We start from the raw sequence: 144,179 nt of genomic DNA on the forward strand, positions 1-144,179 counted from the left end.
AATCACTTCTTAATGTATATAAATCAACTCATTATGTTGTATGCCTTAAAACTTATACCATGTTGCATATCAATCACCTGCATGCTTCAGTTGTGTCTGACTCTGTGACTCCACAGACTGTAGCCCGCCAGGCTCCTCTGTCCACGGGATTCTCTAGGCAAGAATACTGGAGGGGGTTGCCATTTCCTTCTCCGGGGCATCTTCCAGACCCAGAGATTGAACCTACATCTCTTCCGTCTCCTGCATTGGCAGGCAGGTTCTTTATCACTAGCACCACCTGGGAAGCCCATAATACATAATCAGAATCTTTATTTTTACATGAAAGTTGCTCAGTTGTGTCCGACTCTTTGCGACCCCGTGGACTATACAGTCCATGGAATTCTCCGGGCCAAAATACTAGAGTGGGTTGCCGTTCTCTTCTCCAGGGGATCTTCCCAACCCAAGGATCAAACCCAGGTTTCCCACATTGCAGGTGGATTCTTTACCAGCAGAGCCACCCAGGAAGCCCTTATCAATTATATCTCAATAAAATTGGAAGAAATAATAAAGTACACAAGAGGACGTGTGTAGGCTCATGCAGATACTCCACCATTTTGTTGTACAAGGGTCTTGAGCACCGGCAGGTTTTGGTGTTCACAGGGGGCTGACGCCAATGGATGACTGTACTGCAAATTGTAAGATAAATATGACAACACGTGCTAATTTGCTACAGTTCTGTCCAGCTTTGCAACCCCATGGACTGCGGGCCGCCAGGCTCCTCTGTCCATGGGATTCTCCAGGCAAGAATACTGGATTGGGTTGCCGTGCCCTCCTCCAGGGGATCTTCCCAACCCAGGGACTGAACCCAGGTCTCTTACATTTCCTGCATTCACAGGCAGGTTCTTTACCACTGCCTGGGAAGCTCACTTAAAGGCACTGACAAAATTTTGGCACATCAACACAAGGATGTTTTTATTTAGAAATGCAACTCAATATTATATTCAGTTTATTTTGGAATAGCTATCGCTACCTGACAGTCGATGCTCGAATAGCACCAAATTATTTTTTTAATTAAAAAATTTTAAACGAATTTGCATATATGAAAAAAGTAACATACTGAGAAAGTTATAAAATATAGTCTCAGGCTTATGTAAAGTCATGACTGCTTTCAACAATTACTGAACTCTTTTTAAAAAAAACTTCATAATTATGTATGTTTGTGATAGATGAATGCCACAAGTATGACATTCTCAACACATGTAACTACTAAATGTAATGTTGCATATTAACTTATTTCCTTTAAAATTTCACTAAGCATTTCTGAGTACAAGGAAATATTAAAATATCCCAGTGTTTCTCCTAAGAATTAGGTGGTCTTCTTTGATTTTTTCTTCTCTGCTTCTTCTTTTTCCTTCTCTATTTCATTTACTTGTAATTCAATTTCTTTGGCACTAAACATCTGAAAAGAGAAAAAAATTTAAAAAGCAAATTTCAATTATAGCAACAATTTCTAACTATAATGTTGATGAACCCAATTATATTTTATAATTTTATTTTTATAACTTTATATGACTTTAAGTACATGATGAAATATTTCAGAAGTAGCTTAATTATAACAATTATGGACAAAATCAGAACTCTACAACATTTCCACTATCATTGTGCTAAAATAAAAAGCCAGGAAATGCAATATTGGGTTCCATATCTTATATATGGATATAATTCTGAACACATTTGAATGCAAAGCTTATTCTATTCATGAATAACTGATTACTGAACTCCCACCCCATCCCACTGTGATTCTCACTGGGGTTTGTTTATTTTATCAGCTCCTGAACTAGCCAAAGAGTTGGGAAAATGATGATTTTCATGGTGCTTTGTTTACAACTCCCAAACTAAGTAGAGAACATAAGAACATACATACAGATGTATGTCGTGGGGCTGGAGAGCTGACTCGACTCAGTGGTTCTGTGTCCCGGTGGTGTTGGCACAGCTGTCCCTGAGTCCTGGAAGCAGAGGTAACAACCTGCCCCATACCATCTCCATACTCTGCTTGGCACCCTGGTTGTTTATGCAGAGCCCCATAGAGGCAGCCCCAGCCCTCGTGTCCCCACTTCTCTTATTCACTGAAACTTGCTCCTGCCCTGTCCTTGCATCCCTACCCACTGGTGTCAAAACAACAACAAAACTCCGAAAACCAAAACCACTGCTCCACATAGCACTGATTTTAACACTATTTCCCCCTGAAGTAGTTTCCTTAACACAAAAGAAAGGGTATACATAAAATACTGCTTTAGGGCTCATTTTTCATATAGTTTTCCATGCAAGTGCTTTTGTACACTCTCAGCTAAAGACCTAGCTGGCACACAGTGTGAAGCTCTACCTAATGAACAGTCGGTCACATTTCAAATCCTCTTTACCAATGAGTTCTCTATCACAGTGTTTGGAGCAATTTATTGTTGTGTTCTGGACAATTTACTTTGTGGTCCAGCAGTTTTAACACACAGTGGCTGACTAAAGGTGTACAACTAATAATGCTAGACTTGATATAAAGAAATACGGAAAGATGATCACAATTAGATATTAAAATGCAAGTCTTACAGAAGCTTAAGGCACCCATAAGTGAAAAGTAGAGAAATCAGATAAAAACCAGTAGGCAATCAAAAAGGGTGGTTTTTTAACATAATGAAGGATAACATTATGTTAGAAGCTTAGAGGGCCAACAGTTATATAAATGGCAGCTGAATGACACTGGAAGCTAATCTTGATTTCAGATCTAAAAAGACAGCAAGAGGGACTGTTGCTGTATGGTGCCAGGAATGAATCTCCACAGGGAATACAGTACGTTGACCCTACATGGGACGGACTCAGTAGGGATTCCTACTTATAAGAACATGTACTAAGTGGGGTAGGCCTATACACAGATCTCAGCACCCCTAGGACTTCACAGAGGGCTAGGGAGAGATAACTGCTTGTGTAGTAAGCATGTACAGATTAGTGACAGTTAGCCCACAGAAACAAAACAGAATTCATCATAGTGTCAATGGATGCTAAGGGAGGTTTCAGGCTTGTAATAAAGATTCACAGGTGTCAGCAACATACTACATTTTTTTGTTAAAATGCCTTATACTACAGGTCTTTTTCCTCTTTGGTTAATGACTTACCTTCAAAGGTTGATTTCTTCTTATTATAGCAAGTTCAATGTTTTTTCCACCAGACTGGACAACCTAATGTAAAACAAGTGCAATTTTAGAATTACTTCAGGAAAGTCTGTGTTTTAATAAGCAACTGAATGAGGGGGAAAAAAACCATGATTTTCTGTATATGCTTTATCACTTACTTCCAGCAAAGCTCTTATTGCTAATTTGATAGCTTCATTGTCATGTGCTATGGCATCTTCTGTGTAATTCTTTTCCAGAAATTCTCGGACAGTTTTGGCACTTCGACCTATTGCATTTGCCTTGAAAGATAGAAAAAAGATTATTAATACCATTGCAATATGAATGAACTTATGGTTACTAAGTGAAGTTTTGGAGTTTAGAGTTTATTCCACTATTACTTAGCATAATTACTAAAGGAAAATTGTAGTTCAAAGATTTAGCAAACATTTCAGCAGCTCATTTGATTTACTATATGAATAATCTGAGATGATGGCATGACTTATTTTCAAATACACCAATGCCATGTCCTGGCCAGTGCTTTCTATTTTGTTAATGGTTCCCAAGTCCTTCGTAGTTAAAAAAGATTGAAAGAGTTGAAACTTGAAAAGATGTAAAGAGGAAAGGAGATATAACTGCAACATGATGCAAAAAGAAAAAAGGACATCAGTGTGAAGAAGAAAGGTGTTTCTTTGAACAGGACTATGCATCATTTTATCTCCTCTGACTATAAGCAAGAAGGGCTTTTTCTGTTCCACTCCCCATTTTTCTTTGTTCTTCAGAAATTTTCAGCAGATGAAAGGAAGAGGCAAAAGCATCTCCCTGGTTGCATGGCTACCAGTAATATATAGCTTGTTCTTTCCAGTGTAAATATCCAGATGAGTACTAGTGATGATAATGATAACAGTAATTTTTATTAACAGAACACTCAGTGGGCCAGGCACTATGTTAAGCATTTTAAACAGATTATCTCATCTTAACCATCACAAAAACAATTAAAAAGGTACTATTACTAATTCTAATTCATGGAGGAAGAAATGAAGGATTGAAAAGGTTAAAAGAGCCGACAGTTTGGACTGGATAACTTTGCTGTGGTGGGGGCTGTTCTGTGCATTGCAGGATGTTTCACAGTCTCTATCCACTAGTTCAGTTCAGTCACTCAGTCATGTCCAACTCTTTGCAACTCCATGGACTGCAGCACGCTGGGCTTCCCTGTCCATCACCAACACCTGGAGCTTGCTCAAACTCATGTCCGTTGAGTTGGTGATGCTATCCAACCATCTCATCCTCTGTCCACCTTCTCCTCTTTCCTTCAATCTTTCCCAGCATCAGGGTCTTTTCCAGTGAGTCAGTTCTTCCCATCAGGTGGCCAAAGTATTAGAGCTTCAGCTCCAGCATCAGTCCTTCCAGTGAATATTCAGGACTGATTTCCATGAGGATTGCCTGGTTTCATCTCCTGGCAGTCCAAGGGACTCTCAAGAGTCGTCTTCAACACCACAGTTCAGAAGAGTCGTTTCTTCGGTGCTCAGCTTTCTATTCACTAGATGCCAGTTGTATCCCCTACCTCAACGATGACAACCAAATGTGCCTTGAGATATTGCCAAATGTCCCTATGCTGGGACAAAATCACCCCTGTTTGTGAACCGCTGACTTAGGTAATCTTGCCCAAGATCATATAGTGGGTAAGCGGAAGATATGAGCTTTGAAACCAAGTAGACCAAATCATCAATCCGAGCCTTGAGTTCTATACACTGTGCTGCCACATGCCCTTCTGCTGTGATGGCTCCAGAGAGTGAAAAGAACCAGCAGAAAGGCCCATCCTTTCACTGAAGGATTCTGGCTGCAAATGGAAAGGTCCCAGTTCTAACTGGTATGTACTATGGTTACTGGAAAGAGATGGCAAAGGAGATTTTTAGGACGTGAGTATGAAAACATACCTTTTGTACTACATGAACATATAGTTCTGCAGGAAATCAGTCCTGAATATTCATTCAAAGGACTGATGCTGAAGCTGAAACTCCCAATACTTTGGCCACAAAATGCGAAGAACTGACTCTGATTCTGGGAAAGACTGAAAGCAGGAGGAGTAGGGGACAAAAGAGGATGAGATGGTTGGATGGCATCACCGACTCAATGGACATGAGTTTGAGTAAATTCAGGGAGTTGGTGATGGACAGGAAGGCCTGGTGTGCTGCAGTCCATGCGGTCACAAAGAGTCGGACACAACTGAGCAACTGAACTGAACTTCGCAGAACTTTTACCATACCTTTATATTTCAGAAGATTAAAATAAATAGCTATGAAATTTTAAATCAGAGTTTGTAGCCTTGAAATTTCATTAAGATCAAAGGTAAACCCTTCTGCCTGGTGTGACTTCAGAGTTTATTAGCTTCAAGTTTGTTTTGGTAAACTAACTGGCTGCTGCCTGGAGAGGAAGTACATAAGGTAGTGGTTTATCCAAAAATCTCACTGAGCCTTTAAAAGTCACCTTGTAAATCCCTGGTGACTTTCCTGTCCACTGCTTCCAATTGCTGATGTCAAAATTCTTTACCCCCTAACCTATTTGACTGGTTTCCTAAAATCTAGCTGCTTCTTACCACACTTATAACCCCACCCTCCCTCCAACCCCATTACCCACTTGAGTTCATTTCAACAGACTCTTGATGGTTTTGCAATGTTTTTCCTGCCTGCCTGTCCAGATTAATGATGATTTTCTGTGGCAAAGAATATTAGCTGCCAACTCCAGTATTCATTCTTCCTCTGTGACAGAACTCCAGGCAATGTGCCTGCTGAAAAATGTCATGTTCTACCCTCTGTTACCAAAAGGAATATACAAGTGGAAGTAACTGGATGAACCTTCTAGGAATCTCTGCTGCCTATAATGCAGACATGTTGGCTGGAGGTCTAGTAACCACCTTGGGAGCATGAAAAAAGACTAAGATAATAAAAGAGACAAACATCAGTAACTGCCTACTTCAACCTTCTCCTTATGCAGGAAAGGTAAATCCTTACCTGTTAAGGATCATTACATCCCAGGAGCTGAGAACAATAACTCACAAATAGAGCTCTGAGTGGATCCTGGGATGTGCTGCCCCACTCCTCTTCAGAAATGAAAGCCTTATTCCTCCAGCTGCTGGCAGTGCCAAGGGCACATGGCCCTCACCTCTTAACCTTCTTTGAGAGGTGCCTTTGTTAACAAGAGCTATCTCACTTAAGGTCTTGTACTGTCCAGAGTTGGCCCAAATCCAACGACTGGCTGATGAAGAGCTATTAATGCCCAGTTCCCCCATCCCAATTTAAACAACTCTGAAGAGCTACCCCTGACCCAGGGCTTCCCACAGGGTGATGAGGCCTTTACGGAGATTCCACTGCAGCCCCACTTTTCCCTCAGCCTCATCTTGTTCCCTTCCCTTCAACAGATGCTGGTCCCCAAAGCACTTACTAAAAATGATGGTTAAATGGCCTTTAATAATGGTTAAATGTTATTTTCCAAAGAATACCAGTGTGGAGAAAGGATCAATGATAAAAGGGTTCCAAATTAAAGTAATCTTGGGGACTACTTAAACTATTTCTAGAATATTTACAATGCCTTTTAGAACATGCAGAACTTAAGAGAATTTATTAAATTTCTTTAGCAAAACATCTCCCCACATTAATTAGCCTTAAACAGCTTAACTGACATATATTAACATCCAAAGGAAACACTTTGAGAAACACTGTTCTGAAGTATACAACATACTAACTTTGTTCCTGTTTCAAGTATTACCAACACAGCAAAAAACTTGGCCTTATAAGCTTATCACCATCACTCTATCCAGGCTGTTCTTGCCAAGGTCACCAATGACTTGCATGTTGCCAAATTCAATCACAGCACAGCCGTTTTCTTACTTGATTTATCAGTGGTGCTTACCTGGCTGATCAACGCTTCTTGGAATCCTGTTTTCACTCGGGATCCAGGATCTTACTCTCAGGTTCTCCTCCTTTACAGAATAGGCTGGATCTATCCCTACCTTTCACTGGCCAACGCCCCTGATCTAAATCTGATGTCACTTATTATTAAGAGTCCCCTAAATCGTGGCTCAGTAGGTAAAGAGTCCACCTCTAATGTAGGAGACGCAGGTAGACGCGAGTTTGATTCCTGTGTAGGAAAGATTCCCCTGGATGAGGGCATGGCAACAACCCACTCCAGTATTCTTGCCTGGAGAATCCCATGGACAGAGGAGCCTGGTGGGCTACAGTCCATGGGGTAGCAAAGAGCTGGACAGGACTGAAGTGACTGAGCATGCATGCAACTTGTTTGCCTGCTTCTGCCCTACAATCTATTCTCAATGAGAGATACTTTTAAAATATAAATCAGCTCATGTTACTCTAATGTGCAAAAATCTCTACTATCTATTTCACATGTCCTCTAACTGCACCTTGTAAGACTACCACCTAGCACTGCCAAGTGTTGTCATTACGCAGTGATGACACAGCCTTGTTCTCAGCAGTCCACAGTACCGTCTTACCAGGATGCGTGGCATACTAGGTCAGAGTAAAAAACACCAAAACACAGAAACAAACGAAAAAGAAACAAGACAGAGAAACGTGATCTTATGTTTAACAAAGTGCCAGAGGGCACACCCCTAAATAAAAATAAAACCACAAGACTTTACTCCACATTGAAAGGCTGGATATCAGAATTTATATACTATAGAGAGAGAATCATTTGGCTTGAGGGAAGTAGCATGAAGCAGAGGACAGAACCCTGCACTAAGAAGCAGGAGACCCTGAGTTCTAATTCCAGTCTTGCTATTAACTAGTGGTGAAAACTTAAAAAAAAAAAAAAAGCCACTTAACTCCTGAGTAATACTTCAAAAGTGTAGAATAAAAAAGTTTCCAAGAATTTTTGTTACAGATGACTTTTTTTAAGTTGCATAATGCTTCCTTCAACCAAAATCTTATAAGAAAGTGCAATACATAAAATCAGTAAAATGATGATGACACGGTGTACATGTGTGCGCGCACATGCTCGTGCTGTTTACGCCCTCCCACCTCCACCACCTGGCCTTACAACACCACAGCAAAGCAGTTTCAGACCCAGACGATAAATAAACTTGCCAACAATTAAGCAATCTCTATTATTTTCCTAACTGACTTTGAAATAAAAATGCTTCTCGGCAGTTGTTCAGTCGCTAAGTTGTGTCCAACTCTTTGTGACCTGGACTGCAGCATGCCAGGCCTCCCTGTCCTTCACTGTCTCCCAGAGTTGGCTCAAACTCATGTCCATTGAGCCAGTGATGCTATCCAACAAGTATAATCCTCAAATTCTAAAAGACATGAACAAATTCCTGACTCACCTTCCAAGCATGGTAAGTACCAGAGGGATCAGTCTGATATAATCTTGGGATACCATCATCATCAAAACCTACAATCAAGGCAGATATACCAAAAGGCCTTCGTCCATTGCTCTGAGTATATTTCTGAAAAATAAAATGTTTTGACTACTCTCTGTATGAGGCCAAAGAAAGGACAACACTATTACTTATCAAATAACAATTTATAATATAAAGTATTCCTGATAAAATGATCTTTATTAATTTCTATTTTCTTCAAGATCCTCTTGCTCAATTTTTCTGTAGTAACCTCAATCCATGATGAAAAATTTAAAAAGTAAATACTGACAGTCTTGTAAAATGAAATCATAAGTTTCTTATGTATGGTCTGAAATTTGTTTTCCTGTTGCCTTATATAAGTTTGGTAGCATAACTAGACTATAACCATTTTCCTATTGCAGAGAACTATGCTTGTCATATCATTTTGGTTCTCAACAAAGTTGATTTCAGTGAGCTGTGCGGAGCACGGCCTTGGTTTTATTGTGAGGGACACTGTTGTTATTATCAAGTATTCTTACTTGATACTATTATTATCAAGTATATTCTGTTCAGTATGCTCTTATCTCTACATAAAAATCCAACTAAGACATTTCTTTCAGTCTCAAAACAAGAAACTTTTGTTTCTCTTGAAGAAAAAGCATGTTTTTTCCTCACTGACAATGGGGCACTGGAAACCAGTTTTATCTTTCTACTTTGGTGCTAGGAACTTTCTGAATGTGTGTCCTAGGGAGTGGAATTCACATGAATTCTGAGACTGGCATCCACAGAAGTTGTGCAGAGAGGCAGCCATGGGAGAAAACTCAGGACCACATTTGTAGGCAACTGTAGGAAGTCTGGCCTGTATTTAGACTAGCTTTCTTCTTGGACTTGTCTACATAGTTTTTTAAAAAATTTTAATGTTATTATATATATATTTACAAGCCACTTTAAATTGGGGTTTTTGTGTTTGATTTTTCTTCAGCCATGCCACACAACTTGTGGGATCTTAGCTCAAAATGCCCGCACCCCCAGCAATGGAAGCCCGAGTTGTAATCACTGGATTGCCAGGGAATTTCCAAAGCCACTTTAGATTTTGAATGTAAATAGTGAGTTACAACATAAACTCTGAAAGAACAGGGTTTGTCTTTTTTCTCTGTTATTCCCTAATGTTCCTAGTTCACACGTAGGTATGAAGTAGACGTTTTGTAAAGATCCCTTAAAGGAAAGAAACTTTTACTTTGTTTGCTTAAGCGACCACTTTTTTGTTTTGTTTTGGCCATGCCAGAGGCATGTGAGATCTTAGTTCCCCCACCAGGGATGGAAGCTGCATCCCCAGCATGAAGAAGAAACATGTGCACAAGGTTAAAATCATTTACAAGAACCAAAGCTGTACATGAGGATAACTTTTGTTCCAGAGCCTCAGGCTTCTCCTCGGTAGCAACGCCACTGTTAAAGATTGACAATGCATGTTTCTATAAATGTTCCATGCATAATAGTTTTTATATTTCCAAAAGAAAACCTAAAAACCTTAACTGGGAACCTTGTGTACACAATCTTCTGTTACCTTGGCTTTTGGTGAGTACCTTTTAACTTGGGAAAATCAAAGCAATGAAGAAAGAAAAAAAGAACAATATAAAAATGTTGAACTTTGTTGAAATGAATTAAATTCTAAAAAAACAAAATAGGGCCATTTCTTGTAAGTATGAAATTTAAAAATATAATATCTAGAATATATAGAACCTATTAAAAAAATCTCTATGTAAAAACAAATAGTAAAATTCATCCCAGGAAGTATTCTAAATTCTTTAAGTGTACTATATATTGCAACTCAACAAACATTATTGTAATGTTAATTTTATAAATAAGGAAATTGAGGTAAAACAGGCTAAATGATTCGCCCAGGGCATTAACTAGGAAGTAGCAAAGCCAGGACTTAAACCCCAAATTTCTCACTCCTGGGAGCAAATTCTTAACTGCCAGAGTGCCTGTCAAAAGAAAAGACAGTTTACACTAGGAGAAATGAAAATAGCAAACAAACATGTGGGGAAAAAAATTGACCTCACTACTAATTATAAAATACAAATTAAAACAACTATTACAATGCTATGCTATACTTATTTGCAAAATAAAAGAAAAATGAAAAACCCAGTGCTGATGATTCTTTAGGGATATATTTATGTACTGCTAGTTGTACAATAAAAATTTGTTCAATCTTTTTAGAAAGCAATTTAGCTACATATAACAAGAGTCTTAAAACCAATTACAACCTTTAATCTAGGAATCCCAGACTGAAAATTAATTTAACAATATAACTCAAAAAAGAAAAAACTGTGACCAAGATAGAATAATGTTATTAAAGTAGCAGATTGAAAGAGAGAGGCAGAAAGAGGGAGTGGGGGAGGGAAGGAGAAAAGGAAAGAAGAGCCTGGAGCAACCTAAATCATTAGGAGATAGCAATTAGAAACAGTACTATATAGTTAGGATGGTGAGTGTAAGAACTACGTTGCTTTGGATAAATAACCAAGAAAATGATAATAAATGAAGCAGTATTTGTATGCATCACGATTACACGAAAGGCAAAATCATGTATCTACACATGGATTCAGAAGACATAGTGTCTAAACCTGATCAGTTGTGTTTAGCTTTGTAGATGAAAGAATTGGGTATTTCTGTGGAAAACTTTAAAAATGGTGTCTTACTGCTACATCTCTGAACTACAGAAATCTCCTTAAAAGGTCACTCATTTTTTTTTAATTTTTAATTCTCAGAATTGATACTGATTGAGATTTCTAGTGACCAAATCAATCCACTCCACTGGAATAAAAATCTGAATGTGAAATGAGAAATAATAAGGAATTTAGTACATTTTAACAGACTGAATGGTTGGAGTGACTAGTATTCCCATGATAGGACCCATCATGGTGGAAAAAAGAACACTTGAAGAAATCTGTTGGAATACTGGCTTACCTGCTTTAAGGTTGCTATGAAGCGAGTTATATATTCTACGGTGACTGGGTCCTCAACTGTAAGCTTATGACTTTGGCATTCCACACGAGCTTTGTTTATTACTACTCTTGCATCAGCAGTCAGTCCTACAAAAACAGTCAAAGAATAATGAAGTCTTCCTCGTTAAAAGTGTTTTGGCCACCATGATACTTTTCCTGTAACATTCTTTGTTTTTTCCAATATATGTTCATAATAAAGAATTTATGGAGTAGAGTATCACTCATCCTAAGTTGCTTTGTTTCCTTCATTTGATCCATTGTTATTTTCTTTTTAAAGAAAATTGTTTTAAATAATATTTAAACAGGAATGTGAAGTAACCTATTTCCCAAAGATCAAGATAAGATGGTTTAATTTACAGTAGCTGGTTTGATTATTAGGTTTTATTAAATTAAAAAAAAAACTCTGTAGTCAAATTTTAAAAGCTTTTTTGGGACAGTATCAGTGGCAGATTTGTTCAAAAGCTGACCATCTATCCTGATTCCAGAACCAAGCTACTTATTACCTAAACCATAAAGTAAGCTGGATTTCTTCTTATGAAAACAACGAAACTTCATTATCAAACACGAACTCAATCTGCTTTCAGCATAACCATGACATGCTGCTTGTCAGCTCTTTGTCTAAGATTAGGGGTTTGAAAATCAAGAACATTAAAACAGAAAAAGAAGGGCATTTACTGGCAGTCGAATGGTGAGGACTCTGGCATGTCCATTGCTGAGGGCCTGGGTTCGATTCCTGGTCAGGGAACTAGGATGCCACAAGGTGTACAGCCAAAAAAACAAGAAAGAAGGAAAGAAAAAACTTCATCTTGCTTTTATCATACCAAAACATCATGTGATGAATTCTTAACACTTGTAAGAGGAGATAGATGTTTCTATCAAAATGATCAAAAACTTAAAGGGATTCAAATGATTACAAACATTTCTATTGAAGACTTTTTGGCATTTGACCTTTTCATCACCATTTACTTTCTTTCTCCACTCTCTTAATATCATATTGCTCAAAAAACTCATTCACAAAATCTCTGAAACAGCCGTTTCTCACATAACCAATCAGTCTTCTGCAGTCACAAACTCTTGTTTCCCTTCCACGCCATTTCAAAATGTGTTTCTACAAACCTGGAAGAATGGTTAGTTCCTGAAGGTAGTTAACAGTAACCAACAAAGAAGAAACTGTCAGAACATGCCACTGTTGAGAACCACTCTAACACTCAGGAGTAGGGTATGAATTACAATCAGACATTCAGTTAAAAAGAAGAAACTGATTCTTTTCTCTTTGCAAAGGTTATCTGAGAGAAAGAAATGGTGATAGATTGACTTAGCCTACCCTATAGGCTAAAAGCTTCACTCCATTTAAAAATATGATAAGAAAGGAGATATTGAAGTACAGTATTTCTTTATATTATAAATACTGATATGATCCAAAACTATAGAAAAATAAAAGTATCATATGTAGAAAACTCATTATCAGGAATCTTGGTTTATAGAGTTGTGATTTCCCCAAAATATAAGACATACTATTTATGTTTAATGAGAATGGAATATAGTATATTTATCATGTATGTATATTATATAACAGCTACAGTGGGGCCAGCTGTGTTACATCAACATACTCTGCATCATTACTGTAGGCCCACAAGTACCTGCAAAAGCCATGCAGACATGGTCATCAAGGGCACAGATCTTCCTCACAGTTCTTTCATCTTGAAGCTTGGCAACGGATTTTTTTTCGACCCCGAGCACAACTATATTAGTACCTCGAATTCCAACCTGTTGAGTCATTATAAAAAAGAATGAGCTGGCCATTTTAATGCCTAAAATCAAATTATTCTAACAAATGACTTACAGGAAAAGGCTTTTCCTTAAACCTTCAGTATAAAAGAGAAAAACAGACGTCTAAGAAAAATAAAGACACACAAGTATAGGCTTACAGGAAGTCCATTTCCCAAACGCAAAGCAAAGACAGATTGGTATAAACTAGAAGAATACACCACCAGTGCTGAAACTACACGACTGTCCTAATCTCAGACACCTAAGGGAGTACTATCTAAAAATAGGACAATGTTCACCCAGATGAAAGAAGATGCTGGGAATACATGTGCATTTCTTATAGAATGGGCAGTACCAGTATTGGTGGTAGTAGAAGCACTATAGAATGTCAAGTAGATAAAATCCTGAAAGCTCTTCCTTATATCTCACAGTTAGGAGGGATAAGGATTAGGGCCCAGAGCAGACAATTTGGCAGCTTTTTATAAAACAGGCAATTAACATACAACCTAGTAATTGTACACTTGGGAGATTTTATCAGGGAAATAAAAGCATGTTCACACAAAAGCCAACTATGAATGTACCTTTATGCATAAAAACTCCAAACTGGAAACAAACGTTCTCCAATACATGAACAGTTAATTAAACACTACGGTACATCCATACCATGGAACACTACTTGCAATGAAACACTGATACATGCAACAACTTGGATGAAACTCAAGGGAAGAAAGCAAATCCCCGAAAGTTTCTTACTGTATGATGTCATTTAAATAACATTTTGAAGTTACAAAATTTTACACATGAAGGATAGATAAATGCTGCCAGGGATTAGGGTTATAGATAGGTCAGTTTGGTAGGGAAGGTAAATAAAGAGTTCAGTTCAGTTCAGTTGCTCAGTCGTGTCTGACTCTTTGCGACCCCATGAACCGCAACACACCAGGCCTCCCTGTCCATCACCAACTCCCGGAGTTCACTCAGACTCATGTCCATCGAGTCAGTGATGCCATCCAGCCATCTCATCTTCTGTCGTCCCCTTCTCCTCCTGTCCCCAATCCCTCCCAACATCAGAGTCTTTTCCAATGAGTCAACTCTTCACATGAGGTGGCCAAAGTACTGGAGTTTCAGCTTTAGCATCATTCCTTCCAAAGAAATCCCAAGGCTGATCTCCTTCAGAATGGACTGGATGGATCTCCTTGCAGTCCAAGGGACCCTCAAGAGTCTTCTCCAATACCACAGTTCAAAAGCATCAATTCTTCAGCGCTCAGCCTTCTTCACAGTCCAACTCTCACATCCATACATGACCACAGGAAAAACAATAGCCTTGACTAGACGGACCTTAGTCGGCAAAGTAATGTCTCTGCTTTTGAATATACTATCTAGGTTGGTCATAACTTTTCTTCAAAGGAGTAAGCGTCTTTTAATTTCATGGCTGCAACCACCATCTGCAGTGATTTTGGAGCCCCCAAAAATAAAGTCTGACACTGTTTCCACTGTTTCCCCATCTATTTCCCATGAAGTGATGGGACCAGCCAAATGCCATGATCTTCGTTTTCTGAATGTTGAGCTTTAAGTCAACTTTTTCACTCTCCTCTTTCACTTTCATCAAGAGGCTTTTTAGTTCCTCTTCACTTTCTGCCATAAGGGTAGTGTCATCTGCATATCTGAGGTGATTGATATTTCTCCCGGCAATCTTGATTCCAGCTTGTGTGTCTTCCAGTCCAGCGTTTCTCATGATGTACTCTGCATAGAAGTTAAATAAGCAGGGTGACAATATACAGCCTTGGGTGTGGTTAAATAAGAGCAACATATGGAATTGTGGAGCTGGAACTGGTTAGTATCTTGACTGTGGATACAGGAATGTACACAGGCAAATGAGTCCAAGTCAAATTGGAGAATTCTGAATAAAATATCAACATCGATATCCTGGTTGTGACGCTATACCAGTTTACAAAATGTTAGTATTGGCAGAAAATGCAGAAAGTATACTAGGAACCCCTATGTTTTATTTCTTCCAACTGCATGTGAATCTACAATGATCTCAATAGAAATTTCATTTAAAATTACTCCACTGGAGACAGGAAAAAGTAAGTAAAGATTAAACAGACTGGTAAAATGTTGATAATAACTGGTGCTGTGTAATGGGTACATAGAAGTTCATTATACCATTCCCCTGTATCTCTGTAAATGTAAAATATTCCATAATAAAAAGTTTAAAATAAATAAAGCTAAAAACAAATAAACCTCAGCTTTCTCTCCAGGGTTTTTCTCACCAACATCTTGAAGTGAGTGAAGTCGCTCAGTTGTGTCTCTGCAATCCCATGGACTGGGGCCTTCCGGGCTCCTCTGTCCATGGGATTTTCAGGATAGAATACTGGAGTGGGTTTCCATTTCCTTCTCCAGGAGATCTTCCCAACTCAGGGATCGAACCCAGGTCTCCCGCACTGTAGGCAGACACTTTACCGTCTCAGCCACCAGGGAAGTCTGTTGTGGCTTTCCTTGTGGGCTTGTGGGCTTCCCTAGTGGCTCAGCTGGTAAAGAATCCGCCTGCAATGAGGGAGACCTGGGTTCGACTCCTGGTTTGGGAAGATCCCCTGGAGAAGGGAAATGCTACCCACTCCAGTTTTCTGGCCTGGAGAATTCCATGGATTGTATAGTTCGTGGGGTTGCAAAGAGTCGGACAAGACTGAGCAACTTTCACCAACATTTGAACACGTGGCTAAGTCTCTCTTATTTTAAAGAAAATATTAAAGACCACTTTATTTCAATTCTGCCTCTCTCTCTTAACCCTTTCAAGGCCAAATACTGTCATCAACTCTTAGTTTGTACAGCAACCTGCTTTCTACCCCACTCCTCCCAGTGTTTAGCCAAGGAGGTCATTAAGGTCCCTTATGGCTTTAGTCTACCCTCTACACGGTCTGTAGTCTATATTTTGTTTTCTTGAGTGAAGAAGGGTACTTAAGGAAACTCATTTGCTTGACCTTCAACATAGGTTTTAAGCTGGGGAGAGAAAGGATACACTTTAAAATTAGTATTTCCGAGCCTAGATCAGTCTCTTGATTTCCAAACATGTATATTCAGCTGTAGGTCAGAAACCTGGACAGGTTAGCTAAGTTCAGTCTCTCACAAGGCTGCAACCAAGCTGTCACCCAAGGCTGCATTCATCTCCTGGTTCACGGGGGAGAATCTTTACAAGCTCACCCACAAGTTTGTTAACAAGATTCAGTTCCTTGTGGATTGCTGGACTAAGGACCTCAGTTCCACATTGGGTTTTGCTCCATACCGGGTTTTTAACAGAAACGTTTCCCTCAGTTCCTTGCTATACAGAACCCTCCATATGACAAATCACAACACGCCAACTGGGCTTCACCAGGGTTAGCAAGCAAGAGGCTGAAGTAAGTCACTGTCTGAAACCCAACATGTGAAGTGACATTCCATCACTTTCCCCAGTCCATTCCTTAGAAGCCATTCACTAGGTTCAGCTCACGTACAGGGAAAGGGTTACTGGAGGGAATGAACATCAGAAGGTGGGGATCATTAAAGGCCATTTTGGAGGCTGCTTACTACAGATCCTACAAGCATGTCAATTACTGCTTCAGATTGCCTTAAAAAAAAAAAAAAGGCAGTGCCTTATACCAAGAGACTAAATCCAGAAACAGACACCTTCTCTGACTCCTCCCTCTTCAATACCTTTTCTCCTTCCTCAACCCCCAAAACCATCCAAATAATCATCCAATGTATCAACAATACCAGAATTTTCTCCAGAATCTGCTGTATGTCCATTTTTGCCCCAACCCTAGTAACACCTCCTATCGTCTTTCATCTGGGCTACTTCCATAGACTCCTATGTAGTTTCCCCACTTCTTTGATTTCATCTAATCCACTGACCATGATGCAGTCTGAGAAATCTTTGAAAAATAAAAATAAGAAGAAAAAAGAAAAGAAAATCGGAATGTTGCACTCCCCCACTTAAAACTTGTATTAGTAGGGAACATTTCTCGCTAGGCAAACCAAGATAACACAGAAGTAGACTTGGGACAAAAGGATCTAGGGACTGTAATATTTACTTCTGTATTATCAGCTTTCTGCTCTCTTAATGCAGACATGCTTTATCTGTATAGGAAAAAAAAATGGGAACCCTGGACTCATATCCCAGTAGTTCTCCCAGAGGAAAAAAGCTACCAGTACCCCTAGCTAGAAAAGTCCTGCTCTGTGGACTTATACTGGCTAGATTTCTGTCCCTTGCTTATTGCAGGAGGACAGAAACTGTGAATGACATTTCTTGGGTCATGTGACTACCTCTTTGGTGGGACAAATGGAGTCTGTTATTAGAAAGGCAAAACAATAATAGCCACATCAAAACCCTTCAGGCCTTCTTATTCCCTTAAAAGCATTCCAGTCTGGCTCCTGTTTCTGCCTTCACCTGGAAGCCATTTTTCCATTGCTTCAGCAATCCTGAATGCCTTTCAGTTTAAGAACCACAGTTGTATTTTCCTACTTGGTCTTATCACGTTAGTTCTTTTTGTTTGTAATATGCCTCTCTTTCCCCTTCCACTTTTTCACCTGGCCAACTTCATCTTTCAGGTGTCTACATAAATATTACATACTTCCTCATGGGGACCATGGACCTAGGACCTAATACCTAGAGTTCCCACGATGCCTCATAATCTCTCATTATAATACATAGACAGGCCTTGTTAGGACTATAGACTCACAGTCATCCAACATCCCTGCTAGACAGCAAGCTCTCAGGCCAAAGACTGAGTCTCTTTTGTCCACTGTGAAACCAGTGGCCCTCGCACCACATTTGGCAGGTGTGTTAAACAAAAATGTCTTTAAATAGTAAATGGAAGTGCTGGAAGAACTACAGACAAAACTGAAGGAAAATGAGAAAACAAAGGGATAGTAAAGAACAATAGCTACCATTTACTAAGTACTTGCTGTGAACCAGACACTGCAAGATGGTGAACACATATTATTGCCTCAATTCAATTCTCAAATCAACTATAAAGCAGGCACTATTTTGATGCCTATTTTACTATTTAAAAAACTGAAGCTTAGAGAAGTTAATTGCTTTATATGATACATATCTAGCTTCCACATTTAAGATGTTGACAGTTAATTAATATACAAACATTTATGGAATAAATTACATGGTGCAACACAAAGTGCAAAGGCTCTGGAACCAGAAAAACTGAAGTGAGAATATGGACTCTTTGACTTTCTGGCTGGGTACCCTTACCAAGTTATGAAAGCTTCTGAATCATAGCTTTCACGTACATTAAAAAGGGGATTAAACACTGTTCTTAATGGTGGCTCAGTGGTAAAGAATCCACCTGCCAACACAGAACATGCAGGAAACCTAGGTTCTATCCCTGGGTTGGGAAGACCCCCTAGAGTAGGAAATGGCAACCCATTCCAATATTCTTGCTTGAAAAAGTCCATGGACAGAGGATGCTAGCAGGTTACAGTCCATAAGGTAGCAAAGAGTTGGACATGACTGATCAATTGAGCATGCAATGTAAGACAATGTACATGAAATATGTGGGGGAAAATGAGTATTACTTAAAATGGTAATTTACTTCTTTCTCAGTTCCTCCACTGTATATCCTGCAGTAGAAATACAAAAAGCATTACACCATTTAGATTCTCCAAAGTGAAAGTTGCTCAGTTGCTCATTCCAATCCATGGAATTCTCCAGGCCAGAATCCTGGAGTGGGTAGCCTTTCCCTTCTTCAGGGGATCTTCCCAACCCAGGGATCGAATCCAGATCTCCCACATTGCAGGAGGATTCTTCACCAGCTGAGCCACAAGGGAAGCCCAAGCATCCTGGAATGGGTAGCCTATCTTTTCTCCAGCAGATCTTCCCGACCCAGGAATCAAACCGGGGTCTCCTGCATTGCAGGTGGATTCTTTACCAAAGTCTTACTATCCAGCTGAAGTGAGAAGACTATTAAGAATATCTGACATTAAAGGGAATATGAGGCCAAATGTGCTGTACTTAGCCGTTCAGTTGTGTCCAACTCTTTATGACCCCAATGGACTGTAGCCCACTAGGCTCACCTGTTCATGGGGATTCTCCAGGCAAGAAAACTGGAGTGGGTTGCCATGCCCTCCTCCAGGGAATCTTCCCATCTCAGGAGTTGAAACCAGGTCTTCCACCCTGCAGGAAAATTCTTCACCAACTGAGCCACCAGGGAAGCCCATGAGGCCAAATAATAAATACTATACACTGTTCTGTGGTACAGATGATAAATTCAGAGAACCAAGAGATACATGATGACTGGAGTGGATCAGAGATGGCTCCACACAGGAGAGAAATGTGCAGAGATTCTTAGAGAATAAGTAAGATGGAGAGTGACAGAGGTGTTTTCTGCTCTCCCCACCTACAAGGGCAGAAGCATATATTGGTAAAACCACAAAGCTGCACCCTTAATTAAAGTGGATCATGGAAGACTTTGATGGCCAGACTGTGGATCTGGGGTTTGACAAAGTAGGAAATATGGAGCTAATAACAGTTTGGGGTCAGGGAAAGGACAGAATGAAGAATGACAGTAAATCTTATCATTTCCATGGGAATACTGTGAGGGGTTCATTTTTTTTCTTTCCTAAAAAGAAAGGTATTACCTCTCTAAAATGTTATTCAAACATATTTTTCATTTATATAAAAAGGGAACTAAGGAAAAGAAAACAGGCCTCTTGCCTCACTTCATTCTGTAAGATAATCATCAAGAAGAAGGCAGAACCCAGGGTCTCTAGTTGCAGCCCATATAACTTTTGTATTACTAAATAATATTACATCTTCATGTTGGTCAAAACTGGCCAACCTTGGCTTATTTAAAACTCATCATATCAACTTTAATTTACAGACAAAATCTTCTGTGACATATCTTAATAAAAAGTGCCATTATAAACTTTACCCCCACGTGACAGGTCATAGCACCCTAAAGGGAACACAGTGAATAACTCCATACAAAGATGCAAATTATAATCCAGAATCCTGAGACAAAACTGTCTCCTCCTTGCAATGTATCTTTAAAAATGCCCACTATAGGTATTTTTATATCCTTACCCTTTTACAGCTCATTACAAAGGAACTATCAATCAGTTCTATAGCATTCTTAAAACATTTTAAATAGCCAATGCGGTTTCTTATTACACCTCAGTCTTCTCCCATTACTCCCTTTATTTTAGGCTCTAAAACTGGCGCATTATTTTCTAACCATATGCTTCACGCCATGCTGGGGATTATATAACTTCTTGTTTTTATCAAAATGGTACCCCTTTGGTTTAAGCTACATCAGGCTTTTCTTAAATTTACAATTCTAAAAGAATTACTTACAAAACAGAAGTAAAACTAGAGGGCCCAATTAAATAGAAAAATACGTTAAAAATGATGATAAGATTCCTTCTAGTGTTATTTTTTTTTCCACTTCACATTTGATAGATTTATAATAAAAGTGAATTATTTCCTTTCATAACTAGGTTGGTATGGAAAGCGAGAGAAAATATAGACATTGCTAGACTTAGAAATGGACTGTGTATTCTCATAGCTGGTGTCTCCTTTTCCAAGATACACAACAAACATGCTCATGAAATTCTAAAGATTTTAAAACATCAAATCCTCCTGAACCCAACGGCTAGGATTTGGAAGATTTGGGGTAACTGATTTTTGGTCACCAGGCCATTTTTGTCCTTTTTAATTTTGATAAATCACTAAGATTATTAAATGTAATTAAACCTTGGCAGGAGTACTACTGCTACTCTGAGTATTTGAAAGTTTTTCAGGAACGTGGATACATCATTTTAAAGGAGGGTATACTCTCCTTTATAACAACCAAACCAAAAGTGGGAAATGGCCAAAGACTGGAGATTCTTGGGGGCTTAAAAATCTCTAGAAGGCCGCTAAATATTCAGGAGTAAATTTTTGGACAAACATTTTTAACAGGTGAAAATGTTTTGAGTAGGTTAGTCACTTCAACTGTTTTTCTCCACAAAGATTTAATTTCACATCGATTTAGGCCACATTTCATTGACAGACATCTTCAATTGTTGATTTTTACTGTAATTGTTACTTTTCCACGTGTCTGCCAAATCCTGAGGAAGTGGGTAGTGTGCGTTCAGGTAAGATGCTACAGGTTGAAAGAAGTCTTTTCTTTCCTAACTGTCAGACACAGCATTAATCCCTCTTCCACCAGACAGACAGGCACAGAAGGAGAAATATGGTATGACATCCCTTATATGTGGCATCTAAAAAGAAATGATACACATGAACTTACAGAACAGAAAGATACTGACTTGGAGAACGAATTTATGTTTGGCGGGCGCGGGAAGGGATAGTCAGGGAGTCTGGGAAGGTCACTGTACACACTGCTATTTGCAAAACGGATAACCAACGAGGACCTATTATACACCACATGGAACTCGACTCACTGCTATGTGCCAGCTTCCATGGATGGTAGGCGGAGCGGTTTAGGGAAGAACGGATACATGTATACACATGGCTGAGTCCCTCTGCTGTCCACCTGAAGACACCACATTGTTTATCCGCTATACCTCAATACAAAATAAAAAGCTTGAAGTCTGGGGGAAAAAAGTCTCTTCTACAGTCAAGGCTACAAAACACCCCTCACCCCACCCCCCTTCGCCCCAGGTACATGTCTACGGCGACTGTTAATGGCAGTTGCAACAACGGGAACCTACGAAATCTACCAACTTTTAACTCCACCGTTTCTAACCCGAATTTCAGAAACAACACCTCCCTTGGTAAAGAAAGGAGCCAATTTTGACACGTAGGGTACTCTTTTCTGGTCTCCCCATATCCAGCGATGGGCTGGGACGGTGGAGTAATAAAGGCCTGACACAAGGCAGGGACTGACGGCTAAGAAAAGTTGCTCACTCACCGCGGTGGAGCCTTTCTTTACTGCTTCCTGGGCATATTCCACTTGAAATAGGTGTCCGTCTGGGGAGAACACAGTGATCGCCCGGTCATACCGAGACGCCATCGCGCACCACTACCCCTATTCCAGCTGAGCCCCCAACACTAACCGCAGCCAAGGAGTGAAGAGAACCGGGGCATGCAGCCCACGTGCTATCCGGAAGTGCTTGCGTGTCCCTCAAGACGCCACCGGAAGTGTTTGCAACCGCGGGTGAGAGGTGGTAAGTGCGGATCGGCTGTGATCCTGTTCCAAGGCGACCCTTAGATCCTGGTTCCTGAGTCCCGGTTTGCCCATCCTGGTATTACTCCAGGATGGGGTTGTGAAAACTATCCCAAGTTCAGTTCAATTCAGCCGCTCAGTCGTGTCCGACTCTTTGTGATCCCATGAATCGCAGCACGCCAGGCTTCGCTGTTCATCACCAACTCCCGGAGTTCACTCAGACTCACATCCATCGAGTCAGTGATGCCATCCAGCCATCTCATCCTCTGTCGTCCCCTTCTCCTCCTGCCCTCAATCCCTCCCAGCATCAGAGGCTTTTCCGATGAGTCAACTCTCTGCATGAGGTGGCCAAAGTACTGGAGTTTCAGCTTTAGCATCATTCCTTCCAAAGAAATCCCAGGGTTGATCTCCTTCAGAATGGACTGGTTGGATCTCCTTGCAGTCCAAGGGACTCTCAAGTCTTCTCCAACACCACAGTTCAAAAGCATCAGTTCTTCAGTGCTCAGCTTTCTTCACAGTCCAACTCTCACATCCATACATGACCACAGGAAAAACCATAGCCTTGACTAGACGGACCTTAGTCAGCAAAGTAGTATCTCTGCTTTTGAATATACTATCTAGGTTGGTCATAACTTTTCTTCCAAGGAGTGTCTTTTAATTTCATGGCTGCAAACACCATCTGCAGTCATTTTGGAGCCCCCCAAAATAAAGTCTGACACTATTTCCACTGTTTCCCCATCTATTTCCCATGAAGTAATGGGAACAGATGCCATGATCTTCGTTTTCTGAATGTTGAGCTTTAAGCCAACTTTTTTGCTCTCCTCTTTCACTTTCATCAAGAGGCTTTTTAGCTCCTCTTCACTTTCTGCCATAAGGGTGGTGTCATCTGCATATCTGAGGTGATTGATATTTCTCCCGGCAAGCTTGATTCCAGCTAGTGTTTCTTCCAGTCCAGCCTTTCTCATGATGTACTCTGCATAGAAGTTAAATAAGCAGGGTGACAATATACAGCCTTGACGTACTCCTTTTCCTATTTGGAACCAGTCTGTTGTTCCATGTCCAGTTCTAACTGCTGCTTCCTGACCTGCATACAGATTTCTCAAGAGGCAGGTCAGGTGGTCTGGTCTTCCCATCTCTTTCAGAATTTTCCACAGTTTATTGTGATCCACACAGTCAAAGGCGTTGGCATAGTCAATAAAGCAGAAATAGATGTTTTTCTGGAACTCTCTTGCTTTTTCCATGATCCAGTGGATGTTGGCAATTTGATCTCTGGTTCCTCTGCCTTTTCTAAAACCAGCTTGAACATCAGGAACTTCACGGTTCACATATTGCTGAAGCCTGGCTTGGAGGATTTTGAGCATTACTTTACTAGCATGTCAGATGAGTGCAATTGTGTGGTAGTATGAGCATTCTTTGGCACTGCCTTTCTTTGGAATTGGAATGAAAACTGACCTTTTCCAGTCTGTGGCCACTGCTCAGTTTTCCAGATTTGCTGGCATATTGAGTGCAGCACTTTCACAGCATCATCTTTCAGGATTTGAAACAGTTCAACTGGAATTCCATCACTTCCACTAGCTTTGTTCGTAGTGATGCTTTCCAAGGCTCACTTGACTTCACATTCCAAGATGTCTGGCTCTAGATTAGTGATCACACCATCATGGTTATGTAGGTCATGAAGATCTTTTTTGTATAGTACTTCTGTGTATTCTTGCCACCTCTTCTTCATATCTTCTGCTTCTGTTAGGTCCATATGATTTCTGTCCTTTATCGAGCCCATCTTGGCAGGAAATGTTCCCTTGGTATCTCTAATTTTCTTGAAGAGATCTCTAGTCTTTCCCATTCTGTTCTTTTCCTCTATTTCTTTGCATTGATCGCTGAAGAAGGCTTTCTTATCTCTTCTTGCTATTCTCTGGAACTCTGCATTCAGATGTTTATATCTTTCCTTTTCTCCTTTGCTTTTCGCCTCTCTTCTTTTCACAGCTATTTGTAAGGCCTCCCCAGACAGCCATTTTGCTTTTTTGCATTTCTTTTCTATGGGGATGGTCTTGATCCCTGTCTCCTGTACAATGTCACGCACCTCATTCCATAGTTCATCAGGCACTCTATCTATCAGATCTAGGCCCTTACATCTATTTCTCACTTCCACTGTATAATCATAAGGTATTTGATTTAGGTCATACGTGAATGGTCTAGCAGTTTTCCCTACTTTCTTCAATTTGAGTCTGAATTTGGTAATAAGGAGTTCATGATCTGAGCCACAGTCAGCTCCTGGTCTTCTTTTTGTTGACTGTATGGAGCTTCTCCATCTTTGGCTGCAAAGAATATAATCAATCTGATTTCGGTGTTGACCATCTGGTGATGTCCATGTGTAGAGTCTTCTCTTGTGTTGTTGGAAGAGGGTGTTTGCTAGGACCAGTGCATTTTCTTGGCATTCCAGTCCCCTATAATGAAAAGGACATCTTTTTAGGTGTTAGTTCTAAAAGGTCTTGTAGGTCTTCATAAAAGCGTTCAACTTCAGCTTCTTCAGCATTACCGGTTGGGGCACAGACTTAGATAACTGTGATATTGAATGGTTTGCCTTGGAGACGAACAGAGATCATTCTGTCGTTTTTGAGATTGCATCCAAGTACTGCATTTCAGACTCTTTTGTTGACCACGATGGCTACTCCATTTCTTCTGAGGGGTTCCTGCCCACAGTAGTAGATACAATGGTCATCTGAGTTAAATTCACCCATTCCAGTCCATTTTAGTTCGCTGATTGCTAGAATGTCGACGTTCACTCTTGCCATCTCTTGTTTGACCACTCCAATTTGCCTCGATTCATGGACCTGACATTCCAGGTTCCTATGCAATACTGCTCTTTATATCATCATACCTTGCTTCTATCACCAGTCACATCCACAGCTGGGCATTGTTTTTGCTTTGGCTCCATCCCTTCATTCTTTCTGGAGTTATTTCTCCACTGATCTCCAGCAGCATATTGGGCACCTACTGACCTGGGGAGTTCCTCTTTTGGTATCCTATCATTCTGCCTTTTCATACTGTTCATGGGGTTCTCAAGGCAAGAATACTGAAGTGGTTTGCCATTCCCTTCTCCAGTGGACTACCTTCTGTCAGACCTCTCCACCATGACCTGCCCATCTTGGGTTGCCACGCAGGCATGGCTTGGTTTCATTGAATTAGACAAGGCTGTGGTCCTAGTGTGATTAGATTGACTAGTTTTCTGTGAGTATGGTTTCAGTGTGTCTGCCCTCTGATGCCCTCTTGCAACACCTACCATCTTACTTGGGTTTCTCTTACCTTGGGCATGGGGTAGCTCTTCGCGGCTGCTCCAGCAAAGCACAGCCGCTGCTCCTTACCTTGGACGAGGGGTATCTCCTTACTGCCGACCTTCCTGACCTTCAACGTGGGTTAGCTCCTCTAGGCCCTCCCTCCTATGCCCGTGCGGCCACGGCTCCTCGGGTTGCTCATCCTGGCTGCCGCCCCTGGCCTCCAGCGCAGGGTGGCTCCTCCCAGCTGCCCCTGACCTTGGACGGGGGGTAGCTCCTCTTGGCCGCCGCCCCTGGCCTCCAGCGCAGGGTGGCTCCTCCCAGCTGCCCCTGACCTCGGAGCAGGGTAGCTCCTCTCGTCCGCTGCCCCTGATCTCGGACGCGGGGTGTCTCCTCCTGGCCGCCGCCCCTGGCCTCAGACTTGGGTAGCTCCTCTTGGCCACGCTTAGTGCGCCGGATCGCAGGCGCCCGCACTGGGGCTTAATAGTGAGAATAGGTCTTTCTCAAGTAGTGCACTGGTAAAGAATCCTCCTGCCAAAGCAGAAGACACAGGTTACACGGGTTTAGTCCTGGGATGGGAAGATTTCCCTGGAGAAGGAAATAGCAACCCACTCCAGTTTTCTTGCCTGGGAAATCCCATGGACAGAGGGGCATGGTGGACTACAGTCCATTGGGGTTGCAAAGACTCAGACATGACTGAGTACTTGCACACACACACACACACACGCGTACACACGCGTGCGCATGCACACACACAGACACACACACAGACACACACCCAGAATTTAGAAGATTGGGTATTTTTATTTTTCACAAACCTGTTAGAAAACCAGTGGTAAAGAGCAGCGGCTGTGCCTTGCTGGAGCAGCCGAGGAAGAGCTACCCCACACCCAAGGTAAGAGAAACCCAAGTAAGATGGTAGGTGTTGCAAGAGGGCATCAGAGGGCAGACACACTGAAACCATACTCACAGAAAACTAGTCAATCTAATCACGCTAGGACCACAGCCTTGTCTAATTCAATGAAACCAAGCCATGCCTGCGGGGCAACCCAAGATGGGCAGGTCATGGTGGAGAGGTCTGACAGAAGGTAGTCCACTGGAGAAGGGAATCGCAAACCACTTCAGTATTCTTGCCTTGAGAACCCCATGAACAGTATGAAAAGGCAGAATGATAGGATACCAAAAGAGGAACTCCCCAGGTCATTAGGTGCCCGATATGCTACTGGAGATCAGTGGAGAAATAACTCCAGAAAGAATGAAGGGATGGAGCCAAAGCAAAAACAATGCCCAGCTGTGGATGTGACTGGTGATAGAAGCAAGGTCCAATGCTATAAAGGGCAATATTGCATAGGAACCTGGAATGTCAGGTCCATGAATCGAGGCAAATTGGAGTGGTCAAACAAGAGATGGCAAGAGTGAACGTCGACATTCTAGCAATCAGCGAACTAAAATGGACTGGAATGGGTGAATTTAACTCAGATGACCATTATGTCTACTACTGCAGGCAGGAATCCCTCAGAAGAAATGGAGTAGCCATCATGGTCAACAAAAGAGTCTGAAATGCAGTACTTGGATGCAATCTCAAAAACGACAGAATGATCTCTGTTCGTCTCCAAGGCAAACCATTCAATATCACAGTTATCTAAGCCTATGCCCCAACCAGTAATGCTGAAGAAGCTGAAGTTGAACGCTTTTATGAAGAACTACAAGACCTTTTAGAACTAACACCCAAAAAAGATGTCCTTTTCATTATAGGGGACTGGAATGCAAAGGTAGGAATTCAAGAAACACCTGGAGTAACAGACAAATTTGGCCTTGAAATGAAGAATGAAGCAGGGCAAAGACTAATAGAGTTTTGTCAAGAAAATGCACTGGTGATAGCAAACACCGGATGATGTGATCACTAATCTAGAGCCAGACATCTTGGAATGTGAAGTCAAGTGGGCCTTAGAAAGCATCACTACGAACAAAGCTAGTGGAAGTGATGGAATTCCAGTTGAGCTGTTTCAAATCCTGAAAGATGATGCTGTGAAAGTGCTGCACTCAATATGCCAGCAAATCTGGAAAACTGAGCAGTGGCCATAGGACTGGAAAAGGTCAGTTTTCATTCCAATTCCAAAGAAAGGCAATGCCAAAGAATGCTCAAACTACTGCACAATTGCACTCATCTCACACGCTAATAAAGTAATGCTCAAAATTCTCCAAGCCAGGCTTCAGCAATACGTGAACCATGAACTTCCTGATGTTCAAGCTGGTTTTAGAAAAGGCAGAGGAACCAGAGATCAAATTGCCAACATCCGCTGGATCATGGAAAAAGCAAGAGAGTTCCAGAAAAAACATCTATTTCTGCTTTATTGACTATGCCAAAGCCTTTGACTGTGTGGATCACAATAAACTGTGGAAAATTCTTCAAGAGATGGGAATACCAGACCACTGACCTGCCTCTTGAGAAATCTGTATGCAGGTCAGGAAGCAGCAGTTAGAACTGGACATGGAACAACAGACTGGTTCCAAATAGGAAAAGGAGTACGTCAAGGCTGTATATTGTCACCCTGCTTATTTAACTTCTATGCAGAGTACATCATGAGAAAGGCTGGACTGGAAGAAACACTAGCTGGAATCAAGCTTGCCGGGAGAAATATCAATCACCTCAGATATGCAGATGACACCACCCTTATGGCAGAAAGTGAAGAGGAGCTAAAAAGCCTCTTGATGAAAGTGAAAGAGGAGAGTGAAAAAGTTGGCTTAAACCTCAACATTCAGAAAACAAAGATCATGGCATCTGTTCCCACCACTTCATGGCAAATAGATGGGGAAACAGTGGAAACACTGTCAGACTTTATTCTTTTGGGCTTCAAAATCACTGCAGATGGTGATTGCAGCCATGAAATTAAAAGACGCTTACTTCTTGGAAGAAAAGTTATGACCAACCTAGATAGTATATTCAAAAGCAGAGACATTACTTTGCCGACTAAGGTCCATCTAGTCAAGGCTATGGTTTTTCCTGTAGTCATGTATGGATGTGAGAGTTGGACTGTGAAGAAGGCTGAGCGCTGAAGAATTGATGCTTTTGAACTGTGGTGTTGGAGAAGACTCTTGAGAGTCCCTTGGACTGCAAGGAGATCCAACCAGTCCATTCTGAAGGAGATCAACCCTGGGATTTCTTTGGAAGGAATGATGCTAAAGCTGAAACTCCAGTACTTTGGCCACCTCATGCGAAGAGCTGACTCATTGGAAAAGACTCTTATGTTGGGAGAGATTGGGGGCAGGAGGAGAAGGGGACGACTGTGGATGAGATGGCTGGATGGCATCTCTGACTCGATGGATGTGAGTCTGAGTGAACTCCAGGATTTGGTGATGGACAAGGAGGCCTGGTGTGCTGCAATTCATGGGATTGCAAAGAGTCGGACACGACTGAGCAACTGAACTGAACAGAACTGATGTAAGTTTTTTAAAATTTTCTTTTAAGAGTGTTATAGATTCACAGTAAGTTACAATGATAAAAGAGAGTGGCTATTGTACTCTTCATCTGCTTTGCCCAATATGTTACATTATACTAACGATAGCACAATATCAGAACAAGGAAATTGACATTGGTATAAAATAATTACATAGCTCTGACTGAAAGACATTTTGAAAGTGTTACAGTGTGTTATAGCATATATTTAATAAATATAGCATTAAAATGTTGACAAGGATTAATTGACACATTCAGGGATTCACATTGACATTGCAACCAACAGGGTGGCTTTGGGCAAGTATATTTCTCATCATTAAAATAGTCTTTTAGTGATGGTGAAAAATGGTTTTCTGATCTGTAAAACTCGGATAACAATAATTATTTCGTAAGGTTGTTGTGAAGAGAAAATGAAATAATGTGTTACTGCCTGTAGGGCAGTGCCTAACACAGATAGTTCAGTTCAGTTCAGTTGCTGAGCTGTGTCCAACTCTTTGCAGCTCCAAGGAATGCAGCACACTGCGCTTTCCTGTCCATCACCAACTCCCAGAGCTTGCTCAAAATCACGTCCATCAAGTCGGTGATGCCATCCAACCATCTCATCCTCTGTCCTCACCTTCTCCTCCCACTTTCAATCTTTTCCAGCATCAGGGTGTTTACCAGTCAGTGAGTTCGCATCACGTGGTCAGAGTATTGGAGTTTCAGCTTCAACATCAGTCCTTCCAGTGAATATTCAGGACTGATTTCCTTTAGGATGGGCTGGTTGGATCTCCTTGTAGTCCAAGCGACTTTCAAGAGTCTTCTCAAACACCACAGTTCAAAAGCAGCAGTTCTTCGGCGCTCAGCTTTCTTTATAGTCCAACTCTCACATCCATACATGACTACTGGAAAAACCATAGCTTTGAATAGACGGAATTTGTTGGCAAAGTAATGTATCAGCTTTTTAATATGCTGTCTAGGTTGGTCATAGCTTTTCTTCCAAGGAGTAAGCGTCTTTTAATTTCATGGCTGCAATCACCATCTGCAGTGATTTTGGAGCCCAAGAAAATAAAAGTCTGTCACTGTTTCCATTGTTCCCCCATCTATTTGTCATGAGGTGATAGCACCGGATGCTGTGATCTTCATTTTCTGAATGTTGAGTTTTAAGCCAATGTTTTCCCTCTCCTCTTCCACTTCCATCAAGAAGCTTTTTAGTTCTTCTTCACTTTCTGCCATAAGGGTGGTGTCATCTGCATATCTGAGGTGATTGATATTTCTCCCTGCAATCTTGATTCTCACTTGTGCTTCATCCAGCCTGGCATTTTGTATGATGTACTTTTCATATAAGTTAAATAAGCAAGGTGACAGTATACAGCCTTGACGTACTCCTTTCCTGATTTGGAACCAGTCTGTTGCTCCATATCCAGTTCTAACTGTTGCTTCTTGACCTGCATAAAGATTTCTCAGGATACAGGTAAGGTGGTCTGGTACTCCCATCTCTTTAAGAATTTTCCACAGTTAGCAAAAACAAGTCATCAAAAACAAGACCAGGAGCTGACTGTGGCTCAGATCATGAACACCTTATTGCCGAATTCAGACTTAAATTGAAGAAAGTAGGGAAAACCACTAGACCATTCAGGTATGATATAAATCAAATCCCTTACAGTGGAAGTGACAAATAGATTCAAGGGTTTAGATCTGATAGAGTCCCTGAAGAACTATGGATGGAGGTCTGTGACACTTTACAGGAGGCAGTGATCAAGACCATCCCCAAGAAAAAGAAATGCAAAAAGGCAAAATTGTTGTCTGAGGAGGCTTTACAAATGGCTGAGAAAAGAAGAGAAACTAAAGGCAAAGGAGAAAAGGAAAGATATACCCATTTGAATGCAGAGTTCCAAAGAAGAGCAAGGAGAGATAAGAAATCCTTCCTTGGTGATCAATGCAAAGCAATAGAGGAAAACAAAAGAATGGGAAAGACTAGAGATCTCTTCAAGAAAATTAGAGATACCAAGGGAACATTTTATGCAAAGATGGGCTTGCTAAAGGACAGAAATGGTATGGACCTAACAGAAGAAGAAGATATTAAGAAGAGGTGGCAAGAATACACAGAAGAACTATACAAAAAAGATCTTCATGACCCAGATAACCATGATGGTGTGATCACTCACCTAGAGCCAGACATCCTGGAATGTGAAGTCAAGTAGGCCTTAGGAAGCATCACTATGAACAAAGCCAGTGAGGTGATGGAATTCTAGTTGAGCTATTTCAGATCCTAAAAGATGATGCTGTGAAAGTGCTGCACTCAATATGCCAGCAAATTTGGAAAACTCAGCAGTGGCCACAGGACTGGAAAAGGTCAGTTTTCATTCCAATCCCAAAGAAGGGTGATGCAAAGAATGTTCAAACTACCTCACAATTGCACTCATCTCACATGCTAGCAAAGTAATGCTCAAAATCTTCCAGGCTAGGCTTCCACAGTATGTGAACCATGAACTTCAAGCTGGTTTTAGAAAAGGCAGAGGAGCCAGAGATCAAATTGCCAACATCCGTTGGATCATCCAAAAAGCAAGAGAGTTCCAGGAAAAAAAAATGTACTTCTGCTTTATTGACTATGCCAACGCCTTTGACTGTGTGGATCACAACAAACTGTGGAAAATTCTTAAAGAGATTGGAATACCAGATCACCTTACCTAACACAGATAAGCACTTGAAAAATGATAACCATTGTTATTAATCATTGAGTTAAGTAAAAATTTAAGATTATTCTGTCAGAATAAACCGAAGTAAGAGTCAAACAAAAATCGACCTGTTCTCACAGGAACTAATACCAAGCTTTGAATCATCTTGGTCCTACTGGAATAAAGCAATGTTTCTCAAACTGGAGTTCAGAGATCTTGAAGGTACCCAAAAGCCTTTCAAGGGATTCACAATGTCAAGTCTATAGTGATGACACTGAAACAGTGTTTGTCCCACAACACTGTAAATCAATTATACTCCAATAAAAATTTTTTTTAATGTATTTGCCCTTTCACTGTATGGATATTTACATTGACAGTGCAAAGAAATGGATAAAACTGCTAGAGTTTTAGAATAAATCAAGGCAGTAGTACAAAATTGTACTTGTAAACATTATATCCTTTAGCACTAAGTACCTGTGGGAAGAAATGCCAAATTCATTTTAGAATGTTATTGAATAAGCACTTAATTATGAATTTTATTAAATCTCTCTTGAGTACCTGTCATTTTAATATTCAGAATGACATCAGGGGCAGTACACATAAAACACCTCTTCTGCCTTCAAATTAAGATGTTAGCTTGAGAAAAAGCATTTTTTAAAATATTTGAGCTGTTTGCTGAACCATCCCCTTTCTTATGGAACATCATTTGTTCTTGAAAGAATGACTGACATACTGTGGTTTTTCAGAGTTAGATATTTGGGCAAAGATTTCTTGAATGACATTAACCTGTCATTTCAAAAGAAGAACATACAGGGAATCACCTGGTGGTCCTGTGGTTAGAAGGCTTCCCAGGTGGCTCAGTGATAAAGAATCCACCTGGCAGTGCAGGAGATGCAGGAGACTCAGGTTCATCCCTGAGTCGGGAAGGAAATGGCAACCCGCTCCAGTATTCTTGCTTGGAAAATCCCATGGACAGTGGAGCCTGTGGGCTACAGTCCCTGGGGTAGCAAAGAATCAAACACGGCTGAGCAACTGAGCAGGTGCGCGTGTCAGTGGTTAGGTCTCTGTGCTTTCACTGCTTAGGGCAGGTTCAGTCCCTGGTTGGGGAACTAAGATCCTACAACCCCCACTGCAAGGCCAAAACAACCCCCCCAAAACCACATAGTGTGTGTTTCAAAAGATAAAATGCAAGCGTTTAAGCAAAAATTAGAATTTTTGGAAGGCTTGCATACATCACCATGAACTGGACAACTTCCCCATAAATTAAAACTTTGCTCTGTATTCTATAATAACCCATTTAGGAAAAAAATTGAAGAAGAATAGAAAAATGTATATGGAAGATATTTTTAAATTAAAATCTTAAATGGCAAAAAGTATAAACTTTTACTGATGAGACTAGTGGCAATGAAAAAAGTATAATTTTTTATGTAGTACTGCATTTGGAATTTATACATAATTCAGTGAACCAGTATTTTCCAATGGCCAAAGCAAGATACACAATTATGTATAAATAAAAGACTACATAGACCAGTGGATTTTAATGTAATAGAGTTGGAGTAATAACAAACTTGCCTTCAAAATCACTGCAGACGGTGACTGCAGCCATGAAATAAAAAACGCTTGCTTGGAAGAAACGCATGACCGACTTAGTGTATTAAAAAGCAGAGACATTACTTTGCTGACAAAGGCCTGTACAGTCAAAGCTACAGTTTTTCCAGTAGTCATGTATGGATGTGAGAGTTGGACAGTAAAGAAGGCTGATTGCAGAACTGATGCTTTCTAACGGTGGTGCTGGAGAACCCTTGAGAGTCCTGTGGTCTGCAAGGAGATCAAACCAATCAATCCTAAAGGAAATTAACCCTGATATTCATTGGAGGGACTGATGCTGAAGCTGCAATACTTTGGCCACCTGATGTAAAGAACTGACTCACTGGAAAAGACCCTGATGCTGAGAAAGATTGAAGGCAGGAGGAGACGGGGACAATAGAGGGCGAGATGGTTGGATGGAGAGCATCACAGACTCAATGGACATAAGTTTGAGCAAGCTCTGGGAGAAGGTGGAAGACAGGGAAGCCTGGTGTGCTGCAGTCTGTGGGGTCAATAATAAGCATCAGGCACAACTGAGTGACTGAACAACAACAACAAGAGTAATAAAAATTCATTGGTAAGAATCTGTAAGTTTCAACAAACTTTAAGAAACTATCACAGTAAATCTGCATTATGTATTGGCTGCTCCTACATCATTGCTGTGTCTTTAAATCTTTTGTCCATTTTTGTTAAGAGTTGTTTGTGTTTTTACTGAGCTGTAAGGGTTCTTTATATATTCTAGATAAAAGTTCTCTGTATTCATATATTTTCACCAGGAGTATAGCTTGCATTTTTACTTTCTTTTAATCCTTTGAAGAGGATTGAAGAGACTTTTAAATTTAATTGAAATCCATTTTAGCAATCGTTCTTGTGTGCTTCTTGATATTTGTTATATCTAAGAAATATTTCGGAGGAGGCAATGGCAACGCACTCCAGTACTCTTGCCTGGAGAATCCCATGGATGGAGGAGCCTGGTAGGCTGCGGTCCATGAGGTCGCTAAGAGTCGGACACGACTGAGTGACTTCACTTTCACTTTTCACTTTCATGCATTGGAGAAGGAAATGGCAACCCACTACAGTATTCTTGGCTGGAGAATCCCAGGGACAGAGGAGCCTGTTGGGCTGCCATCTATGGGGTCGCACAGAGTCGGACACGACTGATGCAACTTAGCAGCAGCAGCAGCAAGAAATATTTAACTCAAGTTCATGAAGATTTTCTCTAATTTTTTGTTTCAGAATTTTATAGGTTTACTTTCTACATTAGGTCTACAGTATATTTCAAGTTGATTTTTGTGCCTATATGAGGAAAGGGTCAAAATTCATTTTTTAAAACATGAATTGTTGCAAAACAGTCTTTCCTCCCCTGAATTATCTTGGCATCTGTATTAGCTTCCCTGTGGATGTTATAATAAATTACCACAAATCTGGTGGCTTAAAACAACAGAAATTTATTCTCTCACAATTTTGGAGGCCAGAAGGCTGAAACTACAGTGTCTATCAGTTCAGTTCAGTTCAGTCACTCAGTCGTGTCCGACTCTTTGCGACCCCATGAATCGCAGCACCCCAGGCCTCCCTGTCCATCACCATCTCCCGGAGTTCACTCAGACTCACATCCATCGAGTCAGTGATGCCATTGAGCCATCTCATCCTCTGTCGTCCCCTTCTCCTCCTGCCCCCAATCCCTCCCAGCATCAGAGTCTTTTCCAATGAGTCAGCTCTTTGCATGAGGTGGCCAAAGTACTGAAGTTTCAGCTTTAGCATCATTCCCTCCAAAGAAATCCCAGGGTTGATCTCCTTCAGAATGGACTGGTTGGATCTCCTTGTAGTCCAAGGGACTCTCAAGAGTCTTCTTCAACACCACAGTTCAAAAAGCATCAATTCTTCGGCGCTCAGCCTTCTTCACAGTCCAACTCTCACATCCATACGTGACTACTGGAAAAACCATAGCCTTGACTAGACGGACTTTAGTCAGCAAAGTAATGTCTCTGCTTTTGAATAAACTATCTAGGTTGGTCATAACTTTTCTTCCAAGGAGTAAGTGTCTTTTAATTTCATGGCTGCAACCACCATCTGCAGTGACTTTGGAGCCCCCCCTAAAAAAAGTCTGACACTGTTTCCACTGTTTCCCCATCTATTTCCCATGAAGTGATGGGACCAGATGCCATGATCTTCGTTTTCTGAATGTTGAGCTTTAAGCCAACTTTTTCACTCTCCTCTTTCACTTTCATCAAGAGGCTTTTTAGTTCCTCTTCACTTTCTGCCATAAGGGTGGTGTCATCTGCATATCTGAGGTGATTGATATTTCTCCCGGCAAGCTTGATTCCAGCTAGTGTTTCTTCCAGTCCAGCCTTTCTCATGATGTACTCTGCATAGAAGTTAAATAAGCAGGGTGACAATATACAGCCTTGACGTACTCCTTTTCCTATTTGGAACCAGTCTGTTGTTCCATGTCCAGTTCTAACTGCTGCTTCCTGACCTGCATACAGATTTCTCAAGAGGCAGGTCAGGTGGTCTGGTATTCCCATCTCTTGAAGAATTTTCCAGTTTATTGTGATCCACACAGTCAAAGGCTTTGGCATAGTCAATAAAGCAGAAATAGATGTTTTTCTGGAACTCTCTTGCTTTTTCCATGATCCAGCGGATGTTGGCAATTTGATCTCTGGTTCCTCTGCCTTTTCTAAAACTAGCTTGAACATCAGGAAGTTCACAGTTCACGTATTGCTGAAGCCTGGTGGCTTGGAGAATTTTGAGCATTACTTTATTAGCGTGTGAGATGAGTGCAATTGTGCGGTAGTAAGACAGTAGTTTGTAACATATTGAGTAACATCCATATTTTAGTGCACATTGCATAATTCAACTATAAATGTTAGATAGGGAAATTTCCTATAGGTGCATGAACAAATTATGCCCGACAATAGCTTAAAACAACACTCATTTATTACTTTACAGTTTTAGAGGTCAGATACACAAAATGGGCATCAGTGGGCTATAATTGTTAGTATGGTTTTATTTCTTCTGGAAGCTCTTGGTGAGAATCTCCTTCCTTGCCTTTTCAGCATCTGGAGGCCACCCACATTCCTTGGCTCATAAGCCACTTCTCTCTTCAAAGCCAGCAATGAAAAGTCTTCCTCAAGTTGCCATCTCTCTGATTATGACTTTTCAACCTCACTGTTCTCCATTTGAGGATATTTGTGATTACAGTGGGCTCACTCAAATAAGGGCGTCCCTGGTGGCTCAGCTGGTAAAGAATCTGCTTGCAGTGCAGGTCTGGGTTCGATTCCTGGGTTGAGATCCCCTGGGGAAGGGAAAGGCTACCTACTCCAGTATTCTGGCCTGGAGAATTCCATTTACTGTATAGTCCATGAGGTTGCAAAGAGTTGGACAGACGGAGCGACTTTAACTTTCACCCAAATAATCCAGGTTCATCTTTGTATTTTAAGCTCAACTAATTAACTAACTACCTCAATTCCAACTGGAACCTTAATACCATGTTTTCATGTAAGTTATCATACTCACAGATTGGGAAGTAGTCATCTTTGTGAGGATGAAATTACAGTGCCTATCGCATCCATTCATAGGGAACTTAGTTAACAATTCATGGGGAAATTAGGATGTCATCATCCTCTCTATAAATTGTGAAGTAGTTCAAGGGCAGTTATTATATTCTTTTACTAAAGGTAAAGTAACTGCACATCATTTTCAAGGTCAGGAAACATGTTCAACGGGAAAAAAATATGATCTCTAAGTTATAAAATATTTTAAGAGTAGGCTGCACTGTCAAGTATTTTGGACCATTTCTAGTCTTGAAGTATGTATTTCTCTCCTTATTAGATTATTAAGTAGAAATCTTATCCTTGTTTAGTAATTACAATATCACATTTTTTTGTATATTTTACCAGTTAAGATTGATGACATCTTAAAGAATCACTCAGCACAGTGGCTGTGCATAATAAATACTAACTAAATAATTAAACATCTTATTATTCCTCATAGTCTTTTAGATAGGGTGGCAAAAAGTGAATGAGATAAAGAGTGTCCTTTCCAGTATCATGGCATAGGTGGAAGAACTGGGACCTCGAAACTTGTGCATTCATCGCAGTGAGTTAGTTATAGTTCCACAGAGAAACTAGTTTTTTGAAGCAATGCTTTCTAATAACATTAAACCCCCAAATATAATTGATTCGGCTCCTCCTTAATTCATTCAATATTTGATAGTATTAGAAGAAATGGAAATGTGCCAGAGAGGTTAAGTTATAGTCTACTTTGAATTAAGTCTTCTGGAGTATTGAAAATAAAGTCTTTTATGAAGGATTGGGAAAGCTGATTTGTTCTTGCCTAGAATAATGATTTTATATATAGATGTCTGCTGTTCTCCTTATAGTCTTGAAATCTGTGGAAGCCACAACTCAAAATGACTCATCAAATGCCATGGTGACAGTGAACAGAAATATTTTGAAAGATATTACCTGAGGGGTTTTGCTCTGAGCCCAATTATAAGCAGACAGGCTTGGTCTGTGTGTTCCCAATGTATTATATGAATTGATGGCAGCACAGGGGCGTAAAATACCAGCTAATTTGGTAGTACAGAGAGTCTACTAATTATAAAACAGTAAGTACTAAAGAAATACTTGTATGAAAGTAATCTCAATTATCTGAAAATTCATGATGTATTTTGTGTGGATTAAGATAATTTTAATGCCATGATTTTATAGTTTTATTAAATATTGAACATATTCCTATAGCACTTGATTCAGTCAGTTAAATACATTTAAGGAATACAAATTCATGTTAAACAAATAGAGAATTTAAGCATATTTGAAAATAATGCATTTCCTCATTACTATTTTTGAAAAGTGTATCTACATTCATTAGTGTGAATAATCAGGACCAATTGTTCATGTGGATAATTTTACTTATTCCAAGCTATTGTATATTCGCAAAAACCTTTCACCTCTTTGTTATGGGACTGAATTCCTTTTTCAGGTGTCTCAATCCAAGAGCAGTTTAAATAATGGGACGGAGTTTTCTAGTTGGGGAGACGGCTGCCTGCGTAGCTCATTTTTAAGTTCCAAGTCATTTCTCAAACTTGGGCCAACTACCCATATTTATTCTGTTTTCTCCTTATCTAAATTCTGGGGACTCTATTCTTTTTCCTTCCAGTCCTGCTATCACTCTGTAGTTACCTTGGGATTCCTCTCTCTTAACTAATGGTGAAATGAGACTAGATGCTTCTATCTTTTCCCTAACTCAGGGATCTTATAGGTACAAAGATCCCAAAATTTCCAGAGTTCCTCCAGGCTACAGTCTTCCTTACCACTTGCTGAATTTTCTACTTGTCCAGGTCAAGCTGATTGATTGGATTTATAATGAAAGCTTAAAGGTAAGATTGTTGTTAGTATCTGTTTGCTAAGTTGTGTCCCACTCTTGCGACCCTGTGGACTGTAGCCTTGCTCCTCTGTCCATGGGATTTCCCAGGCAAGAATACTGGAGTGGGTTGTCATTTCCTTCTCCAGGGGATCTTCCCAACCCAGGGATAGAACCGGCGTTTCTTACGACTAACTTGCATCCCCTGGCAGATTCTTTACCACTAGTACCACCTGGGAAGCCCGGGTGTAAGATAGGGCCCCTTTAAAAAAGTGAATTCTTCAGGGAGATCATTTGTATCTTTGGATGAACCATTACACCAGTGCTTGCCCTTTGATTTCATGGGATGGACACACAGAAAATACTGGTATCTTTTTGGCATATATGCATGTATTCTCAGTGGTGTCCAAGTTTGCAACCCCTGGGACAACAGGCCACCAGGCTCCTCTGTCCATGGAATTTTGCAGGTAAGAGTACTGGAGTGGAATTTTGCAGGTAAGAATACTGGAGTGGGTAGCCATTTCCTACTCCAGGAGATCTTCTTAACCCAGGGATTGAACCCATGCCTCTGGTGTCTCTTGCATTGGCAGGCAGATTCTTTTCCACTGCACCACCTGGGAAGCCCTTGGTATCAGAGAAAACTGTGCTTATCCATGTCTAGAGGTAGTGAGTGCCCTAGGCCCTGCCCTGCTACTTTGAAGGAATAAACAACTTGAGCAGAGCTGTTACTCTTCCCTCACCTACTGTTGGGAAGCTGTAATTTAGACAAAAGAACTACCTGTCTCTGGTTACTACCTTGGCACTCTCCCCCCCCACCCCCCCACCCCCCCACCCCCCCTCCCCCGCCCGGCTATAGGAATTCAGTGTTGCTACTGGTTCACGTCATGTCATTCTTTTACAGTTTCCATGCTATCTCCCTAGCAGATGGAAGTGGAGCAGTAAGAGTTTCATTTCTCCTACTGAGATATTCTCAACTACTAAAGCACATTTGTGTAAACATCAACACACCACCATGGAAGCCAGGCTTTTGGACAAGACTTAGTTTCTGTTCTGAAATCAATAGGTTTTCCAAATTGATTTGTTTGCATTATGTCCAAGTTTACTTGTCAACGCTGAGGGTAGTGAAAGACAATTCCTGTAAGAAACTACTATTTGCAGAAGTACAAATCATCTTACTTTTATTCTGAGGATGTCTTGAGTCTCTTTATCCTGTAGGTCTCAGGTTAAATATAACCAAGGGGACTTCCCATCACAACCACCTGAGTGCCTCTGTCAGTCTCTCTCAGTCCCCAGTTTGCTTGCCTTCCTATTTACTTGTTTCTGGTCTCTGAACCCTATCAGAGTTTAAGTTCCTTGAGAACAGGTACTGGGTCCATTTTGTTCACAGCTGTATCCCAGGTGCCTACAATAAAGGCTAGCACATAAAAAGAACCCAAATTTGCTGAATGAATGAAACTCATGACCTTTTTGTGAAGAGCATTTATTTGAAACATATTTTCAAATAAGGAAATTTTCTTTTTTTTTTCTGGTTTATTTTATATATAAACCAAGGGATTGATTTTTGAGCCTCATTAATGTTGGGTGACATTTTTATATAAACTTTTCCTTCTTGTTACATGAAAGTTTAACTTTACTGTGTATTAACAAACCTTGCACCAACATATTACGGACCTTTGCCCATGTCCCTTCCACAATTTGGAAACTTTTGGCTTTTCCCCTCACACTGATTAGCTTGGGCCTCATGTACAAGCAAGCCACTAAATACATAATTGCAAAAGAAAAGCGCGAGGGTGCCCTATTTCAAAACCTAATTCCAAAGATGCAAGTCAGATGAAACTGACCCACATTTCCGTCAAGGGTTTATCCTAAGAGGCGAACTCTGGCCGCTGCAGCCAAGTTGGCCGACTGCCCCTGAAGTACAGGACATAGCCTTCGTTTCCCGATTTTGGGTCGCGCTTACTTTCTAATTGTTCGGGAGGGCTGTGTGCGCGCACGAGACCGTGGACTCGGAGGTGCGCACTTCGGGGCGTAGCCGAGCCATTCAAACCAGCGAATCGGCGCTTCCCTAGTCCGGCCACCCTGCCCGGTCTCAGCAGATGCTCCACGGGTGCGCACGAAACTCCCCGGTCCTGACCTTCCTCCTCCCCTCTCCGGATACCCGCACAGCTCGGGGCGGCCACTTCTACCCAGGAGGGGCTGAGGATGAAGTTGGCAAAACTGCTCGAGCTCTAGAGCGGAGAGCCGAAACGCCGCCGAGGGACACCCGGGCGCGCGGAGAGGGAGGCAAGTGGCCCCGCGCGAAGGGGGCGGGCCGGCTCGAGCGCTCGCATTTCCTGTGACAGGGGCTGCCCTAGCCGCTCCCTCTCCCGCGGGCGGCGGGACCATTTCCTGAATCGCTGAAGCGGAGGGAGGGCTGGGGCGCGGCCCTACCACGAGCGCAGAGGGCCGGGGGTGGCGGGGAAGGACAGGCGGAGGAACCGGAGGGCGACCGAGAACAGGGACGTTCTGCCGGGGCCGCGGCTCCCAGGTATTGCGCAGAAACCGGACTAATTCGGGCCAGAGCTCCTCCCGCAGGCGGGGCCGGCCGGCCGCCCGTCGGGCGCCGGAGCATCCCCCCTCCCCGCGAGCCCGACGTGGTTCGGCCCGAGAGGCCGGCGTCTCTCCCCCAGTTTGCCGTTCACCCGGAGCGCTCGGGACTTACCCGTAGTGGTGACGGCGGCAACATGTCCGTGGCGTTCGCGGCCCCGAGGCAGCGCGGCAAGGGGGAGATCACTCCCGCCGCGATTCAGAAGGTGAAGCCGCGCGGCGTCGGGGATGCCAGGCCCGGACCGCGTTGAGGAGGAACCCGGGGGTTGGGCTCGGGCCGGGCTTGTCGGCCGCGCCGGGGGCGGAGGCGGGCCTGCTGGGCTGGCGGGCGGGTGTGGGAACCTGAGCCGCGGGGTTGCGCCCGAGTGGGTGGCGGAAGGGGCGAACTGCTCCCCTCGCGGAGTCCTGCGCGCCCCCTCGGGCTCCTTCCTACGGGCACAAAAGCCCTAGTAACCGCCGCCCGATTTCTCTGGGGATGGGGCGGCGTTCGCACGGCGGGGCGCGTGCGCCCGGCGGCGGCGGCCGCGCGGGGTAGGGCTGTTTTCCGAGGCCCGCGCCCCCCGCGGTCCGCGCGTCGCTCCTGAGTTACTTTGGCGTCGCCCCGCCCCGCGCGGTGCGGCGGCCACTCCGGGTCGACCCCACCGCGGTCCCGGGGGTGGGCCTAGGAGAAGTAGGAGCGCTGCTTGCTCTCGGTGCTCGGCTGCAAACTCCAGCCGAGTTGGGGAGCTCTCAGCAGAACTTGGGGGATGCTGCGGGAAACCTCGGCCGAGGCTCCGAGGCGGACGAGGGAGCACCCTCTAGACTTCGGGGTTCTCTCGGAGGCGCTTCTCCCCTCCGGATCCACCCCCGACCGATTTACAGCTGCAGCGCCAAGCGTAGGCGCCGAGGCTGCGGTGGTGAGCATGGTCCCTGCCTGCCTTCAGGGAGCTTAGGGTCGAGTGATGGAGACAGTCTGAGCCTCGTGATCAGTTTCAGAAGACGTGATACACACGCGGGGAGCTGCGCTGTGGCCGCGGTTACTTGCTATTTGGGGACACAAAGGTTTCTTTATTGTTTTCTGCCCCTTGTTGCCTTTGAGCACTGCAGCATTCTGAATTTTAGTGAACCAGAGTTTGAAAAGTTATTTGCTAAATTTTGCAGTTTACCCTAAATAGTTCGGTTTTGTTTTATGCACCAGAACAAAGATCAAAACGGAAAAAAAAAAGTCAACTTTCAGGACTAGTCAAGACACCATCGTATGCCCGGTAGTTTATGTTAATAGGCTTCTGTTGACTCTCAGGCTCTTTACAGTGTGGCGTTTGACATTTGCCCAACTGTTGCTTTATTTATGAAGAGACAGGCTTGGCATTGCCTGAAAATGCAGTGCTTTTTGTATAGCGTGCTGGGAGAAGTCTGCGGCCTGGCAAACAGCTACGAGTACACGTACACAAAACGTGTTTCTGGAAGACTTCACTTTTTGGACTGTAGAAAAGTATTTCCTATGAAGAATTTTTCTTACCTACATCTTAAGATAATTTATCGTGGGTGACTAACTAAAGAGATGCTGATCAGTTAAAGTGTTCATCCTCAGCTCAGGAGAGAAAAAGGATCCCACATTAAGTGCCTGATTGTATAGCGTGAGGGAATGACGTTAGATACAAGACAGACCCAGACGTTCTAATGGTGAAGATTGTTAAACCGTGGAACCTACTGAGAAGATAGGTTGTGAAATCGTTAGATTGGAGATTGTATTAAAACACATTCTAAAGACAATTTTTTTGGCATCTGATGAGTAGATATAAGAAGAAAACTGCAATTTTTTTTTTGAAGGGCATGTTAATGTTTTTTTTTCCACCAAGTAAAGACATTCATATGCAGAAAAGAAGTCACACTTTTAAATGGATCTTTAATTAAAAGAATTACATTAACTAAATTAATGAGAAAGAGTGGTTATGGTATTAAAGCTTTGAAATCCTGGAAGGGTGGGGGCGGTTTGAGGAGGAACATCTACTCCTGTCCCTTGATAAATCTGAGCCTTTGACATCTTGAGTGGTTTGCTCAGGATAGCTTGACAGTAAAACTGGCCTTTTAATTGCTACATCAGTGCTTTTTCCTCAGCACCACTCTGCTTAGATGCATTATTTAATCCTTAAAGCCAGTTTTGCTTTGAATTTTTTTCATAGTATGATAAATATATGCTTGTTTTTAAACTTTTGGGACGATTATAAGGTTGGCTCATAGGGTCTGTGGTTAATATAGTACTTACCTAGAAATTATTGGAATTAATTATTGCATATTTGGAAAGTCACAAAACCATGTTGCATAAAACTGCTGGGAAAGATTGAGGGCAGCAGAAGGAGGCGACAGAGGAAGAGATGGTTGGATGGTATCATGGAGTCATGGGCACAAGTTTGAGCAAGCTCTGGGAGAGGGTGAAGGACAGGGAAGTTTGGTGTGCTGCAGTCCATGGGGTCTCAAAGAGTCAGACATGACTTAGTGGCTGAACATCAACATAAAACTTGGAAGCTAGCCAGCTATCTCCTTAAGCTTCCTGTGCTGAAGTTTTCATCAGTTTACTTCATTCTGGATTAGGACAGATTAGCTTCTACTGCAGGGGGCACAGGTTCAATCCCTGATTGGGAACTAAGATCCCACAAGCTGGGTGGCAGTGGTTAAAAAGAAGAAATTAAAATTATTGATTAAACATAACATCCCAAAGATATAAAATAAGATCTTTTATGCAGAGCTATATTGTAGGTATAAAAAAGAACTGTGGAGTCAGTTCCTGTATAGATAAACTTTTATAGAAATCTTAATTTTTTATTTTACTTGATGCATGAGACTTACAATAAACTTTTTTTACTTTTATTTCAGATGCTGGATGAAAATAACCATCTTATTCAGTGTATAATGGACTATCAGAATAAAGGAAAGACCTCAGAGTGTTCTCAGTAAGATTGATATGAAAGTTTTTTGGTATTTCTTTTTCTGTGTTGGTTAGTTTTTTTAACTTTCCTTTCTTTTTAAGAATAGCTTTATTGAGATATAACTCACATACCATATAATTCACCTGTTTTAAAGTGTACAATTCAGTGGTTTTAAGTATATTCATAGAGTTTTACTGTTAATGCTTTGATCAATTTTAGAACATTTTCAACAGTCTGGAAAGAAACCCTATCATTAGCAGTCACTCCCCATTCTCACCTCCTAAGGACACACCCCCTGATAACCACTAATTTGCTTTCTGTCTATGTAGGTTTGCTCATTGTGGACACTTCATACAAATGAATTCATTCAGTACGTGACCTTTTTTGACTGCTTTCTTTTAGCATCGTGTTGTCAGGATTCATCCATGTTGAAGCTTATATCAGTATTTCCTTCCTTTTTATTGCTAAATAATCTTCCATGGCTCTACCACATTTTATTTATCTATCAGTGATGAACATTTGGATTGTTTCCAGTTCTTGACTATAATGAGTGATGCTGTGGACATTTGTGTGCAATTTTTTGTGTGACTTTTCTTGATTTTTGTAAAAGAAAAATTTGTTACTTGGGCTGGAGGATGTATCAGTTTTTTCCTTACACTTCTTATCCTGTGTTATAAATGACTTCAGATTGCTATAGTCTGATTTTTGGAGCAGTTAGATCTTCACAGTCATAGTTACATGCATATTTTGTTGACTCTTGAACAGGATAGGTTTAAACTACACAAGTGTACTCACATGGATTTTTTTTTCCCAGTGTAGATGTACTGCCGTGCTGTATGACCTGCGGTTGGTTGAATACAGCGATGCGAGACCATGAGATACTGAGGGCAAGCTGTAGGGTTATACTTGGATTTTTAACTGCAGGTGGCTCAGTGTCTTCATCCCTTTTGTACAAAGCTCAACTGTATGCGGTTGAGAATATAAAGTTTGTATCTAATAAATAGAGAATTGATTATCACTCATAAGAACTAAACTACTTATTTTAAAGTAATGACGTGTTTGAAATAAACAGTACCCTATATCTAGTAGGATCTGATAGAGTGGAACAAATTGAATATTTTATCAAAAAACTGTTCTAAAAACAGTACTGTCAGCAGAAATATATTGCAAGCCGCACAAGTCATTCTGCATTTGCTTTTGTGTGTGTGTTAGTCACTCAGTTGTGTCTGACTCTTTGCGACCTCATGGAATGTCCCCCACAGGCTCCTCTGTCCAAAGGATTCTCCAGGCAAAAATACGGGAGTAGATAGCTATTCCCTTCTCCAGGGGATCTTCCTGACCCAGGAATTAACCTGGGTCTGTTGCATTGCAGGCAGATTCTTTACCATCTCAGCCACCAGTAGGCACATTATACAAGTAAAAAGAAACTGGTGAAATTAATTTTAATAATATCTTACTTAACTCATTTTTTCTAAAATATCACTTCAATATATAACCAGTATAAAAATACTAATCAGTTAATTTGTGTTCTTTTGTTTCATGCCAAGTCTTTGAAATCTACTGTGCATCTGATTCTACTAACATCATTTTGTACTAGCCTCAAGTTCAGTGTGTCTAGTGGCTACCGTATTGGACAACTCAGTTCTAAGTACTTTTCTCCCACTGTTGTTTTGGTATTCATCTATTTCCTGGAGATCTCACTGGTCTGCTCTCAGGAAGGTGTTTTTCAGCAATCCTGGCTCTGTGTGGCTTTCATGCTGTGCTGATTAATCCTTTTCCTAATTTTGATCCCTTCTTCATGACTTCTCCATGACTCTTTCCCCTTTGCTTGAAATTATTTTTGAATTAAAATCATAAAGTATAAAAGTTTATAGAGATGAAACTTTGTAAAAAATTTTATTTATTTTAATTGGAAGGTAGTTACAGTATTGTGATGTTTTTTGCCATACATCAATGTGAATCAGCCATAGGCATACACTTCTTCGTTCTCACTCTTTTATCTCTATTCTCCATAGAGGTAACTACTTAGAGTGTTTTAGTTCTGTCTTTCCAAACATTTTTCTGTGCATTTACAAATATGTGCTCATACTTATATAGACACATTCAGACATTTTATTTTTAATAGGTTAGAGTTTTATAAAAGGAATGGCTGGGTCAAAAACTGTGCTGAGTCTCCAAATTACTTGATTGTATTGTGTTGGTTTGCCTTCCTCCAACTAGGTTTCAGAGACCTAGTTTTCAACCATGTCTGCCAGCAGTGGATAGTGGCCATCTTAAAAAATTTTTTTCATAGATTGTTGAAGAATGGTATCTCTTCCTAAAATTTTTAAAAATAATTTCGCTTTTACAAAAAACGTTTCAAAGATAGTAGAAGAAATTCCTGTGTGTCCTTCCCTGAAATTCCTCAAATGATAATGTATTAGTCACCTTGCTATGTCATTCATTTCTTCCCTACATAGTTTTTCTGAAACATTTGAGAAAAAGTTACAGGCATGATTCTCTCTCAGTTTTATAGTATCCGTGTGTATTTCATAACATATTTCATGAAAACAGGCACAGCTTCTTAAAGAGTCTAATTGTTCAAATCAAGATTCAACACTGTTGTCTAGTTTCCAACTTTTTAGAAATTTCACCAGTTTTCCCGTTAGTGTATTTGCTCAGGTCCACAGATTGGTACAGGATCAGATGATATGTTTAGGTTGGTCTCAGAGTACTGTCGTCTGGACCTGTCCTTCAGTTTATCTGTTCTCTCATGATGTTTACATTGTTGAAGAGTACAGGCCAGTTGTGTGGTATGTCCCTCACTGTGGAGTTTGACTGCTGTTGCTCCTTGAGGAGATCCGTGTTTACATACTTCCGCTTTCTCAGTGCATCCGCGGTAGCTGTGTGACCGTGGTTTGTCCCAGGATTCATGATAACTTTGTCCACTTTGTTAAGGTGCTGTCATGTCTACCAAGATTTTCACTATAAAGTTACTATTTTTCCTTTATAATTCCTACCTGTGTTTTGGGGAGATACCGTGAGACACATGTAACACTGTTTCTTAGCCTGTTTCTACACGTTCATTGTAACATCCACCAGTGATTCTTGGGGCTTCCCTGGTGACTCTGGTAAAGAACCCACCTGCCAATGCAGGAGATGCGGGTTCAGTCTCTGGGCTGGGAAGATATCCTGGAGGAGGAAATGGCAACCCACTTCAGTATTGTCTGGGAAATCCCTGCCAGCTCCTCAGTCCATGGGGTCGCAAAAGAGTCGAACACGACTTAGTGACTAAATAGCAATAGACTTAGTGACTAAATACCCATAACAACAACAGTTCTTAACTCAAACAGTTACTGCTGTGTTGGTTGCCGAAAGGTGACAGAATCTTATCTTTCCTTCTACATTGTTTGGAATCCTATTAGAAGGAAGAAGTTTCCGAAGCCCCGCTCCCATTCGTTCATTGATTGATTTATATCTGAATGGACTTAAGGATTTTTATTGTATCTTCTGGATTATAATTTGTTAGTCTATATGTTTTCTTTTTCAAATTGTCCCAAATGCTGGCCACTGGCAGCCCTTCAAGCGGGCTTCTTGATACAGCTCTTATTATTTTTTGAGCATTTACAGAATTTTATTGCATGACAGAATGTTCCAGGCTTATCTTGTACTTTTTTTTCTGCCCCAGTCTGGAATCATCCATTTCTCCAGGCCGTTGTTCTTTTTTTGGAAAATAATATTCAGAAATTAAGATCTGAATTCTAGGGTATCTTATTTCCTAATCATTTGTGCATTTTGCATTTTATGTCATCATTGGCATTTCTTCTACGTATATTTTCTTTGATGAATCTTGCCTGTTTATATGTGAAAAACGCTTCTAAGAAATACCAGCGAAGCTACTTCCTTAGCTTAACTGTGGCTGATCATCAGTTGTCAGGAGGTCACTACCTCAAGTCGGCTGTGGAATAGTAACGGCTTTGAGGCCCTGATGAGAATAATGGTTTTCACTTGTGGCTTTTTCTTTTCACTACCTTCATCCAGCACCTCTGCCGGTCCACATTCCCCACCCTCCCCCAAGCCCCTGGTAACCACGAACCTGATCTCTTTTCCGTGAGTTTGTTTTCGAAGTATAACTGACCTATAACACTATGTTAGTTCCTGATGCACAGCATAGTGATTTGATCCTTCTGTACGTTACAAACTGATCCCCACACCTGTGACTTTAAAATGCCAGGCAGAGCCGACGGCATAGGGTTGGTTCAGTTTCCTATAGGCCTTGTCAGTGAGTGACGGGGATGAGACGTGTTCAGATCTAGAACCCTCTTTTCCAACTTGTTGGCAAAAGTTCATCCTGTCTTATTCTTTATATTCTCAGCATTTTCGTGTATGTCGTCATTTTCCTCTTTCTCTGCCTATTGGCATAGACCTCATTTGCTCACATAGATGTATCTGCTATAAATGAGGCCTAAATGGATTTAGGTAGAATCTTAAATTCTGCCCTTTCTCTTGTATTGAATTTCATTCTTAGAGTTTTCCAGGTACTCTTTATTTCTCAAGTTGTCAGAATTGGTTTGGGAGTGAAGAGAAAAAAAATCTCTCCTCTCAATGTTAATAAGTGTTCTTGTTTCTCACAGGAGGAGAAGCGAAAGGAAATAGATACGTCAATGACAACCATTTGGGAATTGACAATTCAATTTTAATTAAACAGTTCCTTAAGATGTGATAACTGCCTCAAGTAGTTATTTGTAAATAAAAAATAACTTTATTTTTATGAACACAGTATATACATTGTAGAAAATTAGGAAACACGGATATATGAAATTTAGAGAATGAGCACCATATTCTCATCACCTAAAGATTTTTTGCTGATTACATCAACTCCATGGATGGTAGCCCGCTAGACTCTTCTGCCCATGGAATTTTCCAGGCTGGAATACTGGAGTGAGTTTCCATTTCCTTCTTCAAGGGATCTTCCTGATCCAGGGATCAAACCTGTATCAACTGTGTCTCCTCTTTGGCAAGAGGATCCTTTACCACTAGAGCCACCTGGCAAGCTCTGTGTGTGTGTTACTCTTTCCTTATCTACATACATACATTCATACACACAGTCATATAAGTCAGTGCATCACTGTTGAGCTTGTACACCCAGCTCCTCTTCGCTTTAAATTCTGACAACGTATATGTAAGAATATATTATTGCTTTCTTGCGGTGTTTGGTTTGAGCATTTTCTAAATGATTCCATATATTTGCTTAAATCAGCCCTTTTTTTTTTTTCAGGGAGATTGCATCTATTTCAGAATGTGTTATAAACAATTCTCAAATGGAAAATTTGTGTTCATCATAATATAAATGAATTTTGTTTAAAATCTTTAGTTATGAAGATAACTTTTATTCTGTACATTGTTTTACTATTAACCTATAAATATATCTTCATAGCTTCTAGGTAAAGATTTCTTTTTCAAAATGAAATCTCATGTTTTTTTATTCATTTTATAATTATATCAATAAATTCAATAGTGGTTATTTAACTTTTTTCAAGGTAATTGATGTAGTGGCTTTTAGTGGAATCTTTGGGAAGTGAACTGCCTCACATTTAACAGGTTAATAATTAAGCATATTTGGAAATACCTGCCAGTATTTATTAGGCAGTTACCATCATCAAATGGGGCTTCCCTGGTAGTTCAGAGGTTAAAGCGTCTGCCTGCAATGCGGAAGACCTGGGTTTGATCCCTGGGTTGGGAAGATCCCCTGAAGAAGGAAATGGCAACCCTCTCCAGTATTCTTGCCTGGAGAATCCCATGGATGGAGGATCCTGGTGGGCTACAGTCCATGGGGTCGCAAAGAGTCGGACATGACTGAGTGACTTCACTCACTTCACATCATCAAATATAAGATGTTGAATATGTTTTATATCTGCCCTTTGTTTATGTACTGTTTTCTTATATAAAATATACTGCTTTAGAAATTATAAGCATATACATTAAAAACTGCTTCAGTGATAAATTAGTGGTATTTATAGAATAAAAAATGTTTCTCAGAAGAATATTTGTAGAAGAATTGAGAATAAGCTTATTTGGTGAGTGCTGTAAGAAGAATGCAGTTTTACCAGAAAGAAAACCTGATGAAGTTACTTACAAAAGACCCATTAAAATTTTTCATTTTTACCTATCCCCTTATGTTAGATAAGAAGATTTGGCTGTTGGGATGGTTGTAGCAATTTGATTGTGTTCTGTGGATTTGACTAACATTGTATCAGCATTCATTTCCTCCTTATGATGGTTGTACTGTAGTTATGTAAGGGAATATCCTTGTTTTTGGGAAACTGACAATGTAGTATTAGGAGTGATGAGTATTATGTCAATAACTGACTCTCAGATGGCTTTGGAAAAAAGTGTGTAGTTGCATGCATGTGTATGTTGATTTGTGTGTTTAGAGGTAGTATGAGACAAATGGAAAATGCTGACAGTTGGGGAGTGTGGGAGAAAGATATTTGGGAGTTCTTCGTATTATTCTTGAACTTGGGATTATTTCAAGATTAAAAATAAAGATTTGAAAGTTAGGGAAATGTTTTAAAATATTTGCTAAAAGGTGCTGTATTTGAAGATATTTAGAACTACAAGCACTTTATAGATCCACTCTCACTGCCAGTAGTTTATAAATGGGTCCTCAAGAGCGTGGCAGATTAAATATTTTAATACTGATTTGCTGAGTACCAGTAACCATGACTACAGTTTTTCTTAAAGGGTCATAAGTAAGCCGTAGTTCTTAGTAACGTTGGCATTTTTATTTTTGATAGAGCAGTCAGCAAATCTCATATCTGAGTACGTGTATTAGAGCCTTACCAGTACTCAGAAAAAGAGGAAAGCTTGAAGGAGTAGCCTTTGGAGTGCATTATATGTTCTAATTAAAAATGGCTGGTTGTTTTTTTAAAAATGGCAAGATTGTGGAACCCTGTACCTTAAATTCCATTTAAGATCCCTGTGGAATAATGAAGTAGTTCCAGCTGGTGGTGCCTGTCAGTGCTGTTTGAAGAATTTCAGTGGTATAATTATGAATTATGAATAACTGCAAAATATTATTTCTTGGTCCTTCTTTGTATAAGGGTCATTGTAACAATATCACGTGTGATTGAGCACCGTAGCGTATAATATATGTGAGGAGGAACGTAAAGAACTTGTAGACTTGTTTTTAAACAATAAAAAAATAGTAACAAAGGGAAACAAGGAAACCTTGGGAAGTGTTAGGTATGTCTTACCTCCGTAGTAGTGATATTTTCACAGGTGTTCATGTATGTCCAAACATCCAATGGTACATATTAAATATGTGAAGTTCTTTATAAATATCAGTTATAACTCAATAAATCTAAAAAAACCAAACAAACTACAAAAGCATAATCTTGTTAGTTAAAAAACTTCAAGTTCAGTGAGAAATAAGTTTGTTCCCCACTAAATAAAAAAGTAATGAAACCAGTTTTTCTAACAGGAAGAAGAGTTCACTAGTTTTTCTAACAGCAAAGAATTTGCTAGGATTCCTTTTATGGTGTCTGTTTTAGAAAATTACTGCATTTGGGAACTGCATTAGAAGGCTTTATTTAGCAGAATAAAGGTTTTTTTACTTATTTCATAATTTTAATTTATTTACTGTTTATTAGTAAATGAAATTCTAAAAGAATAATGGTCTGATGCAGATTTTAAGTTTGTATTTTGTGTGTTTACCAACACTAGTAATTGAATCACTGCTAATTTGTCTGGTTTCATTGGAATTAATTTTTAAAATTATGAAAAGAGGCTTAGCAAAAATTATTCATAAGTAAATAAAATAGCAGTAAACGTGTTTAACCACTTCATGCCAATAATGAGAGTTTGCTTTATTTTTTTAAGTTAATTTGTAATGGTGTTGGTGTCCTGTTCTTTACTCCATCTCAGTGCTTTAGCTTGTAACTTTTGTTTTGTAATTCAGTTCAGTTGCTCAGTCATGTCCGACTCTTTGTGACCCCATGAACCACAGCATGCCAGGCCTCCCTGCCCATCACCAGCTCCTGGAGTTGACCCAAACTCATGTCCGTTGAGTCAGTGATGCCATCCAGCCATCTCATCGTTTGTCGTCCCCTTCTTCTCCCGCCTTCAGTCTTTCCTAGCATCAAGGTCTTTTCAGATGAGTCAGCTCTTCGCGTCAGGTGGCCAAAGTATTGGAGTTTCAGCTTCAACATCAGTCCTTCCAAATGAATATTCAGGATGGATCTCCTTCAGAATGGACTGGTTGGATCTCCTTGCGGTCCAAGGGACTCTCAGGAGTCTTCTCCAACACCACAGTTCAAAAGCATCAATTCTTCGGCGCTCAGCTTGCTTTGTAGTCCAACTCTCTACTACTGGAAAAACCATAGCCTTGATGAGACGGACCTTTGTTAGCAAAGTAATGTCTCTGCTTTTTAATTGGAGACACCTATTTATTGTCTTCTCGGAGAAGGCAATTTCACCCCACTCCAGTATTCTTGCCTGAAGAATCCCATGGACAGAGGAGCCTGGTGGGCTGCAGTCCATGGAGTCGTGAAGAGTCAGACACGACTGAGCGACCTCACTTCCACTTTTCACTTTCCTGCATTGGAGAAGGAAATGGCAACCCGCTCCAGTGTTCTTCCCTGGAGAATCCCAGGGACAGCGGAGCCTGGTGGGCTGCCGTCTGTGGGGTCGCACGGAGTCGGACACGACTGAAGTGACTTAGCAGCAGTAGCATTTATTGTCCTCTATATGCTAGGTCCTGGTAGTTGGGCAGCACAGCTACAGCAGGCATAAATTATTGGTCACTGCTATGGGAATGAGGATTAAAAAATGCGTGGTTTCCACCTCCTTTCTGACATTTTAACGGAGTGTGTTGACTGTACTTGACTTTGAGGTTTTTGGCAACACAAAAATGGCAGAGGAAAGGAAATAAGCACATCAGTTTTGCTGACTCCTTCATCCTAGATCTCTTTGTAAATGGATTGGGTTAGCCGAAAACTTCGTTTGGATTTTCCCCTAAGGTGTTATATATAATATGAAAAACCCGAACGAACTTTTTGGCCAACCCAGTAGTTTGTATGGAGCCCTTACCTGTCTTAGTATTCCATTTTCTATGCTGTACAATCTTATACAAGGTATTAACCTTTCTAAACCTCAATTTCCTCATCTGTAAAATGGAGAAAATAAGAACCTTTACCTCCTAGTGTTGATTTGATACTTAAAGCATGTTTAAGTATCTAGCACATGGTGAGAGCCCTGTGTTTATTTTTGTCTTTGAATGTACTTATTTGCAGTTATTTTGCAGAACTAGGAAAAAATTGAAGTACTGCTGATGTTCATGTAACAGAAATCTCTTACTAAAAACTTGAGAAATAGAATGCTGTTTGTGTGTAAGCAGATAGGAAGAAAATGATGTTTTAATATTGACGTTTGTTTTGTTTTAATAGGTATCAACAGATGCTGCATACCAACTTGGTCTACCTTGCTACAATAGCAGATTCTAATCAGAACATGCAGTCTCTCTTACCAGCAGTAAGTACCTTTAAAATAGTGGGAAGTGTAGATAATTTGTGTAGAGTTCTATACAGAAGGACCGATTTTTGTTGAGTGATTCTGAAATTTGTTTAGGAAATCCTGCCCTCCTCTGAGAACATGAAGATATTCGTTGACGTGATCTATTAGCTTTAATCTTTTGCCTTCATATTTAATTTGAGTTAATTCAGCTAGAATTGATTCACTGCCCAAGGAAGTTACAGCTATCCATCTATTCATTCACCCATCCACCTACCTATTTATTCATTTATTTTGATGTATAATCACACAAATTATTAGGAACAGATCTATAATATTTTAAAGCAGATCCCTATCCATCATGTATGTAATTTAATATGCATCTCTAGCAGATAAGGACTGATATCCCACGTAACAAACTTAGCCAGAATCTCTTAATGTCTTATAATAATCAGGATGTTTTCAGTTTTCCCCAGTTATATAAAAATAATTCGAGTGTTTTGCCGGTTGTTTGCCACAGAATCCAAACAAGGCCCACTCTTTGCTTTGGTTGATCTGTGTCTTAGATCTTTTTTAACCTGTATCAGGTTTTTTCATTCTCCATTTACTTATTGAAGAAAGAGGGTCACTTATTTTGTAGAATTTCTCACATTCTGGATTTGGCTGTTTGTAGCCTCATGATCCTTTAACGTGTTCCTCCATCTCATTTCTATTTCCTCTAAATTGGTAATTTATAGATGGAGAGGCTCGGCTATAATTAGATTTAGTTTTATGTTGACTGTTCCATGGATTGCGCCATGTGAGTGTTGCTGTTGTATCTTGTTAGGAGGAGCATATTTTACTGTCCCATTTTTAGTGATGTTAAGATTGATCAATGCTCACAGTTGATACCAGTTTCATCAGTCCATTATAAAGTTCCTCATCTACCTTTCAGTTAATGGGTTTATCAGTCATTGGTGCTCGTTGGTTGGGTCCGTTGTTTCCTAGGATCTAAGAATGATAAATTTCTCATTTTACAGTTCCTCCTGCATTGTACTTGTTCTAAAAAGGAAAATTTCAGCAAACATCTGGTTATCTTGAAATAGAGTTCCTATAGGAAAGTCATGATAAAGTCTTGATTCTATTCTTTATCAGTTTTTTAATCAATTTAATCAGTTTTCAGAATAACAAGTTGTTCTGTGGCAACTTGAAAGGATGACCAAGGATTTTGTCTTTGTTTTTATTATTATCTGAACTTCACATTTCTATATTTTTAATGTGTTTAAATCCATTGAGACACTGTGACGCTCAAGTTTGCTCACCTTTGGTCGGTGGGAATCCCTTCCTTTGGCTTCTGTGTCCTGCTGACACAGTTCCAGTATTCTTGTAGAGCTTATTTGCTTTAGAATTTGTGAGAGAGATCAGACTGACTATATTTCTGCCCCAGAACTATTCTGCCCCAGCTGTTTTTTCAGCTAGCTTCTTTTTTCCTGTGGGAGTTGATATTTAGAGACCACAATGTGGATGTTTGGGGCATTTGTTATTACTGAGTTTGGTTGTTCTTCAGTCGCTGAGTTGTGCTTGACTCTTTGCGACCCCCCTGCAGCCCATCAGGCTTTCTTGTCCTTCACTATGTTGGAGTTTTCTCAGACTCATGTCCATTGAGTTGGTGGTGCCATCCAATCATCTCATCCTCTGTCGCCCCCTTCTCCTACCCTCAGTCTTTCCCAGCATCAGGGTCTTTTCCAATGAGTTGGCTCTTTGCATCAGGTGGCCACAGTATTGGAGCTTCAGCATCAGTCCTTCCAATGAATGGAGCATTTTCAGTGGACAGAGATAGTAAACATTTTTTTTGTTAAATAAAGGAAATATTAGTGATATTTTTCACCTCAGGAAAGGTTTTTTTTTTAAACGTAGGTTTAATTTTGTATATTAGTGTCTCTTCTTTTTCTAAAAATCTTGATATTTTAGCAACTTTATAGTCACTTGTTTACTTTGTACGACTATATATGTAACATAATTTCAATATAGCAATATCAGGGTTGCCACTAACAATAATAGGCTTGTCCTTAAGCTATATCTCACTAAGGGTATATAATGAATATATTTTGTTTTGAATCTGAAATAATGAGATTTTTTTTTTTTTACCATAATCTTGATTACCAGCTAGTATGAGGAACAGGTTTGATTTCGTTTGTTTCCAGGTAGATAATTCTCTCACAGCATTATCTGTTGGGAAAACAAAGCAAAATATCTTTTCTCTACTTCTGTCATGACACGTATATCATATCAAATGCCTGTATACCTGGGGGTCTGTTCTGTTCCATTGGCTGGTTTTAATGATTTCCTCTGTCCTGTCACACTTGTCATAGTCAAGACTTGTAATAAGTCTTGTTGTATATTAGAGAAGTTCTTTACTTCTTCCTGTGTTCCTTTTTTTTTTTTCCAAGACTATCTTGGGTACTGGTCCTTCGCATTTCCTTATACACTTGAACTTATCAGTGTGTTCACTATAATCCCGCTGTGATTTTCACTGAGATGACTTTGACTGTCAGTCAGTTTGGGGAGAATTGATGTCTCTGCAATACTGAGTCTTTCAAATCATGATTATTGCATATGTTTTGATTTATTTAGTCCTTTATTCCTGTCAATGAAGTTTTGTGATTTTCCTGGAGAGGATTTACACACCTCTCTTTGGATCTATTGCTAAGTAGGTTGTCTTTTTAAGGCAATTTTAAAATGGAATCTTTGTGTTTTTTTGTTTTATTTTGTAACTGTGATTGCTGTTTGCATAGAAACGCAATTGGTTTTGAATCCCATAGTCTTGTTCAAGTCTTATCTGTAACAATCTTTCTGTGGATACTTTTGTTTTCTCTATTCACTAATGTATCATTTGTGAATAATGAGTTTTGTTCTTTTCTTGCCAGTCCTTAAGTCTTTTATTTATTTCTCTTGCCTTATTTTTCTGGCTAGGACCTCCAGTACGGTCCTGAGTAGAAGTGATGACAGAGGACATCTTAATATTATTCCTGATCACAAAGGGAAAGCTCTCACTGTTTAACCATTCCCTATGATGTTCCCTGTAGTTTTTGGTAGATACCTTTAATCAGATTAAGGAAGTTCCCTTCTGTTTCTTCTGTGCCAAGAGTTTGTATATTGAATGGATGTTAAGTTTTATTAAATACTTTTATTGCGTCTAATGAGATGATCATAGTGTTCTCTTTAATCTGTTATTGTGGTGAATTGCATTGATTGACTTCTTATTGTTCAGTCTTGAATTTTTTAGTAATTAGCCTACTTTTTCATGACCTACTTGGTCATGGTCTTTTAAAAAAAATTTCAGTTTGTTGAATTTTTGATCGAGATTTTTATGTGCGTTCATGAGTGTAGTTGCCTTTTAGGTTTCCTTTCTTATAATGCCTTTGTCTCTCTTTTGTTTTGAGGTTATGCTGGCTTTATAAACTGAGCTGCAGAATTTTCCCACTTTTTCTTATCTGGAAGAATTTGCATAATATAGCTGTTTCCTAGATGATTGGTATAATTCTTTAGAAAAGCCATCTGGATCTGGAGTTTTCTTTGTGAGAAGAATTTTATTTACCTGCTCAATTTCTTTATGGTTATAGGACAGTTTATGCATTTCTATATTTTATGATATACCTATTTCAGTAAATTGTGCTCTTTAGCATTTTATCTAAAATTTCAAATTTATTGATAATAAAGTGTGTAGAATAATCCTAACATCTGTTAGGGTTTTGTAGAATTTTCCTAACATCTATAGGATCTGTAGTGATAGTTTCTTTTTTTTAATCCTCATTGTAGTTTATTTGTGCCTTCTTGTTAAAAATCTTTTTTAATCACAGTTGCCAAGTATTTATTGTATTTTTTCTCTTTATCTTTTTAAAGAATCAGCATTTGTCTTTGATCTTTCCCTGTTGCATCATTTCTCAAACTCTGTTCTCAGAACTGCATTATATGTAAACATTATAGAACACTGAGGAGTTTCATATGTTATATATATGATGTATTTATTTTATTTTACTTATTATACTACTATTCATTTAAAATGAACAATACTAAACTCATTGCATGTTAATATAGTTAAGATTCTAAAGAAAAAACAATATCTTTGAGAACTAATTTAGGAGGTAAATGATAGTGTTTAATAATTTTGCAAATTTCTTTTGAATGTCTGGCTTAATAGAAAACATCTGTATTTTCATATTTACTTCTGAATTCGATCTAGCATAGTATGTTTTGTTTGAAGTAGAAGAAAACCCAGTCCCACACAAATAGGAAGTTTGTAAAGGGAAAAATATTTTTAGCCTTTTAAGATTGTTGTGAATAAATCTGGTAGTATAGCACATCTCAGCAGGTGGTTTTTTTTTTTAAGGTTAGTTGCAGTATGGAATCTGAAATTTTATCAGTACATTTATCTTATTCTGGTACCTTAAAGTTCATTGGTCTCTCTTGCACTTTTGGATGGATCTTTTACTCATGCATGATTTCAGAACATCATGATTTGCTCATTTGGAAAATAATAAATTCACTTAGTTCTGCACATTTTCTAAATACTGACATGTTTCATTGCTGCTGCTGCTGCTGCATCACATCAGTCGTGTCCGACTCTGGGCGACCCCATAGACGGCAGCCCACTAGGCTCCCCCGCCCCTGGGATTCCCCAGGCAAGAACACTGGAGTGGGTTGCCATTTCCTTCTCCAATGCATGAAAGTGAAAAGTGAAAGTGAAGTCGCTCGTTCGTGTCCAACTCTTCGCGACCCCATGGACTGTAGCCCACCAGGCGCCTCCGTCCATGGGATTTTCCAGGCAAGAGTATGTTTCATTATGTGATACCACAACCCACATTTGTTGAAATTACCGCCAGTCTTATCAGAAAAGTCTCTTTTATATTGGGATGCTGTCAATTTCAAGATAAAAAATATGTTTGCCAGATTCCCATTTCTTCCTTGAAAAGTCAAGGGTCATTGGCAATGTGATCTTTGGCAACAGGTACTGTCAGTTGTTTTCCAGGCTCACTGTGTTCAGTTTTGAGGAAATGTCTGCTTGGATAAGTGTAATTTGTCTAGAAATTGTTCTTTGAAGTTGGTGTTCCATGAAGGGAGGTGAAAGTGTTAGTTGCTCAGTCGTGTCTGACTCTTTGTGACCCCGTGGACTGTAACTGGCCAGGCTCCTCTGTCCATGAATTCTCCAGTCAAGAATACTGGAGTGGGTTGCCATTCCCTTTCCCAGGGGATCTTCCCAACCCAGAAATTGAACCTGGATCTCCTGTGTTTCAGGCAGATTCTTTACCATGTGAGCCAGAGACATTCCATGAAGAAACGAACCCCAGTATTCCATGAAAACAGTGCCTAAATCAGCAAACAGCTCAGTCACAAAGTGTTTTCATTTTACTTTGATTTGTGGCAGATATGTTTATTATTTTCTCATTTTGTCATCACATGGAGTATTTAACTGACATGGGGAATTTAATAAATGAATAATTTTTGCTGCTTTATCAAGGACATTCTTAAGTGAAAGTGACATTCTTTTACTGCCAGTCTGTGATAGTCAATAGTGCAATGATTTACAGCAGAGTCTGATGCCTTGATACAAGGCTGCAGCTGCTATCTCCACTTCTGCTGTTGCACCACGATTTTATAAATACCAACATAGCCTGAAAGGCAAACATCATCTGAGGACTATTATGGAAATAGTCTTGACCTTTTGGATTCCCTAAAAGAATTCTTGAGAACCAGACGTCGTGACATTACTCTTTCGTCTCTTTTTGGCTATGGCTCGTTCCTGATCTTACTTATTGTTCCATTTTATTTTCTTTCACTGTATCTTGCTGTTCTTTTTCTGAGTTTTAAGATGGATGCTGGCTTCCTCAGTTTTAATCCTTCCATACTCATTTATGCATTTGAAGGCATAAATTTCTGTCCAATTAGTTCTTTGGTGTAGTATATTCATATTTATTTAGTTCCACATATTTTATAATTTCCATTGTTATTTCTTCTTTATACATGGGTTGGTAAATATATTTCTTAGTTTGCAAGCAGGGAGATTTCATTGTTTCTTTTTCTTAATGATTTCTGACTTCATTGCATTGTGGGTAGTAAACACTTCATATGATTTCAATTCTTGGGAATTCTTTGAGATTTGTTTTATAGTCCAACATATTGTCAGTTTTTACAAAAGTTCCATGTATTCTTTAGTTCCTGAGAGCAGAGTCCTATATATGTTGACTGTTTCAAGTGTGTTAATCTTATTTGAATCTTCTCTTAATTACTGATTTTTTTTTTAACTTCGTGATGTTTCATTTTTGTGTTTGTTCTATCAGCTGCTGAGAGGTATATGTTTAAAATGTCCAAGTATAGTTATAGATTGACTGTTTTCTCTTGTAAAGTTTTAAGATTTTATCACACTGAGGCACTGTTAGTGGGTGCTTGTATGTTTAGAAATGTTATATCTTTCTGATTCTCTGTAACGTGTTGTTATGAAGTATTCCTCCTTGTCACTAATTATGCTTTTGGTTTTAATATCGACTTGTCTGGTTTTTGTGTAGCTCAGTCCGCTTTCTTTAGCATTTTCGTGTTGTATCTACCTTTCCATTTCTTTGTGCTAGAGATAACTGTTTTATGAATAATACATAAACTTTTTAAAAAAATCCAATCTAACAATCTTTGTTATTTATTTGAAATATTAAATCCATTTATAGTGAACGTAATTGCTCACATATCTGAGTTTAAACCTACCATCGTATAAACCTACAATACAAACACTTTGTGTTTGTCTCATCTGTTTATATTCCTTTTTTCTGTTCTTTCTGTCTGGGTAATTTTTTAAATTATTCCTTTTTCTTTATGCTTGTTTTTATATACTTATATGCTTACTATTCTTTTACTGTATAGGTTACTATACAGTTAATTCAAGAACCCTCAGATACTGTATTTCTATTCATTTTCTCAATGACTTATCTGTTGTTACACATTTTAAATCTGTGACTGTTTACTCACAAGTGATTATTACTTTTTTAAAAGTTAGTATTCAGTAGAATTATCATTGTTACCATTTTTGATGCTTTTCATTCCTCCCTTCATTTTCAGCCTTTTCTCTCTCAGATCATTTCTTTTTTTCCTTCCAAAAGAACATATTTCAACATTTCCTTTTAGCACTGGTTTGGTGGTGGCAAATACCTTCAGGTCTTTTTATTTGTATATGTGATCTGAAAATTTTTTTTTTTAACTATCATTCTTATAAGATGCTTTTGCCAGGGACAGATTTTAGGTTGGCATATGAGTACATTAAATTAATAATTCTGTTGTTTTCTGACCTTTATCTATTGACAGCTGTGTCAATGTAAACGTTATTATTTTGAAGGCAGTTTGACTTTTTGTGTTGAAGAGTTTTGCTTTGTCTAGAGTTTTTTGCAGTTTTACTATGATCTCTCTAGGTGTCTTATTTGTCTATTTTCTTTTTATTTATCCTGCTTGGTGTTTTGTTGAGATTTCTGAAATCTGTGGATTGAAATCTTTGATCAGTTTTGGGGAATTCTCAACCAGTTTTCTGTCCTGCCTATTGTGCCCACAGCAAATGTAGCCCCAGATTTGGGCCTATGTCTCTGCATTTTTTTTCTTCTGGGGCTTGACCTGTGCATTTTTAATTGCTTTGTCTGTTCTTTTATGTCATGAAAAATATTTTTAAAATATTTTCTCCAGCTTTTTTGTTGTCTGCCAGGGAGGATTTGAATGACCTTCTCTGCCATCACCCTATGTGATTCCTTTAAGTATTGGAATAGAATTCTGTTTTGCTATCCATAGTATATTAATTATTTTTATGGCTTCTCAGATATGCCTGTTGCACTGGCGAGAGAACACACTTGCAGAAGGACTGCTAAGTACCAGGTCCTTTGAGTACTGTATTTCATCCTCAGAATTCTTTAAAATATTGGTGTCTCAGGATGATTTGGGTGTCTTGGTAAGTGGTAGCATGACCCTTGAACCCACGCCTTACTGAAAGCAGTTCATGCAGTATATCAGTTAGTCACGTTACTACTAGGATGGGATGGAAATAAAAGTTTGACCCCTTTGCTCTTAAATTCGTGTATCAGGGTAGGAGTTGGCTAGATTTTTCTAGAGCTTGAATCTAAATTTTACAGCCTGCAGTGCCTTGATTGGTCTGTTGTGTTGTCAGGTAAATGAATGCCTTAATCACTTTCGTTTCTGTTTTGTCTAGCATTGTTGTTGTCCTTAGGTGTTAAGTTTGTAAAGAACATGTTAAATGAATGAGTCTGCTTATAGTCTGGAATATATTGTGGATTTAAGATGCAGGCTAAGAATTTCGCTTATTGTCACCATGGTAGCCTATGGTGATTTTTTTCTTTCCTCCTGTTCTAGTACACCTGAAAGATATAACACTTTTCTGATCATGTTCTCGTCAAAACAGTAACACATTACAGGATTCTCAAGCCAGGGCATTGAATGTGGAGAGGGGACATTCTCCCCCAGACAGTTACCAGAATCCCGTGGGTGGCTGGGCAGTGAGCACTGTGCACAGTGTTCTCAGGTGATCCTGTTACCCCTTCCATATCCCTTCGGCCCACCCAGTGGAGAGTCTCTGTAACTTACGATACTGTGCAATTCTGAATTTTGTCAGTTTGTCTTGATTTGAAATATTGTCTTCATAGACTATGGAAATATCTTAAAGTCTTAGTTCAGTTCAATCGCTCAGTCATGTCCGACTCTTTGTGACCCATGAATCGCAGCACGCCAGGCCTCCCTGTCCATCACCAACTCCCACAGTTCACTCAAACTCACGTCCATCGAGTTGGTGATGCCGTCCAGCCATCTTATCCTCTGTCGTGCCCTTCTCCTCCTGCCCCCAGTCCCTCCCAGCAACAGGATCTTTTCAAATGAGTCAACTCTTCTCATGAGGTGGCCAAAGTATTGGAGTTTCAGCTTTAGCATCGGTCCTTCCAATGAATACCCAGGACTGATCTCCTTTAGAATGGACTGGTTGGATCTCCTTGCAGTCCAAGGGACTCTCAAGAGTCTTCTCCAACACCACAGTTCAAAAGCATCAATTCTTCGGCACTCAGCTTTCTTCACAGTCCAACTCTCACATCCGTACATGGCCACTGGAAAAACGATAGCCTTGACTAGACGGACCTTTGTTGCAAAGTAATATCTCTGCTTTTGAATATACTATCTAGGTTGGTCATAACTTTTCTTCCAAGGAGTAAGCGTCTTTTAATTTCATGGCCGCAGTCACCATCTGCAGTGATTTTGGAGCCCCAAAAAATAAAGTCTGACACTATTTCCACTGTTTCCCCATCTATTTCCCATGAAGTGATGGGAACAGATGCCATGATCTTCATTTTCTGAATGTTGAGCTTTAAGCCAACTTTTTCACTCCTCTTTCACTTTCAAGAGGCTTTTTAGTTCGATTCACTTTTTGCCATAAGGGTGGTGTCATCTGTATATCTTAGGTTATTGATATTTCTCCCTGCAATCTTGATTCCAGCTTGTGTTTCTTCCAGTCCAGCCTTTCTCATGATGTACTCTGCATAGAAGTTAAATAAGCAGGGTGACAGTATACAGCCTTGATGTACTCCTTTTCCTATTTGGAACCAGTCTGTTGTTCCATGTCCAGTTCTAACTGTTGCTTCCTGACCTGCATACAGATTTCTCAAGAGGCAGGTCAGTGGTCTGGTATTCCCATCTCTTTCAGAATGTTCCACAGTTTATTGTGATCCACACAGTCAAAGACTTTGGCATAGTCAATAACGCAGAAATAGATGTTTTTCTGGAACTCTTTTGCTTTTTCCATGATCCAGCGGATGTTGGCAATTTGATCTCTGGTTCCTCTGCCTTTTCTAAAACCAGCTTGAACATCTGGTAGTGCACGGTTCATGTATTGCTGAAGCCTGGCTTGGAGAATTTTGAGCATTACTTTACTAGCAGGTGAGATGAGTGCAATTGTGTGGTAGTTTGAGCACTCTTTGGCATTGTCTTTCTTTGGAATTAGAATGAAAACTGACCTTTTCCAGTCTGTGGCCACTGCTGAGTTTTCCAAATTTGCTGGCATATTGAGTGCAGCACTTTCATAGCATCATCTTTCAGGATTTGAAATAGCTCCACTGGAATTCCATCGCCTCCACTAGCTTTGTTCGTAGTGATGCTTTCTAAAGCCCATTTGACTTCACATTCCGGGATGTCTGGCTCTAGGTGAGTGATCACACCATCGTGATTATCTTGGTCGTGAAGCTCTTTTTTGTACAGTTCTTCTGTATATTCTTGCCACCTCTTCTTAATATCTTCTGCTTCTGTTAGGTCCATACCATTTCTGTCCTTTATCGAGCCCATCTTGGCAGGAAATGTTCCCTTGGTATCTCTAATTTTCTTGAAGAGATCTCTAGTCTTTCCTATTCTGTTGTTTTCTTCTGTTTCTTTGCATTGATTGCTGAGGAATGCTTTCTTATCTTTCTTTGCTGTTCTTTGGAACTCTGCATTCAAATGCTCATATCTTTCCTTTTCTCCTTTGCTTTTCACTTCTCTTCTTTTCACAGCTATTTGTAAGGCCTCCCCAGACAGCCATTTTGCTTTTTTGCATTTCTTTTCCATGGGGATGGTCTTGATCCCCGTCTCCTGTATAATGTCATGAACCTCCATTCACAGTTCCTCAGGCACTCTATCTGTCAGATCTAGTCCCTTTAATCTATTTCCCACTTCCACTGTATAATCATAAGGGATTTGATGTCCCTTATTCTCTCTAGCTTTTATGGAGAACCCAACAGTGCTGGTTCATAGCACACATCTTGAAATTTAGTTACTAATTTCTCTTGCCCATCCTCAGGAAAGTAGTAATTATTGAGAAGCCAATGTGGTAAAATGTAGCTTACCATAGAAATTCATTAAGCTACTGCAGAGTTTTCTGATTCAGAATTTACTAGTCCATTCTCACCTGTTGCTCAGTTATACACTTTACTGAAATTTCTTGAAATTTTTTAAAATAGCATTTATGTTTTCCCCTATAGATCAAAAAGGACAGTAAAAATTATAATTGTTTGTATTCAAGGCAAACATTATTTTACCATCACCTAGTTAGGAACTATCACATGGAAAGACACAGACTTCATTACAAGGCTACCATTATTTGAGATTCACGTAACACAGAGGCGCCATTTTACATATTTTGCTAATGAATATAGATATTGCCATTTGTGAAGTTTGAAATAAAAATTTTCCCTCTTAGTACTTGTCAAAGTTTTAGTTGAAGTTAGTGACCAAATTTCCATTTTAAAAAATGAGTATTTTGAAGCTTAAGTTGTTTGAAAAGCAACATTAGCAAAGGAGGAAGGGTTTTAGAGAGATTAGAAATAAATCGATCCTCATAGTAAGGAGAGCAACAGAGAGGTGGAGCAATATAGAACAGCGGGGCTAGAGAGGGGAAAAATCAGCTGCAAGGGAAGCAATTGGATTAGAAATGAAATAGGAAGAAAGGTGAATTTGGGAAAACTGAAATAACAGAATACATATCACCAATTGGCAAAAAGAGATAGAATATACTAGTTACTAACTGTAGCATGAGAAATTTTGACCCTGAAAAGAGACTGTATGTTTTAGGGCGATTTTACTCAAGTTTTCCAGAATGAAGTTTTTCACTTTTTTCAACTGGTTGTAGGAATTAGAAATGTACCCATACTTATATGTAAGCTCAACTCTCAGTTTTTAATATCACCCCCCCCAAAGAGGAATTATGTGTTTATAGTAATATTTCATGTATCTGAAACTAGGCCAGATCTAGCAATCCTCTTCTGTTTGAATGAAAGTCAAGAATTAAAAGACCAGGAATAAATGGGAAAAGACCTAGAAGGAGAAAGACAACTTATAAAGCCAGGGTACTAACCATTAGGCATTTTACTTCTTCGTCTGGGTCCTGGGTATTCTTTTCTTGTTTCACATGCATTGTAAGTTTCTAACAGAAACTACTCTTAATTTTATATATGTTTTAACAGTTTGATTTTTCAGTTTTAAGCCCATAACCAAAAAGCAGCAAATCACAAATCAGAACTCAGAGAATGTAGTCTGTGGACAGGCTTATTTAAAAGCAGTGTGCCTGACATCTGAGGTGACATTGAAAGAGGCCAAGTATTTATACAAAGTTGGCATTGTTCAAAGTGCACACTATTCTGCCTCCATTTAGTACGTGTATATAGGGTCCTGTCTCCCTTAGGATGTTGGAGGCATCACTGGAATATTGATTTTCAGAGTTGGTATTTACTTTCTACAACAGCAGTGGGCTTCCCTGGTGTCTCAGATGGTAAAGACTGACTGCAGAGCAGGAGACCTGGGTTCAGTACCGAGGTCAGGAAGATACCCTGGAGGAGGGCATGGCAACACACTCCAGTATTCTTGCCTGGAGAATCCCATGGACAGAGGAGCCTGGTGGGCTATATCGTCCATGGGGTCGCAAAGAGTCGGACATGGCTGAGCAACTTTGACTTTCAAGTACCATTGATTTAGGAAAGAATTATGAGAGAACATTTTAAATTTTATAAAGCTTTTATCTATTTAATTTTTCTTTGGGAAGAACTTGGGGGAGAAAATAGTCTTTTTTATTGTGGCAGTTCATTTTGAAGACATACAGTCTGGAAATATTTCTACAGAATTAAAGTTTTAGAGCTAGAAGGAACTTGGCGAATCATATAGTCTAGTGTTTCTTTACCTTGGCTGCACATTTTAAGAGCTTTTCAGTTGATTCTATTGTATAACTAGGAACTGAGGATTTTATATTGCTCTGTATTTTGAATGGGATATCCAGTGACATTTGAGGATATGTAAAACTTTGGGAAAATATGATTCCTTTTTCTGTAGTACCTACCTTCATTTGATGTATACTGTGACCACTTTACAATATGAGAATTTACAATTACTCTGTGATTCTATTACATGGAGGACTAAATGAAACAGTTTAGGGTGTCCAGTGTGTAGGAGGTACTCAGTAAATATTGATGGTGATGAAAATGAAGGTAGTATGCAATTGGAACATACACATGGGAAGAGAATTCAGATTTGGGAGTGTTTGAAAGAAGATTGGCTGGATTCAGTTACTGAATACATACGTAGAATAAGGGAAGGAGTTTGGAGACTTAACTGATATTCATGCCATTCACTGAGTTTGAGTTTGTGTGCATTTAATTTTAAAAGAAGGCTGAAAGTTGATTGGAATTGCTTGTCTTGGCTGTTCACTTAATTCATTATGAGCATTAAGTTTTAAAAAGAATCTCTAATTTAACCAGGTAATGTTAGGTATTAAAGATAATTTTTGTTTAATCTATTTTCTGTACAAAAAAAGAAAAGTCTTAAATTATTACTAAAAATCAGCTTAGAGAAAGTAGCCTTACACTTTATATGTTGTTTTTTTATTTCCTAAATTGCATTTTTGGAGGATGCCACATTTGGTAGCCTGATTTAGCGCTGGGCACTCGATTAGCCTTTCCTTAGACAAGTGTCAGTAAAAACAATCATATATTTGTCTTCAGGTCAGTGACCATGTTGGCAGAGCCCTCATTAGTTAAGATGTTTCACTGACTAAAGTTTGATATTATAGGATTTGCTGTTTACAAAATTAGCTGTTTGTAGGTATGATCCAAGTGAAATGAAGGAACACATGGTTAGAGCTGTGGAACATTTTAAAGATTAGCAAGGTCTGTTTCATTTATAAATTTTAGCTTAATTTTTAGCACAGGTAATAATACTTTGATGTTGTTAGAACATTAAGGACTGCAAAAGCTATACAAAACCCATCTCCAACTTTGTCTTCTTGCTGTGTTTTATGCAAATAAAAGCCAATGTAAATACATACTTTCCCCTTCTTTTCTATGCAAGTAGAAGCTTGCTGTACACACTGTCCTATTTTATATTAGTTTTTTTTTAATGAAAGCGTTTAAAATTTTACTTAGATTTATGGTACGGACTTTTCTTCAATATTGGCATCTTTTCAGAGTGTTTCAGAATGTTTTGAGTGTTTGATGAACGTGATCATGTTTATCTGGTCAGTGTGATAGTGTTGAAGCTTGTGTTCTTGAACTTCTGTGAGTTTTCTTTGCTTACTTTTCTAGCTACTCAGCTGCCTATCTTTTACCTGCCCATCAAATACTGATGATCTATCCTTGAACTTTTTTTTTTACTATACACACCCATTCTGGGAGATTTCACTCACATTCCTGGTTTTTTATATTCTTGACTTGAAGTTCTCCCTCTGTATTCTTGGGCTTCCCTTGTGGCTCAGCTGGTAAAGTGTCCACCTGCAGTATGGGAGACCTGGGTTCGCTCCCTGGGTTGGGAAGATCCCTGGAGAAGGGAAAGGCTACCCACTCCAATATTCTGGCCTGTAGAATTCCTTGGACTATATAGTTCATGGTGTCAAAAAGAGTCAGACACAACTGAGCGACTTTCACTTTCTCCATATTCTTGGCTCCCAAATAGGTATCTTCTTGCCCAGGTGTGCACCGTGAATCTAGCTTCCATTTGGCATACCCAGTTTGAATATTCCTCACCACATGATGTGGGCAAAACTCATCTCTCTCAAGTTTCCTCTGTTCCTGCTGTTAAAGGGGGGGAAAAAAGTGCACAGCCTGCATTTTCGTATTTCCTGTCTCAAGTGAGTAGTATAAACACTGAGTTCTTTTACTGAGAAACAGTGATCATCTCAGACTACTCCCTTTTCTTTCACCAGCCACAGCTGTCTTCTTTCTCTTCTACTTTAATAAGTGCTGCAAAATAAAAGGTGTCTAATTAAGACATTTCGGTATTAAAAACAGCAAGACTGCAGGTGAAATGGTCTTTTGAAATGTCTGTTTGTATTTTATATGCCAGAGCATTCTATAAATGAAATTAAAGACAACAGTAATTCTGCAGTATAATTATATGCTGTTTTAGAAGTATGTATATTTCAAGTACATTTGAAACATAATAGAAGTGATTAGTTCTTCTGTTGAGGATTAGAGAAGTTTTCATAAAGGAGGTAACCGTGCATTTCATAGAGAATTAATTTATGGGAACACATTTCTCTATGCTAGTACAGGGAACATTTTGCCAACATTGTTGCCTATCTTGCCTTTTCAGACTTCTAGGAAGAACCATGATAGCCGTTTGCTGGATAGCATGAATGAGGAATCGAGGAGACCTTCCTAAACTATTTCAGATATGTGTAAAACTCATTTTGGGAGACTGGTTTTAGGACTAGAAAGTATGACAAATAATGATATGGATGGGGCTTTTGGATCCAGTCTTGGTTGATTCATCAAGACTCTAGTGTGTGTCTAAGGATCATCTCTTTATCAGATTTTGGAAGTATTTATAGGTGTATATGTATCTATCTGTATGTGTAAAATACATGTAGCCTGTTTTGAATAATTTCTTTTTAATCTGTTTCTGTATGTCACTTGATTGCCTCCTTTGGGGAACTATTTTAGTGACAGTTACACTAATGATATTTATACAGGTCAAAGATTATTAAACTAAAATTTGTATTTTTCAGTTTCTTAAAATATTCTGAAGAAATAGTGAAGATATTTTATACTCAGAATTATTTTTAGTTTTATAGTAAATTGTTTAAATTTGATTGCTTCTTCATTTTTTCCCTAAGTATCAGATGCTTACTGTGTGTTAGGCAATAGTTAATTACTTTATCAAAACACATATATTCCTGCTCTTTTGGATTTTATGTTGTACCAAGCAAGGCAGGCATGATAAATAATTAAATCATGTTGCCTGTTAGGAGATAGAAAGAGCTAAGGAAAGGAAAACAATTAGGAGAGGAAGAGGTGTATTGGAAGTACTGGAAGCTGGGATGGAGTTTATAAGATGAAATAGAGTGGTCAGGGTAGACCTCTTTGAGAAGGTGACGTCTGAGCTAAGACCTGAGAAAGTGTTTTAGGCAGAGGAAACAAGCAGTGAAAAGCTCCTGAAGTGAGACCCTGCCTGGCCAAGGGACAGTGGGAAGGTTGTTTTGGCTGGAACAGAATAAGGTGAGGAAGATTGTGTGAACAGAGCCTATCTTGCAAGTTGTTGTAAGGACTTTGTTTTTCTCTCTGAAACCAGAAGCTCATGGAAGATTTTGAGCCAGAGAGTGGATTGATGTTTCTGATTACTTTGTGGAGAATTTACTATGGAGGAGAGTGGGTCGAAGCAGGGAGTCCTCAAGGAGGCTCTTGCAGTAATCATGAGCATGAGTGGTGATGGTGGCTTGTACTAGGGTGGTAGCAGAGGAGTTGGTAGTAGAAGTCAAATTGTGGGTTTGTTTTGAAGGTAGAGCCCAAAGGATATGTTGAAAGTTGGGTGTAGGAGGCAGTATGTAAGAATAGAGGTTAAGGATGCCGCTGTTGGTTTTCAGCAGAGCAACTGGAAGATGAAATTGTCATCAGCTGATAGATAGTGTTGGATAAAGGGATATGAGGCTGAGGCCGAGATGTTAGGGACTCAGTGTTATAGATTTTAAGTTTGAGTGTCTAATAGACTTCCAAATGGAGGTGTGGAGTTGAGTAAGCAATTTTGACAATCAAAATCATGATCCCACCAGGCTCCTCTTTCTATGGGCATTCTCCAGGTAAGAACATTGGAGTGGATTGCCCTTCCCTCTCCCCCAGGGGGGATCTTCCCAACCCAGGGATCAAACCCAAGTCTCCTGCGTTGCAGGTGGATTCTTTACCATCTGAGCCACCAGGGAAGCCCCAGTTTTTCGCAACAATTATTTATTGAGTACCTCTATTTGATAGTTCAGATGGTAAAGAATATGCCCACATTGCCAGAGGCTGAGGTTGGGTCCCTGGGTCGGGAAGATCCCCTGGAGAAGGAAATGGCAACCCGCTCCAGTATTCTTGCCTGGAGAATCCCATGGAAAGAGGAGCCTGTCGGGCTACAGTCTAGGGTTGCAAAGAGACACGACTGAGCAATTAACACTTTACTTCTATTTGATACTAAATGATTGGGGGCTACAGTGATAAGCAAATATAATTATGGGCTCAGTCCTTATAGAAGTTAACATATAGTGTGGTAGACAGATATTAATTAAGTAATGATGCAAACATTTTAAGTAACAGTTGCAAATGCTATGAAGGAAGGGCATCTAGGACTAAGCGGGCAGATAATGGGGCCTGATGACCCTGAGGGTGAGGGAAGGCTTTCTTGAGAAAATGACGGTTGAGCTATAATTTACATAGACTAAAATTCATTCATTTAAATTGTATAGGTGGATGAATTTCGACTAATCCTTGTGACCACTGCTGCAGTCAGGATATAGAATAATGCTATCATTCCAAAAACTTTCTCTGATGCCTGTTTTTTTGCCCACTTTCAACTGGGTTGTCTTCTAAATTGATTTGTAGGGCTTCTTCCTATATCCTAGATACAAATCTTTTACTGACTATATATATTGCAAATACTTTCTTCCAGTTTGAAAATTACCTTTTTATTCTCTTTATGGTGTTTTTGGATGAACAGTTTCTAATTTAAATGAAATCCCAGTTTATCAGTCTTTTTCTTTTCAGTTCTTGTTTATAAAATACTTTCTTGTATAAGGGTCAGGAAGATATCCTTGCTTCTGAAAGTTCGTTTATCCATGATTCATTGCAGATTAAATTTGTTTATGATCTGAGCTAGGAGTCAGGGTTCATTTTTGTTCATATGATGTTCAGTTTATCCAGTACCATTTATTGGAAAGATCAGTTGTCACCCATTGAATATAAATCATTTTGTTGTAAAGTGGCTGTGAGTGTGGGGCTGTTCCTCAGTTCTTTTATTCTGTTGGCCTGTTTATCAGTCCTTGCATCAGCCACATACCTGAACACTATGTATCAGGTAATGTTGTTGTTCTAGAATCCTGGCTGTTCTAAGTCTTCTGTATTTCCATGTAAATTTTAGAGTTAGTTTTAGAGTTAATTTCTGCAGAAAGCCTGCTTGGATTTTGATTGAGATTACATAAAATCTCTAAGCCAACAATGGAGAAACTGATACATCTCCACAATATTTAGTCTTCCAGTCAATGAGGATGACATATGCCTCTGTTTAGTAACCCTTAATTTCTCTCAACAATGTCGCAGTGTAGAAGTATTGCACATCTCTTGCTAGATTTATCTCCTAGCTAGTCACCTTTTTTTGGATGCTGTTATACATGGTATCATTTTCAAAATTTTAGTTTTCTAGTTGTTTATTGGAAATTATAGAAATTATATATATACACATACATATATAGGTGTGTGTATATATATACCTTGTTTCTACTTACTTTAGTGATCCTAACAGTTTGTTAAAGATTCTCTTGTATTTTCTATGCACTCAATCATGTTATCTTTGAATAATAATTATATGTCATTACCAATCTTTTATTTTTCCCCCTACTTTATTCTTTTTTAATACTGTTGATTTGTTGGTTTATTTATTTTGTTGAATATACGGTGTTAATGAATATACTTGTCTTGTTCCTGAATTTTTATTTTCTTCCTGAAAGTCCAGTATTTTCATCAATAAAAGATGATATTGAGTATACATTTTATTTTGTAAACTAGATTTACTAGGTTAAGGATGTTCCCATTCTTAATGTTTTAAACTTTTCAGTGGATGTTGAATTTTAACAGATAATTTTCCTTTATTGAGATGATTATATGAATTTTAGTTTGGTAATTTGGTGAGTGTTACAATGATTAATTTCCAGAAGTTAAATCAGCCTGCATTCCTGAAATAAATTCCATTGTTTATATAATGCATCATCTTTTTTATGCAGTCTGAATTTGATTTGCAAAATTTTGTTTAGGATTTTTGCGTCTGTTCACGAGAAATATTGGCCTGTAAATTTCTTTCTTGTGATGTCATTGTCAGGTTTTGGTATCAGAGTTTTGGTGACCCCATTAGGACTTGGAAATTGTTCCCCATTTTTGTGTTCTCTAAAAGACTGCGTATGGTTGCTTGAGTTCTGTACTTGTCTTATTTTATTTCCTTCATTATACTATTTGGGGTTTGATTGCTGTCTCTTCCTGGCTACTGCAGATGGAAGCTTATATCATTAATTTTCTAACCTTTCTTAAAAATGCATTTTAAATATGCATTTTCAAGCTATAAATTTTCATGGTTTAGCTGTATGTCATATATATATATATATATATTTTTTTTTTTTTCCTGGCTGCTGCTGCTTTTTTTTAAAAAAAAAAAAGATTTATTTGACTGTGCTGGGCCTTAGTTGCAGCATGGAGGATCTAGTTCTCTGACCAGGGATTGAATTTAGGACCCCTGCTTAAGGAGCTCGGAGTCTTAGCCACTGGGCCACCAGGGAAGTCCCTGTCTCACAAATTTGATGTTGCATTTTCATTACCATTCATTCATTTCAGCATATTTTCTAATTTCCATTGTGATTTCTTCACTAACAGGTTATTAGTTTTCTGTTACTGATTTCGAGTTTAATTCACTGTGCTCAAAACATATAACATGTGATTTCAATAATTTGTTATTTGTTGACTTCCTCTGTGGCCCCGAATATAGCCTAGTTTGGTCTACATTTCTTGAGTGTTTGAGAAGATTGTGTATTAAGCAATTGTTGTATATAGTAAGCTAAGCATGTTAATTAAATTGAGTTGTTAATGGTGTTGTCGAATCTTATAGTCTAAGGCTCTTTATTGCTATTAGATGTTTTTTTGTCCTGTCAATTACTAGAAGTATATTAAAATCTCCAACCATTATTATGGATTATTTGCTTTTTCCTTTTGATTCTGTCAACTCTTAGGATATAGATTTTGAAGCTGTGTTATAAGATGTATGCAAATTTATGATCATTACATTCCTGGTTAATTGGTCCTTTCATTATAATAAACTGTCCCTTTTGTTTTTCTAGTGGTAATAGTTCTTGATTTGTCAACTGATATATAGTGACATCACCATACATTTAATTAATGTTTATATATTATTCTTTTTCTTTTAACATCTGTATGTCCTTAAGTTTAAAGTAAATCTCTTGTAAACAGAATATAGTTGAGTGTTTTAAAAATTCAGTAATATTTGTTATTTTATTGAAATATTGAATACAAATATGAAATTGAATATGGATATGAAATCTGAGAGGTCCATAAATATTTAATGTAGAACATGATATAATAGGTTCTGAGTTTGTCAGCCTGATCCTGGTTTTCTATTTGACTTTTTTTGGTCCTTCTTTGAATTAATCAAGCATTATTTGTTCTTTATATGTATATAGGCATTTTTGAGTAGTTACCCAATAGATTACATTGTGCAAGCTTGGTTTATTAGATTCCAGTCTAAATTTGTACTTCTAACACTTGCTGAAAAATACAAGAAATTTATAGCAATTTAACTCTTTATTCTGTTGTCCTTTATGTTAGTCTTGTCATATTTTATACTTCTACATATCTTTAAACTATGCTAGTCATTGTTACTGTTATTTTAAATGTTAATGTTTTTATTTGTTTACATATTTACCTTTTCATTCCTTTCTGTTAATTCCTTTAGTTCTGTGCTTCCGTCTGGGGCCATTTTCTTTTAGCTGGATGAATCCTTTTCAGTTGAACAAGTTATCTCAGTTTTCATTCATCTGAAACTATTATTATTTCATCTTCGTATTTGGAGTATATTTTCTCTTAGTATAGAATTCTAGGTCGGTTAATTTATCATTTTCTTTTTCTGTCTTAGCACCGTAAAGGTCTTGGTTTTTTGCATTCTATTTCCATTATTTCTGATACAGAATAGGTTTTTAGTCTGATCACCGGCCCCCTGAAGGTAATGTGACTCTCTTTCCCTGGCTGCTTTTAAGGCTTTCACTTTGACTTCGGCTGTTAGGATTTGGACTCTGACACGTCTAGCAATGCTTGCTTCATATCCTGCTGAGGTTTGTAGAGCTTCATACGTTTGCTAGAGACTCATGTCTTTTGTTAGGTTTGGAAAATTCTTGACCAGCATTCTTACTGCTTATGTGTCATTTTCTCCACTTTTGTAACTCCAGTTAGATGTGTGTTAGGCCTTTTTAGCATGACATACATGTCTGTAACACTTTTGAGTTGTATTTTCTCTCCATTTTTTCTATCTTGATGTGTGATTTTATTTTACATTTTTGTTGTTCCACTTTACTCTTTTAAGAATTCTAGGCTTTGCTGAAATTCTCCATTTATCCTGTTTGCTTTTTGCCTGGAACATATCAGTCATTATTAAGGTCTCTCATATAACTCAAAAATGTAAATGACCTTTGTGTCTTTTTTCTGTTTTCTATTATTTCTGTTGGTCGTCCATCTACTCTTCTTTTTTTTTTTATGGAGATAAAATTCACATAGTGTGAAGTTCACCATTTTAACCTTTCAAAGTACAGTCACCCTCAGATATTGTGGGTTCCATTCTTGGAGAAGGAAATGGCAACCCACTCAGTACTCTTGCCTGGAAAATCCCATGGACGGAGGATCGCGGTAGGCTACGGTCCATGGGGTTGCAAAGAGTCGGACACGGCATTCTAGACCACCACAATAACGTGAATACTGCAATAAAGCTAGTCACAGAAATTTTTCTGTTTCCCAGAGCATATAAAAGTTGTGTTACACTGTACTGTAGTCTGTGAAGGGTGGATTGGCACTGTGTCTGAACATCAGTATACACAGCTTAATTAAAAAATACTCGATTGCTAAAAAAATGCTCACCAGCATCAGAACCGTGAGTTGTAATCTTTTTGCAATAGTAACATTAAAGAGCGCTGCTCACAGACCACCGTGACAAATATAATAGTCATGAAATACTGTGAAAATTACCAAAACGTGACACAGAAACTTGAAATGAGCAAATGCTGTTGGAAAAATGGCACCAATATACTTCCTTCACACAGGGTTGCCACACACGTCTAATTTATAAAACACACACACAGTATCATTGAAGCACAATAAAGTGAGGAATGCTTGTATACAACTCAGTGGTTTTCAGTGTGTTCACAGGGTATACAGCCATTACCATTATCTAATTTCAGGACACTTCCATCACTCCAAGAAGAACACTCATGACCATTGACCATCAGCTCCAGTTGTCACCTCTGCCCATCCCCCTGGCAAAGACTGATCAGTCTACTTTCTGTCTCTCTGGCTTTGCCTGTTCTGGACAGCACATGTAAATGGAATCATACCATGCATGGACTTTTGAGTCTGACTTCTTGACTTAGCGTAAGATGTGTCTGTAGTGCGTATCGGTACTTCGCTCCATTTTGTGGCTGAAAAACATTCCATTGTGTAGATAATTTATCACATTTTGTTTATTCATTCATTGGTTAAAGAACTTTTAGTTTTTTCCCCTACTGTTTGGCCATTTTATGAATAGTGCTGCTGTGAACATTCATGTGTAAATATGGTGTGAATGTATGTCTTCGGTTCTCTTGGATCTATACCTGGAGAGGAATTGCTGGGTCCTTTGATAGCTCTGTGTTTACCTCTTTGAGAATCTGCTCAAGTGTTTGGCACAACAGCTGCACCCTTTTCCAGTCCCTTCAGCATGTATGAGAGTTATTTGCTCCACTTTCTTACCAACACTTGTTATTTTCTGTAGTTAAAAAAAAAAATTTATTGTAGCCATCCTGATGAGTGTTGGCCATTTCTTATTTTTTGTAGAATGTCTTTTAATTTTAATTGAGGGTTTTTGGACTTGGTAGGGCTGATCTATTTAAATTGTGATCTTAATCCAAGTAAAAGCTCTTTTGAAATCTTAACAGAGAGATTGGCTTGTTTGAAGGCCGTTCTGATGTGCTGCGGCCTCTACTCCAGTCTTTGTCTCCCTTGAACAGGGCAGAGCTGAAATCTCAGCTCTTTTTTGTAGTAATGGCTGTTTTCTGCTAGTTTTCTTGAATCTCCGCCTTCTTTCTGGTTCTTTCTCTCTGGGACTTTGTTCTTTAGTTTCCGGCTCTCTGGTGGCTGAAAATCTCCGTCTTCTCTCAGTCTAGTGGGACTGCCACCTCTTGCGTTTTCTGTTCCACAGTGAAGTCAGGAAAAGCCAGCGTGGCTGTTGTTTCCATTTTTCCCTTCTTTTAAGAGTTGTCTCCCCTCTTGTTCCTCTCTGTGTACATTACTCTTCAGTGCCTTCAAATGATTTTTCCTTTTATCTAGATTTTATTTTTTTAGAGAAACAGTTTTAATTTTTTTTTTTTTTTTTTTTTTTTTGCCATTTTCAATAAGTACAACTAACCAGGTAAAGAAGCACAAATACAAAGTAATGAGTCTTGGAAAACATAGACAGAATACTCCTTAATGTAAATCACAGCAAGATCTTTCTCGATCCACCTCCTGGTTTCAGAACTTGATGAAGCTCAGGTTCTTGATGTCTCATGGCAGAAAGAATTCTGTGAGAACCAAGTGATAGGTAAGAAATGGATTTAGAGAAAAAGACACTCCACAGAGTTTGGGCCATCTCGGAAGGAGAGAGTGGCCTATCTGGATTTTATAGCTTTTATTAGCAAGAGGGTTAGTTTGATACAAGCTACTTTATTATGATGGGAACTGAGAACACTGATGTTTTATGAGTTGACTCACTTGAATTACAAGAAGATGAGAAACTGATACCTACTGAGAATGAGAGCATAAATTCTTGAACAGAAAATTTGGACAAGATAATAGGAGGAAGGAATTGGATTTTCGAACCAGAGGGTCAAGTCAGCCATATTGAAGGAAGATAAAGGGTGATTTAAAAGTGAGATATGTGACACCGAGTTGATGTTTGGTAATTTTCTTGAAAATGGAGCAAAGTATTTCAAGAATACAAACTGGATAAAGAATTTAAGATAAGACTTGAAGAGGAGATATTTAATAAGTAGTTATTGGGTTCAGTAGTGGAAGAAACTAAGATTATGAATTTAAGATTTTGAATCTGTTTAATTTTGTAAATGTTAGTGATTATGAGGTGGTAGGAGATTTGAGTGTTCACACGTGATGTGTAAAGAACCATGTATATCTGGTCAGTGTGCTAGGGAGGACTGTGTTTGCAAAATCTGGGTAGTATAGACGCAGTAAACATGTCAGAGGAAGACTGAAGTTGTAGAAATGGACATTCTGTTTAGAACACAGACAAGTAGAGAAAGAAAGCAAAATAGATCTGTAAAGGTAAGATTTCTGTATCCTCTTACAGGCTTAAAAAACTGGGGTTTGGAAAGAAACTATTATGCTTTCTCTACCCAAAAATCCCCAAGAAGGGAGCCAGGTTTACAGACCACCTTATCTTATATCTGTGTTTTTCCTTTTGCCCTTTTGTGAACTCTCAAGGTTAGTCAGTGATTTTCTTCACACTTTCATTAGGAAATTTGCCAAAGGCATCCTTTTGAGGCAGCTGTCTGTGTACCCTTGGAGGCCGTCAGTAATGTTTCCAATCTATAGGAGTAGTCGGCACAAAAATGTTGGGCTGAGCTGCATCTTTGTGGTTTGAAACATTCCCCCTCCAAAGCCACCCCCCCTCCCAACAATATAAAATGTATCACATTTTGAAGTTTCTGTACCTTAGTCTTTTGTTACTGTATCTTTTCAGGTGAAATAACCACTAAGAGTAAATATATCCAAATATATCAATAATGAAAGGAGACTTGATTTTTAAAGTATAATTGAAATAGCAATAGTGGGCACCTTAGAAATCTTTATAGATAAACAAGAATTCTTTTTGTATCAAATGTTATGATTTTTAAATTTTCACTGTAAAGTAAAATACACCTGAATTGTGGTTCTTCTTTTGGTCTAAGGTGGTCAGAGGATACATCCATGCTGATGATCCTATGAAGTTTTTGGAGCGTATTAAGCACAATGTGAATAAGACCATAATTAAAATGCAGTAGAATAAGTTGAAACGCATGTGTGTTTTTGTTCCTGTTCACTTGAATAATATAGGCAACTGTTACACCATATGCATCTTTAATATATTAGTCTGACTGTTTGTCTTGTTTTACTAAACTGTCTTCTTTCAGCCACCCACACAGAATATGCCTATGGGTCCCGGAGGGATGAGTCCGAGCGGCCCTCCCCCACCTCCGCGCGCTCACAACATGCCTTCAGATGGAATGGTAGGTGGGGGTCCTCCGGCACCACACATGCAGAACCAGATGAACGGCCAGATGCCTGGTAAGTTTCTCTCCTCTAAGACATTAACACCAGAGTTGCTTAGCAACTGAAACGACATGGGGGCTCAAGGGATACTTAGATTGTTGATGACAAAACTGCTTTGAATGCCCCCGAGTCCAAGCTCTCTTAGAGTTTGTTAGCTACAGAGCTACGTGACCTGTATTCAGTGTTTATCAGGCTGCCCTTGGGCTTTGATGTAGCTGACACACAGCATTCCTCTGATGAACAGAACTGGCTAAATTTAGTCTGTCTGAAACTATGCAATACAGCTGGCTTTAGAAGCTTTTGGTGGGGGGAAAAGGCATGGCATCATGGCTTAAGAATTAAAATGTTTATAAAAATGTATTGTAGCATTTCTCTGAGTTTTGTGTTTACTCGAAATTTTATTGATGTCAGAAACGGTACTGTTGGAAAAATAACACATAGGGAGGTAAAACGAAATACTCTCTAAAGTGCTAATGTATTTAGTATTTTCTCATTGGTCTATTGAAACTGAGCTTGGATTTTTATGAATATATATGTTTATAGCATAATGGAAATGTGGAAATTGAGCAAAATTAAAAGCTGAAAAGTGTCAGCTTTCTTACATGATACATCATTTGTTGTTTATCCATTTTAAGTTTAGAGCTACTGAAAATATCTTTCAGACCATCAGGTGCTGATTTACACACCTTTTGCTGGGTTGAATTTTTAACCTGAAAAGTATCTTTAAATTATCTTGTTTTTGTAATAGTAGTCACACCCATACCCATAATTTTTGGTGGGGTGTTTTCTACATTTAATATAAGAATATTTTTACTTTCTAAAAAAGATTATTTTCATCAACATAAAGTATTATACAAATAGCAATAGTGAGAGTAAATTAAAATCACAGAGAAGTTTATTTTTTAAATTAGTAGTATTAGCATCTTTAGGATAGTATCAGCTGATTGTGTTGGTAGCATTGGTGTTCAGGGTCTTTGGATGCAGAAAGCACAGAGCAAAAGAGGCCAGGTCACCTGGCTTCCCGGAGAGTGATGTGTGATTGATGGGTCATGGAGGAGGCTGGGGTGTTTTGGTGGCAGCTTTCTCTTTCTTGCCAGGGCTTCCTCAGTCACGGCCCACATGGCCCTCACCCCACATGGAGGCAGGATTAAAGACATAACAGCTTGTTGGTTGTAGTTAGAAGGAAGCTTCTTGCTTCCTTCTGGTTGTAGTCAGAAGGAACTGCTTGTAGTCAAAGGAAGCTTCTTGCTCTGACCACACTTAGATCATCAGGACATGTTGTTTTTAAAACTGTCAGAGTAGTGCCAATGCAGGTTAGTAAGTCAGGGGAGTTTTGTGATTTTTTTTTTTATAGTGGTGTCTTTAATTAGGAATTCAATTCAACTTCTCCAGGTAACATTCATGCCAAAGGCTGAGGAAGCAAGTGAGCAGCAGTGTAATTATTGTTAACATGACATTTGGTTTTTGTGTGAGGCCATCTGGAATAAGATATCTCTTTATGAGCCAGGGATTTTCAACCAGTTATGACCTAGGTTGTCTAGAATACTGGAGAACTTCTAAAACAACTCATAGTTAGAAAGTTTACAGTTAGGTGTAGGAGAAATTGGAAGTCCAGTTAGTTATATTGTTTTTATTTAATAAGTTTCTTATGATATTTAGCCAACCTTTTTATGCACACAAATTTGTATCTAGGCTTTTGATTTCTGATTTTAGTTGTGTTTTTAATATTTTGTCTTGTAAGTGGTAGTGTTCTTTATATGCTGTTTGATCTTGATCACATATCTTCCTTTAAAATAAATTTAGCTGATTGAAAAAAAAAAAGATAATATATGCCTGCTGCTGCTGCTGCTACTAAGTCACTTCAGTTGTGTCTGACTCTGTGCGACCCCATAGATGGCAGCCCATGAGGCTCCCCTGTCCCTGGGATTCTCTAGGCAAGAACACTGGAGTGGGTTGCCATTGCCTTCTCCAATGCATGAAAGTGAAAGGTGAAAGTGAAGTCGCTCAGTCGTGTCTGACTCTTAGCGACCCCATGGACTGTGGCCTACCAGGCTCCTTCGTCCATGGGATTTTCCAGGCAAGAGTGTTGGAGTGGGGTGCCATTGCCTTCTCCGTCCCACTTCTTACCTACTGGGAAATCATAAAGTACATTCTGTTGCCAATTTGAAATGTTTTTTAATTATTCACTCCATCCTTTCTCATTGGGTCACATATCAGGAGTGAGGGGAAGGACTCAAATCAGACTACTTAGGCTTGACTCTTAAAAACCACTACTTTACCATTTTTGACAAAATTGTAAACCTCCTTAAGCCTCATTTTTATCCTCTGTAAAATGGGGATAATATTAGTACTGACTTCATAGGGATGTTGTGAATGGTACCAAAATCAAAAGGTGCAAAAAGACACACAGCCCCTCTCTACCCAGACTCGTTGTTCCAGATAGTCATTGGTGTCTAGTTACCCCGTAAAACATGTGCTGGTGTACATTCTTTCTTCTTCTTTTTTTTAAACACAAATGGTAGCATATGTTAGATAGTATTTCATATTTTTACCTCTTAAAGATTTCCCTTAGATACCATGAATATATAAAGATATATTTTGGAGACCACTCAGTATATAAAGAGCTGCCTCATTGTTTTTGATGACTGTATTGCATTCTTTTTATGGATGCCTCGCATTTATTTGGACCGTTTCCTTCTGATAGAAATATAGGTTATTTCTAGTCTTTTGGTATTAAAAATTACACTCTTGCGAAAATGCCTGTGAAATATAAATAAGTAAACAAACTTACAGTTTTGTATCCATATACACTCAAAAACTTGTATATTTATAGGATAAAGTTCTAGAACTGAAATTGCTAGGTTAAAGGTATATGCATTTTATAATATGGTAGTTATTGCCATATTGGTCTACATAAAAATAGTACTTACTTATACATTTATAGTCTTCCAATGAATTATGAAAGTGCTTTTTTCTGCATAATATGGTTGGAACAAAACTTTTGATCTTTGCAAATCTAAAAGTTGAAAAATGGATCTCATGGTTTTAATTTGCCTTTTTACTATATTAAATGAAACAAGGAATTTTCTCATATTTATGGCCCTTTTGTAGCTTTTGTATAAACTGATGTTTCGTGTACTTTGCCTGTTTACTGCTGGTAGACTTTTACTTACTTAGTTTATATGTTAAGTAATTGGTTTGGTCTGTGATATTTCTTGTAAATAATTTTTCCCAGTTAATCTTTTTATTATTTAATTTTGGTTTTTTTGTCATGTGCAAATGTTTTACTTTTATGTACTCTAGTTTATAAATCTTTTATAGTTCTGAGTTTTTTTTTGCGTACTTAAGAAAGCGCTTCCACTCTAAGTTTATTTTAGAAATTCTCCAGTTTGAAATACTCTTTTATGGTTTCCTTACTTTTTCTTTCTTCTTTTACATCTGGACTTAGTTTTGCTAGAAAAAACATGGTAGGGATCCAGCCTGTGTTTTTCCAGATGTCTGCTCAGTTGTCACAACATCACTTACTGAATCATCTTTCTTTTGCTCACAGATACTTAGTATCAGAACCATTGTCATTTGCCAGATTGCCCTTTTGGGTCAGTTTTTAGACTGTGCTCTAGGTTCATTGATCTGTTAATTTGTTCATTTATGTGTTAGCACTACACACTTTTAATTCAGCTTCATATATTTTGGTCTCATATAAAGCAAGTCCTCCTTCGTACTGTTTTTTTTTTTTTTAATTTTTCTAGAATGTTTCTGGTTTTTCAAAAGCATCAGTTTCTTAATCTGTAAAATGAGAATAGTAGTCCACCTCACAGTATTTGCTATCATTCAAGTAAAGCATTTACTTTTTTTTTGCTATTGATTAAATACTCAAGTTATCATTTGGTAGCTTTTTAAGGTACTTTTGTATAGATCATCTGTTTAACTTTCATATTTTGGTTCCGATCACTTTTCTTCAAGGGCCCAACCATATCCCTATGCAGGGACCCGGACCCAATCAACTTAATATGACGAATAGTTCCATGAACATGCCTTCAAGTAGCCACGGGTCCATGGGAGGTTACAACCATTCCGTGCCGTCATCCCAGAGCATGCCAGTACAGAACCAGATGACCATGAGTCAAGGGCAGCCCATGGGAAACTACGGCCCCAGACCAAATATGAGTATGCAACCAAACCAAGGTAAGTTAGCTTTCTTTATACCCTTCTCGACTAGAATGCTCCTTTAGCTTTTGAAAATCAGTTTTTTCAAAATGTTAGCTGATTTTCAAAATCACAAGTTTCAAGTAAGTCATACTCAGAAAAGGAACATCAAGTTTGAAACCAGCTGAAAATAATTTTTTTCTTTTACATTTAGGAATTAAATTGCTCAGTTTAGCTCTTTAAGCTTATTTATTTTTATATTTTTGGGACAGTTTATTTGAGACAGTATTTTTGGATTTTGAAGCTAATTGGTGAATAACAGAACATTTGGTTAGACCTAGAGAATTGAGAAAATAGAATTTTATTAAGTATACTCCTTAAAAAGCGTCTGCTCTGTGGTTCATTTTACTTGTGGAGAATATATTAATTTTCTTTGAATCTTGCTTGATTTAATGTTTTCTGATGCTGTGTTTCAGCATTAAAGGTAATTTTAAGATAATTTGTTGTTAGAATGTTCAGTGGAGGTGCTGCTGTATTCTTGTATTATTAGAGTGGTGTGAAGTCTATTAAAGTTTATTACCAATCTCAGAGAATGAAATTGTTATCATGTTTCTCTTTTAAGTATTCTTGTGAATAATAACTAAAAACCAGTAAGTGGCGCTCTGTTCTGCTAATTGCCTGTTAAAACATCTGGCCTGTTGCCAGCTTAAAGCTATTTCAATTATGAAATGTGATGAGGTTAAGAGTCTCAGATAGAATTAAATGTATTTGCAGTAAAATTGTCTAGATTTTGCTTATGAAAAACAAATCATCAAAATACAACCAGATAAAGGAAGTTAATGTTAATCTGTTATTATTTTTGATGAAATAATATATTGTGATTTAAAAATCTACAGATATTTTCTATAATTTTGGTAAAATACACCAGACACAAAGGCAGATAAATGGAACAAACTGTCAATGAACATAGCTTCACAGAACTGGCACTTATTTCATTCTTTTCCCCTGAAAGTTGTTGAGTGCCCATTATGGGATATTTCCTTTTTTAAGTTATATCAAATAAAGGTTCAAAACCACAGCAAGATCCAGTCAGTGCTAGATTAGGAGGGGTTCAGATGTTTCCTATACAGTTTGATTACCAGGAAAGAGAGCAAAAAAATAGCAATAGTGATTCTTTACAGCAACCGCCGTAATGGTGGCACATTTCTTAGAAAATACGTGTGCGACAATGGATGTTGCTGCAGCAGGGATTGACATGGCGTCTTAAGATTTGAAGGGCCGTCCCAGGTGTCTCAGTGGTAAAGAATCCGCCTGCAGTGCGGGAGACCTGGGTTTGATCCCTGGGTCAGGAAGATCCCCTGGAGAAGGAAATGGCAACCCACTCCAGTATTCTTGCCTGGGAAATCCCATGGACAGAGGAGCCTGGCAGGTTATAGCCCTTAGGTTCGCCAGAGTCAGACACAACTGAGCAACTGAGCATGCGCTTAAGATTTGAAGAAGAAAAATAACATATGCAGCAATGTGTATGGAGAAAATAGTTTTACTGTTTTTGGAAAAAGGAGTTAAAGTTTTATAGGAGTTTCTGTTCAAAATATAGCCACCAGCTATTACTGTTTTTTAAATTTATTTTTCTTTTATTGAGTTACAGTTAACATACAATATTAGTTTCAGGTATATAGCATAATGATTTGACAGTTTCCTGCATTATGAAATGATCACCGTAAGTCCAGTTACCATGTCATTGAACTAAATTGTTAAATATTATTGACTGTATTCCCTGTGTATACATAATACCACCATGGCTTACTTAAACCTGGAAGTTTGCACCTCTTAGTCTGTTTCACCCATTTTGTGCATCACCCCCAACACCCCACAGTGTTCTTCTGAAAAATGTCATATTTGTATCAATGTATAGTTTTTTCTTTTTTTAGAAGTTATTTTACTTTTTCTTCGTTCTCATAATTTCTGAATTTAAGAATAGAAAATAGACTGTATAAAACATGACTTTGAGGATCTGATTTAGAAATAAAAGCTGCATTTCAAAAGAGAAAAGAAGATGTTAGGGAGGAAATTACCACTGTTTTAAAAAATCTCTTCAGGACAAATATAAAGCTTTTCAGTTAAATTTTGACATTTCAGAATCAAGAACCACCAAAGAAAATTGCAATTTCCATGGAAAAAAGGAGGGAAAGTTATATGAGTTTTTAGCAATACTTGCTTTCTTAATCACAAATAAAAAACTTTTCAGTTAAATTTCTTATAAAAATATTTTGCAATTCCTTATAGAAATATTTTAATTACATGGTACCTGTTGGATTTTTTAAAACTTGTGCAGCATGATATAAGTTTTATTTGAAGTTTTAATATTTATTTTATTATAAAACCTTTCCTTAGATAGTTTTATAAAAATAAGCTATATGTTTTACATTAAATTTTTTCTGTTTTGATAAATAGGTGAAAGAAATTAGAGGAGACTACATTTTAAAATATTTTAAAGAAAAGCTTAGAGGAATACCAATATTCTATAAAAGGAAATGTTTTCTACTTTAAAAATTTTTTGTTAATATTTGTTGAGATATTATTTGCTGTTTGAGTTAATTCAGATTTCAAAATGTTGAGGCCTTTTAACTATCTGCTTATTTCTGTATACATATCTCTACATCAAGAGCTATTAGAAAAAAAATTTTAAAACCACTTATTTTTTAATAATGAAATTAATTAAATATTTAATAATGAAATAGTGAGATTTCTTAGGTTAAATCTCTGTCCAATGACAAATGAAGGGGAGAAAAGCCAGTGCCGGTAATTGTGTTTTAAAAACAAGTAACAATTATTTAACCTTTGTCACGTTAATAATCATTAATTATTTAGGTGACATATTTGGGTACTTTATCTGATGATGTCATAGTAGTTTTCTAAATAGAACATTGCAGGTCAAGACCTAGATATGTTTTATTCTGGTAGTTTTGAAGTGGCTTTGTTATTTACCCTCTCTCCTTTCCTTTCCTTCTTTTTTTTCTCCCCTCTTTGAAAATGAAATTCAGGAGGAAAAAAGTACTCCTCTAAAAATTTTGTCATGTATTTTGGAGTCTGACTGAAATTAATTCAAAGGATAGGTATCTTCCACATTTTCAGTTTATCACTGTGAATGTTTGAAAAAGGAAGGAGAAGCAGCATAATAATTTATACTCATAGTTCCAATATAAAAGGGGACATTGTGTACTAGTGTTATAGTAAAAGTATCATTTCTGGCAATGAAATTATGGAATGTCTTTGGATGTCATAATTCTCTAAAAGCTGTTTTCAGCTTTTAAATTTTTACTGAAAAGTTGAAAAATAAGAGTAAACCAAATTAATGCAAAGTCTAATATAGTGAAAACATGTAGATCTACCACACCAAACATGTCATTTCAAAAAACTGAAAAAATTGGCCCCATTAAATTTACTGATTACCATATTCATAGTCATTAAAAAATTATAAGTTAAATGAACTTATATGACAGTGGCAATTGGTACCTACTTTTAGTTGTAGTTTTATGCATATCTGTGAACTGAGAAAGCAAATGTTTTTAAATTTAGCATTTAGTGTATATTCTCTTATGAGGACTACTGTTTTTAGATGAGTGGTTTAGCAAGTTTTTAATGTTAATTTCTTTCTTAAATTGCTACACAGTGTTGTAAATAGTTAATCCGACCTACTTCCTGTGTTATTTTAACTATAATCCAGATTAAGTTCAGTGATGTTCACTTTGAACTTAAGGAGTAAGGCTCATGTTCACAGTTGATCGCCTTCTTACGTGTTGGATCTACTCACTTACGTAGAGAGCGTCAGCTCCACTGCAGTTCAGACAGCTCCAAAGAGGCAGAGGTTTGCCTCTTTTGTTCTGGTATCTAGAACAAAACCAGATCTGTCTTTTCAGTGAATGGGAACTGAAACCAAATGTTACATGATAACCCAGAAAGATATAGAGTTAGTGCCTTAAAGATGTTTCTTTAAAAGTCTAATTAATTTGAGTAGAGTAGTAGGCTTTCTGGAACAAAAGTTAACATTTGATAGCACTAGCGTATTTTTCATTCCCAGGCATTAGTGATTATAGCTTTCCAGATTTTAACACCATTTTACTTACTTATTACATATTCAAACATAAGGATTTTCACAGATTGTTATGTTTGTGTTAAAGCATATATTTCACAAGTTCCAGGTATGGTATATAATTCTTCAGACTTGGATCCAAGTCTTGGCCCCATAGATTACTGTGTATGGGCCTCTATCTAATTTTCTTAATTTCTTTAAGTAAGATTAAGTGAGATGATACATTTAAAAATCCTAATTCCATAATTTTTTATATAATTTACATAAAATGAGAACAAGGGGTTTTGTAATAATGAAAACTTGAGATCGTTTATTGGGGATTATCTTCTTTAGCCATAAGACCTAATTTATTTCTGGCTTTAGTTTTGTTTGAACAGTATTAAGAAAGTCTTGATTTATTTAGCTAATAAGTTGCAAGTGATAATGATGTGATCTAGAAGCTTGACATTAGAGTAGTGGGAAATTTTTCTTTAAGTACTTTTATCATATAAATATGAAGGGCAAAAAAATATTGTCATAGCCAGGTTTGTTATACTTACTCTTATTTTACAGTGGTTTATTATCAGTTATATATTCAGTTTTTTTAGAAACTGACAAAGTGATTACCAAAGTAGCTTTCCCATTTTATATCCCAGCAACACAGTGCATGTGGGACCCGCTTTCTTCAGATATTTGCCAGCATTTGGTATTGTCAGTTTTTTTTTTTAATTTTAGCTGTTCTAAAAGTGAGTAGTAGATCACATCTCATTGTGGCCTTAATTTGCATCTCCCCAATGGCTAGTGATGCTGAACATCTTTTCACGTGCTTATTTGCCATCTGTATATCCTCTTCAGTGAAATGTCTCTTAATGTCTTTTGCCCATTTTCTGAATTATTTTCTGACTGTTGAGTTTTGAGAAATCTTCATATATTCTTTCAGGATTAATTTAAAACTTTTTTCCCAGTTTTTTTTTTTTTTAGTGTAAAATTTCAAACATATAGAAAACTTGAAGGAATTGTACCTGTATGGTTGCCTCCTGTATTCTACTCATCCGTTAGTGGCATCTTCTTTTTAAATGCATTTCCGAGTGTTTTGCAGATATTATTATACTTTTGCCCATTAATACTTTAGTCTGCATAGCATTGGAGCACAACGTTTAAAATTTTTTCTTTTAACAGTTTTCTTTTAAAATAAGGTAACATTTACATACAATGAAATACAAAAATCTTAAGTGTCTCATTCACTGGGTTTTGATGTATTTGTAACACATGTACTCCTTGGCCTTTGTTTTATAACTAACATCCTAGGTGCCTTTATGGGATGCCGTTTTACTCCAGTTTAAATATTTTGTGTTAACCATAATCTAGCTTCTTTTATGGTAAAAGGGCATGATTGATTTACTTTTTCTGTTAGAAGTCTTTATCTTAAAGTGTGATCCTAAGAACACCGGCATCAGAATCATCAGGGGTACGTGTTAAAATAAGATTGGTCTGCTCTTCCATGCCCACTAAATGAGAATCTCTAGGGGTAAATTTTAGAAATTACTTTTTACAAATCTTCCAAGTCATACCTGTTTATACAGTCCATTCCATCTGAAGTTTTTCTGGGCAGGATAATCTCTCCTGTACCTGATGCTTTATAAGTTTCAGCTTTCATGCTAAGTTGACACAAAGCTGTATGTTCTCAGATAGCCTGTGTCCATGGCTTCCTGTTTGGGCAAAATGGAGACTTTACTTTCACAGCAGATTGTCACTTGCATCCCATAAATCTAGAGCTTTTGGAATTCCTTTCAGTCTACAGTAGGTGAAGTCTACAGGGGCTTTGTTTTTGAATTAATATTATTATATAGTATAGTTGAAATTATTCAGGGGAATTGACTGAGAAATTGCATAGCGTTTTGCTTTGCCAGATTTATGAAGCCACAACACATCCCTTTTCTAATTTTCAGTCATCAGAAAGCTAAGTATATAATCTAATCCTCAGACTAGTTTGTAGAGGTGCCTATGATGTACAGTTATGCCCTTGAGAATCCAGGACTTCTTAACTCAGCACTAATGGCATGTTGAGTCACCTGCATCTCTACTGTGGGGGCATACCCTGTGCACTGAGATATTTAGCTGTATTTCTGTCTTGTGCCCACTAGGTGGCAGTAGCAACCCCTCAGCACCTGTGGAGATAACCAAAAATGTCTCTGAACATTACTGAATATCCTCTGGGGACAAAATCCCTCTCGGTTGAAAAATAACAGCCTTAAGAAATGGTTACTGGAAGGAACTGTATGTAAGGGTGGTCTGTGTTACTGAAGAAACTTAACAACAATAACAAAAGTTTTTGCTACTGTTATGTTTCAATACTTTTTAAATACTTTCATGGGATTTCTCTAAAAATTGTTCTTTTTACTAGATGAAATCTGTCATGGTTCTATTTCTTCATTGATTGCTAGGAAATTCAGCTCAGTTTGCACTAGTTAACAGTGACTTTACTAAACTTCTGAGATTTTCTTGCTTAGCTCTTGTTCTTTTAACCTTGATGGTTTTTTTTAAAATGTCTTATGAACCACTTAAAACTCTTGATGAAGGCAGGTGTAGATTTTAGGTAAGTAAAGAATCCTATTCACTTTAAATGGTATTTAAATAGGTAGTGAGTTAGCTAATTGAATTTACTGAAATACAGGGATTTTCTTCTTGCAAATAAAGCGTTAGTAATGCTTTCAAATGAGAGCTATAAGTGGTTTAGTTTGAGATTGAATGGTTAAGGAACAAGTAGTAAAATGTGAGCAATAGGTGAAGAAAGATGAACAAGAAAATGGCCTTGTAGTGGGCATTATCTACACGGTTTTGTATTCATTCTTACTGTAACACAGATAATAGATGAAGAGAAGGAACTTACTGTATTCTAGGATTTTATTATTATAGTGTTAATGTTATGTAGGACTGTTTTTCTCGGAGATATTACATTGGAGAAGTTTGATTTGACTTTGGAGGAAAGGTATACATAATGGCTAAGAGTGTGGCTTTAGATTTCTCACTGTTTCCTAGCCATGCAACTTTAGGTAAGAGTCTTAATGCTTGTATGCCTTGAGTTTTCTTACTTGTAAAGTGAAGTTGACAACAATACTACCTGTTTCATAGGGTTTGAGGAGGATAAATAAATAATAGACTTAAAGATCTTAGCTTAATGCCTGGGCCATAATAAGTGTTCATTAACTGTTAGCTGTCATTTTTAATCTTCATTTAAAATTATTCATAGATTAATGATATGACTTTAGAGTTTTATTATTTTGCATCTCAAGATATGATTAAAATATAGGGCATTGTTTCTGTAGAGTATTTGATAGTAGGATCTTTGTACATATCATCCTTTATAGTACTTCTTAGTGTCAGAAAGGTTTATGTGAAAGATAAAAAATAGCCTTTAAGCATATAGTAATGTGAAATGTCACACTTTGTAGAAATTGGTTATAATAGACTCATTTTGTAATCTTTACTCTGTAGCACAAATTTTTAGAACTTATTTTGGGGTAGCCTTTTGAGGTGTAGCACTCTTATTTCCGTTAGTATCTTAATAGATAATACACATTTATTTGCCATAGTGTAACATATTTCATTATCATAAGAAAAATAATATGCTTCCTAAACAATCAGTTTAAATCATAATTTTTTTTAATAGATAAGGCTTCAAGGAAAAAGACGGGAAGTGCCGTGGTTTAGCCGTGCCCTCCTGCTCTGTCTTCTGCAGTTTTCGGCTTGATCTTGAGTGATGTCATGGGTCCTTAGAGGGAGAGCAGTGACAGAAAATAAAAGAAGGGTGGTAATTGAGCTCTTTGGGATTGGAACTGCTGACAGTCCCAAAAGATGAAGCACAAGTGGCATGGTCTTCTCTATCTAGGGCTTAAGCTAGCATTACTTTTCCCCTTTATAGCAAACCTTAGAACTTTGTTATTACTGTGTCTTTTTGGATTTTTCCCCAACTGTTATGTTTTTGCTTTCTTTCTCCTTTAATTTTGGTTCCACTGCATATTATATGCTTTCATTTTATAGTGATCTTCTGTTAAAACAAGAGATCTTTAATCACTGTTGAATAAAAAGACAAGGCAAAACCTTCATTTACTGGAAATGAGTTCTGTAAATGGTCAGTCATGCTGCGTATTCTATTATGAATGCTAGTGTTCAATATACAAAATGTTTTGATAATTGTAACCTGAATTACAGTAGTATTTTGAAACTTTTCCATTGCATAATTTGCTTCTGAGCTACTAACTTGGCTATAGCTGGAGGAGAGGCAGTGACGAATAGTGGAATAAATGTGCTTTGAAATCTAGCTGGAGTTGTGCCTGATTCCCAGTTGATGTCTATCAGCTTATATAATCTTGATCTTAGGATTTCTTGGCTGAACACTTGAAAATTAGGATCCTTACCTCTGGCAGGTGTTAGAGATTCATATGAAGTAAGCGTGAGAGCACGTCTGGTAGTAAGGGCATTCTGCATCAGGTTGTCTTTCCCCTTCCGGTCTCTACTGAACTATCTCATCCCTACGACTGAGTTTACTTCCTTGTTGAAAACAAAGTCCCAGAGTAACCTTTGAAAGACTTAAATTTATGACAAAATTAGAAGGAAAAAGAAATTTGAAAAGAAGCAGAATAAAAGAAGGTAAATAGCAGAAAAAAAGAATTTTTAGCTCTGATAGAGTACTTCTTTAGATAGCCAGTTCTTCATATTGGAAAAGAGTGAATTCTCTTTGCTCACATTGTTCCTGGTGTTTTAAGTCAGAAATATATTTAAAGAGGTGGGTGTGTTGCATTTTAGATTTTTATGTAAATTGTGATCTTTTGGCTCATCTGGATAATTTTACCTGGTCAATTTTTCCAATTCTTTCCCCAAGTCAGTGAAGGCGGGATGGGGCATGTAGCTATTTAAGCAGGAGATTGGGAGACAACTCATACATGCTTCTCAGGCAGTAATGGTTATAATGTTTGAATGATGAGCTCCACTTAGTCCAGTGAACCTCTGAGCTACCTGCTTTGTTGGATGAGCAGCGCAGAACTTCATGGCCATTTTCGATTATATCATGTGATGCATTTTTACTGTTGCCAACGTGATACTGTCGCAGTGGCTGTTCCACTATCTGGATATTGCTCACTCAGGAAACTACGCAGTTCTGATTTCCAAGTCTATGGCTTATTGTAATTCTCTGCCTAGGTATTTTTTGATTGTGTTAAAGGTTATTAAGCATTTTGTAGCCTTTGATTTTAGGAAGACCATTTTAGTTTATAAATCTTAGAGTTGAAAAAACGTCCTGGTGGCTCAACTAGTAAAGAACCATCCTGCCAGTGCAGGAGACACAAGAGATAAAGAATTCGATCCCTGGGTCGGGTAGATCCCCTGGAGAAGGAAATGGCAACCTGCTCCAGTGTTTTTGCCTGGAAAATCCCATAGACAGAGGAGTCTGGCAGACTGCAGTCCATGGGGTCACAAAGAGTCAGACATGACTGAACACACATACTCACAAAGTTGAAAAATAGAAGACCCTTAGGTTTCCATTTTAAAATTGTGTATGAAATTCCACTGATACAAGTAGTACATTTATAAATGTGTTTATAGATTCTCTATCTACTGTTACGTAATGATTGGGCATTGAAAAAGGAAAAAGACATACCCAGAAATTAGATTTCTTTCCCTCTGTTTAAATACTCATTTGCTGTGTGATTTTTGTGGTTTTCTTTGTTTAGAGATATTTTCTTATGTAGCATAAGATTCTGTCTTTTCTGGAAAGATTGTCTGGATAAATATTATATAGTACATAATGAAACATATATGCATTTGGGAAGTTCATATATTGTAACCACTCTTTTTTAAGAAATTGCTACAGTATTCCTCCAGTGGAATTTAAATCAGCTACGGTGGATCACTTGTTTTCCCTAGTTTGCAGATTATTTTGGGCACGTGAACTATAGTTCAAAGATTTGCTTATATTACTTGAAGTCAGTTTATCTTCCAATAAATTATCTAGTTTAGGGATTATATGACAATAAAAGAAGTTTGTATTTCTCTTAAGATGTTCAAGTTATATGCCAGCAATTGTGTGGGTAACGTTTTGTCTGTTTTCAGGTCCAGTGATGCACCAGCAGCCTCCTTCTCAACAGTACAACATGCCCCAGGGAGGTGGGCAGCATTACCAAGGCCAGCAGCCACCAATGGGAATGATGAGTCAAGTTAACCAAGGCAATCATATGCTGGGTCAGAGGCAGATCCCTCCCTATAGACCACCTCAACAGGGTACGGCTCCCCGGGGAAAAATTCTCACAGTGCTCGAAAGGCTTTCCATTTTAACAAACTTTTCATATAGGCAAAGTTAGAGCCTTTTCTTTCTTGATTTTGAAAATAATTATTTTTCTTAAAAGGTAATGGGTATAGTAGGTACAGAGGGTCATGAAAAGTGGATATGAACTCTCTGGTTTATGGTTTTATTTATTCTTTTCTGGGAAAAGGTTATGTCATCAAATTATTATCATAAGCTCACTAATTTACAGCAGAAAATATTTTATTTTTGAGAAATTAAAAATGTATGATCAGAAACAAACCCTAATTTGTTTCAAACTGCTGTAATATCAGAAAGGAAATTAATTTTCTGCCAGTTTGAATCTGTTTTTAGGAAGGTTGTGTTTGTGCTTTTTGAGTTGCTGTTGTTTGATATTGCACGTGTGGTCTTAACATTGATTTCTGTGAAATGTGGTATGTGTTGTTGCTGTTTATGTATGTGTGTGTATAAGAAAAGTCAGAAGTATCTGAGATGCCAAAGCATGGGAGGGGAATCTACGGCTGCGAAATAATCTGTCATAACATCAGGTTAGACGGAATGCCTTTGATGACACAGAGAACAGACTATTTACATCTTGACTGGTTGTGGTTTTTCAGGCCCACCACAGCAGTACTCAGGCCAGGAAGACTATTATGGGGAACAATACAGTCATGGTGGACAAGGTCCTCCAGAAGGCATGAACCAGCAATATTACCCTGATGGTAATCTCTCCTAATGTTAACTTTCCCGTTTTCTGTCCCTGCCCAGTATTAATGTAGCTAGCTATTCAAAACGTTGTAATGAGAATGAAAAAACTAACACTGTGTTTCTTCCAAATTTAGAAACACATCAGTAATCTAAAGCATCAATCGTGCCGTTAATTTATAATCTATTTTAAACTATATTTTGCTTGGTTATTCCATATTCGTATCATCAGGCAACATGTTCTATCATTGGAATCCTATCTTATGTAAAAGAAGATCCTTTTATATTTGGAATTGTTCATTTGAACCAAAGCAAGTGTTACTGATTTGCCTTTTTAGAAAACAGCTTTATTGAGGTAATTCATACACCATAAAGTTCAACTGTTGATTTACTTTTATTCATTGTATAAATACAAAGAGAATATAGTTCTTGAGTATTCTACCAAATTTTATCCTGTTAGTTAATATTACATATGTCTCAAAGAACTATGGTTTATATATGTTATCATTTGCATTTGAGAAAAATTTTGGAGGCTAAATTATATCCATAATATACTTGTTTATATAGAGTTAGTAGAATAGAAAGGCATTTGAAAATCAGATTTTAACTCTAGTTGTTTAGTTTAATGGTAATTTTATTTTTTAACGAGAAGGTGGCTTGTGAAAAAATGGTCAGTAAAAGATGTACTGTGTTTAGTAGTTAGCCAAGGATACAAGTAGACTTTTATCATACAGTTCTTTGTTTACCTGTATGCTTGAAAATTTTATGATATAATGTTGAAGAAAAAATAATCCAGACATATAAAATTGATCAGATAGAGGTAGCTGTTCACATTACAAAATGATCTGTCTTGTTTGGAAGGATTTGCCAAAATCTTCATTTATATTAAGCTCCCTTGATATAATTAGGTAAAACTACTTAACAGAGAAACTTGGAGAAACTAAGAACTTGAAGCTGAAATGTTGAGACCATTTGACCAGAAGCTAATGTAAACTAGCAGGAGGATATGACTTCGTGTATTTAAAAAATCATATTATCTGCCACCCTCTGTCAGTGTATAAATCATAAGTGGTATATTCCTGCAGAGATTCTGATTATATAGGCAGAACAAACACTCCCTATAGAATTTTGCACACAAAATATGTGTTTCTTAGTGGTAGTGATACATAAGGATAATTTTGGTTAGAAAATATTTTTAAAAAAATATTTTACTTGCCCTCAGTTATTTAGAATGTTGGAGGTTTTTTGTTTTCCTTTCACATGTAGACATTGTTTTAACTTTTTTTTCTTGAAAAACTTTAGTTACATTTATATACTATAGATATATTTATATTGTTATAAATATAAACTTTCTATTCAAAATAGATAATTTTTTTGTAAATAGCAGAACTTAAAGGTTGCTATAAATAATTCTTTTATTGTACAATGGAATTTAAAAATTTAAGCCATATATCATTTTTACATAAATGTGTATTAATATATTTGTCCAATATTTACATAGAGTATTTCATTTATAGCAACAGTTAATTTTCTTAAATAGCATTGGATGTTTTCTTACTACATTTAGATCCTTATGCCAGTAAATATATAGATTAAGGACCAACAGACTTTTTTCTGTAAAGGGCCAGGGAGTAAATATTTTAGTCTTTGCAAATCCTGTGGTCTTGGTCTCAACTACTAAACTCTTGTAGTAGCATGAAAACAGCTATAGAAAATATGAATGGGTATGACTGTTCCAGTGAAACTTAATTTGCAAAAAGAAGCCACTGGCTGTATTTAGACTGCAGGCCATAGGTTGCCAATCTATAATGTAGATATTTAGGAGGTGGTTTGGAAACATTGGAATACTAGAGCTATGAGTATTATATTTATTCATAACTATATTCCTCCTTCCTTAATTAGGTATTCTTCTAAAATTTAGTTCAGATCTTAGCTAACTGAAAGGTTTTTTCCTGCAATTTCTTTGGGCAATTAAGTTAAAAGGACTAAGCCTAGTAAGAGTTTCTGTAAAAACTGTGTGCACAAACAAATAAAAATGAAATTCTTACTTTGGAAAACAAAAAAAAGGACTAAGCCTAGTCATCTTGCCGGTGTAACTTATTGTGCCTTAAAATGAAAGATGTGCTCTGGCAGTTAACACAGTATTAATTTTTGAAGGTGTATGTTTATGATACTCTAGAAATATTTCCTAAAGACTCCCAGAATGGCAGCATTAAGCAATATATTTTTGCATCTGAAAATACTTTGATATACAAATACTTCAAGGAAGTTAATACAGAATGTGAAATATTTAAGTTTCTTTTAGGGGGAAAAAAACTTATGGAGCTCTTTTATATTTTGCGTTGTTTTAGCATATGCTGTGGAATTGGCGACCAGCAGAACAGGTGTTTGACAAAATATGATAATTGCTTCCTTTGCTCATTCTAATTTAATTCAGGTTATTTACATGTGAAAGGCCTAAATGCTTTCCTTTTCTTTTTTTAAAAAAATGGAAGATAAAGTTTTTTTTCCCCTCCTTGATGAGGATTATCAGAGTTAAGACTAAGTGTAATGTTTCTAAAACTGTTTTTTGCATTAAAAAGAAAACTGCACGTTATCTCAATATGAAAGCAATCACATTTGGTAAATATTTGGCTAATGCAATTGAAATTTTTTATGTATTTCCATTTCTTTTTCTTTTTTTTTCAGTTTTATCTGAAAGTATAAATATATTTAGGGTTTTCACTCAGTGGCCATTAACGTTTCTTCCTGTCTCTTGTCGAATTGATGTAGGTCATAATGATTACGGTTATCAGCAACCGTCGTATCCTGAACAAGGCTACGATAGGCCTTATGAGGATTCCTCACAACATTACTACGAAGGAGGTATCTATATACCTTCACACACATACACATATATATCCCCTTCTACAGGAACAAAAATTCTTGCATAAGACAACTTCTACCCACGCAAAGCTCTTGTAGAATACTAGTTGCTGGCTGTCTTGAAAGTTCCAGGGAGCCTAGAACAATCAGAATAATTTTCTTACAAATATTTAAAATGTATAACCATGACTTGCCATTTCTAACAACCATAAAAAGACTAAAACATTTTAAAATAATTTTTTTCCTCAGTGGAAATTTTCTATTTGAACATAAATCCATCAATCCAATTTTTTTTTCTTGTTGTGTGTTCACATATGTATAATTTTACATATAAGTTTAGTGCCTCTAGGAAACAGCTTGCTGATCTTGTGTAGCTAGTGTGTGCTCTTGTAGCTGTCTTTAATTTTTGTCTTTTTTATTTTATTTAGCATAGTCATGATCTTATGACTGTGATGTTCCAGTAAATGTAATGCTCGTATGGCAGAGACGCTGAAAATGCTGCAGTTCAACCTTGCAAAATTGGCTTTAACTGCAGTTTGTTTGGCCGAAATCCTTCTGTTTGGTTTGAGTTTTTTCTTTGTTTTGTTAACTTTTAAAAATCAATATAGCATTTCATTTTGTTCTTGTGTTGTTGGCTCTGCATCTTAGAGGAATAAAGTTAATTAAGCAAACTCCTCAGTATTTTCTTTTTGTCCTCTTCTCCAATTATCATGTAGGAAATACGCAGTATGGCCAACAGCAAGATGCCTACCAAGGACCACCTCCCCAGCAGGGCTACCCACCCCAGCAGCAGTACCCAGGGCAGCAAGGCTACCCAGGACAGCAGCAGGGCTACGGTAATTGCTTCTGGCAGTTTTAACTTAGTTCCTCCTGCAAAATGTGGAAGTGGATATTTAATTTTCATTTGAAAATTCACAGCTTTAGCTCAGTCTACTCGTGCAGTGTCTCTTTAAAAAGTTCTTAAAACTAGTAGTCTGTTTAAGAAAAAGCATAAACTGGAGATGGCTCATTGACCACAGGTAAGGTATAGAAAGTCATTTGAAATGAATTCATTAATTAATGAATTCCTAAACCTGTTTGACATTCATGACCAGCCAGTAGCTTTGCGTGTGCTTAGAAAACTGATGAGTTGGGTGATTACTAACAGTATCTACATAATCTGCTTGGCAAATTCATTTCCAAAACTAATGACTGTTACCATGAAAAGTAACATTGATGTTTTAGTGTACAAATGAGGTCCATTTGGAATGCCTAGAGAAAATGTTTTTGTCATGCCCTATTAAAATAGTTGTGTACACTTCCATAGGGGTATGTTTATTGCAGGTATGTATCTTACAGAGTTTGGAGGAAGTATAGCCATCTTTTCTTATTGTATTCTCACTGTAGTATTTACTAGTTGGCTATCTATTAGATAGGGAGTGGGGAATGATACAGACCTGATATCTCAGTCTTAATTATCTATGACTACTTGAGATACAGGAAAATATGGTTCCTATAATAGGAGATATAGCTGCTTAATTAGATATCATCTTTTGCTAACAGGGTCTCTTTGTTTACATCAATATGTCTAGATGACTGTGGCTCAGATCATGAGCTAGCTTCCTATTGCAATATTCAGGCTTAAATTGAAGAAAGTAGGGGAAACCACCAGGCCATTCAGGTATGACCTCAGTCAAATCCCTTATGATTATACAGTGGAGGTGACAAATAAATTCAAGGGATTAGATCTGGTAGACAGAGTATCTGAAGAGCTATGGACGGAGGTTTGTAATGTGGTACAAGAAGCAGTGACCAAAACCATCCCCAAGAAAAAGAAATGCAAGAAGGCAAAGTAGTTATCTGAAGAGGCTTAACAAATAGCTGAGGAAGGAAGAGAAGTGAAAGGCAAGGCAGAAAGGGAAACATACACTCAACTGAATGCAGAGTTCCAGAGAATAGCAAAGAGAGATTAGAAACCCTTAAATGAACTAGCAGAGAGATAAAGGAAAATAATTGAAAGGGAAAGACTAGAGTTCTCTTCAAGAAAATTGGCGCTAACGGGACATTTATGCAGGGATGCACATGATAGAGGACAGAAGTGGTAAGGACCTAACAGAAGCAGAAGAGACTAAGGAGAGGTAGCAAGAACACACAGAAGAATTAAACAAAAAGGTCTTAGTTACCCAGATAACTACGATGATGTCGCTCACCTAGAGCCATCCTGGAGTGTGAAGTCAGGTGAGCCTGATAAAGCATTACTATGAACAAAGCTAGTGGAGGTGATGAAATTCTAGCTGAGCTATTTAAAATCTTAAAAGATGATGCTGTTAAAATGCTGCACTCAATATGTCAGCAACTTGGAAAAACTCAGCAGTAGCCACAGGACTAAAAAAGGTCAATTTTCATTCCAGTGCCAAAGAATGTCCAAACTATCATATAATTGTGCTCATTTCACATTCTAGCAAGGATATGTGCAAAATCCTTCAAGCTAAGTTTCAGCAGTATGTGAACTGAGAACTTCCAGATGCACAAGATGGTTTTCAAAGAGGCAGAGGAAGCAGAGATCAAATTGTCACCCTTTGTTCGATCATGGAGAAAGCAAGAAAATTCCAGAAAATCATCTACTTCTGCTTCATTGACTATGCTGAAGCCTTCTGTGGATCTTAACACACTGTGGAAAATTCTTAAAAGAGATGAGAATGCCAGATCACCTTAGCTGTCTCCTGAGAAACCTGTATATGTGGGTCAAGAAGCAACAGTTAGAACCGGACAAAGAATGACCTGTTCAGAATTGGGAAAAGAGTACATCAAGGCTGTATATTATCACTCTGCTTATTTAACTTATATGCAAAATGTAGGACTAGATGAATCAACAAGCTGGAATCAAGATTGCCAGGAGAAATACCAACGACCTCAGATACGCTGATGATACCACTCTAATGGCAGAAAGTGAAGAACTAAAAAGCTTCTTAATGAGGATGAAAGAGGAGAATGAAAAGTTGACTTGAAACACAACATTAAAAAAAAACTAAGATCATGGCATCTGGTCCCATCACTTCATGGCAAATAGAAGGGGAAAAGTAGCAGTGATGGATTTTATTTTCTTGGGCTCCAAAATCACTGTGAACGGTGACTGCAACCGTGAAATTAAAATATACTTGCTCCTTAGAAGGAAAGCTGTGACAGACCTGGACAGTGTATTAAAAAAGCAGAGATATCACTTTGCCGACGAAGGTCCGTATAGTTGAGAATATCATTTTTCCAGTAGTTGTGTGCAGATGTGAGAGTTGGACCATAAAGAAGGCTGAGCACCGAAAAATCGATGCTTTCGAACTGTGGTGCTGGAGATGACTCTTGAGAGTCCCTTGGACTGCAAGATCAAACCAGCCAATCGTAAAAAATCAACCCTGAATATTCAATGGAAGGACTGATGCTGAAGCTCCAATACTTTGGCCACCTGATACTAAGAGCTGACTCATTAGACAAGACTCTGACGCTGGGAAAGATTGAAGGCAAAAGGAGAAGGGGGCAACAGAAGATTAGATTGTTAGATACCATCACTGACTCAATGGACATGAATTTGAGCAAACTCTGGGAGATAGTAGAGGACAGAGGAACCTGGCATGCTGCAGTTTATGGGGTCACAAAGAGTCGGACCTAACTTAGCGACTAAACAACAACAAAACGTCTTACTCTTTTTATTCATTGATTTAAACTCTGCTGTTATTATGGGCACCTCTTTCCACCTGTGATAGCAAATCTGAGAACCAGAATCAGGCTAAAATTCTCTCGCACCTTCGCAAATAAGCACTGAAATTTCAGGCAAGTATTGGAAGTTAGGTATTGATCAGTTCTAGTTCCCTAATTCCAAATATGTCTTTAGAAATATTCCATGTATTTCTTGTCTTTTTGAAGGGATATTCTTACTACTCTCAAATGGCATTTCCAATTCATGACCATTGAACATTTGTACATTAAATAAATAGAGTATTCTGGTTTTATTGTGTTCATATGAAAACAAATGTTACATAGATCAGTCAGGTAAGTTTATTGAGTTAGAAATATTTTCAGTGGAAAGGTTAAATGCTTTTCTGTCTGACGCTGGGGAAATGTTCCCACTTTGCTTATCTGTAGGTTTTAGTTGTCAAACTTCATGCTAATAGAAAATTTAGTTTTAATAATTAGGTGCATAATAATTAAATAGTCAAAAGAGTAAACTGATGGAATTTATTTAAGCTTGAAAATTTATTCTGTTTGACATTCCTCTATAATCAGTGTTTTCTGTGACAGGTTTTAAATGGCTGTGATTGAAAACATGTAAGCAGGAAAGCACTTCAGCTTATGCTTTATAAAGCATTCTTGACAATAGACAGTAGTAGAATTTACAAAATAGACATATTTGTTTGGCAAGCCAAATTAGTCCCTTGTCTCTCTCTGGACGTTGAAATCATTCACTTATATGTGTTAAATATTAAAGGTGATGGGTACACAGAGGGTAACTTTTGAATCATGTTTTTTCACATGCAATCTGTGGCTTTTCAAGTCTTTTTTAGATTCTGTTTGTCAGTATAGAGCATAAAGCTTTCTTTTGGTGATTGTGAATGTAAATCTGAAATTTACATGTAAAATCATTCTTTGTGATTCTTCTAGTGATTGCAAGCGTAAATGTTGAGTTATACAGCTGCAACCATCACTGATTTCCAAACTTTAATTAGAAATTTCTTCAGTATTTTAATTTGAATCTACTTCTTGCTTTTTTCTTTTACCCCTTGCTTATACTGGTTAACTTTCTAATAGAAATACAGATGAGTTTCCTTAACATCATGTGCTTTACAACTCCCAAGTCTCTTACTCATTTTGACATATGAAATTTTAATGGCTAACACATAGCTTAATAGTTATACTGAATCAAAGCATCTTGGTACATGGTAGTATCTTTACAGTATTTTTTTGTAATTTATTTTTAATTGAAGGATAATTGCTCTATAATATTGTGTTGGTTTCTGCCAAATGTCAGCATGAATCAGCCATAAGTATACCTATGTCCCCTCCCTCTTGAACCTAACAGTATTTTTACTTATAAATTTTGGAATTTATTTCAAAAAGCATTTGAGAAGAATCAAGATAGCAAACTATTCTTTTGAGTTTAAAAATGAGAACATAGTAACATCTAATTCTAAACCCTTTCTAGAATTCTAGGAACTTGCTATATTTTCTTCTGGAGTTTTATTTGTGTTAATTATTTTGCAGGTCCTTCACAGGGTGGCCCAGGTCCTCAGTATCCTAACTACCCACAGGGACAAGGTCAGCAATATGGGGGTTACAGACCAGCACAGCCTGGACCCCCACAGCCGCCGCAGCAGAGGCCTTATGGGTACGACCAGGTAAGTTACTTGGCCAGCTGTATGGCTGCCCCATTGTGTGCTCACTCTTGATTAGCTTAAATGTTTTTCGTTTTTCCCTCCTCTTGTTTATAGCATGAGTTAACCAAAAAAAAGTATGTTCTCTTGAGTCTTTTTCATAGAATGCTAGCACAGTCAATGGCAACCCACTCCAGTACTCTTGTCTGGAAAATCCCATGGACTGAGGATCCTGGTAGGCTGCAGTCCATGAGGTCGCTAAGAGTCAGACACGACTGAGCAACTTCACTTTCACTTTTCACTTTCATGCATTGGAGAAGGAAATGGCAACCCACTCCAGTGTTCTTGCCTGGAGATTCCCAGGGACGGGGGAGCCTGGTGGGCTGCCGTCTATGGGGTCACACAGAGTTGGACACGACTGAAGCGACTTAGCAACAGCAGCAGCAGCATAGTTAATCATGGTTACTGTAGCATATAAAACATGGCATTCTCCAGGCACCAGCATTCATTCATTTTCATTCATTTATAGTCTCTCTCTCTAGTCTTTACCCTGCAGGCATGCTTCCCTTAGCCCTTGCAAACATTATTCTGTATTCTAAACCCCTTGGTTTTTCTCATTTCCCTCCTGTTTATTGTTCAAGACTACTCAAGACTTGACCTGTTGAAATGTGGAGTCCATCTGAGTCAGTGCTCTCCCTGGCTCTCAGCTTCATGTCAGCATATTCACTCCACTTCCTTAGCAGCCACGATGTCCTTTCTCTTTCAATTCATACTCATAACCTTCCTCTGCTGCCTCCTATACCCATATCCATTATGTCAGATATTAATAATCTTTCTTTCTCCCCTGTTATCTTTCCTTCTGCTTCCTTCAGATAAGTATAAGTGTATCTCATCCTATGATGTCTGTATTCTCTTAAACCTTCTTTTCATCAGTAAATTGCTCAGGCTTAATAATCCTGTGCCACAGTCATTGTTTTATGAATCTTCTCATACAAGCTCTAAATTATTAAGATGATTTATTACATTGGCAGGGTTTTTTTTTTTTCTTTTATTGATTTCAGGTTTGTTTAATGTCTTTACAGCGAGGAGAATCTGATCTGTTCACCACTTAAGCTGCCTAAAATACATTACTTTTTAATGCTAGGGTTACAGGACCAATGGGGACGATCTGGTTTGAGGAACAAGTCATATACAATGCCGGTTAGATGCTGAGGCATGAGCAGCCCTTTCGTCAGTGCTCTCTCAAGTGGGCAACCCTCTTGTACTGACACTTCTTAGTTAGGAGGGAAAAATAAAAGGCTGTGGACAGATAAGTAATATTAAAAAGAATGTACTAAGATTAAGTCAAAGGATTAGAGGAAGTTTTATTTAATTGTAAAATAAGTGTTGACTAGTGAGTATTTAAGGACAAGATCCCTGAGCAGATATAATTTAGGCTCATTCTAATCCACGGCTATTGAAAAGTGGTCCTTTACTCCATAATTCAACTAATTTTTATTAATTTCCCGTGTGTGCTGGACACTGTTGTGTCCTAGATGAGTGAAACAGACCTAGTCCTTATGGCTCATGGAGCAACTCTCTCGATCTTCCTTGACCTTACTTTAGCGTTTGACTCGGGTTCCTACTTCCATTCTTAAGTGGTCTTTTTTAGCTTCTACATGACTACTGTTTTGTTCCTCTTAATTTCCAGTGATTCCTTTTCTACTTTCTGCTTGTTTCTCACCTTTCTTTTACCCCATCAGTTTCTTTTATCAGCCCTTGGCTTAGTGTTTTTCTCAGTCTCTATTCCTCCTGTCTTACGTTTTCAGTATCCTTAGCCCACCCTTCTCAACCCAACTCCAGCTCCATTTTTTCAACTGTGTTCAGAACATCTCTCTGGGAGTCTTGACATTTTCTTCAACTTCATTTTCTTCCTGACTCATCATGTTTCTGCATCTCCTAAGCTTATATCATTCATTAAGTAAATGGTTCTTGAGCAACATTTATATGCCAAGATGGGAATATGTTAGGAAAATTAGATCGATATGGACTCTGCATTTGTGTACTTAAGTCTAGGTGGGATACAGACAGGTAAGTAGATGATATGATGTAGTGTGAGAAGGTACTTGTATGAGGGAAGGCAAGATTTTTGTGAAAGGAAGCTCTTAACTCAGATATATATTCCTTGGGAAGTATAAGTGCAGGAGCCCAAGGCTGAGAAGATATTAGCCAGCTTGTTGTAGAGAACAGATGGGTATTTTCGTGAGAAAGTGCACACATGAAGAACTAGTGTTAAGATATGTGGCTCAGTAAAGCAGAAGTGCGGGGAGGAAGAGGCGAAAGGGTGGAGAGAGAAATTAGGGCCAGGTTAGGAGGACTCTTGTAAGCCGTACAGGGGAGCTTGGTCTTTTGGTGTGGGTCAACCAGATTGCATTCTCACCAGCAGTGAATGGGAGTTCCTGTCACTCTGCACGCTCATCAGCATTTGATGTTACCAGTGTTCAGAATTTTGACCATTCTAATAGGTGTGTGGCATATCTCGTTGTTTTATTTTGCATTTCTCCAATGACATATTATATAGACATCCTTTCATGTGCTCATTTGCCATCCATATATCTTCTTTGGTGAGGTGTCTTTTCAGGTCTTTGGCCCATTTTTCAGTAGAGTTGTTTATTTTCTTATTGTTGAGTTGTAAGAGTTCTTTGTATGGTTTAGATAACAGTCTTTATCGTATGTGTCTTTTTTAAGTACTGCTTTGTCTTTTTGACTTTTCTTATTTTTTTGACATTGTCTTTCTCAGAGTAGAAAGTTTTAATTTTAATGAAGTCCAGTTTATGAGTTCTTTCTTTCATGGATCACACCTTTGATATTGTATCTGTAAAGTCACCGCAGAGCTCAAGGTCACCTGTGTTTTCTCTTATGTTGTCTTCTAGGAGCTTTGTTAGTTTTTTATTTTACATTTAGGTCAAGTTCTTACTTAAGTTAATTCTCTGAATTGAGAAAATCTTAGTTGCTAAGATTTGTATCTAGATTCACTTTTTTGTAAGATACGGATGTCCAGTTAACTAGCACCACTTGTTGAACGAGACCACCCTTGCACTATTGTCTTACCTTTGCTCCTTTGCCAAAGGTCAGTTGACTGTATCTCAGTGGATCTATTTCTGGGCTCTCTATTCACTTCCCTCTATCTATTTTTCTATTCTTTTACCAATTTCACATTGTCTTAATTGCTGTAGCTTGATAGTAAGTCTTGAAGTTGAACATTGTCAGTCTTTGTTCATCTCCTCTATTATTCTGTGGTTATTCTGGGTCTTCTGCCACTCCATTTAAATTTTATAATTATATTGTCAGTATCCAAAAATAACTTGCTAAGATTTTGGTTGGAATTGGGTTGAATCTTTAGGTCAAGTTAGGAAGAACTCCTGTATCTCAACAATACTGGGTTTGCTATCCATGAACATGGAACATCTCTACATTTATTAAGTTCTTTGATTTCTTTTATTACTTTTTAAGTTTTCCTTATACAGTTCTATGTATATTTTATTAGATTTATACCTAAGAGTTTAACTTGTGGGGGAGAATTCTTATGTAGATGGTATTGTTTTTAATTTCAAATTCCTCTTGCTCATTGTGATAGCTTAGGGTGAATGGTGTGAGATTTATGATCTCCGAAGATGTAGCTTTAGGACCAGAGACCATACTTCATGATGCAAGAGCTTTTGTGTAGCAGAGCTTTATTAAAGTATAAAAAGGGACAGAGAAAGCTTCTGACACAGACATCAGAAGGGGGATGGAGAGTGGCCCTCTCATGAATGTTAGCAAGGGAGTTATATACTTTTCTAATTGGTTATTACAGTAAATCAAAAGAATGTCTCAAGTTGTAAAAATTTTACCAGACCCACTCCCACAGTAAGATAATAGGATTAGAACTTAACAACAGAAAGATTTTACCAGACTCACTCCCATATTATACATTCTAAGATACCAGGATTAGTCAGATTTTCAGGAAGGAGAAACTGTTCTCAGGAAGGATATGTTGTTATATAATCCTTAGTACAGAGTTTAAACCGAGCTGTTTGTTGTGTAATCATCAGTTCCAGGCTTAAAGAAAAAAATGTTTTATGACTCAGACTAAGGAATATAGAGGGGAAAAAAGACATTTGTCCTTTCCTTCTCCTTGAGAATTCCAGACTCCTCTCTCCTCCTCAGGGACCCTGGACTTCTTATCAACCTGCCTAGCAATTGACTCTCTCAGTTGCTAGTGTATAGGGGAATTTTCTGTGTTAACCTTGTATCCTGCAACCTTGCTTATTAGTTTCAGGAGGTTTTTTTTATTGTTTGATTCTTTGGGATTTTCTCCCGAGTCAGTCATGTCATCTGCAAACAAAGACAGTTTTATTTCTTCTTTTCCAATTAGAGTATCTTTATTTCTTTTTCTAATTGCATAAGCTAGGAATTTTAGTACAGTGTTGAGAAAGAGTGGTGTGAGGGGACATCTCTGCTTTGTTCTTGATCTTAGCAGGAAAGTTTCATTAGATCTTAGCAGGAAAGTTTCATTAAATACTATGTTAGATGCTTTTATTTCTACCATAGCATTTATCTCCATGTGACACATTATGTAGTTATTGTTTATTATCATACTCTCTTCCCCTAGACTGTCAGTTCTTTAACGACTTCACCATGTCTGTTTTTATCACTGTTGAGTCTCCACCATCTAGTGGAACACATTGCTGCTGTTATTGTTCGGTTGCTCAGATGTGTCCAGCTCTTTGTGACCGCATGGACTGCAGCACGCCAGGCTTCCCTGTCCTTCACTGTCTCCTGGAGCTTGCTCAAACTCATGTCCATTGAGTCTGTGATGCCATCCAGCCATCTTGTCCTCTTGTCCTCCCCTTCTCCTCCTGCCCCAATCTTGCCCAGCATTGGGTTCTTTTCCAGTGAGTTGGCTCTTCTTATAAGGTGGCCAGAGTATTAGAGCTTCAGCTTCAGCATCAGTCCCTCCGATGAATATTCAGGATTAATTTCCTTTAGGATTGACTGGTTTGATCTCCTTGCAATCCAAGGGATTCTCAAGAGTCTTCTCCAGTACCAGAATTCAGAAGCATTAGTTCTTTGGTGCTCAGCTTTCTTTATGGTCCAACTCTCACATTCATACATGACTACTGGAAAAGCCATAGTTTTGACTGTATGGACCTTTGTTGGCAAAGTAGTGTCTCTACTTTTTAATATGCTGTCTAGGTTTGTCATAGCTTTTCTTCCAGGGAACACATTGAGTAGTCAGTAGATATGGTGAGTGAACATATAAGGCCTTCACTTCCTAAATCTGAATGGTGATCATAAGAATTAAGAAACCCCTAAAAAGTATTTTGACAGTAAATTTAAGACCTTTACAGGATTTAGGTGAGTGAAAAAAAAACATTTAAAGGTGGTTGATATTACTCAGCTATTGTTCAGTCTAGGGACTCTCACACCATACACTCTCTAGAAAATCTCATTTACTCACAGGGTTTCAATTTATCGTGCTGTTGACTGTCAAATCTCTATTTCTAGTCTGACCTTCTCTTCTGAGCATCAGGTGCCTAGTAGTCATCTGCAGTGAGAAATAGCATATCAGTGACATATAACCAAAGCATTCATAATCTCTGTGCCACACATTTCTCCTTTCTGTGTTGTCTGTCAGAGAGGTACTGTTGCCAAGTTAGAAAGCCATGTGCCACGTTTGGTACTTACGTCTTTCTCCATCTCCCTCTCTCCATCTAGTAAATGACAAAATCTTGTTAGCCTGATCTCCTTCAACATTCTTGTATCCATCCACTTCAAAAAGTGCCTTATCTTTGTTTAGACCATTAATGTGTCCTAACTTCGTCACAGGATGAAGGATTCTCCCTTGCTATCTTCTTGCATCCTTTCCCACTCATTCTTTACTCTAGTCAGAGGAATTTTGTAATTTAAAAAAGGAAAAGAAAAATTGAAGAAGCAAAGAGAGCGATGCTATGCTGAGGCTTAGAGAGTAGAAGTGATTGACCCAGGATAACAGAGGTGAGAAGTGGTTGAGCTGGGTGGTAAGTCCTGAGTAACTAGAGACCCAGTGACCAGACCCTTCCCTGTACCAGGCTGCCTCCAGCCACACCAGCTGTGTGCAGAGCATCTTCATGCTCTTCTTCTTGAATAACTTTCTGAAGCAGGAATTATAATTATCCTCATTTGTCAGATGAGAAAATCAAGAAAGGGAAGGAAGGTAACTGGCCCCATGGACAAGAAACTGTTAAGCAGGAGAGTTAAAACTAGAAATAGATTTCCAGCTCCAAAAGCCTTGCTCTTAACTCTAGAATTTGCTGATGGTTGCAGATATACAGCATTTGGGGGCACTTGTTATCCTAGTGAAGTGATTAAGTCTAGATCAAGTTACTTAAATTTTCAGGGCTTCAGTTTCTTCATCTATAAAATGGAGATAATGTATACTGCATAGGTAACAGATGAACACAAAGCACTTACGGCATTTGCCATATGGTAAGACAGAGGATGTTACTGAGAGATATTAACAGTTAGCTGTGATTGATATTAGACTTCTTACAGACTTCAAGCTGTGTGTTACCAAATAATCAATAGCTTCTACTCCTTATTATTGTACATTCCTTTTTATTTTCCAGTTCCCTAAGCGTTTTTTAACCATTTTTTCTCCACCTTTGCTTTAGCTGTGTCTCCTATTTGAATTGCCCCTTTTTTCTTTTCTCTGCTATTCAGATTTTACTATTTTCTTAAGTTTCAATAATTTTCAAATTATTTTAGTTGTGTTAACCTTTTCCTTAGGGTTACCTAACCTTAACCTTAGGGTTCTGAACGCTTATAGAACTTGTTCTGTAAATACACTTTATTTGTAAATCTTATTTTCCCCATTTTTCAGATTTCTTACAGTGATGAGCATAGAATATTTGCTCAGTAAATGTTTGTAATTGCTTGAATATCATAATTGGCATACATTATTGAAGAAGTCTTATGTGTCAGGCACTCACCAATACTTGGGGACTAAGAATGGATAAGACCTAGTCCCTATCATTAATTCATACTATAGTAGATAGATTATAAGTTCTGTTTAGATAGCACATCAGTTTTTACCTCTGTTCTGCATTCACATCATTCCAAATATGTGCCACTTGCTTTCATCATTACTATCTCATTATATACATTCACTAGGAGAGCGTTTTCTTCCAGCATTAAGACTTGCTTATTTCTAATTTTTTTTGTAATTTTTGAAAGCGCTTTCTCATGCCCTCGCTTATTTGAGTGTCCTAGCAAACAAATGAGGTATAGAACTCATGTAACCTTAAACAAAAAATTGAGATCCAGAGATGAATATGTTACGGCCCCCACCTTATAGGTGAAGAATCTGCATCTCAAAAAATTAACGATAGAGTTGGGACTTAAACTTAGTATTTAGATAATTTTATAGTTGAATAGCAAGTTCCTGTATGCTAAGCATTTCTTATTTTAAACTTTGTACTGTAGGAGTTTTTGTGCTTCCCTGGTGGCTCAGACAGTAAAGAATCCACCTGCAGTGCAGAAGACCTGGGTTTGATCCCTGGGTTGGGAAAATCCCCTGGAGGAGGGCATGCCAACCCACTCCAGTATTCTTGCCTGGAGAATCCCCATGGACACATGGGGTTGCAAAGAGTTGAACACAACTGAACGACTAAGCACAGCACATAGGAATTTTTAAACAAAGACAGCAAAGAACCTCGTGAATCCCTGTGTACCCACAAACCAACTTCAACAATTATCAACATTTTACCAATGTTTTGTATACTTCCCATCCTATTTTATTGAGTATTTTAAAGCAAATCCTACCTATAAATGTTTCTTTTTATAATTTTATTTTTTTAAATGGCCTGTGTAGTTTTTGGCTGTGCTGAGTCTTCATTGCTGTGCGGGGTTTTCTCTAGTTGTGGCAAGTGGGGCTGCTCTTTGTGGTGCGTGGGCTTCTCATTGCAGGGGCTTCTCTTGTTGCAGAGCATGGCCTCAGTAGTTGTGGCCCACGGGCTTAGTAGCTCCCTGGCATGTGGGATCTTCCCAGAGCAGGGATCAAACCCGTGTCCCCTGCATTGGCAGTTGGATTCTTAACCACTGGACCACCTGGGAAGCCCTACACATATTTTAAGATGAGCTCTGACTTTAAATCTTTCTGAATATAATTATGTAAAATATATCAATATTTTAAAAACCTTAATTCTATTTATAGAATTATATTGTATATATATATATATCTATTCTATCTATATATCTGCTTAGATATAGTGGTATTCAGCAGATGTTCAAGTATATCTACTTCTATGGAAGTGTAAACTTTTAGGGTACTACTTCTTACGGTATAGGAGGATTTCAACTCTGGAATACTTTCTTGATATAAAATAATTAATATGACTTAGAGGGGGATATTTAGCCAGAGGAAGCAGCTGATTATGTGCTTCCAGTGAATACTGTTTTTGGAAAATAAGTGCTTTTATGAGCATCTCTTTAAAGCACATTTAAGAAATTTCATTAAAGTAAATTTTTTTCTGGTCTCTCTTTCCTTCTACCTTTCTTTTTTGGAGAAAAAGATTTTCCTTCTCTTTTCTGAAAACCTGCTCTAACAGTTGTATACTGGACATTGTGTACCTCCCTTGTAGAATGTCTCTATTTCATTCATTACCTCTTTTATGTCTGTACTTTATTTTCTTTCCCTTCCTGTCCGCCTACAGCCCCTTCAAACCTACCTTATTGAAAGCAACAAAGGCAGAACAGTCTTTCTTTGATTTTATGTACCAGCTGCCTACCTGGATATGTCTGCTGATACCTCACTGGCCTCAGGGAAAGGCCCAAATTCTATAGACAGGCTATAAGGTTCTTTTACCCTTATCTCCCAGGTATCTCTTCATCCTTGCTACTTATCCTAACTTGGTGTTAATAAGTTAATAACATAAGTTATTATAATAATCCAAACAGTTACAGACTTCGTATATTAGCACATAATTTATACACTGATATACACCATGTCAGAGTTTAGAGCTAGAACTTCTCACTCATTCCTGATCAGTTCATCAAAATTCACCAGAAACTTAAATTCTCATTATGTGCTGTTCTAGGCTCAAAGACTTGGAAATCCATTTGCAGCTGAATGTGATGTCAGAAAAAAATCAGAGATACTATATACCTAAATAGAGAACAGTTTCTGTATGTTTTGAAAGTAGCTGCTTTTGCTGCAAGACAGTGTAAAGACTGACTTGTGATTTTCTGTGCAAACTATTATGGTCAAATGATCATCTAATTACATTTTAAAATTTATCTTTTAGGGGCAGTATGGAAACTACCAGCAGTGAAGAGTATTTCCATTCCAGTAGCCAGAATCTACTAGCAGTCATATTGTCGCCTCAGCACTGTGGACACCTTCCTGTGAAGAGACCCTTCCATTCCATCTAGTTTTTGGAAAAACCTTGTGGATAAGCGGCTGTTTCATCCGTAAGCAGCCTGTGTGGCTTAGTTATAAAAAGGCTTTAGTAGCTCAAAAATACTCTTGATTTCACATGTCTACTCTAGATGGCAACATTGGACAGAAAATACAATGACATACCCAATTTGCAATGATTTCGGAACTGCGTTTCAAACGGACTGTTACAGACTGAAAGGTGTGAACAGCTTTGTATGTTTATGAAGGTTAAGGGAATTTAATACTTTTCCATAGATTCTTTTGTAAGGGGAAGAGGGAAATGTACACTTTTTACAGCAGCAATATTTTGTATATTATGTTTATTTCATGTGGTGAATATGCAAGGCGGTACACTACGCGCTGGGCAGAATCAGAACTCCTCTGTCAGTGGGGATGGGAGCACGTTGGATGCTTGATTGTGCTGGTCTGAACATGGTGTTCTGTGAAGCTGAAGGTGTTGGGGAAGACAACGCTCCCATGTGTCCCCTACTAGGTTCTTCAGAGGACACTCAGACCCCTTTTTTGTCTTAGGTAATCAGGGGCACTGTGGTACAGTTTTGAGTAAAAAGGCGTTTTTTAAAGAAGCTTTCCAGTTTTGTGGACAAAAACCTTTTTTATAAAAGATCATTTATAATTCTGTTTTAAAATGTGAGGCAATAAGAATTACTTCATGTGGGATCTGAAGAATCTTGGTTAACAGTTTCATGTAAGTCCTCTCCTAAAACAGCAATAACTGAACCTGAAAGTTTTGATTTTACCTTGTTTGACTAATCACTAGTAAGTAATATCAGAACATTTTATAAATGATATCAAAGAAGAGTCAACAATGATGCATTTTATTTTTTAACATGAGAAGGATAATTGGTTTCTATAATAAGAATAGTTCAGGAGACTTTATAAACCTTCCTTTCAACTTTTCTTGACTGGAAATAATGCCATTTATAAAGGAATACTTTTACGTTTTCCCCTTTTTTATGTTGGTTACTAGAACACAGAGATGTTTAGGAAAATGCTTGCTGATGAGGTTTATTCTGATCTATATTAAAAGCATAGAGGTTGCATTTCAGATCACTCCTGTTTTATTAGCATGGTCTATTTAATCATACTTGAGACTGTCCTGTGCCTGATTTGAGCTGAGTTCAGGGATTTTGCATTGGGCAGGAAATCATGCATTGAGAAGTTTATAACCACAATTATTTAAGCGTAATCTGAAAATATCTAGCCCAAAGGTAAGTTGCTATTTTCATCACAGTTGCCTGTGCCCAGGGAATAAGGTATATTCTTTATAATTGGATTGTTTTTTCCCACTTACAGCTGGAAACAAAACAGAAGGGGTGCCATAAATTCGAAAAAGCAGAATGTACTGTTCTCAACACACTGTAACCAAAAGGAGAAATTTTAATGTGTCTCCTTGTGTATGAAAGAGAGTGTGCGCGTGTAAGGTCTGAATAAGGCTTTTTCCAACATGGTCAGTAGAAAATGGACATCAAGTTTGAACAGATAAAGCATGGACAGCCTTATTGTGACTGAAATGCTTTTAGGTTCTGTGCCAATTTTCCACCACTGTGTACTTTGTTGCTATTTAAAACTGTATCAACTCTAACAGAAGAATAAATTATTTGTGATTTTAATTTTCTCGTTTGTTTTTTTAAATTAGATCTCTTTGACTCTCTTGTTCTATCTGGAGACTCTGCTGTGGGTTTTTTATATAAGTTAGTCTACTATAAGCAGACTATATTTGTATTCTAGGACTATCGAAATTCTCTTGTCATGCCCAAGTTAATTAGAATTAACTGTTCAGTAATCAGCATGTTGTGTGGGCTGTTTGTTATGGAATTCTTTCTCTGAAAATGAAGTCCATGAGGCTATAATCAAGATGACTGAATTAGATAAATGAGTTGAGGAGACGAAATTGTGCTGAACCCAACCTGGTGTAGATATGTTATCTCATTTGAAATAAGCTCAACTGACATTAAGAAATAATTTGTCTTGCCAACCCATCTTCTGTTGTCTTATTCTCCTTTTAATGGAAACTAAAATTGCAATTTTAATAAGCAGAATTTCCTCCAGGACTTTCTTCCTAGAGACTACCACATTTGCAAGGTTTAATTGTTTTATAACAGTCCTGTTTCGTAGAAGTTTTTAATTGGTGGTGACAAAAATTACCTTACTCCTTTGATACCTGGTAAGCTGAATAACTTTACCAGTAGCTTTCTACCAAGTTTGACATCACCATATAGACCATATATTCTAAAACTGGAAATTTCATTTTAGCAAAATGGATTATTATGAAGAAATATCATACCATCCCATGAAATTCCAGAAGCAAAACATTACTAAGAAGAGCAGGGCAGTTATTGATCACGTTTAAACATATTTAACTGTGCTAGTTTAGGCATTTGAAAACATGTTAGTATTCTGTACATCTTTGATGGCAACTTGTTTTTGGTTTTGTTTTTAATTTTTAATGGCGTTTTCTGTGTGTGTGGAGAAGGGTATGAGGATCTTCGTGTACCAGAAGTCTAAATGAGGCACTTAGCAATTCGTGGCTTGTGTTGTCTTTACACCCACCCACAAATTGAAGCAAACACTATGTCCTTTCATTCTTACAATAAATATCTCTAAAAGATAAATACTTTTTAAAGTAACACCTTGGTACCAGGATTGTCCTGCTCTGGAAATTTTGTATTTTCAGTGTTAACAGTGAATGAAAAATCATCTCAGAATATGTATGGCTAAATTGCTGCCTTTTCATTTTAAAAAGTCATTTATATTAAATCATTAAGGTATTAGCAAAAGTATATTAAGTGTACAATCTTCCTAATTGCATCTCTCAAATGTAACACTTGTTAAGAAGGTTTGATACATTTCTTCCAACTTGATTTTATACACATAAGCTGAGATATTTTCTCTTTTTAAACAAAATTTGAATTGAACTAGCCTCACTTTTGCAGCCTTTTTTTTTTAATTTAGGTAAAAAATATCTTGGATTTTTTGTTTGTTTTTTACAATTGCAAAAGTAAAGCTTTCATAAACTTATCTGGCAAGGTTTTTTTGCTTTTGTTTTTGTATGATTGTTGGAATATTTCTAAACTGTAAATTTTAGTATGTTAGGTTTAAGGCCATGTACATTATCTTCCTAAAGGATATATCCTTGCTAACATGAGATTACTAGCCTTGTTAATTTTTGCATTTCTAATAGACTTTTAAAAAATGCTGTCTCACAATTTAATTTGAATTAACATTTGATTTATTTGTAAGTTTGAGCATCTGAAATACTGAAAGGGAGTTTATTATTTTTTGCTGTGAAATGGCTTTCAGTGTTCTTTGTACATTTCCTTTGGGCATATAAGAGAGACAGGAAATTATATAAATACATATACACAAATTACAAAATTATATATGGTTCTCTAAATGCAAATGTTAATTCTCTTTCTATATTGCCCATCTCTTTAGTCTCTATTATTTAAACTGTAGATATAGTATTGATATCTTTTACTGTATTAAAGTTTTAAGACTTCACATATTCAATTTCATAGCTTCTTAGCACCTCCCTAACTTCCAAATTTATGAGAATATTCCCCATACTTATTTTACTTTTTCTAAAACTTATTGTACATGGTATGATTTAGAGCTTAGTTTTTTCCTATATGATAGCCAGTTGTTTCAATATCATTTACTGAATAAACCAACTTATTTGAGAAGTCACCTTATTTTGTTTATCTAAAAAATTAATTATAGCTAAGGCATGCTTGATTTATGCCATTTCAAAGACTAGTTAGATTTATTTAAATATGACTTCATTTAGTTGGCATAAAGTTATTAATTTTTCCCCCTCACAAGGGTTTTACTATTGGCTAAGAGTTAACTGCGATGGTATAAATAATGAGTGACATCTTAATAGTAAGAGAATTATTGAAATATACATTATACATATACATTCATATATTTGTGTGTATTATATGTTTGTATATATATGGATATATGTATGTATATAGTAAAAAAAATTTTTTTCCTGATAGGGATCTATAGTTTAAGAACTTGGATGTATGAGCAGTGCATTTATGTTTAGGCTATAATTTGTAACTATGGTAATAAACTGAGAGGTTTTTTGTGAGAGGTACATTATAAATAATTAATGTTAAAATAAGTGAATGGAAAATCCTGAATATTATGAGATTTTTCATCATTTTTGGTCTCTTCTTAGGAAATACTGATGATAATCAGTAGTCTCCTCTCTTCTTTTAAAAATAACCCCCAAGTTTTGGGTGACACATGGCCGCCTACCTAGTGACGACATTTTACAGCTTCCTGTGGAAGAGGGGCTAGAGTGATGTATGTAACTTCTAGATAACATTTTTTAAAGTATGCTCCATTTTCCCTCTCCCATTTCCCGAGGGCTTACATATCACATATTAGTGGGGAGATCCAAACTTAACAGATTAGAAAATTACTTAGAGAATGACCGTGCAACTAAATTAAATGAAGAGTCTCCTGAACGGCCCCCTGGATCCCCCCACTGCCTGTCTGCCTGGATGGTGACGTGAGAGAAGTAACACTTCTGCTCATGAGGCTCTTTGTTGTATCAGCAAACCCCATACTGTCATGTAGGGTCACGTAGGGGAGGGCCAGTTCATACTGCCCTGTGACATATTCTGTGTGGAGTCATAGTTTTTAGAAGTGACACGTTTTTATTGTGTGTGTAGTGTTCTTCATAGTTAGTTCATATTCTTAACTAGTGAAACAGGACAAAACCCATTATATTTCCTTTAAGATCATATTCAGCTTTCCACCACTTGAGTTAGCTAAATACTGTATTTAGTAACAATAGATTTAGTTAAAGTACTGGTAAAACATATACTTACTATTTATTATCATTTGGCATCTTTATAAATTTTATAAATAGCATGTTTTCTAAATACTTTGAGAAATATGGTTTAGATAGGACTTCATAAAATCTCTTACATTTTTAATTTTATTATGGCTTCTTCTGCTCTAACTTGATCTTTGGACCTTTTTTCCTAATATTTTCTTGCTATTTCCTTAGTTTTCTGACTCTCATTATCTGAAGTGTATACATTGATTCTAGTTTACCTGCCAACTTTCCTTTGGAGGGGGGAGGGTGGTAAGATGTACTAAAAGCATTCTAATTTTATACCTGTAGTATCTTTTATCATTCAGCTTCAGGTCAAATATAAAGAATTTAATATCTATAGGAAGTGTAACTATATTAGCTATGGAAGGATATCTTGGAATATTGATTATTTTTCATACTTTTTCATACACATCAAGTTTTTTGAACTTTTAAGACTCCTGACATCATGGACCAGAATACTGTCTATAGCTATCAAGGATTTTATCTTCTATCTATGCAACTATATCAGGGGATTATTTCTGTTAATGTTTAGCTGAGTAAATTAATAAGGAAGTGTGGCATTGGCTTTCTTTTCAGTAGTAATATTAGTCTGTCCATAGAAATCCTATTCCTATTCATTAATTTCAGTATTCCATTCTTTCCCGAGATCTTGCTTCACAGCAAGCTTTCATACTTCAAACTCAACATGTTAGTGCTCAGTCCTCATTCCCACATAAACACAACCATTTTGAAAACATGAACTGATATTAATTACCCCCTTGGCACCAGAATTCAGGATTTCCTGATGCGGCACGCTAATGTAAAATGCATTAGTGCAAATGCTGGCTCCAAGGGGTAATACTCTCTAAATAAACACGGCAATGTTTTTCTTTATTCACGATTCTCAGGCTATTCTAAAAGTCATTCATCCTCCTTCAGCCCTCCCACCCCCAAAGCATTTTGAGTTTTAATAAGTTATAACTGGATTTTCATAAGAAGAAATTGAATTCCAAGTTGCAAATCAGTGGCACTTAACTCTTTGGTTCTTTGAAATAAAATATACCTCAATGTTCCCATGATTAAAGGACTTTGGACCATAATTTACGATAGTCTTCTGGGAGGTAACAGTTGTCATTAATATCACTAAATAGATCATTTGATTTTAAAATTTATTTGGAAATGGAAAATGATTAAGATCAGTCACTCAAAGTCAGAAAGAATGTGTATGGATTTTTTTGAGTTTGTTTTGGGGTGTGTATGTATTTGAACATTCCATGTAGACTTCCAATCAAGTAGGGACGGTTCATGTTTTGATGTATTATCTCCGAATGCATACTAATAACTAATACTGCTACTGTAAGATAGGACAAAAAAATGAACCAAAGCAGATATAGTCACGCTCAAAGAACCAAGTATCTCTGGAACAAAAACAGAATAAAAAATGTGAATTGGTGAGTGAGACTGAAATCACAGATCACCTGGGTTTTGAGTCTAGAAGCAGGTAGTGGTACTTAAGAAATTGACTCCTGTGAAGTAATAAAAACTAAAAGTAATAACAAGATTGGACACTGGAGCCAAGTTTACTGTTTAACATCAGAGAAGCGTGAATGTGACTCTTCCCAACTGTTCACACATCCAAAAGGAGGTTTTTTTCTTTAACCAGGCAGCTAAGTATAATGATGCTAGATAATACATATTTAGCATCTTAATATGGAGCAGAACCAAGGTATTCTGAAACTTGGTAATTAGATCTAAAATATTCCTAAAATAATTATTGTAGGGAAAGAAGTTTTTAGAGATTTGGTTCTGAATTTTCTGCAAGGGTCCAGGAGTACAGAAAGACTGCAGAAAGAAGGAAGAAGGGTGGGGAAGAGAGAAAAAAAGTACAAGTAAAGCCTTCTTTAAATAAACCCATGAACTAAAATTTCAAGATATGTCAGAATCACTTGGAAGAACATGTATTCCCACTATATAAAATTAAAGGTATAGAATGGTCTGACATTTTAAAATGTGAATGCTTAAACAGCTCAAGGAAATTTATTCAGTCACATCCTTGAATGGATATGAAATTACAAAACAAAAACATGAAGAAACATACATAAAAACCACTGAGAAATCTTACAAGTAAAAATTAATATCACTGAAACAAGCTCAATTGGCATAAACTCTAGGCTGGGCACAACTGAAGAGGAAATTTGTGATTTAGATGACAGTGTGAGAAACTGTCTCATACAAGAACACCAAACATTAAAATACGTATATGAATGAAGGAACATTGAAGAGAGATGGAAGTGAAGGCAGAGTTTCAATAAGGTAGCTCCAGAAGAAGATAGAGGGGTTAGTAGGAAAGCTATGCATAGATAAAAGCTGACAGTTTTCCCCAATTCAGTCTATTAATACTTGAATTATCAATTTGCCCTAGGTCCAGTGAGGGCAAAGGGAAGTGAATCCTTATTTAGATAACATTATGATGGTATTCAAAACATCTAAAAATTACCTGAGAGAAAAGACACATTACCTGTGAAGAAATAAAATTTTGGCAAGAGAATTAATCTGCAACAATCTAAAAGACACAGAGAAGTCAGGTACTGAGGGAAAATAAGTCAGTCTAAATGTTATTCCTAGCTAAACTAGCCTTCAGTGAAGGCAAAATAGAAATGTTCAGACTTGCAAAGACCAAGAGAATTTATTATCCATGGAAGATGTACTTCAGCAAAGAAATAATAATGATCAGAAGAAGGTATAGTATGATGAAAAGAGATTACATAGAATTTGTCAAATGTAATTATTCATAGGAAACAGATTACTTCTTTAGGGGATGAAAAAGAAAAAGTGTTAGTCACTCAGTCGTGTCTGACTGTTTGCAATTTGCAACCCTATGGACTGTAGCCCTCCAGGCTCCTCTGTCCATGGAATTTCTCAGACCAGAATACTGAAAAGGGGAGCCATTCCCTTCTCCAGGGGATCTTCCCAACGCAGGGATCAAACCTGGCTCTCCTGTATTGCTGGCAGATTATTTACCATCTGAGCCACTAGGGAAGCCCATGGAAAGGAAAGGTGAAGGTGAAAAAAGGTAAAGGTTAAAAAAAATCATAAATGTGGTAGGTTGGTTGCATTCATGATCTCAGTTCTCACCCCTCTCTGAGTTCATGCACTTTTGCCATGTGACTTTGCACTTCCTCTCACTGAAGAGGCTGAGTTCATTTTCTGGGTTCTGGATTCTGACTTTGGCTATGTGACTTGGTTTTCATCCATGGGTTGTTAGCAGATGTAATTTGTACAGAGTGCTTGTAGAACGCTGGTGCAGTTCTGCTTCCACTCTACCTCTGCCTTTGCCATGGAAATCTGCCCAGGCTAACCAGCCCAGGAATGGGAGAGACATGAGAGGCGAAGCCAAATCAACACAGTGGACACCAGGCAAGATCAGCAAAGCCACGCGGCCAGGCAGCTGACCACAGGTTAGATTCAAGTCTAGTCCAGATCAACTATACCCTGCAGGCTCTTAAGCTCTTTTTTTTTGTTATATGTCACTGACTATGTGTATGTATTTCTTTGTTATGAAGCATTATTGCAGCCATAGATAGCTGATACAATAACAAGATACAAGATAGGAAGTGTATAGGTTTTCTTTCATGTTCAGGGGAAAGACTGAAAAACTTTAGACTTCGTTGGAAATTTTTAGGGTATAATTGTAAGAGTAATGTTAAAAGTGTCAGCATAAAGAATGAGTCATGTTAAAAAACAAATATAGTTAATAAATTTAAGAGTCAGCAAAGAGGGAGGAAGAGGAAAAAAGGAGAAGAAGAAATAGAGAAAATGTGGTAACCCAGTGGAAGGAAGAAAAAGAGATGGGGTGGTAAAAACTCAGGAAAGAATATCATAGAATTAGACCTAAATACATCAGTCACAGTAAGTATAAACAGATTAAGCTTACTTATTATACGATATTAAATTGGGAAACCCAACTATTCTTATTACTAAAACTATAACAAAAAGGTAGAAAAAAACAGGTATATTAATATCAAAGTAGAATTTATAAGCAAAAGCAGTAATAGAATAAAGGATCTGAAGTAATTAAATAGAAAAACCACTTAAGGTATAATAACTTTGGAATATATAAAGCAAAAACTGAGAATTAGAAGCAAAAATGTAAAACTGCAAGACCATAGTGAGTGAAAGTCACTCAGTCGTGTCTGACTCTTTGCAACCCCATGAAAATCTCCAGGCCAGAATACTGGAGTGGGTAGCCTTTCCCTTCTCCAGGGGATCTTCCCAACCCAGGGATTGAACCTAGGTCTCCTGCATTGCAGGCAGATTCTTTACCAGCTGAGCTACAGGGAACACCTGCATGACTATAGTGGAAGGATTTTAATCTCTTTCTAGCAGAAACTTGGCTCTGCTATCCAGACAACAATAAGGATAGAGAAAGATTCTGTCTAATAGAAATGTAGTATCAGCTCCGTATGTAACTAAAATGTTTTCTAGTAGTACATTTAAAAGTATGGAAACAGAGAAACTAAATAATATATTTTGTGTAACCCAGAGTACCCCAAATGCTATTTCAAGAGAGAAAATTCATGAGCTGTTTCACATTCTGTTCAAAGTAAGTCTTAGAAATCGAGTTTGTATTTCATACTTACAGTGCATCACTCGTCACATCTCAAGTGCTCAGCAGCCCCATCTTGTTGGCTACCATGCTGGATGGCCTTGATGCAGAAAATCTAATAGGTAAATATGAAGTCCTATACCTGACAGTATACATTTTTTTCAAGTATATGTAATATTTACAAAAATTGACCTTATGCTAATTTATAAAATCTGATCAAATTTTACAGAATCCATGTTGGATGAGTCACTATCTGACAACGGTACATGTGCTAGGAACTTGAAAATTTTATTAATAAACATCTGTGGTTAAAGAGAAAATTGCAGTGGAAATATAAAAGATTTAGAACTGAGCTAAAATAAAAGTCAATATAAAAACTCGTGAGGTGTTGATTCAACAGTTCTTAGAAGTAAATTGATAGTCTTAAATGTCTTTATGTGAAAACAAAAAGGTGGAAAATAAATTCAACTCAGGAATATGGATGAGGAAGCCAAAACTAAACACAAAACAATCTAAGGAAGATTTTTAAGGGGAATAAAAAAGACTGTAAATTAATAAAATAAGACAGGATCATCAAAGAAGAACCACATCTGTGTTTTGAAAATAACAGAGCTGTAATTTGACCACAAAAAAATATTAAGGTACAAGTAAGTACCCCAGGGACGGAGGAGCCTGGTGGGGTGCTGTCAGACAGAGTCGGACATGACTGAAGTGACTTAGCAGCAGCAGCAGCAAGTAGTTTGAGAAAGAGAAAGGAGTTTGATTACAAATGCACTGTGTATTCCAAATATTTGCTAGAACTATAAAAGATCTGTAGAGCCAACCTGATCATAAACTTCATGCATTTGGTATTAATATCTCAAAATAGACATAGGACGTGGTCTTCGGCTTCTTTGGGAGTCATGACTAGATTTAGAAATGAAACCGAATTCTTTCATCACTTTATAGCTCATTTATGAATCTTCCTGTTGCTCAAAGGGAGTCGTTGTCAGCTCCCTGAAAGCAGGGACTTTGTCTATTGCTGGTCTCTCAGTGTGGAATAATGCCTGATATGGAAAGGAAATTCCGTAAGTATTAGTTGAAAGTGTATCAGGAATGTTGGTTATGAATTAGGATGTAGAACTTTAGGAATCATATTATAAAGGAAGTAATGAAACAAATGGGTTAAAATAGAAGGTTTTTATTATTGATAATACGGGTCCACAATTCCATTTTCAAAACTCCCCAGTCCTGACCTGTCCTGAGGTCATCTGCCTGCAAAGCCTGGCCTGTCTTTATCCGACTCAGATTCCCCTTGAGGTATGGATGTAAGATACTGTATATGAAATATCTTGTCTTAGGAGTTTCAGATAAGGGATTGTGAACCTGTGTCAATATCTGTGGTGGTTTAGTTGCTAAGTCTTGTCCAACTCTTTTGTGACCCCATGGACAGCCCTCCAGGTTCCTTTGTCTGTGGGATTTCCCAGGCAAGGATGCTGGCGTGTGTTGCCATTTTCTTCTCCAGGGTATCTTCCCAACCCAGGGGATCAAACTTGCGTCTCCTGCATTGCAGGTTTCTTTACCAGCTGAGCCACCTAAGCTGTATAATAGAACAACACATTTCATTTTTAAGTAGGCAAGAAGTAGTTGCCTGTTTATATTGGTGACTTATTAATGAATTATAGAATTGCAATAAGTTTATGGTTATAAAATGATAAGCAAAGCTAACTTTGTCTTATTTCCCCTTGTTAATAGAAAAAAGGAAATCTCAGGGATGTCTGTTTAGAAGAGGAGAATGATGACATTGATGACAACATTCCTGTCTTTGTTTTGGTCTCTGTTATTCTCTATTCTGTGCCCAGAGCTAAATGATTAGGATTCTGCAACTTACTAAGAAAAAAGTGCAGTTTTCCTCCTTGACCCCTGTAGCCCACTGTGTGATACACAGAATGATCTTGCCATCAGGAACTTCGTCCTCTCCGCATCTCTCTTGTGCCCTTGGCTGCGCGCCCATCCTACCTTAACAATGCCCCTTCTGTTTCCTAGAGCTTCTCCCCCACCTCTCCATCACCCTCCACAAACATACCTTTACATTCCAAGTGGCTTTCCTTACTGCATAATATTCACTCAACCATGTTCAATCAAGTTGCCTGTTAAACCTGTTTCCTTTGTTAACATTTTATGGCTTCTGAGCATTTCCAAGTTCCTCTGGTAGACAGCTCCCTTACATGAGGGGCTCCTGACGTGGCATTACTGTTACTAATAATTTGTCTTTTCCTACAAGAAATAGATAGCAAGAGCTCCTTGGAATACCTTGGTGAGCACGTGTGGGATCTGTACATTCATATTTGGACTGAGGCATCAAGAAGTTTGCCACGACGGAGAAAGGAAAGGGTATGAAAATTCAGGCTGACAAAGATAAGCCATATTCTATCATTTCAGTTTGGAAACTCATAAAACACAAGTCTTAGGTGAAATATAGTATATTCAGGTCAAACTAGGAAGTAGTATTTCTTTCTGAAGATAATTTTACAGAGGAGTCTCAGTGATATAAGGAGGACTGAATGGCTTTATATTTTGGGGCTCCAAAATCACTGCAGATGGTGATTGCAGCCATGAAATTAAGACGCTTACTCCTTAGAAGAAAAGTTATGACCAACCTAGATAGCATATTCAAAACCAGAGACATTACTTTGCCAACTAAGGTCTGTCTAGTCAAGGCTATGGTTTTTCCTGTGTTCATGTATGGATGTGAGAGTTGGACTGTGAAGGAGGCTGAGCGCCGAAGAATTGATGCTTTTGAACTGTAGTGTTGGAGAAGACTCTTGAGAGTCCCTTGGACTGCAAGGAGATCCAACCAGTCCATTCTGAAGGAGATCAGCCCTGGGATTTCTTTGAAAGGGCTGATGCTAAAGCTGAAACTCCAATACTTTGGCCACCTCATGCGAAGAGCTGACTCATTGGAAAAGACTCTGATGCTGGGAGGGATTGGGGGCAGGAGGAGAAGGGGACGACAGGATGAGATGGCTGGATGGCATCACGAACTCGATGGACGTGAGTCTGAGTGAACTCCGGGAGTTGGTGAGGGATAGGGAGGCCTGGTGTACTGCGATTCATGGGGTCACAAAGAGTCGGATACTACTGAGCGACTGAACTGAACTGAATGGCTTAGGACATAGGCAGGTGTGGGAGTGGGTGGATAAGGAGGATTAGTCAAACAATGTGAGAAATCAAGAGGAAAACTGGGAGATATTATGTGGGCAGCTGTGATCTCTGCAGCCAAATGTACACCTCCCACCATTTTCCAGAGACTGCTGGGCCCTCTGGCAGAATGCCCGTAGGATGCATTCAAAGGGCCTGAGGTCCTCCTTTGAGGTGGTAATTCTCAAACGTAGCCTCCTGCTCTGGCTGTAGAGGCCCTCCCAGGTGATGCTAGCGGTAAGAGAGGAGGGTTCCATCTCGGGGTCGGGAAGATCCCCTGGAGGAGGAAATGGCAACCCACTCTGGTATTCTTGCCTGGAAAATCTCATGGACAGAGAAGCCTGGGGAGCTACAGTCCATGGGGTCACAAAAAATTAGACACGACGTAGTGTCCGAGCACCCAGACTACAGACTACTTCAGCCTGCCTCTCAGGTGGACACTTTCTCCTGGAGTGAGTCACCATCAGGCTGCTGTGCTGTGCCTAGTTGCTCAGTCGTGTCTGACTCTGTGTGACCCCATGGACTGTAGCCCGCCAGGCTCCTCTGTCCATGGGGATTCTCCAGGTAAGAATACCAGAGTGGGTTGCCCTGCCCTCCTCTAGGGGATCTTCCCGACCCAAGGATCAAACCCGCATCTCTTACATCTCCTGCACAGTCAGGCATGTTCTTTACCACCTGGGAAGCCCAGGTGCAGACAAATACTCTCTGATTCCACTTATACAGAGATGGGCTTCCCAGGTGGTGCTAGTGGTAAAGAACCCACTTGTCAATGCAGGAGACATAACAGATGCAGGTTCCGTCTCTGGGTCGGGAAGCTCCCCAGGAGGAGGGCAGGGCAACCCACTCCAGGATTCTTGCCTGGAGAAGCCCACGGACGGAGGAATCCGGTTACAGCCCGCAGGGTGGCAATGAGTCAGACACAACTGAAGTGACTTAGCGCGCACACACAGAAACTAGAAAAGTCAAATCCAGGGTCAGAAAGTACATTGGTTGATGCCAAGGACCAGGGGGTGGCGGCAGTGGGGAGTGGGAATGGGAAGTTGGTGTTTAATGAGAATAGTTTCAGTTTAGGAAGGTAAAAAATCAAGGAGATGCATGGTGGTGAGAATTGCACAACCATGTGAGTGTACTTAGTGCCACTAAATTGTACAGTTAAATATGATTAAAAGTGTATGTTTTATATTACGTGACTTTTACCACAGTAAAAAAAATTTTTAATGAATTATTAGTCAGTGTTGAATGAGTAAACAAATGATCCCATGAATGAATGGATCACTTTCATTCCTTGTGACCACTTCCTGGCCTCGTTTCACACTATTGACTGTACCCAGTTTCTTAAATCACTTTTCACCCTTACCCTCTCCCCCACTCTCTGCTGCCTCATTTTTTCTCTTTCTTTGGCTCTGTCTCATCTCCTCCTCACACTCACTTTTCTACTACCTGTCTTTAAATGTTGGTTTCCTCCTCACTACCTTGTCTTACCTTTTTATGAAAAATATTCACCCTGGGGGAATTCCATCCATATCCCTGATTGGGCTATTACTTATATACTTAATGTCTCAGCCCAAACCACTCAACTTCACTTTATACTGATGGTGTGCTGCAGCCAGCCAGCTATTACATTTTCAGGAACTTTGTGAGCCAGCTGCCAAACCCAGCCTTTATTATAAATTTACAACAAAATATAGTTTAAAAAAAAAAGGTAATAAATACTTAAAACTCATTACTTCCTAACAGTTTTTCTACATTTTAAAACTATTAATGCACTTGAGATTTTGTGTGTCTGTTGTATTTATATATTGAAAGGACTTGATGGTGGTGTATTACTGCACATCTCTTGTAGCTCACGTTCCTCAATGTCATCTTCGTAACTTGAAAACTGCCACAGTGGGAATATTTATGCATGGAAATTAGGAAATGCTCCAAATCAGAGTTTAATTTATTGTTTTGTTGATTGTCTAGACTTACGAAGGTGATAGAGAAAATGTTAATAATGTAGGTTAAGCTTAAGTGTCATGTCTATAGCTGTAACATAGTAATGCCAAAAAATTGAGGAAGTAGTCTTCTCATATTCAAAAGGTATCATCCACTTCAGCGAAGAAATTGGTCCTTTCATTGATGAACAAGGGCAATCCTCAGCTACAGCTTCATTGTTTCACTTTCTCTTTTAAAAATTATTTATTTATTTATTTATTGCTGTGCTGGGACTTTGCTGTGGTTCGAAGGCTTCTCATTGAGGTGGCTTCTCTCATTGCAAAGCATAGGCTCTAGGCACATGAGCCTCAGTAATTGTGGCACTTGGGCTTAGTTGCTCCGTGGCCTGGGGAATCATCCTGGACCAGGGACCAAACCCGTGTCCCCTGCACTGGCAGGAGGATTCTTATCCACTGCACTACCAGGGAAGTACTTGTTTCGCTTTCTCTTAAACATAAATATTGACCATAACTGCACTCATTCGTTAGTTGCATTTATAGGTTTTCTGTGGATCCAAGCACTTGATAAAAGTCAACAAAAACATTTTATAAGAATTGGTTCGTGATACGGAGTTTATAATAGAGTATTATATTTTATTAGTATGTGTAAATTAGGCACCACACGTCCTTCACATCAGGGAAATGTACAAATGCTTATGTATGCATGCGTTCCCCTCCTCCACCACGAGCCAGTTATATATTTACCAACACAAAACTTCTTGAAACCCTCAATATCAATTGCCTACTCAACATCTCAAGTTTAATATCACAGGCATTGAAGACTTAACATGTCAAAAGCAATTCATTTTTCTTGTAAAATCTCTTCTGATACAACTCTGTATCTTCTCTATGGGGTAGGGAAGAAAGCTAAGCAAGTGTGTGATCTTGACTGGAAACTTATGTCACTCAAATGGAAGGAGGGGCTGCACCACAAGGTTACCCACCTTGAGCCAGAGGACTGGGCTTTCCCCTTGCCAGTTACTCATTGGTTAAGGTCTGCCCACCAGGGGAATGGGTCATAGCCTTCCAGGCTAGGTACATTCAGTTGATCTGAGGGCAATTCTCTGGGGAAGGCAGTAGCTGTGAATTTTAAACAACCAGCTCTCAGAACAGCTGAGGGACAAAAGCATGCATGCTCAGTTGTTCAGCTGTGTCTGACTCTAGAGATCCCATGGACTATAGCCTGCCAGTCTCCTCTGTCCATGGGATTTTCCAGCAAGAATACTGGAATGGGTTGCCATTTCCTCCTCCCTCTTTCCAACCCCAGGATCGAACTCACATCTCCTGCACTGACAAGCTGATTCTTTGAGCTGTGGTTTTGCAGAAGACTCTTGAGAGTCCCTTGGACTGCAGTGAGATCCAACCAGTTCATCCTAAAGGAAATCAGTCCTGAATATTCATTGGAAGCCCTGATGCTGAAGCTGAAACTCCAATACTTTGGCCACCTGATGCGAAGAACTGACTCATTTGAAAAGACTTTGATGCTGGGAAAGATTGAAGGTGGGAGGAAAAGGGGATGAGAGAGGATGAGATGGTTGGATGGCATCACCGACTCAATGGACATGAGTTTGAGTAAACTCTGAGAGTTGGTGATGGACAGGGAGGCCTGGCATGCTGCAGTCCATGGGGTCACAAAGAGTTGGACATGACTGAGTGACTGAACTAAACTGAGTCACATGGAAAGCCTGAGGGACAAAATTACCTTTCAGTAAAGAGGATCTGGGCACCCACAGCATCCACTGTTGCATGGACACATGCAGAAGTGCAAGTCGGGAGAGGTAGAAGAGGAGAAGAGTTTGAGACAGGTCCTGGTGAGTGCATTTTTCTCTAAGAACAATCCAAGTTAGCTGCTGATGGTAGGCAGGATCCTCATGGGGTGTGGAGAACTTGAGTAGTGTGGGAAGCTTTGGAGCAGCTGTACATGTAGGCAGTGAAAGGGAGGCTGCCCTGGGCAGTGTCAGGCCTCAGTTACTGTTGGGAACCATGGTGGGTGATGGCAGCACTTTGCTGTTGTCTCAAAATAAACATTCTTCAGCCGTCTCAGTGTAGCTTCCAGGTGATGCTAGTGGTAAAGAACCCATCTGCCAATGCAGGAGCTGTAAGAGATGTGGGTTAGATCCCTGAGTTGAGAAGATACCCTGGAGGAGGGCGTGCTAATCCACTCCAGTACTCTTGCCTGCAGAATCCCATGGACAGAGGAGCCTGGCAGGCCATGGTCCATGGGGTTGAAGAGGGTCAGACAGGACTGAAGCGACTACACATGGCCTTTATTTCCTAAGGGGCTCTCTTAGTCCAATCACAGTCCAAGAGAAAATCCACCCAGCTCTGTTCCTTCATATACTGGTAAATACAAAATATCAAGCTGAATTTTATCTTCCTTGAATCCCTATTTAAATATAAATAAACTTTGCCCGTCCTTTTTAAATCTTGGCCCAGGTCACGACAAGGAGAAGCGGATATAGAAGTTCTTAAAATGTCTCCTTTTTGCATTCAGTTTTCAGAATTCTGTTCATGTCATGCAGGTCTGAAAGGTTAAAAATAACTGCACCTCCAGAGACTTCTTCTTGGGCTGTGTTCTTCCTTGGGAATCTCTAAGCTTGTCCCACCCAAACCAGGTCATCATCTTTCCCTAATTTAAAAATCTCCCAGATCCAGTGCTCTACAAAAATCAATGAGATCTTTCCCACCAGATGATCCCAGCAGCCACACGCGATAGTCTCTGGTCTGATTCTGCATGAGTTTGATTTTATATACTCTATTGTAATAATTTATTAACTTGATAAAATCTGCTGACTCCTCATGGAAAATATTCTGTTTATATTTTATATTTCCTGCAGCTTCCTTTCCGTAGCCTTTATTATGGAGTATTTACATGAGAATAGGGCCTTTGTTTTTTTTTAAAGTTCATCTGTGCCTGCTGCTGATTGCCTCCCCTGAAGTCAGAGCTCTCTGTTTGTGACATACATCGTGCTTTTCATATTGAAAGCACTTGGTGAACCCTGAATAATTCATCTTCTCTTCATGTTTGTGGGGCTTCCCTGATGGCTCAGATGGTAAAGAATCTGCCTGCAGTGCGGGAGACCTGGGTTTGATCCCTGGGTCGGGAAGATCCCCTGGAGAAGGAAATGGCAGCCCACTTCAGTATTCTTGCCTGGAGAATCTCGTGGACAGAGGAGCCTGGTGGGCTACAGTCCATGGGGTCACAAAGAGTCAGACACAACTGAGCAACTAACACTTTCACTTTCATGTCTGTGGGTTATCTAGGTGAGCTGAATTAGCCCCATTTTACTGGCAGGGCAGTGCAGAGAGATGTAGAAGGCAGTCCCTTGAGGATGTTGGAATTCAAGTGTAGAGCCCTTGTGTCTCTTGTACTAGATGAAGCCCCTCTCTTTGGTTACAATTAGTTCTGCTGGGTTACAATCTTGTATCTTAAGTTATTCTTGCTTTTAGTCTGTGCGTTTGAGATGGAAAGATGTATTAGTGGGAAAGGATAGATGAACGTCAGGCGATAAAACTTCACAAATAGTCCCAAGTATTTCTCAAGGGAGTTTTTGCTGTGTCATCTGTTGGTCAAGCTGAAGGTGTTAGTCACTCAGTCCTGTCTGACTCTTTGTGACCCCATGGATTGTAGCCCGCCAGGCTCCTCTGTCCATGGGGTTCTTCAGGCAAGATATTGGAGTGGGTTGCCATGCCCTTCTCCAGGGGATCTTCCCGACCTAGGGATCGAACCTGAGTCTCCTGAATTGGCATGTGGATTCTTCACCTCTGAGCTACCAGAGTAGTCCACGTATATGTATATGTGTGTATATATATATGTGTGTGTATTTCTTGCCTGGAGAGTCCCATGGACAGAGGAACCTGGTGGCTACGGTCCACAGGGTCGCAAAGACTTGGTCACAACTGAAGCAACTTAGCATGCATGCTATATATATATATAAAATCTAGTTTCAGAGTAAATTCCATGAGGAAAACCAAACTTTAACACATAGTTTGCTATAATTCTGTTATTAGGAGTTTATCTAAATCAAATCCAGGATCACTGTTTTGATGAATTTCACAATTTTTATAGCAATCGTATAATAGAAACTCCAAAATTTTTGAATTCAGATTTTCAAAAGGGTCAGGTTTTCTTATAAAGAATTTGAGTACTGTGAACAAAGCTCTGCTGTGTGTCATCTGTAAGAAAAAACACAATGGTATTTAAGTAGGGGGAGAGCGTGTTCTCATGTGTACTCAAGAATTAATTCCACTGCTATTCACCAACCTTTAGGAATCTGGAAATAATATGCCTGTTGGCTATTTGTGTTAGAACAGATGTAAAATTAATCAGTCTAGCTAACAGTACCAGGTCTGCCTTGGCCAGTGAAAGATTTTAAAACAGTTTCCCCGAAATAGGAATCATAAAAAAGTCTTCCAAGTCACGTTATTAGTGAGCCCAAATATTGTCATTGTGTTGTGTGTACTCATACTTCCCATCATTTTTGCCTTCATCCAGGAAACGGGGTCATTTCTCCCCGTAACTCACCTTTGGTTGAAGGCAGTCTTCTTGCCTCTTGCATCAGTGCCTTGTTGGCCAGCTTGATAAGAACGACACACCTGATGTTAGCAGCTAGCTCTTCAGCAGCTCTTTCAGAACTAGAGTAAGCAGCAAGTGATGGCCCTGTTGAATTCCAGAGAGTACAGTGTTCCCCCCATTAGCCATGGTATTTGAGGAAGCCGTATACCCTCTAATTCTCTTCTTCCTTCTGTACTCTTTTGCAGCTAGCATGAACCGTGGAGATGAATTACTTCTGTAAATATTCTTGATTCCTAATCATCTTTCAAGAGTGAGCTATACAAGGAAGTTATTAATTAAGTTGTTAGATGAGGATGACATCTACAATCCATAAAATGGATTAAGGAAACCAAGAGCTTTATATCATTAAAAAAAAAAGTTAATGGTATTTGACTTTGAGGAAGAGGACCTCAAATTGAGTCCTAGCCCCAACATTTGCTGATCAGTCCCACCAAACAGCCAGTAAATATAAATTTCAGAGATTATGTGAACATCTCCGTTGTTCTGTGGCAATTATCCAGAATCCTCCTTGGTTTATGCTAATATGCTCCCAAGAATCCTAATTTTTTCTATCTTTTTCTCCTCTTAACTCTGAGCATTCTTTAGAACCCAGATTCAGACTCATTCATCATTGCCTTTTTGCTACATTATCTAGTTTTGGGATTCCTGGGTAGCTCAGTGATAAAGAACCTGCCTGCTGATGAAAGAGACACAGGTTTAATCCCTGAGCCGAGAAGATCCTCTGGAGAAGGAAATGGCAACCTACCCCAGTATTCTTCCCTGGAGAAACCCATAGACATAGGAGTCTTGCAGGCTACAGTTCATGGGGTCTCAGAGTCGGACACGACTAAGTGACCGAACAACAGCATCTAGCTCTAGCACCAACCCTTGGTGACTTGGTTCCCACTCTGGCTCACCCAAGACCCTGTGAGGATGGGAGTTACACATAACTTCGCAGAGCCTCAGGTTTCCTCATGTAAAACAGAGCTCATCATCTATCTCATTTGTTCATATGACTTTTTGTTGGTGTTGTTCATATGACTTTTAAAGTACTCTGATAGCTCAGTTTTATTAGCTTCTCCAGACACTGGGTTCTACAGATGAATACACGATAGATCTCTGGTGAAGACAAACGAAGTCAAGGCTCAAGGAGAATAGAGAGGAAATTATGGGAGGATGAGATTCCATAGAGATAAAAGCAGGTTAAAAGGCATAGCAGGTGTAGGCTTGGTCCTAATGAGTCTAAGGGAAAAGTGAATATCTTAGTGTGAACTTTACACAGATAATATGGCCAAGAGTGTGTTTTTATGCACACTGTTTATGGACTTGTATACCTTCATGTATTCACAAGTATTTATAGAGTGTTTCTCCTGTGCAAGGCCCGATTCTAGGAACTGGGATTACAGGAGTGAACAAACAACCCCAAATCCGTTTTCTCGTGGCACCGGCACCCTAGTGGTGTCTCTGTGTGTGCGTGTACAGTGGCTCTGGAGAAAAAGCAGAGAGAGAGGATCCGGGTTTGGGCATGGATGGGTTGCAATGTAAAATAGGTGGTCAGGGAAGTCCTTCTTGAGAAAGTGGCAACCACGTGGCCAGACAAGAGGTGAGGGAGTGAGCCACCATGTCGTGCCATCTGCTCGAAGAGCATTTCAGGCAGATAGAACATAATCATAGGAATAGCTCACACATTATTTTCACATGAGCCATTTCTTTTCTTCTTGAGTCACTCTCTAGAACCAGTGCACAGTGGTGACTCCGGAGCGCTCAGAAAAGAAATGGTTCTACTGAGAGGAACTTGTCTCCAGAGCCACCGAGGCACTGCCTCCTCTAGTCAGTACACAGGCTCTGTGGGGTTCTGGGCATAAGACTGACGGAAAGAGAAAGGCCTCGTCACCCTGAAGAGGTTAGGAAAGCAACTGGAGAGACTGGTACAATTCAAAATATCAATTTTTCCCTTCAACTTTTATGTGTAAATTTACAATTATGTTCTTCTAAGTATAAATGAGTTCATTTTGCCTTTGCTTAGAACCAGTTTATGAGAGGAATGTTGCAAATCATCCTTTTGTATTTGCTAAATCTGGACCTAATTCCATTTTTCAAGAAATTGTGTTTGCAGAAATAAGGCCACATGGAAATGAACAAATAATGAAAAATGGAATATAACAAACCCCTAAAGTCCTAGAGAATTAAAGCTCTGCCAGAATTATTTATAAAATGTGCACCAGTATCCCAAAGTGTTTACAACTTGCTCTGTGGCTTATGAAGTCTGGTGCCATCTAAACATTCTTGGTGGTTCCATGAGACCCAAACCTTGTTTCCAAAACCCTGTGCCCAGATCCAGTGCAAAGCCAAGAGCCCCATATGGTGGGATCATCATCTCGACACGCAAAGGTCTTTGTAACTAGAGACCTTTAGGGTCATTCCGAAAAGAAGTTGAATTCTGTATGCAACTCTGGGCTGCTCTTAGTATCAATGTAGATGATCATCCAATTTCCTATGAGTCAGTGAGGTTGGGGCAAAAGGCAGAGAGAAGGGAATCCTGAATCTGGGATTGGTGGGGGGTGACGGGGGTGAAGAGGGTTGCATTGCACAAAAATCAACATGGAGGAGAAAAGTGAATACAGATCAGAAGGTCCTTTGAAATACAAATGGGTGTCTCAGCACTAAACAGTCCAGTGATTTATTAATGTTTGAGCGATGCAGAAGCAGATCACGCTTTAAAAGTTTCCCAGTACATAGCAAAGTCGGGAGGGAACACAGAGGGATTTTGGTATACGTCCTCCACCACACATCCCTTACTCCCAGGGCCCATTCAGAGGGTGGAAACACAATGCCATCCATCTGTAACTCTTTGAAACAAGAATCTCACATTCGAGCGTCCCTTTTAAATGGTGGCTACAAGAGCCAACTCTTGCTGCTAGCACAAGGTCTCACAAGGCTGTTAATCATCAAGTACTGATAGCTACTGTTCCACGTTGGATGAATACCAATTAGAGACATGGGGCGACCTGAGGACTGGAGAGGAGAGAGCAGTGGGGGACTGGCTTTGTTGTTTTGGGGAGGGGTTGCCAAAAAAATATTACCTGGGGCGCCAGTGCTCTTCTCGCCAACCCTGAGGGGCGACTGATGAGAATGGCAGGCTAATTTACAAAGTATAAAGTAGGGGATGTACCAGAAGCATCCTGTTATTATGAACAGGGCTTATTTTCCTAGACAGTGATGGCTGAATCTTATTTGTTTTTAGTTTTAGAAGCAGGTAGCATTGGTCTAAACTTTATAATTCTCTGTGCGTTTTCTCTAATGGTATTTCCTGAAAGAGGTAGTATGAAGTTCCAGGAAGGCTTAGAAGGAAAAGCCTTGGAAACAAACAAACAAAAAAAAAACTTACCACATGCAAAAGAGAAGAATTTACCAAGGAATATTTAGGAAAATAGAACAAAGAGTTCTTCCAAGTTAAAGAACATCTCAGTGGGAAACCAGTCCAAACTGGAGCAGGTAGCCAAAACCAGTAGGGTTTTCAACACAGTGAGATTTTATTTGCTTATGTGCATCTCTCCACTCATACTCAGCCAGTGATGTACAAACCCAGCATCCGATGTGAAGACTGCCTCTCTTGAGTGCCTGTTCCTTGATCTTCTGAAATCCCTTGCCTGGTATCAGCAGTCTCTCTGCACCTTTGGATGCGTCTTGAGGGCAGTGATTCTCAGTATGATCACAAGGTTTTATGCCTGGCTACTATATCAGAAGCAAACTTGGTGAGAACCAACTGCATACTTGGGAATTGGGAAAGAAAAATATACTTCCCCCAGTTTATTTCAGCGCTGTCTTGCATTGTCCCAGAGTGCTGAGAGCACAGCATGGAGCTGCTTAGAAAACCTGATTAGGTCCCACAGTGCTGAGCACATAGAGTTTCAAGAGGCTGGGAAATTGTTACCATTGGAAGGAGTATGAAAAATGGTGCATGGGCGGGGGGGGGAGGACAAAAATTACACTGAGATGACTAAGAAACATATTAACTCAAATTATGTTTGATTTGCCATCAAGAGCTCTCTCTTCTGGATGCTTGGGAGAGTGCCTCCATGGGGAGTTGAAAAGTGTTCAAGGCCTCTTCTGAATTGATAGTGCTCCCAGGGTTGATGTGAGCCATTTAGGAGTAGGGGGAGCCACGGAGACCTTTCACTTAGTTAGGAGGCCCTTTTGATGGATTTGAGAAGCACAGGCTTGAAGAAATAAGGGGAAAAAAATCATTAGGCTGTAAGAGTTGTTCCGTTGTTCTTTTGTTCTTGTATCTAAGTATGCACTGAATAGATATTGATTGCATAAAGGAATGTTTATTCTAACATATTAAAATAGTTTGCAATTTGAAACAAAGTTGTGGATCTGGCCAGATGTTGTTTCTCAGATTATTATCCCATGACAAGAAACACTTCACTCTGTGTGAAAAGAGTCAAAAGACGGCTTTGTAGAAATTTCCCTTGGATTTGTGCTTACTGGCTCATTATTTGCTCAAGTGATTCATGATGTTGGGTTTGTGGAAGTCATAGCAGAACTGAAATTGCCAAGTAGAAATAAAAGCAAACCCTATGTAGCAAAATCTTGGATTGAACATGATTGTGGAGGCAACTGACAAGCAAGTCTATCTGGAGGAGGAGAAGAATCTTTACAGGCTGCCTACAGGACAAAGCAGATCTTGGCCTTTGGGTTGATACACTAGTTGCCATAGCGATTGATGGGACTTTGCCATAAAATGATTTTGTATCTATATTAACATGGTGCAATGGACCTCATGTAGCTAGGTTTGTAGTTTTGTTTTTTCTTTTCCTTAAAGTTCATTAGAGGACATATGTCCTCAGGTATTGATATCTTTTGTAGTCTTCCAACAAAGTCACACAGAATGTGAACACCGTTCCACCTCTGTTGATCGGGTAGAGTGAAAAAGTGGGAGCCTGAGAAGGCCATGGAAGAAAGCGTTTGGAATCACCATTCCATGTTGATAGGGTAGAGTGAAAAAGTGGGAGCCTGAGAAGCCCATGGAAGAAAGCGTTTGGAATCACCCTAGGGAGGACACATTCCTGACTGGCCGTATCTATAAAGGACAAATGTTACTGCTACAAATAGCTTCCTTTTGCATCAAGTCTATCGGATCAAAACTGGTTACTATACTGGTCAGTATGCTCAGTCATGTCAGACTCTTTGCAACACTGTGGACTGTAGCCTGCCAGGCTCCTCTGCCCATGGGATTCTCCAGGTAAGAACACTGGAGTCGGTTGCCATTCCATTCTCCAGGGGATCTTCCTGACCCAGGGATCAAACTGTCTCTCCTACATTGGGTCTCCTGTATTGTGGGCAGATTCTTTACTGCTGAGCCATGAGGGAAGCCTCAAAACTGATTAATCCCAGACAAATGAAGAAGAAAATCAGAGTACTATCTGTAGAAGAAAAACTGAAAGAATAGAAAACTTGATAAATTCAGGCTGCCAAGTTGCAGCAGATTGTTAGATCAGGGGAGGCATATGTCAAGTCTGGGGAGAAAAGCAAGCCATCCTAACAACAGTTCAGGTGCGGAAAGATCAGTCTGAGAACGACTCTGAAAATGTATAGCATCAATATCTTGTCAACGTGTCTGGGAGGAGCTCCGTAAAAGTGGCTCTACTGAAAAGAAGAGCTGGGATCCAATCCTCTACGCCAGTGGTATTTGTAAAGAATTCTTGGAAACTGTTGAAATGCAGTATGACTTTAGGGAGATCAGCCACGTCATGAAAGTCAAGGAAATGACTGACAAGTGGGGAAGTAGAAAAAGCTGCCCCTGTCCTGTGACTAAAGGCTTTGTGAATTTGGGCTGACCTGGGTCCTGAAAACAGGTAGAAAGCCAAGATCAGTGCTTCTCTCCTTAAAGATATGAATGAATCATCTGGGGATCTTGTGAAAATATAGATTCGGTCCTGGGTGGGGTCAAGATTCTGCATTTCCAACAAACTCCCAGCATGTGCTCATAATAGTGCTTTCAAAGAGCATACCCAGAGTAGCAAGGGGCTGGCTGGTGTCAAAGACCATTCATTTGAGCAGCTAGTAGCAAGGGACTGGACCTTTATGTTTTAGTTTAACCAACTTAAATTGCTCTTAAAGAGGAGTTTAGCTGGTGCTAGGTTCAAGATTATCTAGTTTAATTTTATTAGGTAATTATTAACAAGTTTTTAGTTGTTAAGATTCTAAATGTATTAGCTTATAGGTTGTTCAAGCTGCCTTTTATGACAGCTATTGTATCAATGTTCTATTCCGATTACGGACAATTTGTATCTTGGGTTGCTGAGATTTGATTGTGTCTTTCTAGATGGTATTATGTAGGGAAAACTCTGAGACATGACATTACCTTTATCTAATTCTAACTGCAACAGGATATGCTAAGATTCCTTTCTCCCCCTTTCTTTCTCTTGATTTCCTTCTTTCCTTTTTTTTTTTTTTTTTTTTAAACCACAACTGAGTTCATGGATCTCGGCCAAATCCCTGGAAATAATCCAGACCTACACATTTCTCTTGCCCATTACAACTGAAACAGTAGTAGCAAAACAGAAATAGCTCTATTTAGGAAAACATTTCCCCCCTACAATTTAAGATTACAACCGGCATGCCAAATCAATATTAGGGACATGTTTTATACACTTATGTATTTTGGAGGTGGGGAATAGAAATAACACCTTTTATTTCAGTATCAATTTGAAGGGAGCTGACTTCAGATACTGAATAGAGATCTCAGCCCATAATCTTGGGTTCCTGAGCACACAGCACCAGTTTAGTTTCTAATTTACTCTCGAGTGACTTAATGGTATTGCTTAATTATAACAGTTGCAAATTCCATCCTCCAAAATATATCACAGCCAGCCAAACATCTGCAGGGTTTTGTAGTAGGGAGGATGCCAAAATGAAATGTTCATTTTTTGCCTTATTTTGCTTTTATTAGTTTTTAATACATATATGTAATAAACAAGATGAGCAAGACAATATTTAAATATGCACCGATGGTAATCAAATGTAAGATATTAAGTTGCAAAAATGCCCATTCTATGGAAAGGAATATGCTTCTCCGGAGAATCTAGGCTGTGACAGGGGACATTTTAAAATAACATTAAGTTTTCAGTGTTAGAAAAGAAGTAGGAAGACTCTTCAACATGGGAAGTTCAACATGAGAACTAGGAAAACGGCCCTGCAGAATGTACTGACTGAATACCAACAAGAAAATTTTCCTTTTCTGGGAGGAGGAGGGCTATTTGATAACTGAATGCAAAGTGGTGTCAACAAACTCAGAAAGTTAAAAATGAGATTAATTGCCTCAAATGTGCAGCTGACAAATGATACAAATGACTAAGATAATCTGTTTGTTTTTTTTTTCCAGTTAGAGAAAAGATGTTTTCAAGATAAGCACAAAGTACATGGCTATCATTTCTAGATGTTAAAATTATACCTTATTTGGCAAAGGAGTGAATGATGTAATTTCATATATGCCACAGTTTGGGAAATTACTTTAGAGCTAGTTTTTCTTTATTTTGTTATACAAAGATATTCCCAACCCTTAAAAGATACGTATATATTTTAAAAGTGTATAGGTCTAAGAAAGAGAAGATATGCTTTACCATAATGCCTTAAAAAATTCTCACAAATAAAACTTCAGACTTCACCAATGACTCATCTCCCTTGTGCAATAGTATTTCTTCAATTAAAAAAAAAGAAGAAAGAAAAGTACAAAATATATAAAAAAAAAATAGCCAATAAAAAAAATTGCTTCTGTGTATGCTCAGTAGGGATCTGGAAAAAATTAAGCTGGGGCTAATGAAACTCCAAGCCCCTGCATCAAGCCACAGAGGGAGGAAGGCTGGATATTGCCTGCTACGTGGCAAACTGCTTAAGGAGCTTCGTGAAAGTCTCACTGAAACCAACTTAGCCAACACTCCTGTCCCCCAGCCTTTATGAAGATCATCTCCAATCAGATAATATTGCTGCCGCAGAGGAGCTAGGTGCGACTCCAGTGCGTGCTTACCGCTTAGTCACCTCAGCGAGGTGTTAGCTTGAAAGTCAAGGGAGCCTGGGAAGTGGGCCTTATTAAACAATCCAGGATGCCAGGCTCTCGTGGTTGCCCAGGTGGGTGCTAAGCATAGAGATGGCTCATTTTAGCACTCACCCATTCCCTTGGCTGAACCCAGCTTTACTTTCTTTTTCAAACCAGGCAGCTTCCAGCCAAATAGTCTTCGATGCCCTGCCTTTTCTGTGCTTCGTGACTACACTGAGGTCCTTCTTGGAAAATGTTTAGAATCTCCCCCGCTAGAAACCCCCAAGACCTGGCCTTTGTGAATCTAGAACTCGCGAAGAAGCTCTGCCTCTAGGTTTATGCCTGTCTGCTGTTCCCTCCAAGTCTGTTTCTGGAGACTGTTTAATGTCAAAGCGTGGTCCTAGGGAGGCGGCATCAAGGAACCTGAGAGCTTGTTTGAAATGTGGACATTCAGGCCTCACTCCAGAAAGACCGAATCAGAAGTTACTTTGTAAGGAGAGCCCTAGATAACAGCTGTGCACCATTTTTTGAATCACTGTTCTAATTCATTTTGATAATGACAAATGGTCTACCCAGGAGCATTTGCATTAGAAAAAGGGACTTCTAGTGATGCAAAATTTTGTACAGAAAGAGCAGGAGTCTGGTAAACAAAAATCTCTATCAAAGGCTTGGAAATTGGGTTCTCTATTGTTTCACCATAGCCAATCCTCTTCAAGTTGCACCATCAAGGGAACCCTTTGTCCCATCTCAACCCAAAGCTAAGTCTGGGGAAAAGCCATGACCAACCAAGACAATGGGGCTGAATATATTTTCCTGGAAGTGTGCATCTATTTTTCCATGGAGCAGATTAGTGCAATTATTCAGCAAGTAGTCATTGAATGTAGGACCATTACTATAAGTAGTGTGACAATGGCAGTCATAACCCTGGGCTGCGAATCTGGGGACCTCGGTTCCAGTCTCTGCTTAGCACTGATCAGTGGTGTTGTCTCGGGGTGGTGGGTGGTTTAGTCACTAAGTCGTGTCCGACTCTTGCAACCCCATGCCAGGCTCCTTTGTCCGTGGGATTCTCCAGGCAAGAATCCTGGAGTGGGTTGCCATTTCCTTCTCCAGTGTTGTCTTGGGCAAGCGCCATGTATGGAGTTGTTACTGCAGAACGCAATGGTGACGGCAATAAGAAAGGGAAGATGGTGACGGCAATAAGAAAGGGAAGGCCATTTGGTGGCTCTTGTAAATAAGCACTCTGCTTTTTAGCAGGGGTTTGTTTCCCAGTTGTTCACTGTCGTACTCAGTCATCTGACTCTTTGCAACCCCATGGACTGTAGCCCGCCAGGCTCCTCTCTCCATGGAATTTTCCAGGCAGGAATACTGGAGTGGGTTGCCTGTCCCTCCTCCAGGGGATCCTCCTGACCCAGGGATTGAACCTGGGGTTTCCTGCATTGCAGGCAGATTCTTTACTATTTGAGCTACAGGGTAGTCCAGGCTCCTGCATGAGGACCCTTTAAAAAAAAAGAAAAAGAAACATTTTGTGGAAGTCTCATAATTAGACATTAAATTTAAGCTGTTCCATTTAAAGCTGCAGAGGAATGTTCCTAAGTCACATGATCGGTTGTCCCTTTATTCCTGGTGGGGACCCTGAGGCATTCCTTTGGAATTTTGTGTTTCCAAAGTTCAAAAAGAATTGAACTTGAAGATATTTATAGTCACCTTTGACACTACCAACTTTAACATTCCCCAGCTGTGTATGTGTCTTGCCACCAAAACCTAGTTCCCCTAAAACTGAGTTCCTCTGTGGAGTTGAAAATTAACCTCTCCGCCCAAAACCTTATTCCTTTTCTTGTCCCATCTCGGTTTTCCCCAGGACTGAGAAGTGCCAAAGCAAAGAGGGGGTGATTGAGCAGGACCCTGGGAGAACCTTCCTGAATATAAAAGCCCACTTAGGCTCCCCACTTCTTGTTTGTAAGAAAAAGATCTTAGTCCCTTAGGCCTTTCCTGAGTTCCAAAGGGCAGGCTGGAGCAGTTGCAATTAGGAGAGTGAGGGAATGCAGAAACAAAGGAAAAGCAGTCGAGAACCTAGTTCAGTGATAAAACGGATACTTAGTTCCTCCGGAAGGGAGGAACAACTTGACACACACCTTTGAGCTGTTCTGCAGGAACGAAGACCCGCCCCTCCCCACCCCCCCGACCCAGGTGGAGGATGCTGTTACCTGCTGAGCACAGGCACAAAGACCCCAGACTGGTTTGAATCTGAGCACTGATGATTAATGTCACCTAACCTTTTGAGTTGCTCGCCAACGAGGGTCCTCCTGTCCCGTGTTCTTTGAGGCAGCGGAGCGAGACAGAGTTGGGTTCAGAAGCAAAGGGTAAAAATGCCTTATTCTTTCATCGCTGATTGGAGAGATGCAGGCTCCTGCTAGGAGCACACGCTCTTGCGGACAGGTGTGGGTCGTGGTACGCGGACAGGCTGCTTTATAGGAATTTCGAGGGGGAACGGGGTTCTCGTGAGGCAGCCCCAGGTGTGCAGTCCCGGGCTCCAGACGGCAGTGCCGGGCACAGTGCTTCTGCACACGGCCCGCCGCCCCACCCTGGATCGCGGGGTGGTGGGCACGGTCTCTGCACACGGCCCGCCCAGGTGAGGTGTCGGGGCAGCCGTTTTGCAAGAGGAACTCTGAGGTCAAGTGCCAGGTGTGAGGCCCCAGCACGCAGCACCCGGTGAACCGGTGAAAGGGACGAAGCACAAAGAAAAGGAAAAGGTTAGACTTTATTTTATCACTCCCCCTCGAGTCCCTGGAAATTGTTAATGGGCTTTGCTGGTGACAAACCTCTCCTCTGCCTTTTGTCCTGCTCCTCATTCTCATGGGGTGCTGAGGGGCGCAGCTGCATTTTCTGTTGTTTGTTGTTCAGTCGTGTCCAACTCTTTGGGACCCCATGGACTGCAGGCTTCTCCGTCCATCACTATCTCCCTGAGTTTGCTCAAACTCACGTCCATCCAGTCAGTGATGCCATCCAACCATCTCATCCTCTGTTGCCCCCTTCTCTTGCTCTCAATTTTCCCAGCTTTCTGAGTATGGGTGTCATTATACCCGCGGATGGAGGAGCAGAGCTTCTCCTCAGCCACCTTCAGATGTGTTCAGTGGTCCACAGGCCTCAGTCTCCCTGAGCGAACACCATCTGCCTAACCTTTTGAAGACAGGATTCTAGACAATTTAGGATGCATGGCTCAAATATTAGCAAGGGAATAATGGTCACATGTCAAATTTTTCCTAAAAAAAAAAAAGAAGGTATCTACATCTTTTGCCTGGAATTGAGTGTGCCCTGGTGTTGAGGCCTGAATATCCCTGGGATATTGTTGTTTAGTTTTGGAAGAAGAGCTTCATGTGAGTCTAATGCAGAACCAGCTCCTGGTGGACAGTAGAGCAACCAGCAGGGTGTAGGGATTGGGGACCACTGGTGTATGTCGGGGCTGGGGGGGCACTTCACTGACTGCAGTGAGGTCCTGCACACCCTTCATTCCCGAGTGCATTTCTTTGTGGGGAGAATGGAGAGATAACAGGCTGACTGGCCTGATGTAACAAGACCCTGGTCAATTAGGCCCTGTATCAGGAGGCAGTGCCCAACAAGGCCTCTCTACAAAGAGGTGCTCATGTCTGGTGGGTGTGAATGTTCAGGTGTTTGATGGACTATCATGGGATTGGCTCCTTATTATAAAGCAAATGCAAATGTTACCTCATTATGTGGGTCTCCCCAGGTGCCACTAGTAGTAAACAACCCTCCTGCCAATGCAGGAGACTTAAGAGGTGTGGCTTTGTGGTGGATTCATGTTGATGTATGGCAAAACCAATACAACACTGTAAAGTAATTAATCTCCAATTAAAATAAATAAATTTATATTAAAAAAAAAAGAGATGTGGCTTCCACCCCTGAGTCAGGAAGGTGCCTGGAGGAGGGCCTGGCAGCTAACTGCAGTATCCATACCTGGAGAATCCCTAGGGACAGAGGAGCCTGGTGGGCTACTGTCCATAGGTCCCATAGCTGGACATGACTGAACTGATTTGGCATGCACACACATACCTCTTTATGTAGGATAGCCAAAATGAGCAATATTATAATCAATTATATTTCTTTTTTTAAATTATATTTCAATAAAAGAGACTCCACTGTAGAGAGAAACCATATAAAACTAATGTATGTGATCTTTAATATTTACTGGATTGAATTTTTATTTTACACTAAACCTATAGACATCAAGGGGCTAGTAAGAGACTGTTACACTCAGTGTCTACAGAGTAGAGTATAGACGTAGATCGCTCACTTGAAAACATATGTGAAATGGTAAAGGTAGAACCTATTACAAATTACCCATGTGAAACGGGTCATTTGAATAGTTACTTGAAATTACAGAAAAAAAAGTTCCATGAGGTAACATTTGCAGCTCATCTCACCTACCTGTGAGCCCCAACCTTGGAGTTTACTCTGGGCAGATGGATCTGCTCTGTCCATGGAGGTTTTTGCCCTCAGCCATTAATATTATCATATTATGCCCTTTGTTTAAGGGGGACGCCAATGTCCAATCTGTACATACAGGAAAGGATGGCATTCTAAAGGTTCTGTGGATGCCTCTTCTTAGACCTTCCCTGATAAACGCTGTAGGTTTACAACCATCATGACTGAGTTTGCTCAGTCTGGTGTTCAAAACCGAGTGGGTGGCTCTGGTGTCGACTAAGAATTCGACAGGCTTTCTCCACGTCCAATGTCAGCTGGGGCTCCTTGGAGTCAGTAGCCCTGCCTCCAGCCCCATCCTGCTCAATCTATTTGGACCATCTGCACTCAAGTGTAGTGGCTGGGATCTGCCATTTACATCCCTATGTGGGGACAGCGAGGGTGTTCTCTTTCCCAATGTCCCTCTTGTCCACCTGGGGCGCACTGACTGGGTCCTAGTTTCCTTGGCTGGGTGTCCCTTGATGGGAGCCGGGGCTTGCTCACTGGAATCAAGGGTCTCTGTGGGTGGCTTAGTCCAGATTTTCCTGCTGACTGACTGACCTTGGAGGGAAACAGCCAGTAGGTGGCCTTGCCTGTGGGCTTTACATCCTCCTCTGTGTCTTGTTATTAAACATCTGGTAGGCAACCTTGACCAGGTGAGAGGTAGGAAGCTTATGCCTAGTGTTAGGGGCACTTTGGGAAATGAAATACGACAGGATTGCCTTCCCTTCCAATGACTCAGGGTCAGTGGTAGGCATTCCCTGAGGTGCTCCAGGAGGGCCAATGGGTCTTCCACTGGCTTCTGATTGATT

The 144,179-nt window shown here is 38.8% G+C and overlaps 2 protein-coding genes across 5 annotated transcripts; one reads left to right on the forward strand and one right to left on the reverse strand.

The window, feature by feature from the left end:
- On the reverse strand, positions 963-41,507 carry PSMA8 (proteasome subunit alpha 8). Of its 3 annotated transcripts, XM_018039669.1 has the most exons (8): positions 41,453-41,507; positions 13,136-13,262; positions 11,458-11,582; positions 8,476-8,598; positions 3,320-3,439; positions 3,144-3,206; positions 1,904-1,985; positions 1,374-1,438 (listed from the first exon to the last, which is right to left on the reverse strand). In XM_018039669.1, exons 1-8 carry the CDS (start codon positions 41,474-41,476, stop codon positions 1,431-1,433), a joined length of 672 nt encoding a protein of 223 aa, XP_017895158.1. In that variant the 5' UTR covers positions 41,477-41,507; the 3' UTR covers positions 1,374-1,430. The 3 variants fall into 3 exon arrangements, with proteins under 3 accessions (XP_017895157.1, XP_017895158.1, XP_017895155.1); XM_018039668.1 differs by lacking the exon at positions 1,904-1,985 and having other exon boundaries at positions 963-1,438; XM_018039666.1 differs by lacking the exon at positions 1,374-1,438 and having other exon boundaries at positions 1,770-1,985.
- On the forward strand, positions 41,388-113,312 carry SS18 (SS18, nBAF chromatin remodeling complex subunit). 2 transcript variants are annotated; one of them, XM_018039664.1, is made up of 11 exons: positions 41,425-41,543; positions 44,191-44,267; positions 53,669-53,753; positions 78,679-78,832; positions 82,781-83,002; positions 93,144-93,311; positions 93,951-94,055; positions 96,811-96,903; positions 97,620-97,739; positions 102,133-102,266; positions 111,548-113,312. In XM_018039664.1, exons 1-11 carry the CDS (start codon positions 41,475-41,477, stop codon positions 111,572-111,574), a joined length of 1,254 nt encoding a protein of 417 aa, XP_017895153.1. In that variant the 5' UTR covers positions 41,425-41,474; the 3' UTR covers positions 111,575-113,312. The 2 variants fall into 2 exon arrangements, with proteins under 2 accessions (XP_017895154.1, XP_017895153.1); XM_018039665.1 differs by lacking the exon at positions 96,811-96,903 and having other exon boundaries at positions 41,388-41,543.

This window comes from Capra hircus, chromosome 24, assembly GCF_001704415.2.
Source record: "Capra hircus breed San Clemente chromosome 24, ASM170441v1, whole genome shotgun sequence".
Lineage (NCBI taxonomy): Eukaryota > Metazoa > Chordata > Mammalia > Artiodactyla > Bovidae > Capra > Capra hircus.

Coding starts and splice junctions, on each gene's coding strand:
- SS18 (XM_018039664.1), top strand. CDS start 41,475: ATGTCCGTGGCGTTCGCGGCCCCGAGGCAGCGCGGCAAGGGGGAGATC. Junction 93,312..93,950: donor CTATAGACCACCTCAACAGG/GTACGGCTCCCC, acceptor GTGGTTTTTCAG/GCCCACCACAGCAGTACTCA. Junction 94,056..96,810: donor CCAGCAATATTACCCTGATG/GTAATCTCTCCT, acceptor GAATTGATGTAG/GTCATAATGATTACGGTTAT.
- PSMA8 (XM_018039666.1), bottom strand. CDS start 41,476: ATGTTGCCGCCGTCACCACTACGG. Junction 13,263..41,452: donor TGCCGCCGTCACCACTACGG/GTAAGTCCCGAG, acceptor ATGACTCAACAG/GTTGGAATTCGAGGTACTAA. Junction 3,207..3,319: donor CAATAAGAGCTTTGCTGGAA/GTAAGTGATAAA, acceptor GTTTTACATTAG/GTTGTCCAGTCTGGTGGAAA.